At 41.1% G+C, this 144,179-nt stretch overlaps 2 protein-coding genes across 5 annotated transcripts; one reads left to right on the top strand and one right to left on the bottom strand.

Annotated features, from left to right (window-relative positions):
- Nucleotides 1-29,756: 29,756 nt before the first annotated feature.
- Nucleotides 29,757-43,968, top strand: NUP50 (nucleoporin 50). 2 transcript variants are annotated; one of them, XM_061472033.1, is made up of 8 exons: nucleotides 29,757-29,940; nucleotides 32,632-32,710; nucleotides 33,865-33,948; nucleotides 36,732-36,933; nucleotides 38,245-38,905; nucleotides 40,194-40,271; nucleotides 41,337-41,455; nucleotides 42,828-43,580. In XM_061472033.1, exons 2-8 carry the CDS (start codon nucleotides 32,642-32,644, stop codon nucleotides 42,833-42,835), a joined length of 1,221 nt encoding a protein of 406 aa, XP_061328017.1. In that variant the 5' UTR covers nucleotides 29,757-29,940; nucleotides 32,632-32,641; the 3' UTR covers nucleotides 42,836-43,580. The 2 variants fall into 2 exon arrangements, with proteins under 2 accessions (XP_061328017.1, XP_061328016.1); XM_061472032.1 differs by lacking the exon at nucleotides 42,828-43,580 and adding an exon at nucleotides 43,587-43,968 and having other exon boundaries at nucleotides 29,763-29,940.
- Nucleotides 43,969-48,621: 4,653 nt separating this feature from the next.
- Nucleotides 48,622-126,059, bottom strand: KIAA0930 (KIAA0930 ortholog). Of its 3 annotated transcripts, none has more exons than XM_061472036.1 (10): nucleotides 125,616-126,059; nucleotides 89,026-89,174; nucleotides 66,913-67,017; nucleotides 65,547-65,624; nucleotides 63,004-63,105; nucleotides 62,432-62,572; nucleotides 60,131-60,325; nucleotides 57,844-58,006; nucleotides 56,555-56,710; nucleotides 48,622-53,559 (listed from the first exon to the last, which is right to left on the bottom strand). In XM_061472036.1, the coding sequence occupies exons 1-10, from the start codon at nucleotides 125,758-125,760 to the stop codon at nucleotides 53,519-53,521; spliced, it is 1,275 nt and encodes a 424-aa protein (XP_061328020.1). In that variant the 5' UTR covers nucleotides 125,761-126,059; the 3' UTR covers nucleotides 48,622-53,518. The 3 variants fall into 3 exon arrangements, with proteins under 3 accessions (XP_061328020.1, XP_061328018.1, XP_061328021.1); XM_061472034.1 differs by having other exon boundaries at nucleotides 66,913-67,020; nucleotides 125,616-126,058; XM_061472037.1 differs by lacking the exon at nucleotides 125,616-126,059 and adding an exon at nucleotides 122,563-122,774 and having other exon boundaries at nucleotides 66,913-67,020.
- Nucleotides 126,060-144,179: the final 18,120 nt, after the last annotated feature.

Raw genomic sequence — 144,179 nt, 5'->3', positions numbered from 1 at the left:
TGGTCTATTCTACTATGCTAAAGGCACACACGCTATTGTTAGTTTAAAATGTAAGCCTACACTTACTAAGAGAAAACAACACCTTGTTGTAACATAATACTTCTAGGTGATTCAAGGAAAGAAATAGGTCTTAGGTACAGTGTATCATTAAAATCCAAAGACTGAAGGCCCACTGGGCATATCAGCCTGGACAAGGCTATCAAGCAATAAGTGACATTGGTTAGGATTTAATGTATATTTCCATGTGTTTGGATGAAAACTTCGAATTTGCTTTTCTATCTTTCATCTTCTAGGAGTGATCGCGCTAGTAGTTTTTATTATCAGCAAGTTGTGAAAAAAATATGAGAAGTGTTTTAGGAACATGTACTGAAATCAGGATTCATTTTGTACCCTTGAAATCTCATTTTCTTTTACTTTTCAATAGTCCACTAAGAGAGCAAAAATAATGCAACACACACCCGAGCTTCTTAATATACACCACAGAAGGCAATCAAGGATGTCACTGAAATAAACAGCTTTCAAGTGACCCTTGATTTATCATGAACTTGAAAAAAGGAGTCAAGCAGTTTTGGTTAACAAACAGGCAAGAGTACCACAACATATTTTTGAACAAAATTCCAACAGGCTGAAGGTAAATGACCTGCCAGGAGTATTTTTCAAAGCTCTAGTTAACATGGGTTTAGATGCAGGCAAAATTGCTTTGATAAAACTGCAAACTCATTTCCCAGCTTAAGTTCAGTATCATTATTTACTGAAAGAAACAGAGATCCAGAAATTAAATTCCGGATCTCAGTTTGGACTCAAATTAAAAGCAAACAAACAGGAACTGAGGAAAGCCTATAGAAATAGGTGTAATGTGTTTATAAATAGATTCAATTATTTAACACCCTTGATATTCCATGCCAATTTTCCAGGATGCTTTAGAGGACAGATAGGAATAAAAGAATACATAGTCTGACAAATGCAATGCCAGACCCAATTTGCTGTTTCCTGAAAGACATCCTAAATAACTGAAAAGGCAAATTTAACTATGATTACGCCAGGGATTAACTCAGCCCATTGTTTTCTTTCCTGAAGGATATGACACTGAGTAATTATTAGAATGTTCCCTACTGTCAACGTTTGAAGGGAACAAATGACTTGGTACAAGTGTTTATCTGAGCACCATTTATTGATCAGTTGGCTTCCAAATCATCTTTGGCACTAGTTATTTGGCAAATATATATATACACAAGGCTCTTCTGGCTACACCTATGGAGCCTCTGGGTTTCACAGAACCTCAAACGTCTTTTGAATAGGGTTTGCAACCTTGTATTGGTACGGCCAGAATTGTATCAAAGGTTTCACAGAATTTAGAGCTTTAACATTGCAACTAACAGTGGCTATGAGCCACATAAAACCTGCAGTTTTAGTCTCATGAAAATTTGATGTTCCATCAGTGCACAGGTTGGGAGACTGTATAGGCTTTATGTGATATATAAGAATTTCTGGCTGAACAGAATAACTTGGACAGCCTCTGGAAGGTGCCTCACAGCTGAGGATTCAGGTTGCCTGGCAGACTCTGGTACACAATTCTTCCTTAGTGGTTCTCCTTCTTCTAGAACAGTGAATGTTAGAAGAAATGAGGCAATTTAAAAGCTTTTTCAGCTTCAGGGTATTAATAACATCAAAGTTTAGAAGAAGTCTCTCCAGTGTGAAAACCTGATATGCCATAACCACAGATATGCCAGCATATGCAAGCATCCCTGATTATCTGCACTAAAAAAACCCACCATGTAGCACACACTTTGCTGTGTCACAGGGACCTACCTTTAGTAAGTGACTTTCTGGCTGGGAGCCAGAAAAACCTTGATGTCTGGGGCAGCACATTACAATTGAATTTCATCCTGAGCTTATAACATTCCCTTCCGCCATCCCACTCCAGGGATGAAAAGTGTCTCCTTCACACATTGCTGTATGACTTCTTGATGGAAGTGTTTTGTATTTTAGAGATTAGCCCACCTACTTTATGCTACGGTACAGGAGTTGCCATGGGAGGTACTCATTATAGCAAATCTTTCCACCCAAGTGCTAACAGCACAAAACTGATTTGCTCTAAATATCTTACCAACTCTCTTGAAAGAAATGAGTTGAACCTGTCTTTAATGGAGTAACATGATTATCAGTCCACAGTATTACAGAAAAGTAATAGAAAAAAAATCGAATTCTAGTAATGACATACTTAAATCATTCTTTGCATTTGTTCCCAGAACAGTTGTGCAGAAAACGGCTGTGCTTTGACAAGTGGATTTGCCTTTGTTTGGTTAATTAATGAAATTTAAAATTTACTTGGGAAATATCTGTCCTGTTTGAGGGAACATCCTCTTTTATAAGGGCAGTCACAGAACAGTTATACTGAGGATATGAAGTGAGAGACTATGGGCTTTCGAAATAAATGTGCCTGGTTTTCAGACAGAGGAAATAATTTTCCTCTGTTAAGCGACCACGTAATGTAACCCACAGATATATACACTTTACAGGCAAAGAACTCAGCTCTAAGCTAGGCTGCAGACACTTACTATGAAAGGATTACCCAGAAAACTGCTAATGCTACATTGAAAATCTTGTCTTTAAACCTTTCATGACAGGACAAATTAAAGAAAACAGCATTTCATGCATTTTATGTCATGATTATATTATCACCTAATCTCTGTATGTATACATAGAGAGCCATCTGATTACTTATTTACAGGCAGAAAACTGACCACCACAATTTCAGATGATGAAATGGCCAGGAATCCATACAACACTGTGCATCAGAAGCATGGTCCTTAAGCTAGCCAAAAGATAGCAGGAATAACAATATAGTTAGCAACTGACAAAGACACAAGCCCTAACCTGTCCCCTTTCAGTTTTGGCCTCTAAGATGATGACTGAAAAGCTGTGATCATGTTGTTTGTTCTCAATGTCAGATTCAAGACCTGGGTCCATTTTCCTTAATACAATACATCTGTTACTCCACAAGAAAAAAAAATAAGGTATTTTTTTCCCTTCCAGTCATGTAGCTCAGGCATGGTACAGTACAACACATTAAAAAAATAGCAACTATGGAAATTTTTCTTGCATTTAGACTAGTGAAATTTGCATTGGCAGGAAGCATATTCTCTACACAAAACTCCCTGTGGCTTTCAAACTTGCTTGTGGACTGATGAGGCACACTAACAATGACTTTGAATATTTCACATTTGCTGAAAAAATATCACATTTTTCAGCTGTTTATTATGAGATATGTCCTTAAGGGAAAAAAATGTCATAAATAGCATTCTGGAAGAAACACCTTGCCTTGAGACAGGGTGTTTATCAAAACATAATGGAACCTCTGAGTAGTCCTTTCTCACTGGCACTCAGCTACAGGAAACAGTAAAAACCAGGTTACCCAACAACCCAGGCTACCCAAACCCAGTACCTTTGCCTGGGCTGCAAAGGACATAAAGCTATTTTTTAAATATTGGTTATTGTGCTACTGTATTGTATAAGGTAATCAGAATATTTAATATATATATGTTAATTTAATTAATGACAGGCTGGCTAGAAAGATAACTTAAACTACACAATGGCAGCGTCCTGCTAAACAGAGCGGAGAATCATTGAAAGATCTTTGCCTGTCCCTTAGAAGATGCTGCTTTCAAGGCACAGAATATCACAAGTTGGAAGGGACCCACATGACTAAATGCATTTCTTTTCTGGAAACAGTAGATTTGATGACTAAGAGATTAGCATTCACTGCTGTTCTAACTCTTGTTTGTTCCTCCCAACATTGTCTTCATCAGTTTTAGAAATTATTGAGACTTCAGTCATTTTGAGACTGCACTCTAGGCCAGGTCTGGAGAAAGACCTAGTGAAAATAATTCCCAGGGAGAAAGTAGTAACTACTGAAATAAAATCACGCCCTGAGAGGGGAGTAATATACATAATAATCTCCAGTCTGTGACAGACTACAAGCACTGTTAACACAGCTGGTTTTGCCATCCTGGAAGCAAAGTGATCCAAAAGAACAGGAACAGTTAAAAAATGAAGATACACTAAATCTCCCTAAGGAAATTCTACAGATAATAAAAAGCTGTAGGATCTGTAGAAGCAAATCTTCTGACTCCATACCACAGGGCAAAGCCCTTAGGGTAAGAAAGACAGGTATGCAGCTCTTTTATTGCATTAAAATGCCTTTCCCTCATGTTCTATTTTCTTTCGGTTATAAAGATTAAATATGTTTGCTTAAAGAAGTTATTGGGCACTTGAGCATAAACTCTGGCAGTTTTCTCATCTGCAGCATGCTGAACTCAGAGAGGAAGAGAACCAGTGGACGCTATGCTTTAACACCTGAAATCCTCCTTGTTACAGGGATGCGTTGAGGCAGCAACATTAAACAACACAAAAGGTTTTGCCTCCAATATACTCAGTATATATTTCAGCTGTGATTCAATACAGACAACTCCCCAGCAGTAACGATCCCTCTGGTTAGTATTAAAATTTCCATACATCTTCACAAATGCACAGAAAATCCAAAGCGTTTGCAAACCCAAGTGTATTGTACACAATATTTTTAGCAAGCTTATTAAAATTGCCATGCACTTTACACAGGGATGACTGACCAAACTTTTGTGACTAAAGTGCATCAGCTGTTGGAGACTTCTTCCTTCTTGTGTCACAAAGTGCAGGCAGATGTAGAAAATGCAGCTTTCTGCAGACAGGTACAGCTGGTGGGTCAGTTGTGCATCAGCTACTTATGTATAGATTACCACTCTCCCTTGAGTAAAAAGCAGTCTCAAGAGTCCTTTAGAAGTAAGAATATTATAGGACTGATGTAGCCATGTTAAGAATGGACAATACAGGTAAGAGGAGGCTTTTTATTAAAGGCTATTATTTAGTTTAGTGAAAATAATAGCTTCACTGCTGTTCAGTCTGTTTCCCCCCTGAAGTGCATATTATTTCAAGTATTTCTGGATGTGAAATGAGGGCTTTATTATCTTGGATTTTTGAAAAATAAAAGATGAGAACAAATCATAATGTTTCCTGACATTTCTTCTATACTTGAATCACAAGGACTTAGAAAATATCTTGTACAATAGCTCTGAGTACCATTTTCTTGGAATTTTTGATTCTGACAAAAAGCAAATTGCAGTTTTGAGTAATTCAGACATTATATGTAGCCTCCTTAAATGTGGATCCCCTTACAGTCCTCATTTTAACATTTATTTCAAACGTTATCTTCCAAAAATGTTTTTTTTTTCTTTTCTTCTAAAGAACTCTGAAGTTTATCATTTGTTTCATTGCTGACACTTGTTAATTATACACACTGTGATGAATTTTCAGCTAGCTCAGCTACCAGAAAAGCATCTTTTCTCTCTTGGGGAGAGGTGATGGAATCACATTGTATCTACTGTGCAGCAAAAGTGGCCTCATTGCTATTGATGATGGATGGAGAAAAAGGTGACAGATTTTGTAGCCAGCCTTACCTTAATAATCTCTAATTCAGATGAAGTCTATTCATAGCATAGCTCACATTTATTTAGAAAAGAACACAAATGCAATGACTGCAAACTGAGCAAAGCAAAACTTAGTATTGGGCTTTCTTCCTGGCTGATGTTAAATGAGCTCCCTGCAGTGGAAAAATCCAGTTAGTCAATGATGCTTTTAATAAAGATGATAGAGCATGTTTTGTGAGAGTACATGATATAAACTCCCTCATATTTTGCATCTGGTTTAAACATCACTGATGGTAAGAAGAAGGTTACTCTTAGAAGTAGAGTAACTGCCAGTAGCAAGGCATGAGTTGGTATTCTTTTACATAATGATAGCATGTCAAACTTTCTGTCATCTCTTCTTCTATAATGGGAATTTGCAATCGTATCTCCTTGCTAAGAGAGACAAACAAGCAGAGAAGCTAGCAAAGTAGTACTCACATGACTTTTACTTGCCAAGATAACAATCAAAACGTGTATCTTAGTAAATTTAGCATCAATGTTTTCCCATCCCATAAATATTTTAGAGATGTCAAATCTCTCCCCATTCTTGAGGAGGGCAAATAGGAGGACTTTGGAATAAGAGAGCAAGAGATTGACTTTCAAAGTCAGTGCAACGAAACAAAACAAAATAAACAAACCCCAAAAGAGACATAAAATATGCACCTCAGCCATCACCCAGCCACGCTAGTACAAAACACACCAACCACACTGATGTGTCTGACAAAGCAATAAACTGAATTACTTTTTCATTACTACTTGTTGTTTCCTTGGGCTATCAAGTAATATGCCAAATTAAGAAACTATGTTTATGAATTTCATAAAAAACAATGCTCAGTAAAGGGGAAAAAAACGCCCACAGTGACAAGAAGTTGTATGCAACACTCACAGAGCACAGCAGTGATGACACATGTGGTGGATTGACCCTGGCTGGACACCAGGTGCCCGCCAAAGCTGCTCCAATCGCTGCGCTCCTCAGCTGACCAGGGAAGAGAAAATGTACAAAAACCTCATGGGTGGAGATAAGGAAAGGGAGAGATCACTACAATTACTGTCTCAGGTAAAACAGACCCAACTTAGGGAAAATAACTGAGTTTATTGACAATCACATCGCAGTAGGGTAATGAGAAATAAGCCCAAATCTTAAAAACACCCCCCCCTTCTTCCCAGGCTCAACTTCACTCCCGATTTCTCTACCTCTTCCTCCCACATGGTGCAAAGAGACATGGAATGGGGGATGTGGTCAGTTCATCACACGTTATCTCTGCCGCTCCTTTCCCCTCACAGTCTTCCCCAGCTCCGGCGTTTGGTCCCTCCCATGGGAGACAGCTCTCCATAAACTTCTCCAACGTAAGTCCTTCCAACAGGCTGCAGTCCTTCATGAACTGCCCCAGCGTGGGTCCCCCCACCGGGGTCACCAGTCCTGCCAGCAAAACTGATCCAGCCTGGGCTCCTCTACACATGGGTCCACAGGTCCTGCCAGGAGCCTGCTCCAGTGTGGGCTTTCTATGGGGTCACAGCCTCCTTTGGGCATCCCCCTGCTCTGATGTGGGATCCTCCCCCGGGCTGCAGGTGTGTATCTGCTTCACCATGGACCTCCGCGGCTGCAGGGGCACAGCCTGCCTCACGGTGGTCTGCACCATGAACTGCAGGGTAACCTCTGCTCCAGCGCCTGGAGTACCTCCTCCCCTCCGTCGGCACTGGCCTTGCTGTCTGCAGACGTGTTCCTCTCACACACTCTCACCCCTCTCTTCCGGCTGCTCTTGCACAGCAGGTTTCTTCCCCTTCTTAAATACTTTATCCCAGAGGCACTAGAACCATCACTGATGAGCTTGGCCTTGGCCATAGGCAAGTCTGTCCCAGAGCTGCTGGCATTGGCTCTATCAGACATAGGGGAAGCTCCTAGCAGCTTCTCACAGAAGCCATCCCTGGAGCTCCCCTGCTACCAAAACCTCGCCACATAAACCCAACACAATGTGAGAGGTACCATGGATCCTTCTAGGTAGGTGCATTCCAATAAATGCCTATTTAGGGCAGCCATGACTTGCTGCCTACATGGAAAGTGTAAACTCACTGAAGCAGGTGAGAAGATGGGGAAGGCAGCCTGCCTTCAGCTGCTCCTCTCATCCCTGGCACAGGAGAGGGTGGTAGGAGATGCCATAAATACTAATTTATTTTTGCCCTCACTCCCCATTCTTTGACCAGATTAGAGTTTTTAGCACAAGCAAAATGGAACTAGGGGCAGACAGAGCAGAACCAAATGCCCATGCACATTCAGATCCTGCATTAGGATGTGAAGAGATAACAGGATCTCTGAATCATGAAGACAGTTGAGGCGAATGGACTGCGAGAGAAGAACTTATATCTGAAAACTGCTTTTCAGAATATGGCCATAGAATTGTTAGGGTTGGAAAGGACCTTAAGATCGTCTAGTTCCAAACCCCCTGCCCTGGACAGGGACACCTTACGCTAAATCATATCACCCAAGGCTTCATCCAACCTGGTCTTGAACACTGCCAGGGATGGAGCATTCACAACCTCCCTGGGCAACCTATTCCAGTGCCTCACCACCCTAACAGGAAAGAATTTCCTCCTTATATCCAACCTAAACTTCCCCTATTTAAGCTTTAACCCATTACCCCTTGTCCTGTCACTACAGTCCCTAATGAAGAGTCACTCCCCAGCATCCCTATAGGCCCCCTTCAGATACTGGAAGGCTGCTATGAGGTCTCCACGCAGCCTTCTCTTCTCCAGGATGAACAGCCCCAACTTTCTCAGCCTGTCTTCATACTGGAGGTGCTCCAGTCCCTGATCATCCTTGTGGCCCTCCTCTGGACTTGTTCCAACAGTTCCATGTGCTTTTTATGTTGAGGACACCAGAACTGCACACAATACTCCAGGTGAGGTCTCACAAGAGCAGAGTAGAGGGGCAGGATCGCCTCCTTCGACCTGCTGGTCATGCTCCTTTTGATGCAGCCCAGGATGCGGTTGCTTTCTGGGCTGCAAGCGCACACTGAAGCCAGCTCACGTTCATTTTCTCATTGACCAGCACCCCCAAGTCCTTCTCCACAGGGCTGTTCTGAATCTCTTCTCTGCCCAACCTGTAGCTCTGCCTGGGATTGTTCTGACCCAGGTGTAGGACCTTGCACTTGTCATGGTTAAACCTCATAAGGCTGGCATCAGCCCACCTCACAAGTGTGTCGAGGTCCCTCTGGATGGCATTCCTTCTCTCCAGGGTATCAACCGAACCACACAGCTTGGTGTCATTGGCAAACTTGCTGAGGGCTCACTCGATCCCACTGTCCGTGTCAGCAATGAAGATGTTAAACAAGACCGGTCCCAACACCGACCCCTGAGGGACACCACTCATTTCTGGTCTTCAGCCAGACATTGAGCCATTGACCACAACTCTTTGCGTGCGGACATCCATCAAATTGATGTCTCTCCAATTTAGAGACAAGGATGTCATGTGGGACAGTGTTGAACGCTTTGCACAAGTCCAGGTAGATGACATCAACTGCTCTACCCCTGTCCATCAGTTCTGTATCCCCATCATAGAAGGCCACCAAATTGGTCAGGCAGGATTTCCCCTTAGTGAAGCCATGCTGGCTGTCACCAAGCACCTTGTTGATTTTCATGTGCCTTAGCGTGCCTTCCAGGAGAATCTGCTCCAAGATTTTGCCAGGCACAGAGGTGAGACTGACTGGTCTGTAATACCCCGGGTCATCCATTTTCCCCTTCTTGAAAATGGGGGTTATATTTCCCTTGTTCCAGTCATCGGGAACTTCACCTGACTGCCATGATTTTTCAAATATGATGGCCAGTGGCTTCGCAACTTCATTTGCCAGCTTCTTCAGGACCCGCAGATGGATTTCATCAGGACCCATGGACTTGTGCATGTTCAGATTTTTAAGATGGTCTCGAACCATTTCCTCTCCTACAGTGGGCGCAAGGTCTTCATTCTCACAGTCCCTGCATCTGCCTTCCAAGACTTGGGTGGTTTGGTCAGAGCCTTTGCCAGTGAAGGGCATGGACCAAAGAAGTATAATGACAGACACCATGAAGGCCCCCTAGAAGCAGATTGCAGCCCTCAAATTACAGTGGAAGAAATTTCTCTTTCTGCAGACTTTCACAGCCCTACTATGGTCACTTTTCCCACCCTCTCTTCTCCACAGCACAAGCAACCTACTTCAGGCACCCTCATTATTTCCACCAAGCCATGACCAAGGAAACAACTTTTGCTGCTGCCAGCAATGGGATCACACAAGCTACCCCTTAACTTGAGGGTGGTAGAACTTCATTTATCTATACTGCTCAGAAACAGTGAAATTGCTGCTCACCTGTATAGCAAAGTTTTTCCTCAAATGCTTGTCATTGAGAAGAAAGACATTTCAAACAGGCACTCTAAGAGAGACAGTCATCAAGAACACTGTTTTCAATGATATGAGAAGTGTCACTCTTTACATACCAGACTACAAAAGGTAACACTGAAAATCAAAACCAGCCAGCAGTTCAGTATACTTAATAAACATAAAATTATTATTTGAATAAGAGATTTCTCAGAACAGAGTGAAGACCTACAAATCATACCCACACAACCAATACATCTGTACTCGGTATGACACTTCCTGTAAGGAGGAACTACTCACGCAAGCAAGATATGCCAAATCACTGTTCATCTACTAGATCAATAAACATATAGCTTACTGCAGAAAATACTATCAACTACTAACAGCAAGGGAAAATGGAGCAGTGGAAGGTTGTGTTTGTTCACAACTATATTGTTGGTGACAAAAAAATGCATTATATAGAGTTGTTACAGCTACAGCCAGTGTATGAAAAAAGGTAGATGCTCAGATGCATTTAAAACTAAAACACATTCAGAACTCCACCAGGGCTGCGTATTGTTATCATTCATGTTTTCTACTTACAATACAATGTATGCATATTTCTTGTAGACAAGGCCTGGGGGAAGAGAGAATTCAAATGAGATATGCCATAGTTTGGCTGTCTGAGTCAGCCTGATTAGACTTTCATATATTCAGGAAGATTTACAAATGGATTGTGTGCCTTTATTTTGAAAACAACCTTGTCTACATGACAATCAGCAAATCCAAAACTGCTGCCCTTTCAAGGACACTTGTCCTGAGCATAGGAAGGTACAAAAAAATATTGATAATAGAGTTCAAAATCCTTCTAGCTTCCCTAAAGGAAGAAACAAAAGACAGTCTGGAGGCTTTGAAGAACCGCAGCTAAATATAAAACATCTATTCTGTTAGCCTTGAAAATGAATTCAGTTATAAATACGTAACCAGAACCAAACATTCACCTTTGCAACTTTTTCTGTATCTCCTTTGCAACACTATCTGTATTCTCTTTACAATATAATTCAAAGTCTTCCTGTAGCCTTCACATTTCACATAACTTTACATCTCCTTCACTTCAGCAGCCACTGAGAAGCTCTAGGATCTCTGTGTCCGTCCTCAAGAGCACAATGGGGCTGGTGTGGACCATGGTGCAAGGAAGGTAGGAAAGACCCTTGACCATAATGTTCACTGCTGCCCTTTCACATCTTGGAAGCCTGGCACCAGCGTGCGACATAAGCCCATGAGCTGCTGTCAAGCTTCTTTTCAAGGCAATATTCACAGCTGTGTCCTCTTACTGACAGCTGAGTTGCAGCCACAAAGCTTTGCCCTGTGTTGAGCTTTCTCACTGAACCATTTATTCTCTGCCTCATTATAATCTTTCAAATTTGCCAGAAAATGTGCTGCCTCACTCTCACATTATGACTTTTTTTACCAACTTCTCAACTCGCTCACCTGTCTCAGCACTCGAGATGTGTGCTTCATACTCCAAACTTGGGCCCTGAAAGGTGTTGAGCTGCAGAGCACCGCACTGGCCAGCAGCAACCTGAGGGCTGGTGGCAGCGAGGGCTCCCTGTGGGGGAGCAGGGCAGGCTGGGGGGGGACTCAGGACAGCTCCAGCCCTGGACATGAGGCACATCCCTGGGGACAGGACAGGATGTCAGCAGAGCTGCAGAGCAGCACTGCTGCAGAGTGCCTGGGGCAGGGACTGAAAGCCCTGGACTGGGCTGAATGGGGTTTGGGACCATGGTCAGGGGGTCAGGGTGGGAGAGAGTTCTAGGCAGGGCTGGACAAGCACAGTAAAGTCTTTTAGTGCCACCAGGGCCCCAGTTCAGCTCGGGCAGCTCATTTGTATTGGGGCACAGAAAATCCTATGCTGTGTTGTCATGGGCTAAGACTTGCTAATATTTCAGCTGCTTTTATATGCTAATACACCTTACATCTTTGCTGTTAAGTAAGATACAACCACAGAACCCAGTGTACTCCAGTAATATCCTCAATAAATATTTCTTTCAAAACTATCAATTTACAACTTTGTTTCATATTAAACTTTTTTTTTTTTTTTGGGGGGGGAGGGGGGAGGAAGGGAAACCATCTTGTTGAAAAAGCTGGTTAAGCTGTTCTATCTCTGCTGGTCTGACCACTGACCATGTAATCTGAGACAGCTCTTAGAAATGCCTTCAAGGATTTGTTCTACTGCTACCTTAGTGAAGATTTCAGTTATGTCTAGCTCTTTAATATAGAGACTTGATACTGAAGCAAGATTCATAACAAGGTTGTGCTGCATGTGTTTTACCTTGATTAGAACGAACTACTGTATCTCTGAGAAAAAAATCATACAGCAATTGACTTGTGTCCTGTGTTGCTTATTTTCTGGAGTTGCTGTAATTGTTTTCAGTGACACTTATTTTTTAGAGAAAAGTTTTGTAGACCAAAACTTAAACATAGTAGCATAAGCTAGGTCTGCTTGCAGTCATGTCACACTGAAATCTATAAAACTTCCTGTCTTTGTTTACCCTTGTCCATAAAAGTACTTTTTGTATACTGTGTAGATTATTCTATGTCATGCACTCATTTAGGTCCTTCCTCCTGTAAAACAAACACAATTGGAATAAAAGGATTTCAGTGAGGCTGAAGGAATTCCAAAATCCTCCATCCTCTGTCTTTCCTTAATTCATTGTTCTCCACATATTCAGAAGAAAAAAAAATATCTCAAATAATATACACAAACATTGCATGTATTGTGGACAATTTCCAGCTTCTTAATTCATTTTCCCGCAGCTTTACTCAGTTTCTGATCTGAATGCCACTTTATGCTGTGGTTCACCTTTGTTTATCCTGTCTTGAGAGCCTAAAGACCGCTGTCCTTGTCAAATTTCACTGGCAGGAGCACCAACACAGAGCACTGGGATCAGCATGCAGACCAGGCATGACCTACGCAACCCAAACCAGGGTGTGCTGCTCACCCAAAGAGCCATGGGATGGTCTTCACTGCACCTATCAAAGCAATTTACACATAGCCTCTGTTACTCATTCAGCTGTAATTTGTGGATTCATAACATCCTGTAGGAACTAACCAAGGCTCCCACTAAACAAAAATAGCTTCATTCTAGAGCTTTATTCTGATCTTTGTGCTGCTATTCCCTTGATCTGGAAGAATTGCTTCTGCAGCCAGGTGGTGAACCTGATCAGGAAAGTCATCTAAGTGGAAACCATCCTACCAAAGAAATTAAGTTCCAAACCAGTTCCCTAACCTCAGCTGCAGAAAACATCTGCCAGCACAGAGGAAGCAACAGTTTGAACTGGGAATGGATAGTAGTACTACTTTTTCTGGCAGTAGCATATAAATCTATAGCCTCCCTTATTCAACAAGTCTTGAAAGGTTAGCTGCAGATAGAAGAGTTGTTAAATGTTCTGCAATAAGCTCCCAGAGGAGAATTATATCTAAGAAAGATCAGGATGAAGGCTCTTTCCTCATTATTTTATGATTAACATTTTGTACTTTGTTGTGCTTGTTTTTTTTCAATAGAAAGACAACATTTCAATCTGCTACCTAATGATCTAAATGTAGCAACACTGGGCTAAACCATTTCTTGGTTGGAGAGACTCCTTAGCTTGAAAAAAGCACAAACAGAAGATTACCATAGATGCTGGGAAGATAAAAGACAGTGATTTTGCAAACTATGAAACCTCACTATCGAGTCATTAAACAATCATCACAAAGATATACAAAAATATTTTTCCCCATCAATTTAGAAACACCTTCTAATGCTCATTGCAACTTTGCTCCCAACTCAATCTCCTTAAAATCTCACTTGTCAGCTACAAAACTGTTAAGCTTTTCTTTTTCTTGCAGACATCTGGAGACCCGATTCAGCTCACAGGGATATCAGGAAGATTTTTTTTCACCACTGTTTTACCAGTGACTTAAAGGAGTGTCGTGCACTACTGGCAAGATCCTCAAGTGTAAGTGAGAAGTTTTTGAACAATGTATACTGGATGGCTGCGGGAACATAGGCTCTCATCAATTTAAGGTAGGATTTACCCCTAAATGTGTGTAAAGTTGCTCTCTGTTAAGTGCAACAATTTAAAGACAAATTTATTTATGTTATGACTAAAGAAAGGGACAGATTTTCCCTTGCTCTCTTATCAAACAAACCAAAGACTAAACAGGATTTTTCAAAAAATGGAATTCCAGTCCCACAGATTATAGTTTTTCCATTATTTAACTCATAGAGGAACTATTGCAGAGATCACATGGGTATCCCAAGCACACACAGAGATTTATCAAAACCCCTAAACCAGCATCTATGTTCAGGACCATGGCAACTGGAGAGTGCTCTAAAAGTTTAACATCTTTCTAAAGTTAATTACAATTCCTCTTCCTTTATTAATCTATTGTGTCTGATCTATCTATCCAATGATACCACAGTCTATCATACTAAAAAACAGGACTGTATCTTGTTAATGATGCCTAGAGGAGCTAGTTTCCCAAGCACAGATAGAAATATTTTTAAAACATTTTCTATACTTCAAAAAAATATTCAAATATATTCCCACTACAAACTTATAAATAAAATGTGTTTACTTTAAAAAAATAAAATAAAGGACATACCAAGACCTGACAAAGGACACTTTATTCCCTCCGTTTTGGTAACTGAGAGGCTTCCTGGAAAAAGATAAAGCCAAAAAGTCATTATCCATTAAAAACAATTTTAGGCAGGTTATATATAGTGTGATGCACTTGTATTTGCTGAAATTTCTGCATTTATGCAGACATATCACAAAACATATTAATAACACAAATGTACATTTTTTCAAGTGCACGGAGATGTCTGCAGTTGGGTGAAATGCAGGCAAAAAAACTACACCAAAGTGCAAAGCACTCCTCCAGACCCCTCCCCTTATATCTGTGAACAACAGTTATCACCTCATTTAGAAAAGCCAAGTACTTAAAAGCAAGAAAATGAGTGTTTAAGGACCCTATAAATCTTAGGCTGCCTACATCATAGATTCAGTATTATTTCTAGGTATAAAGAAATGTCTATTTCATCATAACAAAACAGCCCTAGCTACAGAATTTAGAATAAACATTATTCTCTACATAAACATAGCATAAAAAGGCTTGCATGAAAGTATGCAATATGAAACATTGCTTGGCCTCAAAAATAAGATGAATGTAAATAATTTTACTATAGAACAGAATTGAAGGCTGTTCCTCATGGACAGCAGGTGCAGTATCATTGTCAAGAAACAGCACATTATCACATATTTCTTGGCAGTTAGAGGTTTTTTATCAGCTGAAAGGACATGTCCATACTAGCCTGTGTACATAGTGTTCTGTATATCTAAAAACCAGCAGACACTATTCACAAAATCATGTGCCTCCCAGTGTCCTCCATACCACCTTTAAGTTCACTGCCCCACAGAAAACAGCTGTCATGCATCATAGGACAGTTATTGTGTACTACGGATACCCTACATTTATGTTAAGAAATGTTTTGTAATTCCCCTTATATTTGACAGCATTTTTAGACTGATTTCCAACAGGAACCCATTTTATTCAGTGTACACGGTGGATGACAGTCTCATAACACTTTGCTTTTTCCTCATTCAATGAGAGACTCAAGCCTTTCTTACTGCATGCTATTCAAATCCTGCTCTAAAACTTAAAATAATGAGTTCCCCCCAACCCTTTTTCTTTTCCCTCTTAACATTTCTCAGCAGAAGTGTGCCTGGCTGTCTCCTGAGTAGCGAGTTTACTCTTACAAGTACCTAGCAGGTACAAAGAGTGCTGCTGGTGGCAGCTGAAGACCTGAGATCAAAAGAATCCCCTGATGTTAAATGCGAAGTTGAGGTATTGCTTCCAACAGAGAGGTCAACCCCAGCACAGAGCACCACTTGTGGAACATTTTAACCAGTGGCTAGTGTTAAACTGTGCCTTCTGCAACTGTCTACCAGTTTTGAATTTTTAGGGATCAATTGCAGTTTCTGTAAATCTGAAGCCTCACTGAAGCCCTTATCAGTGATTTTTAGGTATGATGAATATTGTGGCTTTAAATCCATTTGAAAATTGGAAAATCTTACTCAAAGTACAGATTTTTTAACAAGCCATCACTAATAGTGTGTTCCTCATTTTTGCATCTCCAGATAATGGGCTAAAATTTGCAGATGTTGCAAGCACTCATGTCGCTGTGTCTAAATATATAAAGTACTGATAATACTAATTGCTGTAAAAAACAAACAAAATGTCCCATTCTAAGAGATGTTTCTCTTAGCAAAGCCCTTCTCTTCCTTTCCCTTCCAGCTCCACGTTTCTTAACTCATTATCAAAACTGGCTATTAGATAGCACAGCCTTACACAGGATAGAGCAAAACACAGATGACTTGACTCCTACGTACATTAGGTGATAGGCTCAGGTAGTGCAATGAAAATATGAAAATATATTGCTTTAAGATGGAATGGGACTCATAAGCATGAGTGTTGCACATCTGTAGCACAAATTATCCAGAAACTTGGATATTCCATGCATGGATAAATCATAGAATCAGAATCATAGAGTGGTTTGGGTTGGAAAGGACTTTAAGATCATCTAGTTCCAATCCCCCTACCACAGAGAATAGACCAGAATCTCTTCTCAAAGAAGAGATTGTATAGCAAGCAGCAGAAAGACCATAAATTGCTTTCTGTCCACATCAGGTAAAGAATGATGGTTTCCACTGTGTCAAATTCCAGGCACTTAGCCTGAAACTTGTTATGAAAGGCTGTAACAGAAAGAATAGAGGCAGGATTCACTTTTGAGATGAAGACATAAATCTAGGTGTCTACATGCAGGTGATTATACATGCACTTGGTCAATATAACCTAGTGGTATCTATAAAGCTTTCAGCCCAGCCATAACATGTCTACTTTAGAGTAACTGAAATCAGTCTTTGGCCTCCACTGACCTAATTACAGAGTCAATGGTAATTTGCAGTCAACAGGAGCTCACGCACACCCAGCACAGGCAGAGGCCCAGACTGTTAGTTCTTGAGAGCATTAATCTTATTTACAACAATAAAAAAGAGAGTTCAACCATGAGGGAAATGGCTTCCTCTGGCTCAGGCAGCCTCAGCTAGTGGCACCAGTAATTTTCACAGACCTGTCCATCACCACATGAATTAAGTTTATAACCAGGTGGAGCCCCTGTGGAACGAGAAGCGGAAAAAGGACCCTCATCTTGCTGAGCAAAGCAGAAGACAGAATAACTTTTGTACTATCAGAGGTACCTCCATTTATACCACGTGGAATAGGTATGAAGAAAAGCAAAATTTAATATATCATGCCTGGAGGTCTCCAGTTTATCTATATTTGTATGTGTCCCACAGTCTAAGTTGCTCATGAGGAAGCCTACTGGAGTGAAATATGCTTGTTGAGGAAGTTCAAGATTGTACATCTTCCTCTGACCTTTCATTAACACCAGCCTATACCAGGAACACAGAAGTAATACAGCTGGCCCTGTGTGAGCTTGGATTCAGCAAGAATCTTGCTGGGGAAAGATGAGTTGGTAGCAAGGAACAATGGTGCTACCACCATTGATGAAACAGTGGAAGAAGAAAAGAGGCTATTACATTGTTAACTAAGTTAAAGGTTTAGAGTTCTCAGAAATACAGGAGGAGGAGGGTACAAGGTCTCCCAAACACGCACTTACTAGGAGTGTGAGACTGAAAACTGAGTCCCTTCAGGTGCCCAAGTGCTAAAACATCCCTAAGCCCTCTATAGAGAACTCCAGAGATTTAGTATAGTACCTAAAATATAAAATAACTATTTAACAGCAGCATCAACAGGCAGCTGAAGATAGGAAAATTTATAAAATGCATGTAATGTGCAAAAAGCCATGTACCAGAAACAGTTTTGACATAGGGTTTCAGAAGGTCAGCCTTATAGACTGTTGTAGCCAAAGGAAATCAGGAAAGGACCATCTAAGGAAAAGCAGGGAACTAGCTCTATACATAAAATAACATGCCATTATGCTAGATATTCATCAGGCAACGGACTGACAAAAGGAATCATTGCAATTCCCTCTCCCCAGAGTTTAGTGAGTCTACCCAAATACCCACCTAGCGTCACGAAAGCAAGGCCAGATCTAATGAAAAACAAACAGTTCAACAACTTCTACTGAACTAATTGCAAAGTATTTGAGGCTTCTGGAAGTCTGGCTCATGACAGCTAAGATAATTTTAAGTATTGACAAATCTGCTCTTAATTAGCATGTCTTTACCTAAATGAATACACAAAGTCTTTTTAACAATAAGCTTGCTGACACTTTATAAAAGACTTTAGAAGTTTTGTAGCTGGGAACTAGGACAGGATAAAAATCATACAAACAAATGAAGATTCATAACAAAATGTGCCTTTGCCTTGCTGTCCACCAGGTTAAATCACCAGCTATCCAGAGTTCTTCATGCACACTGCTTGAGTTCTTTTGGCTCAGAACCGGCAACAAATGCTGCCAAGCAAATGGGGCTTTCTGTTGATTTCCCCCCCCCAGCTTCCTTCAGTCAATAGCAGATTGAATTTCATTTTTCTAACAATGACTATAGGCTTAGAATAACAACTCTTACATTTCCCACAGAGATGATGGAAAGAAACAACAACAATAAAAAAAAATCCCACACGAACATTCTGGCCATCTGGACACTGAAAGGCAGAAATAATGCTTCTTTACAGCTAGGCTTTTGTTACATGCCCACAATCTCACTGTGGGTAGAATTAGGTGCTGTATTTCTACCAGCTATCATATGTAGATAACAATGTGACTTGATATTCATAAAGAAATAGTTTTCTATAAATGTAGAAAATGTTAATAAACCTGGTGGCTTCTTAAAAGTTTATGGAGATACAGCCAAAACTATGACATCTCTTTGTAAAATGAGAAAAAGCTTACATGTGAAAAATACCTCGAGTAATTAGTATTTTTTAAATTAAGACAGTTCCTGCTGCACAAATCTGCAAACTTGGTACAAACTAATCTTTTGTTTGAAGTCTGGTAGAGCAGAATTTACATTACAGTCAGAGAAGGAGAAAAATTGACAGTCTTGACCTATTTTGCAGCTAAGACTGAGCAGAAGAGTGCTGTAAGCACTTTTGGATTGCTGAGATATGTTACTATGACAAAATACTTCACTCTTTCAGAACATGATTCACCTTAATACTGGTGTGTTTGTAAATATTAATTAGGGCTAATGACCCCACTTTGAAGTAAGTAATTACTATTACAATGACGGTAGAGTTCTAATAATGTACAGAAAAAAACTGAAAGTGGCATCAAAGAAATCTCTTTTCACAGCCGTTTTTCTAACTGAGGTAGCAGAAACCAAACTGAACAGACATACCCCTGACTTGGAATTTTGACTTTGAAGTAGTCAAATCTTCTTTGGACAAATTCACTATACAGAATTAAGTGATTACACATTAGTTAAGGAGTATTTTACTGAAATATGCTCCACTACCCAACATAGGGAATAGTGCAGAAAAAATCCTACCCTTTCCCTGATTTTTAAACAGAATTATTAAAACACACACACACAAATAAGGGAAACATTTTATTTCATTTTGGACAGATCGTATCAACTGCTTATCAATTTGTAAATTTTGCCTTTGACAACACACATTTTTCAAGTTAATATGAAATTCTAATTTTTAGAATATTTATGGAAGGAATTATTAATAATTCACATAGCTCCTCTACTGTACTGACCCTCTATCACCTTGGGGAAATGGGTGTCGTCTTCCAGAGTTCTTTGATGCACAGTGATGAACATGCCTCATGCACCACCACTTAGAAGCCTATATAAATGTGCTAACTAGCCTAGACAGCCACCTTTGGTACTTGGCGGCACTGGAGATGAGCACAGCACATTAGGAACAGTTTATAGCAGGGACAATCCTATTAAGAGACAACAGGAATGGCAGTTGTGCTCATTCCCTGTAACAGTATTCTAAAAAAGGTGAGTTCTCATACATTCTCAAAAGTCTCCCTTGCTGGAGGAACAGTTGTATTTAATACATCTTGGCTTTAGTGGAATTGAGAAAAAAAGTAACTAAAAAACTTGGAAACACTGCAAAGATGTTTCAGGCCTAACTTTACATAAATTAAAAGGGAATTGAGAAATAACAACTGGAATCCACACATTACACACCACTAGAAGAAATGTTCACATTTCTTAGCCATATTAATGGAAAAGGTTTGGATATTATTAAGTATAGTTTATTTTTAATGTAAACACTAATCCTTTTCAAAGTAATTTCTTTCATTCTCATTTTTTTCATTAACTTTCAAATTTCTAAGCCAGTCCATATTCTGCAATGCAGCTTTTGTAAAAGATCTCTCACATGATGCCTGACTTTGCAATTGTGATTTTTGCTGTTGAAGAGTTATTCGGTTTTGTTACTTAAGAATAAACTCTATTTCATTTCCACTCATATTCTTTCTCACTGAGGACCATGAGACAGCACGATATCCTGAATGGCTAATTAAGAGATTGGTGGTGACATTTTAGCAAATTCAATTCCCTGCTGGGAGATATTCCTTTAATTCCCTCTTTTACAGTTTTTGGCTTGAAAGAAACAGCCAAGAAAATAAAGCCTTTTTATAGATAGTTATTTTGAGGTACTTAGGGTTTTAACAGTTGATCAGGTAAACACTGCAAAACAGAGAAAATAACAAGAGGAAAATCTGTAACAACACTCTAACACTGTATTTTGTTACCTGCCAACAGAAAAGTAGGTGCCAATGCCTGTATTATCACACAGTGCTGAATATTTCTAATCAAGTCTTTTCCACAGTGTAGGTCAGGAGTCCTTCGCATTAAAATACTTGTTAGGAACTCTTCTGAAACCTTCCAGGCAACAATGTCCAATCATATAAGCATAAAAAATAGAATGAGGAAATGCCTAGAATCCTACTAAGTGACCCCAGAAAATTCCTTATCAAAAGAGCATTTTATAAATGGACCTTTTCTCTATCACAAGGAGCTGAAAGGTAAAGCAATTAAAAAAGCTATACTTCTGGAATAGTGAAATGTGCAAACAGTAGAGAACATGTTTATCTACTTTAATAAAAAATGTATTTAATAAAAAAGAAGATATTTTTTCTTTTCCTGTTTATTACATTTCGGCGTGATATCTCCATTCGACTTCTTGGCTTTTTTTCAGCAAACTACACCTGAAATGCCTCACCCTTGGTAAAAACAGAAGCCTCATGCCTTTAATGGACCTGGCATGGTGGGTGATGCAATCATGTGGGCAATGACCTTTTCAATTTAAATCGAATGTGTCTTGTGAGGGCAACACTGGATTCGTCTTTCAGTTCCTCTTTACATGTTCTCTGCCCCCTACTGAGACAAAATTACAATCTCTATTTTCAGCATTCAGGCTGAAGATGGAGTCGGATGCAAACCCCTGTCTCTCTTGTCTTATATAGTTATTTCTGATGATTATTTTTGCTGCTGGAACAAGACACTATTTAGCATTTTCTAGAACAGGACTTCATACAGCTCTAGTGTAGCTGCAAACCAGAGCTTGATTTAACCCGGCTGAACAAACAGCTTAACTGCAGGCCTTAGAGTGAATCTCTATTCCTCCAGCGCACATTTGGAGTTGGTATTTTAACTGGAACCAGCCTAAATGTTTCCCAAAAAAACTCTGTGGGAGTTTTCATGCATCACTAAGACTCCACCTAACCATGCTTTTTGGTTACTTAGTCCAAACATGGATCAGAAATCTGTGCCAAAATCTGCTCAAGGCAGGTTATGGTTCCCTGAGTCTGCAGCGCACATGCAATTCATGGGATTGGTCTCGCTTGCGCCAGCTGGCAAAGGATGAATGGGCCAGCTGGCAGCCAAGGCTGGCTGGAGTGCAGGCACCCTCCAAACACCCCTTCTCTCGCTTTCTGCTCACCAGGAGATGGGCGCCAGCTCCTGCCTGCCAGAGAGCGATCAGACGCAATCTCTATCTGGCAGTGCTGGTTTGCCCTGGAGGAGTTACGCTGGAGGCAGAGTCTCATCTTAAGACTGTTGCAATGATGAAAGGGAAGAATTTTGAAGCTGTTGTAATGGGACATTCTGATTACAATAGAAGTGATTGACTTACAGATTGCTAACATCAGTGTTGTCTGAAGCTGATGTGAAAATTCAGCTCCCTAGGCAGCGGAAAGTATTTTCATGTACTGTACATTCGTTTCTCACTCTGGAAAACAACTAGTCATTGCAAAAGCATAGGAGTCACCTGGCTTACATCCACCTAGGATGACACATAGTGCCATAATCACAGTTTTGGTTGCTTAGACCGGGGGACTTGCATTGGGAAGCTGGGTCTACTGGAGGTTGATGCAGCCTGTCTGAAACAGAAGGGAACAAGCTGCTTTGGACAGAGACTTGCCAGGCTGGTCAAGGCAGCTTTAAACTAGATTTGTTGCAGTAGGAGAGCACCGATCCATCCCAACATTGCCAGTCAGATGCCAGTACCTGTAATGAATGCCTGGAGCAATGCAGAGCTACTTCAGCTACTCCAGCTAATAAGTCGGCTTTATTTGGAGTTTGGCTCAGATGCCTCTATACAAATACACATAGTATGGAGAATAAACAAGAGGAATTAAGAGATGTGTACACATCTACGGAGACATGGTATCACTGGATCATGGGAACATGGTGGGATGGCTCCTATGACTGTAGTGTTGGCATGGTAGGTTATAGGCTCCTTAGGAAAGACAGGCTGGGCTGCAGAGTATGGAACTCTGGCGGGGGACAGGTGATCGGCCAACTAAGAGTTTGTGGGTTAGAGTCAAAGGGAGAACTGCTATGGGGACATTACTGTGGGGGTCTGACACAGGCCACCAGATCAGGAGGACTGCACAGATGAAGCACTCTATAGACAGACAGGAGCAACCTCATACTCGCAGGCCCTTGTCCTCATGAGGGACTTCAATCACCTCAATATCTGTTGGAGGAATGGTACGGGCCAACACAAGAAATGCAGAAGGTTCCTTGATTGTGTAGGAGACAACTTCCTCTTGCAAGTAACAGAGGAGCCTACAAGGAGAGGTGGCATGACCTCATGCTCACCTACAGGAAGGGTCATGCCACCTCCAGGCAGCTGGAAATGTGACGCTCCAGGGCAGCCCTGGCTGTAGCGATCATGGGGTGGTCGAGTTTGAGATCCTCAGGACAGTGAGAAGAGCATGCAGCAAGCTCACTGCCCTGGACTTCAAGAGAGCAGACTTTGGCCTCTTCAGGGGCCTGCTTAGTAAGGTTCCATGGGATAAAGCCCTGGAGGGCAGGGGAGCCCAAGGATATGGCTGATATTCAAGGATCACCTGCTCCAAGCTCAGAAGTGTTGCATCCTGACAAGAAGGAAAATGGGGCAGGAAGGCCTTCATGAATGCATAAGGAGCTGCTGAGAAAACTCAGAAGGAAAAAGGAAGCTTATAGAAGGTGAAAGAGAGGACAGGCGACCTGGGAAGAATACAGGGAAATTGTCCGGGAAGCTAGGACCACGTCAGGAAAGCTAAGGCCCAGTTAGAATTGAGTTTGGCCAGGGATGTCAAAGATAACAGGAAGGGCTTCTCTAGGTATGTCGCAAACAAAAGACAGACTAGGGACAACATGGGCCCTCTCCGGAAGCTAACAGGAGAACCGGCTACTCGGGTTTTGGGAAGGCTGAGGTTCTCAATGACTTCTTTCCCTCAGCCTTCATCTGCTTTGGCCACGCCACTCAAGTCTTAGAAAGCAAACGCAGGGACTGTGAGAACTGAAAACCTTAGGCCCACTGTAGGAGAGGATCAGGTTCAAGATCATCTAAGGAACCTGAGTTCAGGTTAGGTATAAGAAGAAGTTCTTCCCTTATGAGGGTGGAGAGGCACTGAAACAGGTTGCCCAAAGAAGTGGTAAATGCTCCATCCTTGGCAGTGTTCAAGGCCAGGCCGGACAGAGCCTTGGGCGACACGGTCTAATGTGAGGTGTCCCTGCCCATGGCAGGGGGTTGGAACTAGGTGATCTTAAGGTCCTTTCCAGCCCAAACCATTCTGTAATTCCACGATACCCCTCACCATACCAAAGCTGACCTTGGAGGTAGGCATTCCCTTGAAAATCAAGTGGCTTAATTTACTACATAAAGGATTGAAAGGTCTCTGACACAGTTATCTCTTTCCTCAAAAGTATATTATTTCTTATACTAACAAGATTATAGTAGAGATTTGTAAGAGTAAACAAGCTGTGATAAAACTCAATAAGCTTATTTAGCTTTATTCTTTATTTTCCAGAAAAAACATATAAAGAAATGTGGTGCTAGAGCCTGAAAAGCATACTGCCAATATCAGGTTGGTTTTTTGCTTAGTTGCATTTGTGGTTGTTTTTTGTTTGTTTGTTTGTTTGAATAAGAGGATTAAGTATTTTAACTTTTCATTTTTACTTTTACTTAGAAGCTTAAGTAAACTCTATACACATGTTCAGGTAGTTTACAGTGAAGTGTAACTACAGCAATCATTTTAGCAGACATTCATCTGGACATAGTGGACTATGTGGATGACAAATACAAAGCTTAGTTCAGTTCAGAGTCTTTCAAAGTAAGACCCTGAGCCTCTTAACACCCACACCTTTCAACAGGACTACTGACTTTAAGCCTGCTCGATCATGTTAGCACTGAGGATTCCATACCTAAATTCAGTGCTGTTGCATCCAGTGAAAAATGCATTACACTTCAGATGGTAATATTTCAAGATGTGCTACATGAAAGCACTCTGGAAAGAAAATGGTACATAACTTCCATGAACTGTAACAACTGCAAAGTTACATAAAGCAGAGATGACTCAATTTAAGCTAAAAGTTATTCAGAAATAGATAGTTTTGTACTTTTATGCAACTGTCTATCATACTGTACTATAAGGTGAGAATATAAACTAGGCAAAAAGTATTCATAAATGAATGTTTAGAAGCTGAACAGAGATATCAAATATCTTGTTTTGGGCCAGGCCACTATCCTTGTTCTAAATGCTCAAGGTATCAGAAGTTGGGACTCAGCAAAGGATTTTGACAAAATCCTGAAAATGTAGTAAAAATGTTTAATTTATAGGAACAGAAAAATACACATTTATACAACTATTCCAAATTATCAGCTCTTCTTTTCCTAATTTTCTTCAGCTCCAATTTATGCTCCAATGTTTAAGGCACACAAGTTCAGTAAAGACTAACTTCAACCTCTAGCACAACTTGGGAAAAAAAAGCATACTACCACTGTTTTAAAAAGCTGCCCTAAAGAGTATGAATAGCATGCTCTGGAGAATACTCTTACATGGTTTATTATGCAGACATGAATACTTCTTCTGTCAGGATTCCAATGTGCTGGGTGCTGTACAAATCTAAGAAACACAATGTCCATCTTAAAAAACTCCATAAACTGAACCGATTACGTATGTATCTCTTTGAGAAGCACCGTGAATGTCACTGGGAGACTGCACATGTCAATAACCCATACAGCTCCTGACTCAGAGAACAGAGAGTACTGGAAGAAAACTAACAGGAAAACAGAAGCAAGTAGGAAGACAATACAGCAACAAAGCTACTGTTTGCATAAATCACATAGGGGTTGTCCTTAGAAATTTGTTATTTTGTATGAAAACGCTGTACATTCCCATGCATTTCTTGATCAGTATGTTCTTTCTGAAACACAAGCAGACAGATGTTGGTGTAAGTTTATTTTAAGATTTGCATAAGCATATTGCTTCTGACAATTATCATGTTGTCAGACACATCGTTCCACCTTGCAACCAGCCTGGAGATGTACCTGTGTACCCTCACAGTACCTTGAAATTGCCCAACGTACATCTCAACTAGATGTAATAGAAGGATAATGCTGGGCAAGACCTCCAGAAATGATACAAAGTGTAATTGAAATATATTTTTCATTAACCTGTAATTAAAAGTTGTAATGATGAATATCTAGTGATTTTTTTCTTGGTGGCCTCTAACAATATTTAATTCTTACAGAATTTCTTATGTTAGCTTTCACTCTCCCTGGCTATAAATAAAGACTATTAAGACTTACTCATTCCTTCAATTGACATAACCGAGGTTTTATTATTTTTCCAACAACCTGCTACCTATTGGAGAACAAATCATCCTTTAGTCCCCCCATCTTCACTTTCTTTCATCAGACAAATTATTCTGATTTTGCTTCATTGATCATCTCTTCTTCCCTGTTATAATCTTTTATGATTGCGTGTGGATATTTTGCATCCACCTGAAAGCTTAGCGCCTAAATCTGGACAAAGTGTTTTACCTGAGGGCTTCTAATTATTTCATTGTATTCATTAGTGATCTTCCAAGCCTTAATTCCTCTTAGAACATTGCCAAACAGTGCTTGTGGTCTGCTATAAAGCTCCAGGCATCCCCAGTCTGCCTCTGTTGTATCAGTTACTCCACACTTTGCATTTGTGGAGGGTCTGCTCCTTTTATTTCTGAGGTGATCTATCTTTCATTTTCTTTCTGCAATTTAGGAAGTTATGTGCTCATTCTTAAAATACTTTTTCAGGTCCATCCGCTAAGTCACTGCCCTCCACCAGGAGGAATTTCCAGCGACCAATTGCACTTCTGAGCAACTTTAAAGTGTTCAACACCGACCGTAGTATTGCACTAAGCTGAATCTCTGTTTTTATACTATGACATAAAAGGTCATCCTATTCTACCATGACCATCATAAAGACCTCAAGAAAATAGTTTCTAAAATTTCTTTTTAACTAAATTCTTTTAAACTGTTTTGCAGTACCCTCTTTTTAGTCACTTTCATGTTTGTCTTTGAAACCCAGCTGAGAATGGGGCTCCTCTGTGTGGCAGGCACTGCTCAAAGAAAGAAAATTAATCCTACAGAGCTGCACAAGCAGTGTGCTTCAGAAGTACACAGGATAGAGAAATGGTGTATAAAACAAAGGAACAGCAAAAAAAAAAAGCATAATGGTTTTATGTGTCGTTCTCTCCCTCAACAATCAGGGAAAAATGAAGTCAACAGTGGCTACATGAGGGGAGCATGGCACAGGAAAAGTTAAAGGGACAGGAGTTGAAGGAAAGTGAGCTGAAGAGAGTATGAAAGAAGGAAGGGAGAAAAAGCAGGTGACCTGCAAAGACGGGACAGATGAAGTCTATTTAAAACTGCAGAATTCTCAGAACGCCTGAGGCTTTTTGCCTTCATATTCCTGCAGCCACCCCTGCCTGCTGGCGTCTGCAAACTGCTTCACTGACCACTTTAGTGTCTCTCTACACGTTCTCATCTCAGCATTTCTGAACACAGATAACACAAAATACCTGCTAAATAGTACTGACCTCACCTATAGGCGTCCTTCTAGTTTTGTATTACACAGACCTTCAAACATAACTACTAGGAAAGCCAATTAAAAAGTCTATATTCTTTGGGAGGGACAAGAATCATCCATCTGATCCAGAACTCATCAGGAGAACATGGAATGCTTCTGTATGTTTATGCAAATCACGCTTGATTAGGGTTATCTACTCCTTATTGTACTGCTATCTGCCTGCTCTTAAAAGAACTAACTTCTGTGCAGAGCATAATGATCCTGGGAGGGGTACAGATAGAGCCGGCCTGGAACAGCTCCCAGCAACCGCAGAGGTCAGACAATAGCTGAATACAACCGTAGTTACAGGCAGAATGAAAGGCGTTCTTACCACAAGTCAAAGAGCTCGAGTGAAAAGTGAGCAGGAAATACAAGTGCTAAGTCAGTCATTCTTTAAAAATTACAGGGGGGAAAAAGCTCCTCCCTAAGCAGTAACTCGAGGGAGCTTGCCTGCAGAAGGCAGCAACTTTGAGGTTTTGGGGCTAAACAAGCAGACCACCACAAAATTCAGGGAGAAACCTCCCCGGTTTAGACAGGAAAGTTCAGGAGCACAGATCTGAAAATCTATAAATCTTGTGGTGTGATCAGACAATAGGGTCACAGTGTTTGCTAGTAACAGAGCCTTGCACACTGTTTGTGATAAGAGAACCAAAGAGCAGTTATTTTTAATCCTTGAAGACTGTGCCTCTGTTACTGCAACTATGAAGGGGCAAGCTAGAATACATCCAAACTGTAGGAAAGGATAACCTTAACCTATTCAGAACCTCCAGGAGAGCACGATAATAAGGGTATTTCAAGGATTTTGGTTTTTAAGCAAAGAGAACTTTTAAGAAGGGTTGACAGATTGACAATGCAAAAAAGGCCAAAGGAGAATGGATTTTTTTTGTGTGTGTTCCTGGATTAGAGGAGATATTAAAAACACAAGGGGTCATTGATGGAATCTTAAAACATAAATGGGTTCTAAACCAGCAGAGTGCCAGTTAAAGATCTAATGGCTCTGTGACAGTGATACATTTAATTTTATATTCAAGGCATTAACACTGGTTTACATCATTATCGTGCAGTGAGACACATTTTAAAAGTGCATCTGAAATCCCAGGAGGGCAGGTAAAATGAGTTTTCCAAATTATTACCTGAAGATGGTTCAGAATATTTGTACATTTTATAAAGAAGAAAAATCTGTGGAAAATACATTGTTTGAAAGTTAGCCCAGGTAAGAAAACTGGGGAGTAAATCTATGCCTTAGGTGTCACAGTGTCACAAATATGGTATCAGTGACTCTTATTTCATAGAATCACATTTGGGTTTGAAGGGATTTTAGAGATTATCTAGCTCTAGGACCCTGCCTGTGGCACCTTCCACTAGACCAGGTTGCTCAAAGCTCCGTCTAACCTGGCCTTGAACACTGTAGGGATGGGGCAGCCACAGCTTCTCTGGGCAACCTGTGCAAGTGCCTCACCATCCTCATAGTGTAGAATTTTTTCCTAGTATCTAATCCAAATCTCCCCTCTGTCAATTTAAATCCATTCCCCTTGTCCTATCACTATATGTCCTTGTAAAAGTTCCCTCCCCGGATTTCTTGTAGGCCCCCTTTAGGTATTGGATGACTGTTACAAGGTTTCCCCTCAGCCTATTTCCTGCTAAAAGCTTTGTTTTTCCACAATTTAATCAATTTATATGCTTTAGAATAGCAAGTTCTCTCCAGAAAGTTATTTCTTAAAAAATAAAATACACTTAAGTCAAAGTGTTTCAGCCTGCCTGCATAGCAGCCTCAGCCTTAGCTGTAAGCTAGCCTCTAAGGCAGGGCATGAGAATTGCAGCTTTTAGGTTTACTCTAACTGACTTCATTTTTGGAGTTACTGTTGCAGTGTAGTACATGATTACTGTATATGATGCAAAACGGCTTGGGAGCCACCATTTACAACCTGTAACTCCAGCAGAGCTCGGCACCTTCCCTAGTCACTTCACACTAGCGCTAATCCCACGTACAAATACACCTCAGGGAGACCAGGCCACAGAGGGAGCGGCAAGTCCAGGCTTTATCTGCGCAGAGCCTGGCACACAGCTCCATCTCCCGCCGCAGGCCAGCCTGGAGCCGGCCCTGCTCCGTGAGTCAGCAGCAGCCGCTCCCGCCCGGGCAAAAGCGGCGGACGGTTGTGGCGGGACAGGCGCTTCCGTGCCGGGCACGCCTCGTTTGGACTCCCATGGGCCGCCATGCGCAGCCTCATGCAGGCGGCGCAGCACCACAGCCGCCCCACCTCACACCAGCCCGCCTTGACGGGAATTCGAACGCCTGGCGCGACACCCACGCGTTCCACAACGAGCATGCGCGACCCCGCGGCTGTTGGCGAGACGCACCCGCCCATTGGGCAGTTGCAGTCACATGACCCACGGCCTAGCACCTCCCTCCGGCCGCTGGAGGGGGTGCGCATGTGCGGTGAGCACCGCGGCGGCCGGCGGCGCTCTGCAGTTTAAACGCGTTTCTTCCCGCATCCAGGAGGGACAAAATGGCGGTGGTTTGACACCAGGTGGAGCGATATCGGTTAGTCGCGGAGGTTGAGACCCCGCCCGGGGGATGGTGAGAGGGCTCCGAGCCCGGGTATTCTGCGACCACACTCCGTCTCCTATCCGACGCAACCTCGGCCCTTGGAAAGCCGTCTGCTCGGCCCCGCGCCCGTAACGGGGTGCCCCGTGAGGGTAAGTGTCAGCTCTCTCTTCCTTTCTTTGCTTCCCGGCTCGCCCGCCTTGCCTGGGCGCGGAGGCGGCATGCGGCTCGCCACTCTAGGGCTGAGGCCGGCTGTCGGCCTGGGTGGCGTGGTTAGGGCCGGCGTACCGGCGTCCCTGGAGGGAGGTCGCGACCGTTCCCGGTGGGTTGGTGCCTCCCCCAAGGCGCCTGAACGGTTGTACTTCCCCCCTGTCCTCTCGAGCCGGCCACGGGCATCGCGTCTGTCAGGAGAGGAGAGAAGAACGCGTGTTTGGGGTGAGAAGAAGAGAGGTTCTAGCCTCAAATGTCACCCGCGGGCCGCAAACGGAAAGGCTGGGGCGGCGGGGAGGAAGGGAGTTCTCCCTTGGAGCGGCTCCCCGGGGCCTGGTTGGCGGTGCTGAGGGGCCGTGGCGTTATGGGCAGTTGGACCACGGTTGAAGGCAGCAGTACATCAAAGCGCTTAAAAATCACCGAGGTGCTCTGTAGTGCGTGTGCGGGGTGTGTGTGTGAGGGGTGGGGTGTGTGGAAATTGGAGTGTTACAGGGGGCCGCAGCTAGGCCTGTGGTGAGGAAGTGAGCAGGACTTGGTACGTTAAAAGTCGAAAGCCGAAACCCGAAGATTCTCACAGGACAGGGGAAACGTGGCGCAGCTGCCAGGCGGCAGCCCGGCTTCCGCCGCTCTTGCGCACCCGAAAAGCCACAGGCGTTTCCTGCTCTTCTACGCACCCGGGACCGAAAAGCGTCTGCGGCGTTCTGCATCGCCGCATCGCACGCCTCAGGTCTTGCAAGCATGAGGAGATAGCAGAGACTTCGGCGGGAGTCCGGCTTAGGTTGGGTGCTCCAGTAGCGCATGTTTTCTAGCCTTACAGGTGATACTGTGGAATGCAAATGGTAAATTAAGTCTTCTTCTCAAACGCTTGCGTTAAATAGGGCAGCTGTAGTTACTAGGTGGATTTGGGTAGTTCAGCAAAAATCTGTATTGTGGATTTTATTTGGCTTTTTTTATAGAGCTGTTTCTCAGTATCTCAACCTGTACAGAACATTTGCTGCTAAAACTCCTTTAAGGTTGTGAATGTCAGGCAGAGGTGATTTTGTGTTGCTTCTTGTTTCACAGGTTAGAAAAGATATCTGTGATTCTCTTGCTCCTGTCCTCAGAGATATTAGATCCTGTTGTCAGTATTAATGTAGAGCAATTGCGTAAACACATGTAGGTGCAAAGTACTTGGAGGCAAGGCCAACAGGCTTACCCCTTTTCTGTGAGTGGAAAACAGGCTTTGTAGTTAATGTTCATGTCATGCTCAAGTGGCCGGATTGAGAGTGGTAATTTTATCTTCCACGGAATCCGGTGGTGTAATTCCAGGTTTTACTAGCCTTTGAGCTCTGTCTCCTACCAGAGAGATGCAGTCTTGTCTTTCTCTGGACTGGGGAGCCAGTATGACTTTAAAATAAATATGTTTATAAGTGGGCTCTCCAGTCTGCAGAGAGTCAGGCAGGGCATGGTTAGACCTCTACTTTCAGGATGGTGTGGACTGGGGTGATTTAAAGTGTTTACACAAAACAGTGTTTTGTCACTGTACGTGGAAAGATCCTAATAACTTGACCTTATTTGTGAAGTGTGTCAGACCAAAATTCATGACTTTGATGCCTAATCCAGCTGCACAGCAGTCATGCAAAGATTTACTGTTCTATTTAAAATATTTCACCAGCTAAACAAGATATTCTGTAACTATGTATTTTGATCGTTTTAGGCTCTGAAATTCAACTATGTGTAGATATTTTGTTAATCATAAACCCGAAAGGGTTTTTATGAAGAGTTCTAACTTGTGTGCTTGCTTGAGACTTAAATTACTACAGAACTGCATCCCTTCTTTGTAAGGTTTTCAAATTTAGATGAATAGTAATAGTCAAACTACCAGATATAAGCATGGTTATTAAAAATAAACTTTTTTGCATATAAAATCTGAGTGATGTGTTTGTTTGCCTTCCAGGTACAAAATAGGATAGCTAGAGCCTGTCTTTGTTTTGTATACAGCTGACAAGTTGCACTTTGGTAAAATGGAACTCAGAACTGTTATGGACATTGTTTCCTCAAAGTTGTTTTCCTTTACATTGCAGAGATAACTAGCAAAATGATGATTGGCTGCTTACAGTAATTGCTCCAAAATCTATGATATGCTTTATATGTCCTTTAGAGGAAATATAATCTATTTGTAATAATTTTACAAAAAAAAAATTTACATGGGTATTGAGACAAGAAGGAGTTGAATATGGAATATTTAAACCAGATTTTTTTCCCCCCATATTTTGGGGTCTTTTTTTTGCAGCCCAACAGAGTAAGTGGTGACCAGATATATGAATTATGGGACTGAAAGTAATTTCTCTAGTCAGCATTGCTGCTGGAGAAACCTTATTCCGTCATTGAACTGCATGTTTGTATTATTGGTTAAACTTAAGATCACAAAGAATTTATCACTGTAACTTGAATCTTAAGTGCTGTTTCTTGTTGACACAACAGTTGTTAGAAACATGTGGTTTTTAACTGCCATTCCATCTTTGACCTACTTCTGTATTAACTCCAATTCCCATTATTTGTTCCAATTAAAACTCCACTGTTCTAATGTTGCTTTCAATTTAATTTCTGTGCAATTGATTCTGTGCATTTTTTTGTTTTTTTTTTGCACACAGGTGTGGAAAAATGGCAAAGCGAATTGCAGAGAAGGAACTGACTGACAGAAACTGGGATCAGGAGGATGAAGCTGAGGAGGTAAGAGATACATTACACTCCCCTCATACCAACCCTGCGGGTAGGAGGGTAGTTATTTTACATGTGCTACTTAATCTTGTGTGTGAAATCCAGTGAAATTGATTAAAAGTATAGCAGTTAAAGATAATTTTATAGAAGTGGGGTTGTTGGTTTAGTTTTTGGGTTTTTTTTTCCTCCAATGAAGTTTCCAATACATGCAGACCATATGGCAAAACGGCTTTTAACAGTTAAAATGACATCAGCAGCCAGGTGAAAGGAACTTTACATTTCTAAAGGGAAACCCAGGCTTGTTAAAATGGATAATGCTTTTGAACTCTTCAGATGCACGATGGGTATTTGTTAAGATAATAAAAGTGGTTTTGAGATTTCTTGGAATAAATATTTTTCATGTCTCATGTCTTTTTTTTTTTTTTTTTAAGGTCAGTAATAGTTAATTTCAGAACTATGTTAACATTGAGTGCTTGGCTACATAGCCAGGGGGATTTAAGCAAACAGTCAAATGATCTGTTTCATCTGATTGTAAAAAGGAGATTTTCACATTTAATGTCACTTACTTATGTCTGATGTATTATCTCTACACAGACTGTGCTACTAAAAGTGTTAAATATTTAAGCTTGTAAAATGTGAGAAAGAAAACTGACAGTACTCTTCCAGAAATTTGAGTGTAAGCAAACTTAATTTCCTCATTTATTACAGGGTAATAAGTAATTGGTCATTAGCTGCCTTTTCTAGTACTTGAACTACAGTGGACTGCAGGACATTGACTTATAGCATACATCTCAATGTACCTTCTCCAAACTGAAGATTGTAACAACGCAGTACTGATAGATTACCTTCAGCAAAGATATCTTACAGCTTTTCGGGGGGGGGGGGGAAGTCTTGAGCTACTTACTGTAATAAGATTGAGATTGCATGAAGGGAAGTGTAATTTAGAACAATAAAGGCAGAGTTTTGAAAGAATCAGCTAATGCCGAAGTAGCTGGCATTAGTTGCGTTTTCTGGGTGTGTTGGTTTGTTTTTTTTTAACTTCCCTTACTTGTTTGGGAGCAGTGTTACAGTTGTGTTACAAAACTGATCTCTGCCATCTCTTCAGACTATGATGAGTTTATGCATTCAGAGAATTTCAGTAACGATTTCATAACTTTCTCTTAAAGGTGGGAACATTCTCAGTAGCTAGCGAAGAAGTCCTGAAGAACAGAGCTATTAAAAAAGCAAAGCGACGAAATGTTGGATCAGAGGTAATGTAATCACTGAGCATTACTGTTGTAGCTTGACTCAGTTGCTAAATGTGATATCTGTGCTCAGGTTTTTACTTATTTGGGCTTGTAGTAATACTGTATAAAGCTGTCATTTGGAAAGTATATGCAACTAGTCAGCTTACTGTTGCATAGAAAGAGTAAAGCTAGAAGGAAAAAATGAGTAATACTAGTATTAGACTGGGTGAAGAGAAGTGTGTATTTTTTAAGTATAAATGCAGAGTGTTTTAGACAGTGCCATCTACCTACGGGTAAAATAGCATTTGAACTGCTCCAGTTCATTCTTTGCAGAGATGGAAGCTTAGCAATTGAAAGTTAATCCATACTGGAGGGCTGGGGGATGCCTCAGAGGCTATAAATAAAAGCCAAAATACAAAGCTGTTCTAAGAATAAAAACCATGTCTTTTGTTAAGAATGCTGGAACTTCCCCCTCCCCATATTAAGAGTTTTGGTGCCACCTACTCTTTGCAGTAACAAATTGAGAATTGAAAGGAAGTTGGTCTTTGTTACAGGTTTAGTCCTTGTGAAAGTATTAACCCAGTCCAACCAAATTGTAGTTCTTCCAAAATCCCTGAGAGATGCTTTGTGGTATATAAAATCATAGAATAGTCAGGGTTGGAAAGGACCTTAAGATCACCAAGTTCCAACCCCTGCCATAGGCAGGGACGCTAAACCATGTCACCCAAGCTCTGTCTAACCTGGCTTGACCACCACCAGGGATGGAGCATTCCCAGCTTCCTTGGGCATCCCATTCCAGTGCCTCACCACCCTAACAGGAAAGAATTTCCTCCTTATGTCTAACCTAAACTTCCCCTCTTTAAGTTTTAACCCGTTACCCCTTGTTCTGTCACTACAGTCCCTAATGAAGGGTGCCTCCCCAGGATCCTTATAGGCACCCTTCAGATACTGGAAGGCTGCTATGAGGTCTGCACACAGCCTTCCCTTCTCCAGGTTGAACAGCCCCAATTTTCTCAGCCTATCTCTGTACAGGAGGTGCTCCAGCCCCCTGATCATGTAACTTTCTGTGAAACATTCTTTGGACAAGGTATGCACCATGATACAGATAGGACAGAAACTTTACCTGTAACTTAAATTGCTTTTGGATTGAATGGGATGACGTACAATTAGGGGGCTAGATGGTTTTCTCCAGTGCGTTTGATTTCCCTTCTGTTGTCCAGGCAGTGTAAATGAGGAAGCGTCTTGCCCCACTTCTGCCTATAACGATTTTAGCCACTAGTGTGATAGAGGATGCAGTTAAAGGACTGCACTGGGAAGAGGTTATGCAAGAAATAAACTACAACTTAAGCAGGAGGGATGTGGGGCAAATGGAATAGGAAAAACAGAACTGGCTGAGAAAGTCAACCAGATGATTGTAGAAGAAATAGACAGGAGGCTGGGAGTCAGCAGTTAAGAGATCAAAGCTGGAAGAAGAGCCAGGATGCGTTGTGGTTTTAAGCCCAGACGGCAGCTAAGTACTGTACAGCCTGGCTTTCCCCCCCATGGTGGGATGGGGAGGAGAACTGGAGCAGGGGAGAAGGTAAAACCCATAGGTTGAGATGTGAATAGTTTAATAATTAAAATGTAATAATAGTAATAAAAGGGGAGATAACAAAAAGAGGGAAGAAAATTACCTCAGCCAACACCAGGACAATAGGCTGGGCAAAGTCTAAAAAGCAGAAGAGACGGCAGGACAGCTGAGGTTGCATTAGTAACCAGTGAAACTCTTACAGAAAGGTAAGCTTGAACTTTATTTACATTCCTGATGAGGCAAGCAGAATGCTGCAAAGAAAAAGACGACTGCAGTTTAACTTGAACGTCTGGAGATGTAGGTAGGACTCGGAGACACAAAGATCAGAGAGACATAAAGGAAAAATAGCTACCTAGAAGTGAGAAACAGGACTGCACTGGAAAAAGTAAAGCACAGAGTAAAGCAAAAAGCCCATGCCCAGAACGCAGGATACTGGAGCAGAACCTAAAATGAGTAAGGTTTGCTATTTCTTCAGTGGCAAAAGCAGATGAAACTCGGAAGCGATTCTCCTTTTCCTCTGATGGCTTTTCAGAGATATCAGAAGTTCACTTCCAGTAATAATGTGCTCATTACCTCAAAAGACATTATATGTACTATGTAAAAGTGGCAATGCCTATTTATGTCTAAATCACACTGCATCTTTTAAAAGCATGCAAGAAACTGTGCCCTAAAAGCATCTGGTTATGAAGAGTTATCAGAACTAGGTAATGAAAAGGCTGCAGAAAGCATGCATATGTTATCAACTGCACTCTTGTCTTTGCTTCTCCCATCAGCCACATTGGAGTGTTCTGGGCAAATCACAAACGTTACATAGGTGACTACAAAGTATGCTGGTTTTGATGAGTAGCTTAAAGAGTTGGACTCAAATTGTGATTGTAAATGCTATCTATTGCTGAAAATAAGCCTGCAATTATATTGCTGTGTAATTATTTAAAGAAAACAAGATGCTATGAATGCCTAAATAGGTAGTCAAACACATCCTCTGCTCTGAATAACTCTTATATAGCCACTTCCTAGATCTGGTTTATTTTCATACCAAACATCTGAGTACTTTAAAAATAGTAGCAATATGTGTCACAAGGAAGCATATAACTTTGCTTACATGGCTGACTTGGAATAATGCACCGAAATGACACACTGAACCAGGGTAATAATAAAAGGAATATCAAATGGGCATAGGATTTCCATGGAGAAGATGTATGTAACAGTCTGTCTTCTGTATTTTTTCTCTCCCCAGTCTGAAAGTGGAGGAGCTTTTAAAGGTTTTAAAGGCTTTGTATCGCCTTCTGGAAAAGGAGGAAGTGGCTTCAGCGGATTTGGTAATGGTGCAGGAATAAAGCCTTTAGAAGGGTTGTCTAATGGAAGCAGTAGTGTCACTAGCACTCCTTCTTTCAGCAGTTTAAAGACCAGTTCTGAAACACAAACGCAATCAGCATTTGGTAAGTTTTGAAAAAGCATATATCTTTATCAAAAACTTTCAGCCATAAAATCTGCAGGGTTCTTTTAATAGTGAAAAAAAAACCAAATAGAGACAACCCTGTAGTTCTGTTTTAAGGTTTTGAGACTTTATTCCTCCTTTTAAGTTTCTTAAAATGATTTAGACTGCTGGAGAGACAAGTTATCAAATGCATGCAATTTTAAGAGGTGGAAACTAAAATTGTGTTTGCTCTGATAACCAGAGGCAAAAGCTATATAGGTACAAATGGGACTGGAAGACACCGGCATAAGACATTCTCCAAATAGTATAAAAGAGCTGATAACATGTTCCACTTAAATAATTGCTCTAATTTTCTGAATTCAATTGGAAATAAAAAAGGCAGCAATCTGGAAATGCCCATTTAGTAGGACAGATTCTTTGTGTGATTGGTGTTTCTTTTTTTTGTTTGTTTGTTTGTTTTTGTTTTTAAGGTTTTGTTTCTGTGTTTTTTGCAGTTCTTGGTAAATATATGCTGCATAGCTAAAATCTTAACCTTCTAAGATAACAACCTTGCAATATAACCTGTACAGCTTATATTGCAAATAGTCTAACTAGAATTTTATCTGTTACATTTCAAGATACTTGAACTATTCTGGCAAGTCTGGCTCTGGTGTCATGTTTTGATAGTCGTAAAAGAGTATGAGTTCTATCCCTCTGTGTTGGAGATGCAGAAATGTTAAACATGTCACAGAATGGAAATGGTGGAGTTTGAAGTTTAGAGTAAATTAAATTTCAGTGAGTTCAACTAAATTAGGAGAAACTTTAATGAGGATTTTCTTAATTTGCTTATTATGGTTTTTATATGCAAACCACTTGAAAATGTGCAAAATCATGGGCTAGCGTGTTCAGAGTTTTACAAAGTATGAGTAGCAAGAGATAAGGGAATATTTTGTTTTAATGACTGTTAGGGCTTGGTAAGCTTGAATTAATATTTTGGAGGTTTTGGTGAAATATTAAACTTGTCTTTTTTTTTTAAATGTTATTCTATACAAGATTTTTTGTGTTTTTTTTTTTTAATACATAGTGGATGTGCTCCATCTATTTTGTCTAGCCCTGGACTAACTTTTCTAAACTTGGTGAGCTTAGGTCTGCTTCACAGCCCTGTTTATTTGTACAGCAATACCTGGTACATAGTCTTGTGATCCAGGAGAGGTATATAACAGCAAGAATGAGTGATTTGATAAAGAAATACAGAGAACATTAGTTAGACTTTTATGAGAACCTTGCTTTCTGTGGAAAAAAGTGTTCTAATCCTTGTTTTTCCTTCTGACAGGATCCACAATGTCAAATGGTCCCACTACTACTGCATTTACTGAGAAAAAGGCTGCAAGCCCAAAAACTAATGGTGGCAATCAACCATCATCATCTGGCTATGCTCAGAGTAAAGTTTGTAGCTCTAGTGTTTACCACAAACAGTTAGCAGGTTTAAACTGTTCCGTGCGTGACTGGATAGTTAAGCATGTAAACACAAACCCACTGTGTGACCTGACACCCATCTTTAGAGACTATGAGAAGTACTTAGCAAATATTGAACAGCAACATGGAAGCAGTAGCGATAGTGGCTCTGAAAATGAAAGCAACAAGACACCTGGTGCTCAGTCTGTTTCTGCGTTTGGGAATGCAAAGCTACAGCAAGGATCAACGTTTTTGTTTAACAACAAAACTGAGGATACCTTGGACAAAAAACCTGAAGCTGCATCAGAAAGAAAAGACCCATCGTCAGGAGCTACATCAACAGTCTCGTTTAATTTTGGCAAGAGTGTCGACAGTTCTGTTTTAGGTTCCCTTGGTTCAGGAACACTCAGTAGTTTTTCATTTTCTCCTGGGAATTCAGGTTTATTTGGAAAAGATGCAAACCAGGCTAAGTCTGTCACTGCGGTATCCACCAATGTATTGGAAGCTCAGACAGAAAGTGGCAATAGTGATGATAAAGGTAAATTCTATTTAAACTTACGACTTTCATGGTAACCTGTGAATATATATGACTTAAGAATACTACATAGATGAAATAGCTCTAAGTTGAGCTAGATCATAATTGTCTTGAATTTTGAAGGTGCAAAACTGTACTGCCAGTCTGGAAATAGCTTGGCCTTGCCTCCTGTTTAAGTAATACTAGAAGTATATGTGATATGATACGTTTTGTATCACAAAATTGGTGATAAAAACCTTTATCACAGAATCGTAGCATGGTTTAGGTCAGGAGGGACCTTAAATATCATCTAGTTCCAACCCCCTGCCACGGGGAGGGACACCTTCTGTTATACCAGGTTGCTCAAAGCCCATACAACCTGGCCTTGAACACTTTAGGGTGGGGCAGCCACAGCTTCTCTGAGAAACCTGTTCCAGTACCTCACCATCCTCATAGTGAAGAATGTCTTCCTAATGTCTAATCTGTATCTCCTTTCTTCCAGTTTAAAACCATTCCTCTTTGTCCTATTCCTACATGCCCTTGTAAAAAGTCAGATTTGTACTTTCTGTAATATAATATAATTCTTTAGCTGAATACAAGACTTGAAATTATGAGATTTTAAAGCAACTGGTATGTTCCTCTTTGAGCCTGCAGGATATTTCAATCCTGCTGCTTTTCCTAATAGGTTTATCAAGATATCCCCTCCGTAAAATGGATAAGGTATAGAACAACTTCATACATCTTACTTCATAGACTGTAAGGCAAATAAATTTACATACTACTTGACAGTTTTAACTCATTATCTCATCTGTGAACAGTAAGCTGATAGAAATCCTAGCAGTCAGGGGACTTGAAGGGCATAATCCTGCCACAATCTCTTTGCTGTCATTACTGCAATTAATTCCTTTCCCCGAAATTAAACCTGGCTGTTTGGAAGTATTTATTAATGCTTTACTTGGACCCATTTGTAGAGACTATTCTTTGAAATTTTATAACCTTCTCCCTGACAGAAGGTTTTGACTTCAGCTGGACTTGTTAAGCTTTGTATTTATGGGTTTGACTCTTTGGTGGGGGTTGGGTTTTTTCATGCCATTTAAACTGAAGATGAGCATAAAGTTGCTTGAGGTGCGTGGCTGAACGAAAATAAGACTGTAGCTGTTTCAGAGCCCTCGTTGACCTAAATATACTTTGGCAATCACTTACAGGCCACACATGCGTATGTCAAATACAACATGAATAAGCTAATTCTAATACAGTGCCAAAAATACTTTCATATTATATACTCACAATATAACATATCTTTTTTTATTTAAAGGAGAAGAGGAGGAAGAAGAGCCACCAAAAGTCATTGTTAATGAAATAAAGGAGGATGATGCTTTCTACTCAAAGAAGTAAGTAACTTTGACTTAGACCGGTGAATAGAATTCTAACTTGGAAAATAAAACTTACATACTTGCGTATTGTTGTTGTTCACCACTGCAATGTGTGTAATTAATGGTATATATGTTCTTGACTTCTTAGTTAATAAAGTTTGTTAGGAAGCCATATAGAATATGAAGTTCTACTTGTAGAAAAGTTAATTACAGATAAAAATGTGTAAGATCTTACTAAAACGGTTGTATAGCTCGGACATAGCACTATAGTAGCTTGTGTTCTGCTTACAGTCGGTGTTTAACAAATGAAGATGTTTCTGCCTTCAGGTTTTGTAAGTTTAAATTGTAGGGCTTGTACCACAGAAATGAATTGTACTTCTGAAAAACCAGTCAGGTGCTCAGCTATTTGCATAGCCTGAGATAAGACTCTTTCATCAGAAAATGCTGATTGTTGTATGAAGGAGTGAATGAGTTGTACTTTTAAGCTCAAAATGAGACTAGCTCTACTGGAAGCAGGTTTTCAAAGCATGTTCAGTAGACCAAGTAACTGCTTATCTGCTTCACACTTAGCACAGAATTTGGCCTTCTACAAATTCCTGCTTTATCTGAGAGAAAGTACATGCTCATTTGTGAAGTATGGCATTAGATTTGCTAGTTTCACTTCCAAAACGTTTTTAAATTTTCCATAAAAGTCTTATTATAGCTCCAGAGTAATACAGCAAGTCCTTATGGCTTTGTAATTTGTGTTTTTAAACAGTAGCTTACAGTTATTACTCCTTGTAGACCCTGAGTACAGATTGCTGTACATTCTGCTTTTCCCTGAAAGTAACATGTTTGTCATTTTGCTACTGAAAGAAACAATCAACTTCCTCTTTCTGATCTGGAAGTATTATCTGTTAGCACTTGCAATAAGGTCAAGGGGAACAGAGATCTATGCTACTCACAGCTTGTTCACTCCTGATTATTGTTACACTATTGACTTCTGGGAATCGGATTCATACATACAGTCTGCGTGTATTTGGGAGACGTCTTTGTATTCTACATATTACCACAAAAAAGGTGTTTTTTTTTCTTTTTGCACAGATGCAAACTGTTTTACAAAAAGGATAATGAATTTAAAGAAAAAGGTGTAGGAACATTACATTTAAAACCAGCAGGAAATGAAAAAACTCAACTCCTGGTCCGAGCAGACACCAATTTAGGTAAGTCAGTTTCTTCTAGTAGCAAGTCTTGGAATGTGAAATTCTCTGCCTATCATTAGGGTTACACAGCATAATAGACTTGATAGGTGAAAACCTTTCAACTTTTTTTTAGTAATTTCAAGTACTGAACAAGCAATTGGATGTCCCTAGAAAACACAGCACATGAAGTAACATGAGGAAGCAAAAGGTTATGTTGTATGTTTGAGTATTCCTTCCCCCCCCACACCTTTTTTAATAGCTTTTCTCCATCCCTGACTTGAGTGCCTTGAAGTGTAGTTTAAGGTCTCCAAGTAACATATAATGGGGGGTGAGAATGAAGAGGAAAAAGGTTTGTGCTGAGGTGCAGGCCAGCTGTCATTTGTCTGCCATTCATCCTGAATATGTAAATTGTTGGCCATATGGGTAGACATGACACTGTAGCTAATGGTAAAGGGGGGCATTATATAGGTCAGACATGCGGGATTTTGCTATATGCATTCTCTTACTGCATGCTGAAGTCCAACTGTTGAACTGTGTTTCAGCTAACTTCAGCTGGATCACAAATGGTGGAGTAACCCATAGTGTGATAGTTCTTCAGAGAACTTTTGAGATGAACATTAATACATACAGCTAATTAAAGAGGAAAAAACCCAACCTTTTCTTTGCTTTTAGCAGGACTTGATAGGTTACAGGTTTTTTTCCAAGAGTAATGTTGAGCGTTCACACACTCAAACTGTGCAAAATCAATGATTTGATAATCATTGTTGAGAAATGTTGCTGTATTTCAGTACCTGATTGGAACACACTGGTATGTGGGGTTCACATGCACTTGACAAATTCTATTTCTATAAAACAGAATAAACATGGTGCTTACAGTAGACCTCAGTATTAAAGCCATGCTGCACTGCAGGCCGTGGGTACGTCTTACCTCACTTTCAGTTTATAATGTACTCTAGCGAAGTCTCTGCAGGGGTCTGGTGAGATTTCTGTGTTAGTCACTTCTGAATCATTAACGCTTTCAGTGGAGAGAAGGTTTGCCAGAAAAGAGCAATTCACAGCAATAACATTAAAGGCAGATGTATGACAGTTGTCAGCACTTTCAGCTTCTCCCTGGGCGTTTGAATGTGTTGAATACAGCAGGTGAAAATTTTATTCCTCCAAGCTACCTAGTCTGTAATGCAAGTCTGGATTTTTCACTCAGCTGATGCTGCTTTCCATGGTGTTGATTTACATTCCATTTGCCTTCATCTCAGGTGCTGTATTAGGAAATCTTTCCTGTTTTCTTCAGCTCACACACTTAAAGACGTTTCAGCTTGGTGCTTCCAAGCATTGGTTTCTAGAAGCTGCTGCAGTCATAGTGATGCACACTTTCCTTTTTGCTATCTTCACACAGTGCTGTAATCCTTTCCTAAAATCTCACTGTGTTGAAAAACTGAACTGCAAAGGAAGGCGAAGACTGACTTTCCCCTAAACACTACTACCGTGTTCTGAACTATTTACCAGGTTTACAAACTGTGTGCATCTTCCGTGGAAGCAGATTTGAGTTTGTTTGCAACTATTTTAATAGACCACTAATACTGAAGCTCTCAAACTATGTAATTTAACAAGTTTATGTAGAGCTGCTGTTAGTAACCTGGTGGTAGACCACATCAGATGTGTTGTACAATTTGATGATATAAAGTACTTACTCTACCACAGTTTGTCCAATATTACATTAATGTGTCTGTGTGTGTTAAAGCTAACTTCTTGCTTCTGCTTATGAGCGCTGCGTGATGGTCAGAATGAGTAACTTGCATAAGCATCAGCTAAGCACTGTGATTGGATTCCTCCTTTGCTGCTTCTCCCTTGTCCCCTTCCCTTTTTCCTGTGTGTCCCTGCTATCACTTGATTTTCTTCAGAGTTCTCCCTTTAAAAAAAGGAGGACACAGTATTTTCAGAGATTTCCTCTTTCCTCATGAGGAAAGAAATCTATGAGAACAGTGGCCATGAGCAGATACTTAGGGAAGAGTAAGACAAGTACACCTGATCTTTGTGAATTGCCTTCTTTCCAAGTATAAATGTAAGTCCCTATTTAGTAATTATACTAACATCTGTCCTGCAATAAAAGCTGAAGAATTGCTAATTATATTTTTTTTCCCCTCCTCATACACAGGAAACATACTGTTGAATGTTCTAATTCCACCTAAGATGCCGTGTACAAGAACCGGGAAGAATAATGTTCTTATAGTTTGTGTTCCTAACCCACCAATTGATGAGAAGAACCCAGCTGTTCCTGTCACTATGTTAATAAGGGTGAAAACAAGTGAGGATGCAGATGAGTTGCACAAAATCTTACTGGAGAAAAAGGAGGCTTAAATAAGTTTTAGTCAGTAATGTGAGGAATTATTGCCAAACCGCTGCTGCTCTTTTTTCTTTCCATAAGTTCACTTGAACACTTAATTCTTTACTCTGATATTAAGAACTGTTATAGGGATTCTGGCAAAATTTTGTGAGGAAAAGCTAACCTAGGTAATAAAAGCTTTAATAGAACACAAGTGTTGGACTGTGCTCCCTCATTTTTCAGTATCTAAATGTAGGACCTCTTGGGGATAAAGCACGTTGATTTAAACTGAAGCCTGTTTTTAACACTGGTCAATTTGACTGAATGGACTGAAATCAGACTGCAAAAATATGGTACCCAAGCTTCCTCACAGACTGCAGTGCAATGCAACACCTGCCTCTCCAGAAGGGAGGATGCTGAAGTATAACTGTTGAAACTGTTTCTAGACTCCAGATTTTTAATTTTAACTGGTCTGTAGTATTCTGGTAAGACTAAGTTTTCAAACTCTGTGACAACAGTGCACCCCAACAGCAACGATACTATATATTGTACTGTGTTTTACAGACTTGTGTGCTTTTGAGACTCTTGAGACTGCGTCTCTAGCTATTTAAAAGAAAACTTGCTTGCGTAGTCTTGTTGACAGTAGTGTTTCTTAGAGAACTGTCAGTTCTGTTCTTACTGTAGCAACAAGCTAAAGATGTGCAATAGTACAAGCAGACAACTGGAAGATTGTTTATCTTGGACCACAACCACAGCTGGCATTCCCTGACTCATGACAAGTTGAGGCAAAGGGTTGCACTTCCATTTTGGTCTCTGGAGGAGTTCTTCCCTAGTCCCTTGGGCTACAGCTGAAACCCAGCAGAGGCAGAGTTGTCAACGGTGTACTTGTCTTGCTACTGGTACTTTTCTGAAGGTAGCTCTTCACAAATGAATTTCAGGATTTTTACAGGTCTTTCTATTGCCTCTGGCCATTACCAGGAAATACATGCATAGATGTGTGTGTCAGTCATTTTTCCCTGTGTCCTAAAACTTTAGTGCTTTACTGGGTTACATTAAATAAAGCAGTAGTTCACAGGTTTAGGACAAATTTTCTATAAGTAGGGAGCACTGGCTTAATCTACAACTTAGTTTTCAGCTGTGTTAAAATTAACCATGTGGTAGTAATTTGTTGGTTAGAACATCATTCTGGTCTTTGCTTCCATCTCAACTTTATCAGACCATATGTGGTTACTAAATCCTTTTCCTTTTCACATCTTGTTTGCTGGAAGCTCCTTCCCTAAGACAGGATTTTTTTTTTCACTTCCTGCTCTGGGAACTATATAAGAGCTAGATGTTTAATGTTAAACTTGAACTGTTCTCAGGTCTGGGGAAATAGAAGAAACATGACAACCTGCCTCAGGTTACTGTGGGCATGGAGGGAAAAATCCCATTCCTTAAAAAAAGATAAAAGCATGATTCTGTGATGCAATTCTTGCAGGGAACCTGGGAATCTACAGGAGTGGCATCCTGTGGTGGGGAAAAAGTAGTAGCACCATTTGACTAAACACAGCGCATGGTACCTGCTTCCCACTGCTCCCTGGGGGAAGAAAGGGCTGCCTTTACTCTTAATTCACTGCACAATTCAGGTTATGGCCTTTCCCCTTCTCTCTCCCCCCTTAACTGTAAGGAGGAAAAAAACTCTAGGATCTTGACCAAAGTTCAGAAACAAAAGCCTTTGCTCGCATTTCAGCTACACTTAAGTTACAGGAATTGCATTTTAACACTCAAGTGTAAAGGGAGCTCAAATACCGTTTCAAATATTTGAAGTACAAACTGGTGCCTTTTTCTTTCATGTGGCTCAGTACTTACCCCTTAAAAGTGACATTACTGTCTTCAAAATAATGTCCTTTCTTAAAAAAAACTAAATAAAAAAGTATGAAAAAATCTTGCTGATACTTATAGTGGAGGCCAGAAGCTGAAGACATACCTGGTAGTTGTGTGAACAAAAAGCAGAACGCTTGCCTGAAAGTTTATTACAGGCTCAGGTTTAATGGCCAAGGGCTCAGTTAGTTTTGCATTTGTCTTCTGGCTGTAGTGTCTTAAACATGCCTCCATGCAGAAGGGTTTATGGACTATAAGGCGCTGGATGTTGTAGGAGAATTTCTTATGCATCCCCCATAGAGCAACTGTAGAGGTTGGGTAAGTAGTCTTGGGTTTTTGTTTACTGCTGACAGCTCATAGATGTGTAATTTTCTTCATCCACTGAAGCATGGACCAACTATCTAAAGCAACTGAGAGACAACCAACTTCCTCAGTATCCTTAGTTTGCCTCCACAGTGAGGCAATTTTGGTGTTTTGCATGCACCACCTCAGGCCCAGTTCTAAAGCTGGCAAACTGAATAATGGCTCGTGCATCTCTCCTGTTTCCAAGGATGGACATTCTGAGGGTGAGCACAGTGTAATGAAGAGTAATAAATTGTGTTGGAAAAGTTAAACCTTACAATACCTACGGTAGCAAATAACAGCTTCTGTTAGAGGTGGGAAAGAAATGATGAGACACCTTCATTCTTTAGCACCGTACATATTTATGGGTAGAGATAGGAGCAGGTATATAACTGGAATCTCATGTAAATGAGAATGTCAAATATATGCATGAACATGTGATACTAAACATTTTACACAGGGAAAGTTGCCACTAAAAGAACAGGGAAGAATTTTACTGCAAATCAACATAATTGATAGTAACCCTGCCACTATATCACACAGGAAGAGTCAGTCACATGCTTCTCACTTGGTGTTTAGTTATAAAACACAACCCTGCGCCAGTACTTTGACTAAAACAAATTTTTGATGATGCTTCACATTCGACTGAAGAAATATTCAACTGTATCAATACTGTAAAAGACCAGAGATTATTAAATAGAAATAAAGGCTTAATTAAAAGCTAAAGTAAGAGGAAAGCATAAAAATTAATACGCTGATGCCTTCATAACAGTGTCACATGCTATAAAAGGTAGGAACTGTGATCAGAATTCCAACTCAGACATTCCTGTATCTTGGTAGATACTTAATGTATGTAACAGCTGGATATAGGATACCTGATGTTAAAGATGCCAGTTTCCTCCCTCATCTGCATCGATGCCTTCACTGTTTGAGCTGTACATAGGTGGAGGAGTGTCTCGTGGATCATGCGTTCTTCCTTCTGATGTAATTTTGAAGTTTCAGCTGCTCAGAAATCTCTCACCTCACCAAACCAGAAAAATCATGATTTCTGCTTCCTGTAATTCTCAGAATCATCTGTAAGGGAGATTATTACAGTTGGTTGACATTTTATTTTAGGGTACTAAATTGCTGTATGCAGGGATTCTTTTGTAACGTACTTAAAATTATCTGTGTGGGAGCACAACTGTGTGTTCCTATAATCCCTTTTGGATGATGAATGTGAAAGTTAAATTTACAGCTCAAATGAACATCTTTTAGAACATAAACCCATTAGGAGGTACACTTTACTATTAAGAACTTAGCTCCCTGTGCAGCACTGTAACATTTAAAATGTCCTTAAAGACTTTCTTTCTGATGCCTTAACTTGTTTGCATTTGCTGAAAGTTTGTAGCTGGTGCCTGTGTGCGGAGATTACCTGACATTAAACAACTTAAAGTGGCATGAGCTCGTACAAATCCAATGAAAATGCTGAATGTGACTATCTGTTAATAGATTTCAAACTGCTCTCAAGTTTTCAGAGGATACTTAAGTTTGACTTGTCATGTAACAATGTTTTCACTACTTCTGATACATTGAGGAAGTGTACAAAAATCCATGGAAAATGTGAATAAAAGAATAAGAGATAAGTGTCTCGTGTGGATCGCTTTCACTCTGAGTGTGTAACACTGCATTAATAAAATGAATTTTACAGTCAGTTGCTTGCAGGTGAGCTCTTTGCCTAGAAAACTCTGTGCGTGGCCTTAGCACTGGTAAAAGCAGCAATGTCCTACTCTGCCCCTTCCCCAGGCTGCTTTAAGACCTCTTAAACTGCAAAAAGCCAGTTCAGCAGCAAGGCTTCTTGCCAGGCCACTGAGCAGAGTCATCTCAGAGGCAGGGCTGCCTCTGACTAGACAGAAGAAAACTAGTTCTTACGGGCTAAGAGAATGACTCTTGAGAACAGCCACCAAGAATCCCTCTGCTTGAATACTGAAAGATTTAAGAGCAATATTAATCGGTGTTTGCCTGATTAACGACACAGAACTCACTTTAGATCTAGCCTAAAAGCCAGGCCACAACATGATTCTTCTCGTCATTGGTTTGTGATAGTTTGACAAAAAAATCCACCAAAAGTATCCCAAATCAACCAAACAATAAGAATAAAATAGAAACAGACTTGTCATGACAAGTGTGGATCTTGCACAAATGCACCATGAACTGCTGAGACCATGGGAGCGCCTGTCACCCAACTGTACTTCCTGCCGTTAGCCACTATCATGCTGGTTAGTCCTACACCTTAATTCTGTTCATAGTTCTGGACCTACCCACTTTATGCCTGCAAATGGGAGCTACTTCTCACATGAAGATACAATTAATGGTTAGCAAAAATAAGTCAACATCTCCCCATCATCACACCCCCAATTACAATGATTGAGAAATTCAAGAGTCTGCTCCATTTTTTAAGCATGCAGTTGCTATTAATAGAGAGCCACACTTCTACCAGAATTGCCCAGTATTTTTTTGGCTCCCCCCTGCAACGAAGGATAAAGAGGCTCTGCCTCCTGGGTGCCTGTTTGGCAATCTCACCATGAGTGCCACAGCACATTATTCCACCCTTTATGCTCACTACCAGTAAGGAATACATTCAAACACCACTAGGCACAGTAGAGAAAAAACACTATTAACAGAATTCATGGTCATTTAAGAGGTCTGTTTATTGGCTGCAGGGTCCAACACTTTCTTCACTGCTGCCGTATGCAAAGTCAACTCCATTTTTGGTGCACAAAGGTTCTCCTTGCTCTTTGTTCAAAGGGCTCAGTATAGTGCCAGCATGATTTTCAGCCCATCATCTTCTAATCAACACTGATGGATCAATGAGGCAAAAAAACCCAAACCATGCAACATGTGTTAGTCTGATAAAAGTAGGCTGAGAATATTTATATATTTACACAATGTTCAACATCGTAACCTGCTTGCAGCCTTGTATTATCTTGACCAAGCATCAAAACAGCTACATTCTGGTGTAAAATACTTTTTCATTTATGGTTTGGTGTAAAAGCTTTCACTTCACAATGCCTTTAACTGGATTCTGCCATACCTATTTTTGATACAGAATTTCTACACACCAGTGTCACACACTTTTAGTCGTACCTCACAAAACAGTATAAGGCATTCGCAGATATCTGACTGCTGTGACCACAATGAATCCATTTTCCAGAGCTTTCAGCTGTGACCTTTGGAGACCATGAGTCTTTCAAACACAAAGGGCGAGTCCATAGGAGACAAATGGTTCGTCCAAGAACTATAAACTTTGCCGTTTCTTGATGCTGCTACACACAACATGGATAGAATTTAAGACTACTTCATTAATTTCCTAAATAAAAATTTGTTCTTAAACCCCACTGGATAACAACAGGGCTTAGGCACTTCTGAAAATTTTGTCTTATATCTGTCTGTAATAAGGGGAAGCTTCAGACTACAAAAGACAGGACAAGCAATCGTCTGGGAAGGGAAAAATCAGTGACTGTCAAGAAACAGGTCAGTAGTCTTGGAGTGTAGACTACGTATGTGGACTCCACATCCATACAAAACTTCAGCGACAAGGTGGGATTCTCTACATCAGGGTCTGCCAGAAGAAATCTCTCTACAGAGCCAGAGCCTTCAGTGTTTTAATTAAAACTTGGTTTAAGAATATACTTTGGGAAAACTTTTACTGCAATAACTCACCTGTGCAAACAATCCTGTTTTCTGGAAAGCAAAGCATGCCCGGAAATGTAAAACTGAGTAACAGTGATCCAGAGCCCAACACGCTTAAGTCTTGTAAACAATGAAGACCAGGAGAATAAAAAGAGAAGGAATGTGAACCTACACAAATCAGATTAGCCAAAAGAGCTGAAAGATTTGTGTGGCATTTCTAAAAATGGCTTCTTTTCAAAGGAGACTTGGAGCCCACCCTGCACTTGCTGGCTGTAAGAGAACACAATCTCACATATGTCACTGTCTCTAAGGCAGAGCAATAATCTGCTAATACAAATTAATTAATTTAAGAGCTGTCTTTAGAAAACAACAGCTTTTACTTCTTAAATTGATAGCAGTGAAAAAACTGTTAAGGGTGAGAAGATTTACATCCTTGCATTTGGCATCTATCAATATGCATCATCTACGGAGAGTTCAAGTAGTAAACCTCTATCTCCAGAGGGAGTGAATGGACAGAAGGAAGAAGTTAACTGCTTCATGAGGTATGGTGTATGGTGGGATTGTGTAAATAAACAAAGCTGATCTGCAGAGCCTCCTAAATCTCTTAATCATGCTGCATTCTCACTCATCCACATAACTAATGAAAACCCCTGTGCTCCAACAGTTAAGACATCGACAGCCACACAGCCTTTATGGCACTCCGAACACACTAGTTTATTCCTCAGCCATTGTTTAAATGGTCAAGAGGCTCAAATGGTTTACTGGTTAGGAGCTACAGAATTAAGAACCCCTCCAAATTAAAAGGGTGAGAGGCTCCTATTAACATTCCCTTTTCTTTTTTTGGTTTAGTGCAATAGCATGCTAAGGGCCCAGCTGTGCCATCTTGACCCAAGCAAAACTTCCCCGTTAATCTGTCTGTACAAGGACAACAAATTCCAGTTTCCAGAGTTCATTTAAAAGCAGAACAAAACACGGAATCTGTTTCCCCCTACTTGATAACAGAAAGTGGGAGCCAGGGATGATACATAAGAAGTATAACTTTAGAGAAGGAATAAATGAGAATCTGGCACATATACTTGTTTCTGAAAAGCACTATTGACATTCAGTAGACTTTCTGACCTCTGTTTTCTATGGATGTACATCTGGGCATACCTGTACACCCTTTCCTATTAGAAAAGGTAAGACTTTGTACCTGCTACATACCTACAGCATATCCACTAGCAAGATACAAGTAATAAACTGGCTCTTTTTAGGACATTTACATTGCAGTCCTTCAAAAACTAGACATCAAAATCCACCCACATACATGTAACAAGCAGATGATACCTCCTGCATAACAGGTATGGGATCTGAACTGTACCTTCTGTAACGCTGCCCTTCTACTAATGTACTAGTTTATAATCATTTATTTGCTCTAAACTATTGTGCAGCAAGATTTTGCTCAGTCTTCTAGGTCATGTGAAATTAACCTACCTGAACGTTAATACACGATAACAAGCATTTCAAATTACTGTCAACTGAGAAGTATTCAGGCACCTAGCACTCGGGTTCTAATCTGGATTCATTTCCTTTTCACGTGTGTTATTCCTCTAACTGACTGAAATGTATCAGTTGTCTCTAGTAGTACACATATTAACCTTCTCTGCCTTCCCTCCATACTGAATATTTAAAGGAAAACCAAACACTGATTGGCCTGGCCCATCAGTATGAAAGTGCAGACTAAGGAGCATCTTGAGAGGCTTCAGAGTAGGACTGGTCTTCTAGCTGAAGAGTGGTTTAACTCTCAGCATGGCCACAGGGAGAATAATTCTACTGACTGACATTAGGCATGCTGCCTCAGGACCTCAGGTAAGCACCTAAGCTGCCTTGTGAGCTCCTCGAGAGGGCACTTCAGCTGCTGACTTAGGACTCCACCTCTCTAACCTGGCTCAGGAAGAAAGCCTAGGCATTAAAGTCACATGCCTCAGGTTAGACCATGTGCACACCTTCAGATACACACACACACAGAGTACCACACAGTCCCACAGAGCAAAGTCAAAAGGCTGCAATGTGAAAAGTGGCTGTGCTGGTAATGACAGAGTGAACGTTTCTCTGACGTTGCTGCAACACATTTGAAGCAAACTGAAAACTGGTCAGCTGTCCCTGCCATGCACTCATGCTGCCAGGGTTAGAAATGCCATCACTCTGTACTATGGTGACTGCTGCTGGGCCTAGCCTCAGATAGAAAAAGACCTCCTTACCATGCTGGATTCACCATGTTGGGCTGAATGATAAAGTAAATCTCTACCTTTATGCTGAAGTGGAGCTATTCCCATGGAATCTGAGGAAAAAAGGCAGAAAGTCCTATTTCAGAGGTTAAGTCATCATATGCTATTGGCAGAATAACAACAAAGCACTTTGGGAGGGAGACAAAGGTCCAGGCTCCAAGCATGTGCCACTTGGTTACTGTGGCCACAGCATTAGACTGAGGTGCTCAGAGTCTAAAAAGTGACAAAAATGGCATCTTCGCTCTCCCTTTGTGCATGTATGGAGTCTCCCATGCCCTAAGCAACACACTACCCCACCCACTGCTGTGCCAGTTATGCAGTTGTAAGTAAACTAAGTATTGACTGGCTCCCATATCAAAACAGTGAACCAGACTGCAGTAGTCTCAGTATTGAATCATTTAGCTTTTCAAATGTCAAGGACAGCAGAGTTCTGCTATGTAGAGAAAGCTGCATTTTACCTGTAAACATAAGGCTTTTTTCCTGAGAGCTCCTGACACAACTTTCAGACTTCCCATTATGCAATTTTTAGTCACTTCTCAGAGCAGAATTACATTTCAATCTTGTCTTTCAAGAAAACACGCCATGCTTTGGCATGTAACAGTACAGTGAAACACCAACCAGGAGATGAAGAATCCAGGCAAGCTGCCCAACCATTAATCAGCTCTCATGCTCTCCTTGGCTACAAATACTACCACAGGGATGACCCTATGTATTCCGAAGTCCAGTGCGTGCAGGAGGATGTTGGTTATTGGTAAGGTTTTTAGATTTTGGAGTCCCATTATGGCCTCCTGTTTTTCCACTTGGGACTCAAACTTGTATCGACGCGGCTAACAGAGAGATAAGCAGCATTAGTACTGGATATGAACCTCAGCTTTACTATAGCAGCACATTTTAGCCTTCTTTTCACTGGCTTATTTTCTTAGCCAGTTCTGGAGGATGAAAATGTTGCTGTTCTTTGGTAGATACAGAAATCTGTCAGCAGAGTTCACCTGTCCTAACACTGACATGTGAATAAATGGGAACATTTTCAGCCTCTTAAGCTCTGACCTGCTGCACGTACCAAAATGGTGATGTATCTTTGTACCATCTTTTTCCTTTTCCTCTCCCAGCAGGAAATTATTCTCTCACCCCTTCAATCCCCACACGCACACACACACACACGTTCAGACAAACATTTAAGCCAAACCACGGACAAGGAGAGTGTATGGGTGAGAGTCCATGGAACAACGTTCATTAGCACATCATTATGAAATTCTCAGGTTGTTTCTTTCAAAGAATATAAAGTTTAACACATTCTGTACATGTTGTTGGTTTCTTAGTTATAAAGTAAACACAGTAACAAACTGTCCATAAAGCATTGACTCGTTTTAAACACAGCCCCTTCTCGTTTTATCTTGCTTAAAGTCCTCTTCCAGTCAGAAACAGGCGATGTACTGCAAGTGGGCATTCGGTGTATGACAGCAGAGGAAGGAAGAAAGAGGCACTTTTGATCGGCTGGTATTCTTGGACTTCCCTTTTTCCTGCGGAGGTTTATGTTCCTGACACTAGATGGTAGTGTTAGCACAGAAAACCGCTGTGGTTAGGCACTTGGCAACAAGGCTCCAAGGCAGTGCCCGCTCTCTGCTATGTCATCAGAATTGGTTTCTGCCGCACTTCCAGGATATCTGGGCAAGGGAGAGAAAGAAAGAGATACAGCGAACTTAGAAAGCTCCTGAAAGTTGCCACAGCACCAGAAAGCACGAAGAACCAGATGCAATTGTGGACTGCAGCACAGACCCCCTTATCCTGCTAAAGGAATTCAAAACACAGTGAGTATGTGACTTTGCCTATTAAAGTCCACCTTAATTCCTCCCCAGCTGCATCCTAGTTGAAAGGTGGTAAGCCACAAATATATCCCATCATGTAGAGATGACAGCTGATCTATTAATTATCATTTATAGTAGGATGAAACAACATGCATCAGACACTGTGGTGTAATCTTCCAGAGAAACAAGTGGAAGTGCCATTAGAGGGGATGCCAAGGGTTTTTCCTTTCTTGGAGAAATGCACCATTCCCAAGACCCTTAGAGAGACTTCTGGTTCTGAAGATATGGGTGCAAATAATTCAGCTGTTTAATGCATTCTTATAGCTTGAAGCCTGTATTTCTGCACTCAAACCTGCCATAAAGCCAACTCCTTTTGCTGGTTTCTCAGCTCTGTGTTGTCCAAATGTGACAGACTGTGAACCTGTAAATATCTGTCATAATCATGGGCATCTTTCCAAATGTGGACAGTAAATCCAGCGTGCTGGCACAGCAGTATGTAGGAGTATCTGGAAACTGGGTTGCTATGTCCTTTTCAAAGCTACACAGAGAACAAAGAGCATGGGAAAAGGGAGCACATGCTTAATTATAACTTAATTAAGAGGCTGTTCATACACAGCTGCACAAAAATTGATCCACAACTCCAGAGGACTCCAGCCACACTTGTTAAGACAGACACATAGTGAAGTGAACACAGTAAAGGACCACAAAGAGCATTAAGGGACTGGATCATCTGACACAAGGAGAGGCTGAGAGAAGTGTGATAATCTAGCATGGAGAGAAGGCTCAGAGCAGAAGAAGTCTTATCAATATGTATAAACTCCAGACATTTTAAAATGTGCTTTGATCACTGCCGCTGGGACTTAGTTTCTTAGTACTGGCCTCATAAATTACCCAAGGGAGACAAGCATCTTTCCCACTTTACCCTGCCCCACATGTAATGCTCCCACTTGCTGGAAAGCTGCCACTAGCACAAGTGCATTAATTCCAAAAAGGCACTGGAAATGGGCTCTACCCAATGTGCCAAGCTAAAGCAAACATAGGTAGTGAAAAACTGCAGATTAAAATTCTGCCTTACGGCCCAGGCATTTTGTGTCCTATTTCTGTGCATCTCAATATATACACCAACTCCTGCAACCGTATGTTAAACAAATTAAGTCTCAGAAAGGATGTTCAAAGCAAATATTTGAGCATGGAGGCATTTATGCCACCCACTTAAGCAAGTATTAAATGTCAGCAGGAACAATACATCTTCTGTGAACTCCAGAATGCCTGTGGTGAGAGAATGAGTGAGCTTGATAACTCCAGCTAACTAGCTGCAAGATCATCAACACAATTATCATAAGGCATAATTGCATGTTTTGCTGAACCATTGTTCAAAATCCACCCTTAATTACAGAGGAGCAATTTTTTACTGGAATTTGTAATTTCTTCTAAATGGAAATCAATCTCTACTTACAGTGAAAGGGCAAATGTAAAAACATCTCCTTGCTAATTATAATTTCCACCTTTACCTTACCAGCTATGATTTCCTTCCTTCTCTGCAGAGTAAAAGCCAGTCTACTTTTGCAACAGGCTCTGAGAGCTGAACCTGCAAATGAGGACAAGACTACTACAACTACTGTGTAAGAGGTGTCCTCTTTTTAGACCCAGACAAGAAAAAGCAGGCACTGATCAAAAGCCCACAGCTCAGAAAAACCTATTCAGCAGTCACCCCATTTGCCAGACATGAAGAGAAGAAAGAAGATTAAGTTCTTAGAGGAAGCCACAATTCTAAGGATCTTCCAAGGTTAGAGACAGAACTTTACATTCAGCTGGAACTACAGCTTTATTCCAGGGGATTCCAACTTTATTCTAGTCTAGATTAAGGAGTTCAGCAATGGTTTTGCCTGATATCAAACTTTCTGCCTGAGAAGATTGTGTGTTTCCAGTAGTAGACACTAGCAATGTCTGTGTCAAAGAAATTGCTACTACGTTTAGACACAGGAGACAGTGCTTAACCACTGCTACACTTTCTCAGTTTTCAGAATTATCTCAAGAGTTCCATAGGCATCTTCATTCTGCAAGCTGGATCCTTTAAAGGCTAGCAGGCTTGCTGATAAAGAGTTCAAGCAGACCAATTGTTTTCTGTAGTCTGCCTGTATTTGTAGGCAGTCAAGAGTTACTTGGATGAAAATCAAAACTTCATTAACTGCCTGCAGATCGTAAAACCCAACTTACTGTGCTATCCTGCCTCAGCTGAACAAATGCAGAGTTGGCTTTCATCAGTGTAGTAACTGACACAGCTGGACCAACAACACAGGGGACTCTAATGATTCATGGTATGACATACAAACATTATTATGTCTAATTAAAGACACTGGACACCTGACAGATTTACAGATATCTTGCCTAACTCTGACCAGTCCAAGCAACTTGGATGGAAACTAAATCTAAGAGTCAAAACTGGCAAAGGAGGTCACTCCAAATTCCAGAGCTGCCTTTCTGTAACCCTCCCGCTCACAAGTCTTGCTACAACTATTGATGTCAGTGGATGGGCTTACAACAAGTTGCATACACTCATGAGATGGATGAACTTTCCATATTAAAGCAACTAGTGGTCTTCTGGGTGTTTGTTAGTACAAATTACCAACTTGCCTGAACCATCATGGAGCAAAACTGGCCCACAGCCAGAGTACAAGTTGACACCCTTCTACTTGTTCATACTGATTTGCTGATAGTCAGCAAATGAGGTTTGTTATGTTTCCTTACAGAGAAATACTTGTTTCTCTGTCTTAAAAGAGGAATCCCCTGATACAGAAGACTGTCTAGGAACTAAAGGACTCTCTGCTTATGTGTAATACATGCTAAAATTCACCTGTTAAAATCCGATGCAATGGCAAAGTGATGTAAGTTAAGTGTGCATAGAGTAGAAAGTTTTCATCTGTTCTGTTCAGCTTCAGCCATGAGCCCACCAGAGAGCGTCCTGTTCCGGATAAGGACCGCGACCTCAGATTCGTAGCATTGTGCAGATCTGTAAAGGCGAAAGACAGCAAGTTCAAGGTGACTGTTGTACTTCCTGTGTTTCATTGGAACACTCCTGAAAGTGAAGTAAAAAAAAGGAAGACAAAAGGAAAGCCTGCTATTCATTGTCTAGAGGTAAGTCACATGCAGGACACTACTACTACTATTTATTTTTTTTTTTAATCGGTCAGGTCTTGCCTGACACAGAATTCACTATTTACAACTGAAGCTAATGAATGGTAGCAGCAGCTGGCAGCATTTATAAGCAGCCAGGAGAGGGAATGAAGCCTTTGCTACCACATTGCACAAGCAGAATCCTAACCCATACACAAAATAATATTCTTAAAATTAAGAAGTTACTCATGTAGAAATTCACAAATGTTAACAGAAGAAAAATTGTTTCATATGAAGAAAATTGACGTCTACCAGATAGGGGAGAGTCAGCATTAATATGCTCTCAGCCAAACCTGGTACACTTCAGCAGTCTCATTCTTCTCATGATTAGAAGTCCACAAATAACTTTTAAACAAAAGGATACCAAGTCCACTGTCACCTAGAGACATGTTTTAAAGCTGCAGGTCTCTCCCACAGCCAGGAATGCATATGCTGCATTTTTTGAGTGTTTCTGAACTTTCCCTCCATTCCCATGAAAAAATAAGCCCTGTCCCACAGTGCTCAAGGCAGATGTTGAAGTGAACTGAACAATTCTGGACAAGACTGATCCAAGCTCTGGGATTCATTTGTTTAAAAGTAGGTCCTGATCCAAACAAATTGGTCCTAGCAAAGGAAGAATACGTAACAGCAGCTAGTCTAGCAAGATGCATAACAGCGTGGGAGGAAGGAGGCTATTCCCTCTCCCCACATGTTACCACTATGCCAAGATCATTGGGGTCATCAGGTCAGAAGAACCTGACTCTGGTAGCTAGGATAAGTATAATTCTCTTGCTGTTTCACACTTGCACACAGCGGAAGTAAGCAAAGTGAGTCCTCATGGACTGTTCCTGTCCACAACAGGTCTGTCTGCACTGGAGGCAGCACAGGCCAGACCAAGGATGCTGCTTATTTTTTACCTTTCATGAAATTCATGACTGGGATCTGTGCCCTCTCCAAACAAGTCTGTTTAGCTGATACTACTTCTCTCACCTCCACCATCATCATCTCTGAAGAACTCCTCACTGTCATTTGCCGAGTGCGATTTTTTCATCTCGGCAATTCGATTTCGGGGCACTTTTCTCTTGAGGGATGGGGAGAAAAAGGATGGGCGATTGTTGCGTTCTGGGGTTGGCGGCGTGCTGAAAGAAGTGACCTGAAAGGGAAATAAAAAAATGCTAGAGGAAGTTCTGTTTGAAAAGTTCTAATGCTTCTAGTAAGAAATAATCAGTCTCAAATATGTGCCACGAGGCAATGATATGTGTGAAAATAAGAATCGTGACTGGCATCTAGCTGTAAGGTTTATCAGCATGGCCAGAAAATGTCAACTGAAGAGTCATCTCAGCTTTGAGATGCTCATCAAGGTGAAAATGTTTTGATGTATCATCAACCTCCACTGTTATAAAGTCTCTCCTGAGCTGATGACTTTTAAGAAGGATTTATAGTCATGAAAGAAGAAAATTAATAATATAGGCACCAAGAATGTCAATTTTATTTTTGCATGTTGAAATTCAGGGAACTTAATGTATTTCACACACTAAAATTGCGCATCTTCATTTCTTTGGCAAACACAAGGTTAGAAGGATGTCACATGAGATCACTGTGAAAGGTCACAGTGTCTCTGTGAAGCAGGGTTGCAAGGCAATTACTTAGCCCAAGATCCTGACGCAAAAGTGAAGTCAATGTACAATTACATGTATATCGTATTTCAATAGAAGATGGGAAAAACAAGTGGAGATTCCCCTGATGATTTGGTCAGTTCAAGTGATGACCAACACAAGTATATAATTGTCTATGGTAAAACACAGATTAGGGATGAAACTATAAAGACACCCTTCCTTCAAAGCAGTAGTTGCTCTTGAGTAAACCACACTTATAGTCAACCATACTTGTTTCAGAAAGAACTGAAATGTAGTGCTTATATACTGGTTTTGCTAGTAATATTCTAGTTTCATCTCAAATGAAAAAATTAAATAGGGATATCTACTTTGCCAATTGAGGTAATTTCTGTTTCATCTTTCTTCACAGTCAGTTTCACAATCCCATAGCTGTCCCTGAGGTGACACCTGATACTGCTCATCTCTATCCATACAAATAAAGAGGGAGATGACATGTGAGTGAGGATGACAGGCAAACAGGTTGGTGTTGCACTGCAGAAAAACACTGTGTTGTCCCTCTATCATTACTGTTAAAAACAGGTAGAAGCATTCTACCACCCAAGTAATCCTCTCTTTCATGCAGGTTTTTAATTCTGTAGCCATTTCCTATCACACCTGGAGGGAAAACCAGAAACACACAAATCACCATTAAAACCATTAGCCAAAAGCAGCAATCACCCATTATCAAATCTATTGTGACATTTTCCAGTTGACACTTGAATTCTTGGAGCCAAAAGTTCAGGAAGTCCCTCCAGGCCTGATCTCTCCTGGCTGTATCTCTACAGTAGAAAGCAAGCACACCTAGTTAACGAGCTCTGTGCTGGCAGCTCATTTGCCTCGTAGGAAGCCAGAAACAAAAATCATACAGCTGTATAGAGACATTCAGAAGGAGTCCTGCAGACCTTTAAATTACTCAACTTAGCTATTGTATACACAGGAAACTATACTAGAATCCATCAAGAACTACCCATCCCAGGTCAGGATATATCTGTGTAGGTATTTTGAAGAGGCTGCCTAATCCCCATTAACGAAGTAAAATGCCTCTACGGAAAACAACACACAGGACTGAATAAAGGTGAAATCAGCACCTATGGACCGATTCTATTGCCATTTTACTCCAGTTGCATTAAAATTAAGCAAAAATATGGTACTGCCTCTAAATCTGTATTCTTTGCTTTAATTTTATACAGGTTTCACGTTGGCAGCATTCATCAGTGACAAAATCTAACCGTACCATTTCCTGTGAAGGTTAGAAAGCAACCTATATAATATACAAATTCTACATTTCTAGGTAAATCCCATCTTGTACAGAAATGGAATATATTAATTTTCATAGAAAACAGGCAGAATCATCATTTTCCCTGGCATCAACATCACTGTTGTTTCCTAAAAACACTCCTCCAGAAGCATGAATCATCCAGTCATCTCTCTATTTAGCATGTGCTCAAGGAAAAATGAGCTAAAAATTCATCTGCATATACTGAGCGTGTTCAAAATACACACAGGGAAACCCAAGTTTAGAACCCTGATGTAAGTTAATCCCAGCTTCAGTCTGTCTAATGGCTTTGGAACAAAATATGTTCATGTTTAACCTTAAGTCAGTATTTCCATCCACTACTTACTCTCTCATGCACTGGGGATTCTGGATTTGAATCTTCTTCTGTCCCATACGGCGAAGTGTCACCAGTAGAAACTCTACTCACTGCCATCTCTGCATGTCCTTTCCCTTGTGGCCCTTTCATTCGGACAAACTCCATGTTATTGTATTTATAAAAGCCAAAAGACATTCTTTGAGCCATCTTAGCTGCAACACTCACCTACAATGCATCAAGACAGGAGAGGAAGAACACGTAACATCACCTCCATGTTTCAAAAAAAAGAATATTATCAAAGTTATCTATCAGTAAGTAAAAAAAATAGTGAAAGTCAAAAACATAGTGGATAATGATCATTATCTGGATTCTTGAAAAGCATGTTAAGCACAACCTGAAGTGATGTCCAGAGGGGAAGCAATCTTACGGATACAAAAACAAAGGCTCAGAGAAAAATCAACTCCTTCAGCTACCCAAAAGACAGAGTTACCCAGTGGCACCCTGAGATAAAATAAAAAGGTTTTTATCCAGACTCACACAACGTGCCACACCAGATCACAAGAAGCCACATGCACAATTCAACACAGCCTGTGCAGGGACACTCATTTGAGTCCAAAATGCAATAGACATACACACACAATACTTCAAGCTAGCAAAGTGCACTGCACAATTCTGGCACTATGTGGTGGCAAGTCAATTCAGACATTTGTGCATCCACATTGTCAAGGCCAAAGCTTGAAGAACCAGCCTCCATGTACAACTAACCTCTATTGCACTGTTAGCCTCAAAACCCTGACAGCTTTTGAACCCTCTCAACAGACAGAAGGGCTCAATTTCCAGTTAACACAGCTGAACTGAAAACTGAACTGAGAATGGAAAAAAGGAACAAACCAATATGAAAATAGTCAAGATTTTGCCAAGTGAAGCAAGTAGGACTTATCCATAAGTTTAAGTGGCTTATCACAACTTTCAGCAGTTTATAGCCTGAAAGGGCCAAGATGCTCATCATGCAACACAAATCATATTGCACTAAGAATTACAGAATCATTTAGGTTGGAGAAGCCGTCTAAGATCATGTAGTCCAACTGCTATCCCATTACTGCTAAGTCCACCACCAAAACATAGAATCATAGAATAGTTAGGGTTGGACATGTCCCTAAGGGACACATCTACACATCTTTTAAATACCTGCAGGGATGGCAATTCCATCACTTCCCCAAGCAGCCTGATCCAGTGCTTGACACCCCCTGCAGTGAAGAAATTCTTCCTAAAACCCAATCTAAACCTCCCCTGATACAAAGAAAATCAAGTAACCTTCAACAGCACAGAAAGATTGCTTCCGTTCTGTCAAAAGAATGGTCAAATTTCAATTTTTACCTTTGGCCTTAATTGAGTATTTGAAGTGATAACAATGTAAAATAGCTGTGTGGTCAAACAGGACATTCCTAGGTTAACAGGTGACTTTGACACATCAAATCCTGTCTTTCCACTACAGGGCTTTCTTCTTACATTGTCTTTAGTGATTCTGCATTCTCACGTATTTTCATAAGACAGTGGTGGGACAGAGAAACAATTGCAGTTTCATGTTCCCTCAAAAAACTTCTAGAAGAGAGTGATTACTCACATTTAAAGATAAAGGAAATTATTCAGGAATTGTCCTGACAAGGGTAGGAACAAAGGGAAATGAAGTTTACAATCACAGTAGATATTGTGGGGATTTTTTTTGTTTGTTTATTTTAAACCTCTCAGGGCTGTCTTCAGAACAGAGAAGTTTATTGGCTTTTGCACTCTCTTGACCTCAGCTGTAAGTACTGAATTTGGAGCTAGAAGTGCTGGAATTTCATGTTTCTGTAGGAAAGCAAAGAAAGCTTCTTTGTGTGTCAGTGAAACTACAGTGGTCTTCTGAAAATAGCTGTTAAGTACAAAACACACTAAAGAAAAACACATTTTACATAAACTCTACCTTGCTGTAAGTTCTCCATGCAAAACACACCTCTGAAGTAACTAGAAATATCTGTGACCTTTCACAAAAATGAAGGGGCACCCAGAACAATGTTATTCAGACCCATTCCTGTGTCACATTCTTGACTGCTTATTAACTCCACTACTTCATTCCTTTTTGCAAACGCCAGAGTAATATATCCTGATCTGAATACTCTCAGCTGTCTGAGCCAAAAGCCTTACTTTTCAGTTAACTTTCAAAGCCAAGAAAGACAGACTACAATGCAGATGATGAACAGGACAAAAAGCTAACATACTCATCAGCAAAGAAAAACTGGTCAGAGAGAGTATCATTAGTGCCAAGGACGCTGTCTTTCAGAAGCATCTTACCCTGTTGTCATAGACCTTCTTGAGTGCTTCATAGCGGATAGACCCCTGAAAAATCACCCCTTGGAAGGTGTTGGTTTTGTCACTGGCCACCAGCTCCACACAGACCATTTCTCCTTCTCCCACAGTCATGTCACTGAAAACCTGCCAAAGATGCAAGATAAAACACTTTAAGGCAAACTGCAGCTGTTAAAGTTCAAATATATTCAGATTCCCCCTAGGCCCAAAGCAGTTTCAATAGAAATGGCAGAAAGCAAGGGAGCAGTATGCTCCACCCCAGCCTTTCAAAAAAAAACCCCAAAAAAACACAGAATTCAGGCAGTGCACACTGCAAATCATAAGCAACTCTCAAATTAGCCTGTCTTGCTTCAGTTTCATCATAAAGACAGATGCCAAAATCCAGCTTTAAGCTCAGATGTCAAACATTAAAGAAACAGAAAGGTCAAATAAAATAAAAACTACTAGAAGATAAGCTCAATTAGCCAAAAGCATTTGTTCAAAAGGTACAAGAAAACAGCTGACTGGGGCAGAAGACTGAATAGGACAAAACTCCGCTGCTGCAACGAGGAACTCACCTCTTCAAAGCTGTCAATCATGAAGAATATGTTGGGGTAGCTGATTTTTGACTCCTCTCCTTTACTGTCCATTGGGTGTTTGCTAGGAGATGCAAACACTTGCTGAGAAAGATATGGGGGAAAAAGTACACCTCAATTAAATGTACTTGGGAAGGAACACACTGGACAGAAGGCAAGTAATACCAAAACACCACAGTACCACACTGTTCAGTCAGCAAGTGTTTTCACTTACACTAGAGATGCTGGACATCCTGCAGGCAAAGGTGAGCTGGTTTCTGACTACAGCCTGTTTTGCAATAGTGACTAAACTTGTGAAATCCTTGAATTTTCACATGCAAGTTATCAAATACCAGTTGCTCCACAGTAAATGTCCCTGTGGGTACCTGACCTGTCACCATCCCATGGAACAGCTAAGCCTTTTCATTAACAGAGAAAACCACCTTGAGCTGTCTTTAAGTTACTGCTATGTGCTGCAAAATAAGAGCACACACAGCAAGAAAGTTACTGTGGAGTAGCTGACCTAGCACTATTTGCTTATACAGTTAATTTCACTGTTACTGTTTGCTTAGTACCACAATGAGATCAACATCACTCAGTAATGAGAAGCATAGCCCTCAGCAAGACAAGCATTTTTCTCAGCCTCATCTTCTGTTTCTTTCTCTATCCACTGTGCTTCCTCTTCCGTGTTTCTCCCTTTGAAGCAGTTCCTGAACTCCTTTGGTCACTTCACTTCTCAAAACAACCTGTGTTTAAATAGCTAAAGGCTTTAGATTTTATCATTCCAAAAAGATTGCCGGTAAAGAGGAAGAAGAATTCATACCAGGTAGCTTTCTTTCCTTCCACCTCTGTTTGCAAACAAAATTTTGAATTAAGGAACTGCCCAGACTGTCAGAGGCTTGTCGTCCTCTTGCTACAAACCACTCCATGCAAACTCATGAGAAATTGCTTTTCCTTATTTGTACTTACGAAGCCTACATGCACATTTAAACATAGGTTATTAAGAAGAAAGGTTGCTTCATGACAAGAAACAACATTAGATGGCAACAAGTTTCTGGCTGCATACCTTAGGTACTCATAGGTCTGGAGTAGCACAGCAAGTCCTACGCCTGAATAGGGCTTGCTGTCCTAGGGCTTCTACCTGTTCAACACCTGGCTGCACACTGACAGGGTAATAAATGCTTTCTAAAGCAAGAACCATCAGAACAGTAATACAGGACCAAAAGAGTTGGGTTTTGTTCATTTAAAGCTGAGCCTCAATGGTGCATGTTACAATGAGATGCTCTACTGCAAACATGCTTTCCACAGTATACAGAATTGCCTTTTCTCTCTCCATAGATCAGCTTCATGATCCTGAAATATTACTAATGTGTACTGGTAAGTTCCAATGTGTGCTGAGTTTCTCCCAGAAAAGGGAAGACAAAAATTCAGAAGCAGTCCCACATTCCTCTAGGAATGAGGAACAGAAAACTTCCTCCTTACTCTGAACAATGCTCACAGGCAGTGAGGGCAGGTCCCTCATCTTCCTAGTTTTCAAATCTTCACTTTAAAGATTATTCTCAAAAAAATTTTGCAGAAGTTAACTGGGGATGTTTCCAGTAGCAAACAGTGCAAGAAGCAATGAGAAATAAAAGGCTTACATCAGTGTTGTAACGTGGCGGCTCAACAGCACAAGGAGAATTACGCACCTAACTAATGCGGATTGCAGATACAATAATCAGTGCTGCTAGTTTTGTTTGTAGGCAAAGCAATGCTTGTTTCAAAATGGTAAAACAAAATTAAAGGATTAAAGAGCATTGGTTTATTTTAGGTAAAGCCATGCAAGCAGCTGAATGAGCTAAAGGAATGGAAATGTCTGGGAGGAACAGCCTTTTAAAGGCAGCAGGAGCCTTCAAAAGAAGGATTTCTACCAACTAAGAGAAGTTATTGCAAGATCTGCTGGAAACTGATTGAAGAAGTCCAATGTTTCTTGTTCCTATCCCCTCTGTGCTTATAATTCAGTCTCCTCCCACTATATTAAACCCTGGATTAACTGTATGCTGCACAGAAGCAAATGATATAAACCTTTGGCATGGAAACAGAAGGAATGAGCAGTTTTAGAGAGGAAACAAGATTCTCAAAGTAATAAAAAGATAAATTGATAATCAGCAAATTGTCTACCATTCAAAAGCCCTATATTACAGATACACCCCAAAGGATTCTCATAACTCTGATCTCATAAAATTTCAGGTCTACCCTCTGACTGGTTAATAGTTGGGTATACTCCTCCCTCAGCACACACACTCCCCATCCTCCACCCAAAATCCTGTAGGCAGAGATTATAAATCTTGAAAACATGCAGGGGTCTTTATAATGTTTCAAGTGGGGCTCTAGAGATTTTGATGCCTGTCAGGAAATATCACTAAACAAAGACTTGAGATGCTTCACAAGAATGCAGCTGTTAGATCCCAGACTGAGAACCGCAGCTCTGGTTTTAATACGATTCTTAGGATTAGGTAATACTGCATGCCAACCTCTTATCCACAGTAATAATACAGTAATCTCACCTGAGATTTCTTCTTGTGAATATGAATATCTCCTCCATCGGAACGCGTGCACACAGCACATGTCACTACATAATCCAACTATAACAGAGCACCAGATAGAGAAGTAAAGGTTTAGTTAGAAAAACAAAGCATTCATTTCTGTGAAGCAGAAGACACTCCCTCTTCGTTTTTTGGGGTTTTTTTTTCAGCTGTTTGGCTAAAAACCAAGATGTTTTGATTTTTTCATTTTCTTTATTCTCATCACTATACTGAAACTCCGACAATTTTCAAGCCTATTTATTAACTCAGTGATACTGAAATTTTTTGCAGAGATGCTGCTGAAGTGCACAACCTGCAGCTAAAGAAACTTCTGTGAATACGGTTTAACAGTGGCTTACTGGTCAGCTAGAGGAATAAGCATCTCACACACACACAAGCACATTTTAAAGTAGAAATGGAAAAGATAACCTCCCGTCAAAAAGGGAAAATCAGAAACATTAGAGAGGTCAGAAACCATTAATGTAACCTGCCAAGCCACCTGAAAACACATGTAAGGAGGAAGTGCAATAGCTCTGGACAGCAATACGCAGCTGTAGCAGCATCTCTGAATTCTGACTGTAGCAAACGGATTCTGGTTTTATTGAGCAAATAATGGTGGAAGCTGCCCTGTGCAGAGAAGCTCTGCAATGAGACTTTTGGGAGGAAGCAGAGAGAATGAAAACAATTTATTTTCCGGGATGTGTGCAATGAGCCAGCAGTCTCTTCTGAGATCATCATCAACGGAACTTTTAAGGGATCTCAAATGACTGTAGGAACATTCAGCTTCCCTAAGCACCAATGTAACATATGTAATAACTAAACAACCTATGAGTTAATTAAGGAAATAATTTGTGCTAGCTTCATATTTCCATCAACAACAACAAAAGTTTTATTAAAGTTCTAATACAGAGCGCAAAATCCCAGTGTAATGCATAGGACCTTTACTGCACTTCCACCTAGCAGTTCCCCCTCTTAAGCTGCACCAGTACTGTGAACTCTAACAGAAATGTTGCTTGTCTAACAGTCTCATTAACTCTCAAAAGCTATCAAACTTGACAAAGCCTTCCATTTTGCAAAACTTCGTTCCAGAGCATAAAATTCAGCCCAACTTTATTGGATATATTTAAAGTTTTTGAGGAAAGCTATTAAGGCTCTACTGAAAAACAGCAAACAACTCAGGTCCTGTTCATTTAGACTCTGAAAGGCAAAATTAAAGCCATATTTTCTTTACATGCTCCAGAAGTACTCAAATCCCTCAAGCTAGGGAGGAAAGGGGACTGACCAAAACCTACCCTGAAACCTCTCCAGCATAAATAGCCAGTAAAAATTAGATAAGCATCACTGTTACCTTCTGCAGGATGAGATTCAAGTAGACACTCTCTTCCCAGTCAATGTCGGGGTCGCCCAGGCCAGGAAGCTTCTTAGAATCTCTCCGGTAAACTTCAACTTCAACCTGCTAAGAAAATATCACAAATCCTTGAAAGATATTACTTAAAGATACCTATATGCAAACATACACTGACACCAGAATCTGCATGTTGTGGAGATTCCAGCTATGTTTTTCTGTCAGAATTAGATCTTTCCTGACCATGCAAGGTCAGCCCCTGTGGAAGGCTTTGTGTGGAAGCAAAGCTGGGGATGTGAAGGGGATGTGAAGAAGAACAGGTGAGAAAGGCAGGTCTGTGCAGGGAAATCTCAGTTATGGACAGCAGCTTCATTTCTTTCTCATTGCACGTATGTTTTAGCAAATATTAAATTAATAAAATCAGGGATACACACACGTATTTTTCTTACCACAATCCCTTGGAAATGAACATGTCACTAGATTAATGTTCAACATCATCTAGCAGGTAGCTGTTACATGTTCCCCACTGGGATGGGAATCTCTGGGAAGACAAAGTCCACTAATTAATGCCTCGCAGAGAACATATTGGTAACCCTTCTGTATTGGGTTTATGTGGCAAGGTTTTGGTAGCAGGGGGCTCCAGGGCTGGCTACTGTGAGAAGCTGCTAGAAGCTTCCCCTATATCTGATACAGCCACTGCCAGCAGCTCCAAGATGGAGCCACTGCTGGCCAAGGCTGAGCCCATCAGCAACGATAGTAGCACCTCTGGGATAACGTGTTTAAGAAGGGGGAAAACTGCACCACTGCAGCCAGAGGTAGGGGTGAGAATGTGAGAAACAACTCTGCAGACACCAAGGCCAGTGAAGAAGGAGGAGGAAGTGCTCCAGGCAGCAGAACAGATTCCCCTGCAGCTCATGGTGCAGACCATGGTAAGGTAGCACACTTAACAGACGTCAAAGCTATAAACTATCTTGACACAATACCTCAAAAAGCATTTTTTCTCTGTGTTTGTGAATACTGTGACAAGTTGACAAAGCTGTAAACAGGCAATTCATGAAACTTTTTTGGGCTTTGGTCAGGGCAGAGAATGAAGGGTAGTGCTCATCTGCTAGAAAACAGATTGTCACAGAAGTCAGAATATGTGAAAGAAACCAAACAGAGTAAGATTCAGCCATATAGCAAGTGTGCATTTATTTCAGCTCCTCTGGAAAGACCAAAATATAGGGAAGAACAGTTGAACAGTATTTCAGGACTGACACTATCATCAGATACCAGGATAGCCAAACACAGTGTTTTCTATAATGCATTTTTTTAATTCACGAATATCTGTTTAAAATGCCTATAGGCTCATACATCATTATTCCCTTATTTATTTTTAAAGCTCCTAACCATTATTTTTTTCTATAGGCAACAAAATCGCACAAAGTGACGAGAGTTACCACAAAAAGCTAATACGTCTTTCCCAGATGAAGGAAAGAATCCAATCTAAATTCATCACCAAATAAACAAAGGTGATATTTGCACTTTCATGCCTAAAAGCACAGAAACATCACATTTGCAACATTCCAGAAATATCCTGTGAAACAAAAGCCTTCCCTGTCTCTGAAGACACAGCGGGAGGATCAGGTAAAGGCAAGACTGAGTAATTGCAAGGTGCAACTCCAGCTCTAAGGTCAGGGTAAGCAAGACCAAGTGCTCAGCAGTCACCACCTCCCTCTCTTCTGCCTCCATATCCATGGAACCTTTATTTTAATGCAGGCAGTTTAATTGCTTCTTAACAATAAAGTTAAGATTTTTGCAGGAATCAGCCACTAATCTTTTCTGCGTGAAATTAATTCATGCACTGAACTACTTCTCCCCAGGAATTACAAAGCCATTGCACAACAACTCTTCCACAGAATGCCTCACAACCCTGTCACAAGTAACAACAGAAAAAGGGCCCTTCTTCAATCAATTTTTCCCTATGCACTAATTTACAGTAGGATTCCTGGGTGATACAACCTGTGAGTTAGGGCATGGTGGACTGTGAATCACCACCATGGCTGTTCTCTAAACCAAGTGCTTAAGCCACACTCTATTACAAAGGAAAATAATTTAGGCAATTTAAGGAATTAAATTTTTTTGCTGGGCAGTTAAACAGCACAAGGTATAAATCTCTATGCAACAGGTCAAATCAGGCACAACAGGAGTGACCTCTTCCCAGAAAGGAGCCGCAAGCAGCCAAATGAAACAGAGGCAGCACTAATCAGACCTAAGACTGTAGATGGGACTTCCAAATGCTATGGCGCTGGCATCTGCTGGACGTATTTTGCAGCTCCTGCTCGTGCCTAGGTAAGCATCCTTGGTAGGCATCAGAGGAATGAATCAGCCTTACCCACAATTATGGCAGTAGTTACACCAAGAAACCAGCGCTTGCTACAGCACCCAGTAGTTTTGAATGCCTTACTTTCAACACCATGGAAGGATCTGCTTTATAAAACACAATGAGCCCCCACCAGGATGCCCTAATAAGCAACACAACTGCTCTGTACCTGACTATGCTTCACAGTGCAAGCACCTAAATTACAAATCACCTCTGAAAAAAACCTCACCCCTTATCTCTCATAGACATCTTTATCTGCAACATCTGTCATTCATTTCTAAACAATTCTTCCAAATATAGAAAAGGTATCCATAACGCATCTTGGCACTTTCCAGGGGCTCAACTCCCCATGCAAGTGCTCTAGGTCACAAATTAATCTCAGCTACCCTCTGCTGCCATGGTGCTGGACATGTGAAGGTGGCCATGCAATATAATGTGAAATAAATCAATAGGCTCAGTTCAACCCTTAGCAAATGATCCCGCTGCCACTGGCACACTGTGGAGTCTCAGGCAGGGCCCGGAACATAGGAAAGGCTGGGGCTGACTCAATTCAGACCCTGCAGCATTAGTCAGTAAAGGAGGCATCCAAATCAGTCATTAAAAATAAATATAAAAAAATCTCATGCAAACAACTTTAACCACAAATTTTCACCATTCTATACACCTTACTCACTAGTGTTTAAATCAGCAATCTAAATTTCTTGGTAGGCTGACCTAATTCACAGAATTATAGAATAGTTAGGGTTGGAAAGGACCTTAAGATGATCTAGTTCCAAGCCCCCTGCCATGGGCAGGGACACCTCACACTAAACCATCTCACCCAAGGCTTCGTCCAACTTGGCCTTGAACACTGCAGGGATGGAGCATTCACAGCTTCCTTGGACAACCTATTCCAGTGCCCCACCACCCTAAGAGTAAAGAAATTCCTCCTTAAATCCAATCTAAACTTCCCCTGTTTAAGTTTTAACCCATTACCCCTTGTCCTATCACTATAGTCCCTAAGGAAGAGTCCCTCCCAGCATCCCTATAGGCCCCCTTCAGATACTGGAAGGCTGCTATGAGGTCTCCACGCAGCCTTCTCTTCTCCAGGATGAACAGCCCCAACTTTCTCTGCCTATCTTCACATGGGAGGTGCTCCAGTCCCCTGAGCATCCTTGTGGCCCTTCTCTGGACTTGTTCCAACAGTTCCATGTCCTTTTTATGTTGAGGACACCAGAACTGCACACAATACTCCAGGTGAGGTCTCATGAGAGCAGAGTAGAGGGGCAGGATCACCGGATCACCCCCTTCGACCTGCTGGGTCACACTCCTTTTGATGCAGCCCAGGATACGGTTGTTTTTCTGGGCTGCAAGCGCACACTGCCAGCTCATGTTCATTTTCTCATTGACCAGCACCCCCAAGTCCTCTGCAGGGCTGCTCTGAATCTCTTCTCTGCCCAACCTGTAGCTGTGCCTGGGATTGCTCCCACCCAGGTGTAGGACCTTGCACTTGGCATGGTTAAACTTCATGAAGTTGGCATCAGCCCACCTCACAAGCGTGTCGAGGTCCCTCTGGATGGCATTCCTTCCCTCCAGCATACCAGCCGAACCATGCAGCTTGGTGTCATCGGCAAACTTGCTGAGGGCGCACTCAATCACACTGTCCACGTCAGCAACAAAGATGTTAAACAAGACCAGTCCCAACACCGATCCCTGAGGGACACCACTCATTTCTGGTCTTCAGCTGAACATTGAGCCATTGACCACAACTCTTTGTGTGTGGCCATCCAGCCAGTTCTTTATCCACCGACTGGTCCATCCACCAAATTGATGTCTCTCCAATTTAGAGACAAGGATGTCATGTGGGACAGTGTCGAACGCTTTGCACAAGTCCAGGTAGACGACATCAACTGCTCTACCCCGGTCCATCAGTTCTGTAGCCCCATCATAGAAGGCCACCAAATTGGTCAGGCAGGATTTCCCCTTAGTGAAGCCATGCTGGCTGTCACCAAGCACCTTGTTGTTTTTCATGTGCCTTAGCATGTCTTCCAGGAGAATCTACTCCAAGATTTTGCCAGGCACAGAGGTGAGACTGACTGGTCTGTAATTCCCCAGGTCATCCATTTTCCCCTTCTTGAAAATGGGGGTTATATTTCCCTTTTTCCAGTCATCAGGAACTTCACCTGACTGCCATGATTTCTCAAATATGATGGACAGTGGCTTAGCAACTTCATTTGCCAGCTCCTTCAGGACCCGCAGATGGATTTCATCAGGTCCCATGGACTTCTGCACATTCAGGTTTTTAAGATGGTCTTGAACCAGATCCTCTCCTACAGTGGGCCCAAGGTCTTCCTATCTGTCTATGGAGTGCTTCATCCACAGGTTCTCCTTGATCAGGCGGTCTGTAGCAGATCCCCACAGTAATGTCTCCCATAGCTGTTTTCCCTTTAACCCTGACCCACAAACTCTCTGTTAACTGCTCACCTGTCCCCAGACAGAGTTCCATACTCTCCAGCCTATCCCTAACATAAAGGGCAACTCCCCCTCCCCGCCTGCCAGGCCTGTCTTGTCTGAAAAGCCTGTCTTTTCTAAAGTAACCTTCCATTCCAACACTCCCGTCACAGGAGCCATCCCATCATGTTTCTTTGATGCCTATTATATCATACCCCCGTAGACGTGCACACATCTCTAACTCCTCTTGTTTGTTCCCCATGCTACAGGCATTTGTATAGATCCATCTGAGCTGAGTTCCAGATGAAGCTGGCTCATTGGCTGGAGTGGCTGGAATAGCTCTACATTGCTCTGAGCATTTATTATAGGTGCTGGCAACTGACTTGAGTGTGTTCGGATAGAATGATGCCCCCCTTCCCCAACACATCTAGTTTAAAGCCTCCTTGACCAGTCTGGCAAGCCTCCTACCAAAACTCCGCTTCCATTATCAGACCAGCTCCAGCAGACCTGTGTAAGCGGCGAGGAGAAGCAGACAGGCCAACCCAATATGGGTGATAAGCAACTTCTACCTTATTTGTGACGCAGTTCACACATACATAGGAGTGGTATTCAGCCACTCCTTCTTGGCACAACAGTATTGGTTAGCCCCCACAGCTTCCTCCACATTCTCCTCCCAGGTCCGGTCTCCGGCCACCTGTGGGGGCCACCCCCTGCCTTGCTTGCACAGTCCTCCAGAACTCTATGGTCCTGCTCTTAGAGTCATTCTGCAACAGACCTGGCCTACAAACTTGGGTCCCGTGTTCAAGACACCCAAACCCCTGACTATGACACCACCCTTTTAACCATTTATTAACCTGGCTGATCATCCTAGCTTTTTTTAGGTCCTCCCCTGTATCCTGGAGAATTGACGAAAAGACTATCTGAGCTCCAGGGCCCCTAACCATGTCTCCCAGGGCTCTGTAGTCCTTAATTCATCTATGTCCCAAGGAAGCTTGCTCAGCATCACTACACTTATCTTCCTGGTACTATGTACGAATGGCATATATGCCAAGAACAGAAAAAACAAAACCTGAAACCTCAGAAAGTCCCATTACTCAGGGTCATTATGTAAAAAAAGATGTAAGATCACATAAATACTGTAGAAAGAGTTGACTTAGCTGTCATCAAGGGATTTTCTTTATTTAAATCCCAATCAAAAAAACAAGTGGTAAGTACTAGCCTTTTATATTCACTTTTATATTCAAGTGAATAATTTCAAGTGAATATAGGCATTTGGGATTGACAGCATGGGAAACAGAAGACCAGAGTGTTCGCTGTTCTGACCTTTAAGTACTCAGACATCAGCAAATAGGAGCACTGTCAAAATCACAACGATGTCCCAGTAACAGAAACTGTTATGTGAGTTTATGTTAAGCCAGTGTTGCCAGTGCTAAGCACAACGCTTCCTAAATGAAGAGAAACACCTGCTTTACAGAAGTGTTGCCTGATATTTACATAGAAATCACAATGTTAAATGTAGGCCTATTTTTTTAAATGTATATAAAAATATATTAAGAATATCAACCAGTAAATAAATAAGAATTTCTTAGTATACCTCATGCTTTTCATCAGAAATTGTTTTTTGATGTTCTAGAATTAATTTATGTTGTCATGTTTGGCCTTCTGGAGTTAAGAAATGATATGGCCTGGAAAGCATACTGGATTCTGGACACCTGAGTCCTCCCAAGAAAACAAGCCTGTCTCAGCCAGAGACCAGGAGACACTGGGTTTTTTCCAGGTCTCCTGCTGATTCACTTGGCCATTCCTCTATGCTTGTTTATCTGGCTTTAGATTACATGTGCCTTCCTGCAAGAGTGAAAGTTTATTAATAGAAAGAACTATGTAAATACTAATTATTTATTCCCAGTGAAATCCAAAAGCCAGACTGGATATTTCCACATTCAAGTGAAGGTGATGACTCTTCTACAGTTTTAGCAAGCTGAAATCCATAATGTCACCTTCATAAAATATTCACAGGGTTATTGAGCTGAGGCTCTAAAGGAATTACATCAGCTAGGCTGACCTCCTACATGCCACAGGCTTTTTAACCTGCTACCTCTTCACAAAACCCAGTTAATCACATTTGATTAGACAGTGCCTGGGAAAATACCTTACTTTGAGAACTCATTCCAATGATTAATCATCCTCTTGGCTGAAAGTGTGCAACTTTATTTAATTCAGCTGCTTTCTTTTTGCAGGCCCTGGTTCTCATCATGCCTATTTTCACTGTATTAAGAAGCTCTTTAATAATCAGGTAGGATTTGGTGTTTTTTTTTTGTGTTTTTTTTTTTTTTTGTGGTTTTGTTTTTTTTTTGCTTGTTTGTTTTTTTTTCTTGTTGTTTGTTTGGTTTGTTGTTTTTTTTTTTTTTTTTGGGGGGGGGGTGGTGGTTTGTTTTTGTTTTTTTTTTAATCATTTATGATCTGCCAGATAAACCAGACAAAATTTCTTTAGGAGGGCACCTCTGCAGAACTTGTGCTCCTTTATCACCAGTACTGGGGTTTTCTGGTATGGGCAAAGCACTGGTGTGCACTCTTACTGGTCCCTGAGGACTGCACTTTTTCTGATCAGCAACACTACTGCATGCTAAGCAACTTGCACTCTGTGCCTTGCCTGTCATGTCCAGAGCTTGCGTGCACTCCCGATACTGAAGTACTGAACTATACTAATAAATGGATCCACATTTCCTAAGGACCAGGCTGCACAGTCTGATGGTCATGCCCTCATCATTCATACAGCACCCGTGTGTCATCACTCACAGATTTGAACCCACTGCAACCCCTGCAGAGTCCCCTTACAAACACTTCAACCTACTTTCGCCCACTCCATTTTACCACTCCTGCTAGCCAGGACCCCCTCCGTCACCCTGTCTTTCCTCACTCCATTTCTTTTCCCTGCTTGGCAAATGTTCTGGCTACCTTCTTGCACAGCTCTTGCTTACTAGTATGGCTCACCTCTAGGACTTCATGGGCTTCTGTGACACAATGCTTGTGCCTACTCCAGAGTGACAATCAGAGGTCCTGGGGAGCCTTACAGGTACTTCCAGTTGCAGATACTACTACCTGCACCACACATTATTACCAAAACTGCTGTCAGGAGTTACCTTCTGCACAAAAAAATCCCCATCATAAGTACATAGGAGAAAAGTGTCTATTAACAATGATGTATTTTATTCACAGAAATATGTCTTTTGAAGATGTATATATTATGTATTGGTTATCTTTACAAAACAACTCAAGCCATACAACACCTTGTACTGGAAGCCAATAGAATGCATGTGTCAAGTTACACACAGACAGCCGGAACACTTTTATCATAAAACCCAGAAAAACCCATCTAATACTCCAGTCTAGATTCAAAACCTTTGTGATAAACTGGATACTTTTTCCACCACATCTATTTGTTCCCCAAAATTTCCAGAACACAATCAGTCTTTTTAATTGATATTAATAATACGAATACTGGCATATTTAGTACCTCCCCTGCACCCTGAACACCTCTCACTGAGAATAGCAATAATTCTATATAGTTCCCAAGGCATTAGAGCTGTTTGATGAAAGCATGTGAATAGGAAATCCCCTTGTTTGCACAGCTTTGCACATAAGCCTTTGAAAAACTCCTGAAAGGAAATCTACAGTCAAAAATCGATAGAGGCTATCAGCTGGGCAGCACAGAAAACATGGGGTAATATGAACAGGGTTTGCAAGCAGCACTAGTTTGTTGGTATTCAGAAGCCATCCAAAAAAAGCAGATTCTGGTTTTCTGTTAAATAGAAATCTAATGGGACTACAGGTTGACCTAGTATTAGCACCACTCTTCAGGGTTTTTTCAGACTGTAGTCACTAAAAAAAAGGGTAAAGGGGAGGAGGCTGAACATGAGAAAGGAGAGGAAGAATATATAGTGAACAAAATTCAGACTTTTTCCACAATAGAAGTTCAGTGAGGAAATACTCCTACTGTCTCCAGAGCCAGCTCAATACAGAGTCTGAATTTTTATCTTTAGGATTTTACACTGACAGGTTTGGTTCAAAAGATCAGGAAAAATCAGGGAAAAAAAAGTTTTTTTTACAAACTGGTCCATCTTCTACAAAAGCACTGACCAAAGGAGCTAATGTCCTCCTTTCCCATGCTTCAGCTCCACTCCCAAACACACTCCTAGCTTGTTCGGCTCTTTTCTTGTGCATTATCTGCCAACTACTCATTTTACTTCCTCCCTCTTTAACAATCTCTTTTCAGCACTGAGGAACCTTTAAGTAAACGGTGTAACCCAGACAGATGTTAACAAAGCAAATTGGTACTAGCAGCAGCATAGCATGTCTCCATTTTCTAGACACTTTAGTCTTGAACACCTGATGTTTTGCACCTCCACAGGCACTTTTTTAAGCACCTAATCACATAGCTGGGATTTCTGTGTGGCATCCTGTCCCCTCACCCCAGCAACTAAACCTACAGCAATAGGAAACCAGACAGGTTTGGTATTGGCATCTGTGGAGCTGCAACAGCACAAGACTGGCACAAGTCAGGAAACTCAAGCTGTTAGGCTTTCCTGTTCCATTCAAGCAGCTTCATATGGAGCAGTACCACTCACTCCCACAGCATGAAGTTGGAAGTAAGGATTTGTTTCACAGTCTGCAGGCAGTCATAGACACACACATACCCCATCCAGACCCTCTCCAAGCAGAAGTGTTGATGATTCAGGACATCAGAAGAGCCACCCCATTGCAGGTGTGATACTCAGCTGTTTTCATATCAGATTAATATATAATTGATAACATGCCATGCTTCACACAGCACAAGGCATTTAGTCACACATTTGGACAGTGAAAAATTACGTTTTTATCGGCATAAACAATCATGATAATTTTTTTCTCTTAGGGGAATGAAAGAGGTCTTAAAAGAAAAATCACAAAAAACAGTCAAAGTACAACACTGAAGTGGTGCTGAGTGCTAGACACTGGCCATCAAGCAATGTCAGGACAAAAAGATAATTAATTTAACTGCAATGTTAATGTAAGTTCTACTTATCTCATCTCCCAAGATGGGCAGAACATTGAAACCCCTTTTCTATATGGATCCTTTGAACACAGATTAAAAGTAATGCTAGTATAGAAAGACAGCTTAAGGATGTGAGGGGAGAGAACTTGTGACCACAGCAGATTTTTCTCAGAACTCAGTGGTTAGACAGCAAGAACAAATCTTGGAGCATAAACAGTCATCTTTGGCTCCCTTTCACCACAGAAATGAACCTTGTTTTCCCCAACCAAAGACATCGATTCTCACTCCCAAAACTCAGGTGTCCAGTAACTTGACAATACAGTACCTTCAATGGATTCTCAAATGCCAATATACTTGTGGACTTCTGCATCATTTCCATGACTAATGTCACCAAGGCTGCCATTGACACAAATGCACTCTGGAGGCAGCAATCAAGCTGTAATAAGCTACTGGAATGCTTAGAAGAGCTTCTGAGAAACACATTAAGAGAAAAATCCAGGTCCTCTGACAGAAGCGGACCTCTATTAGAATGCCAATGATAAAGGGCATTTAGTTTCTATGCTTTACTTTCAGTGTAGCTCTGAAACACTTCAAATCCCAGCAGGCTTGCCCCTAACCATGTCAACTGAAAGAAAAAATTACATGCACACCCCCTTAGAACTTTCAGAGTATTATTTAAAGATGTAGCAACCCTGAGTTTTGAATCAGTCTCACAAATATTTCAAGCTAATTTAATACACTGGTGCTGGGAAAGGAAGAGTTATATTGATTTCTGCATCTAAAAAAATATAAATAAATCAATTAAGCCTCATGACCCTGATTTAATGCAGAGCACTCAACCCTTGTCTGAACTTTTATGGGTTTTTTTACCAGCATGTGTCAGGTCTGAGATTAGCAGATACTAGAAAGTAGATTCAGTCCAAGCCAAGCTACCCAGTACCAGAAGAGGGCTTGTGTGCAATGATTCCTGTTCATTTTGCTCTTGGGGGTAGCTCATTTAAAAGAAAAGGAAAGTTGGAAAATAAGACTGCTGCCTGAAACCCAGCGGCAATACTGTGTGACAAATGCCAAAATCTTTGTCATGTCTCCAGCTTTAGCACCTCCTCTAGCTCACTGGAGCAACCACAGAGACTGACCTCCAGAAATCTGCCAGAACACACCCAAACTTTCCCTACAGTGTGGAGCTGCCATCACAGCACCATTCACTTCTTTCGGCAAAAACTTCCCACCTCTAGACCACTGAGTCACTCCTTGCTTCTTTGCCTACATACGAAAATGTATGAACAAAAGGATGAAAGGAGGTTGTAGTGAGGTGGGTATTGGTCACTTCTCCCAGTAACAAATGATAGGACAGGAGGAAACAGACGCAAGCTGTGCCAGGGGAGGTTTAGACTAGATATTAGGAAAAATTTCTTCACCACAAGGGTTATTAAGCATTGGAACAGGCTGCCCAGCAAAGTGGTGGAGGTAATTAAAAGCTGTATAGATGTGGTGCTTAGGGACATGGTTTAGTGGTGTACTTGGCAGTGCTGGGTTAATGGTCAGATTTATGACCTTAATGGTCTTTTCCAACCTAAACAATTCTTTAATTTCTGCAGCCTGAATTCAGAAGGAGGTATCCCAGGAGCTGCCAGGAATCCTTGGCACTGAGATAGGGCATTTTCTCAGAACAAGAAATCACCAGTCACTTATCTCCAAAGAGTTGTGCCTCACATGTATTTAACAGGCTGCGAGAAGCTGCAGTAACACAGACCTGCATATAAAGCAGTGTTTTTGTGTTCTGTAACAGCCTGCCGAACATCATTGTAGAATGTACGCCTGACGAGACAACATGAACGGATTCAACCAAGTCACCCATGAAAATCCATCTGCTCACTCATCCGCTCAGCATCGACAGACCTGTCTCTATTAAATGGGAAGAAAATCAAAGTCGCCTGGTATTTTCTGGAGCGTGCAGAGAAGCCCTATGGGAAGGGTGCAGCCCCAGCTCTGTCAACATAAGCAAGCTGCAGAAGGGACAACGGCACTGACAACAGATTACACTATAAACCTTCCCTAGAATGTTTATATCTGAGAGAATATTTAAAAGGGGACAACTATATTTAACAATGCCCGAATACACTACAATTAAGAAGACAGATTATTTCAGATGCCATACGGGACATTCCTTGGATTATGGCTGCTGCAATTTTCACTGGCAGTAACTGTAGAGAACGACGAATAGAAAAACCTGTAAAACAAAAATCCAATTCCCTTTGCCCGGACACTATTAATTATTCAGAAGTTGCACCTGATCCTCCTGGAACATACTCTGGAGCCCACATAAAAGCATCGTAATGCCCAGTAGCTATGGCAACTTCACACCCACCTTAGCTATAAAGCTGAAACAAAGCCCACTGCAATAAAGCAACTGTAAACTGCTTTGTGCAAAAGGCAAAGGTCAGCTGCAGACAGTACCAACCATTTTATAAAAATTTGCTTCAGTATCAATTACTTTGATTTCTCTCCCCACAATCGCTTTGTATAATCAAAAGCTTTTCATTTACTGAAAGCACAGTAAATGATGTTAAAAGTTGACTGTAATTTCTAGTGTCTCTGGATAAATCCAAACAGCAAGAAGGTTCCTCAGTCAGACTCCAGAGCCTTGCAGAGGTTCCTTCAAAGGTCCAAATGGGACAAACTGTGTGCCCAACAGCAGTTGCTCATCTTTTCCAGGTGCAATTACCCAGGAAAGTCTATTCATAGCTTTGGACACCCTCTTCCATTTGTTGGCATGAGAAATGCTGGGTTACTGAAACTTCTGCTGCTGATTCATGACTTTCAAGCAAGAAACTTTGCAGCCCAGAGGCAGTATTCATGACCTACCTCTGCCAATACCATGCTGACATTTTGCTTCAACATTCAACTTGGAAGATTTACTGCAAATGCTACGTGTATTTGTTCGTCAGCAAGGGCAGCACAGGAGGGTGTTTGCAGGTAGAATAAGAGCCTTGGAGAATGGTAGTGGATTATCCTGTTTCATCACTCAAGTTTCCAGATGGCTGATGACACATGAAAGGTGTTACTGCAACAGACGCTGCTCCTACTCCAGACCATACTACTCAGGAGCAGGAGGTTCACAGGTGGCTATCATCAAACATACTTTTACATTGAAATGTAAACAAACTATTCACCCTGTTTTGTCAGACTTATCTGTAAAAGAGAGTGAAACCCATTCAAGCCAAAATTATGCAGTCTAGATTGCAATACCTGCAATATTTCCTATCTTAGAGAAGCCATGTCAGTTTAAATAAGCAGCTGAACTTGTTGCAAAATGTCTTCTCCCTTCATCTCCTCTTTCTCCCATCTCTTGTATATATTTAGGACTCCACAACAGCAGCAATAACCTCATGTAAATGAGGGATGCACTTTGGAAGAGCTCAGTCACAACAGACAAGAAGAGAAGCAAGATTAGTCAAAGGGATTTTTACAAGACATCAGACATACCCATATGCCTCGTTGTATTATTCTGCAATTTATTTTACCCATATATTTTTAATGGGAAAGACATTCTTGCCCTCAGAAGTGAATGGCAATCTTCTCAGCAACTTCAGAAGAGCTAGGATTTCATCTCAAGATTTGCAAAGTATTTGCAACTTACGCAAACAATTTGATATTGGTGTATCTACAGTAGTCTAGACTGAACTGTTTAAAAACCAGGCAAACCACTGTAACTATGATCAGATTCCAAAGCAGAATAATTACATATTCATTAATATGAACATTCACCACACAGGACCTTTTATTTGGGACCAAAGTAATTTGCTGGATTTATAGATCTATTTGCAGTCCTGTCACTGAAAGCCACAGACCTTGTAAGGTTTGTTAGTCTTTATGTGATAAATATATAAACCAACAGTAATGATTATAAATCAGGTAATGAGTGCTGAGGATGCTAAAAATAAAACATGAGACTGAATAAACCATTTCTATTTAGTACAAAAATATAAAGGGCAGTAAAATACTGCATTATAAGAATTTAATTTGTATTCTGTTGTCACTAAAAGACTCCACTTGCAATTATGAAATTGGACATACACGTTTGGAAAAGAGCCATTACAAGGAGGATCACTAGCATGATTTGCACTATTTTTTTATTCCCGAGGATTGATATTGAGGAGGTTAAAACAGGCAGTGATTTCACCATATGTAAATTTCAGCATGGTTCCAAATCACTTAAGTGTAGCTTTTATCAGGCAAAGAGCTAGAACTATGCTTTCTTTTCATAGTAAATTTGGCATTTTAAAGAGTAAGCTGACTAGGCTGACTGCTCTCCCTTCTATGAATCAAACAGGACTAAATCCCTAAGGAAATAAGATGATCACAAACTAGATGGCTTGGAAACTTTTCCAAGAGCTTTTAGGGAGCAAGTCTTGTACACCTGTGAAGGAGAGCAAAGCAGAGCTGTGATCTTTAAACAAAGCTCTGAGCACTAAAATTCCAGTCTTGTACCACTTCATTATACAACCCTCTTCTACCTTCCACCAATGCACAGTAACACTGAGAGGCTCAGGCTGGGGAAACAGAGGTAACTGTACCCACAGACCAGTTGACTCACAGCCTGTTCACTGAACTAGCACAGTTGCAGTCTGAGCTTGAAAACCACAAAGTCAATTCACACATAGCCTTTATTCCCACCCATTTCTTTTCCTTTTGATATTCAGTTCTACAAAGCCATTCCCTCTACTCACATGGGTTTCAGCGCTGCTGTAATTCCTTACAACCTAACCTCCTGTCATTTATTGAGCTGGTTGCAGATGACAGCTTAATGACATAAGACCGCCCTAAAGTCAGTATTTAAGTTCACCTCAGGGTGAAAAGTGCTCCGATTTGCGACGGCCAGCCACTGAAATTCAAGGTTAATTACGCTGCTCATCATCCCAACCCCTTTCAGAAAAGATGAGGTATCCCTGAAAACATCCCCCAATTTCAATCCATTGGCAGCCTCTCCTTCCACTCAACTGCTGTTCTGGTGGAAGAACAGACTCTGGTCTATGACTACATGTTAACTAAACAGTAACCTTTAAAAAGTCAGACCCCATTTACCTCTAATAAGACAGGAGTAAAAGGCAAGCAGGGAAACCTATAGCATCAGTCAGCAGCTAGAAACAGCAACTTCCTCCTCCTTAAAAGACAGAAAACACCCTCCTTATAACCTCTGCATTCTGTAGCCCCACTCATTTGAGGGCACACACCAAACTACTTATATCCTGCACTGCCTTCAGTATTTTTTCACTGAATTCTCACTTCATTATTATATATTTATATCTCAATATTAATCACATTAAAATCAATCACAGCTCTTACAAAAATAATCAACAGGAATTCCTACCAAATGTATTCCGTTTTCAATGAGCACAATTCATTCCTTCTGGATCAGAAAGTGACAAAATCTTTGAAAACAAGGATTTAACAAGCTTACACATCTAACTGTTTCCAGTATCTGCATACTGTACATGAAGAAGCAATATGAAGAACGAGTAAATTATAAGACTGAGAAAAGCTAATGGGACCCACAGAATTACAGGCTAACTTCAACCAGCCATAATTGAAATTACTAAGGTGAAAACAACCCAGAAAGCCTAGTTCCATCTTTGCAACTCTAGCAATTGCAGAAGAGGTATAAAAAATTAAAAATCAGAAAAGTGTGAGCTGTTCAAATTACAGGAGCAGTCTGAATGCTTGATGGTGCTCATCAGACAAACAAGGGGAAAGCAATAACATGCAAACCGTAAGACAGAGGGTGTGTAAACAGATTTCCCCCAGCACAGCTCTGGCACCAAGAAAGCCATTTTAACTGTGGCTAAGCAAGACAAGGATGAGAGTTAAAACATGCTGATCAGTATCAGCAAAGCAAGAAATCACTGTATTTGAGTTATTGACAATGTAATCCTAACTGCCACCTGACAGTTTGTACTCTATGAATCACATCAGCTTTGATTCCCCAATTCAAATACTCCATGAATCTGCTAAACTGGAGCAAGCTCAAGGGAGACCTTATATCCAGGTCTTCCAGTACCTAAAACGGCTACAACAGGAAACCTGGAGAGGGACTTTTTACAAGGGCATGTAGTGACAGGACAAAGGGGAATGACTTTAAGATGACGGGGGAGATTCAGATTAGCTATTAGGAAAAAATTCTTTACTGTAAGGGTGCGGAGGCACTGGAATGGGCTGCCCTGTGAATGCTCCATCCCTGGCAGTGTTCAAGGCCAGGCTGGACAGAGCCTTGGGCAACACAGTCTAGGGGAAGGTGTCCCTGCCCATGGTGAGGGGTTGGAACTGAATCAGCTTTAATGTCCCTTCAAGCCCTGTGATTCTAAATCAGCTTTCAAAAACTGAAAATGCAGATACATATCTGAACACTTAAGCACTACCAAACATGGCACCAGACCACAGAGCAGCCAGTATGTTCAGGTGTTACAGGTTGCTCACTGTTACCTTATTCCTGTAATATTATTTCCCAACTTTTCTGAAGTCCTCCTTAGAAATACACAAGTGCCTGAAGCAACATGTAGCATGCCTCCCGCAGAATGCAGTCAGCAAAATAAGGAAAGGCATGCTGCATCAGTAACAAGGGCAGCAGACAAGGACATAGGAGAAATAAGATTACAAAATATTAATAAATCATTGTATTTCAAACCATCTCTTTTGAATGTGGAAATGCATAAATTGGGTTACTGACCAGAAAATGCAGGGGGGAACAACTGGTGGATAGACTAGACATTTAAATTCTAATTACTGGTGTTATTAGAGATTTGACTGCAATATTCCAGAGCTTCAATGCAATTGCATATTAACTTCTACACTGAAACCAGACATTTTCATACCCCTAATAAACAAGCTGACACTGACTGTAACCCAAAGATCAAACACACATAGTGCTGTGCTGACTGATTAGGTTTTAGGGAGCTCCAGGCTGACACTTTTACCTTTTCCAGGGTGCAAAGCCCAGCCTAGCAGTGCTCTTCTGTCCCTCAAGCCTCAGTGACTCAAATATGCTGCATTTGCGATACTGAATTATTCATTACAATTCTATCAGATGGGGAAACTGGGTCTGGGCTTCTTCCCAACAAAGTTTTTCTCTCTGCTGCAGATGACAGAGCACCTCAGCCACATGACTCTGAGCTGACATGTTTCACTGCAATTCATATCAAATTCAACTTCTGATCCTGGCGTTCTTGTCACTTCTATCTGACTGGTTAAAAAGCATTCTTCAGAAACTGGAAGCAATAAAAGGCACTTCATTAAAAATACCCCTGCAGCCCACACCCCATTCCTGAGTCAGGAGTCTACCAACTGTGACACCGCGAGGATATTTCAGCTGCTTGCTCACTTCGCCTTAGACACAGATTTACTTTGGAAATAGGACAGAATACAAAATCATCTCCACCCTGAATGCTCATTAGCCTGCCAGGTATGTCACAAGCATATTCCAAATCACAGAGAGACCCATTTCTGTTTGGGCAGAGGTGTTATTGTCACACCTGCAGCAGTATTTTTCTCTTCACTTTTGCCAGGCAGTCTGACACAGCACACACAGGAAATGGAGACAGTCTTGGAAAAACTGCACTGTAAGCAGAGGCTGTCAAGCATCAGCTCCTTTATGTTCATGTACTTAAACAAGCAAACATCAGCTAAATAGCATAAGAAAGCACAAGAATTTCTAAGGATAATTGTAAAAGAAAAGCCAAATCTGCATTTAAGATGTTGAGCTCCTTACAGAAAAATCATAATACCAATCTGATAATGCCAGTGTTCCTTTTTCATTCTCCAAATGAGAGCAACGTTGATGGGTAAGAGAATGCTCAAGGGGAGACACCTTACTGCTCTCTACAACTGCCTGAAAGGAGGATGAAGAGGTCACTCTCTTCTCCCAATTAGCCAGTGATAGAACAAGAGGTAACAGCCTCAAGTTGTGCCAGGGGAGGTTTAGATTGGACATTAGGAAACATTTATTCACCGAGAGGGTGCTCAGGCATTGGAACAGGCTGCCCAGGGGAGTGGTGGAGTCACCGTCCCTGGAAGCACTCACAAACTGTGTACGAGGCCCTTAGTAATATGGGTTAGTGGCAGACTTTGCAGCGCTGGGGTAATCATTGTACTTGATGGTCTTAAAGGTCTTTTCCAGCCCAGCTGATTCTATGTTGTGCTTCTGAAGAAGAAGCCACTGTTCCTACTCACTGCAACACCTCCACAAACTTAGCACAACAGAAGAGTTGAGGCAGAACAGCTGTCTTTCTGTACTGACTTGCACATGTTGCAATCACTGTTCCCACATACTCTCTGTGTAAAAGGAGAGAATTCATTTGGCAAAACGATTCATTTTTTGGCTGTTTATTTCTCTGCTGCATTCAGATAGCGACATGGAACCCCCATTGAAGTGCACCAAAGAGTTCTGGAGACATCCTGTTTGCTTACAATGGATAAGCAAACAAACAAAAACTAGCACTGCTCTGAAAGGTACAACAGGAACAGCAATGTAAGATTTTATAAACTTCCATTTCTGCTGGATGCTAAGTTCAAGTTTTCAAATCTTCCAGCCAGACAGATGATGACAGTGAATTGGAGATTCAGCTATGAAAATCCTGCGATTTTCTGTAGGAGTCCCGTGCCTGAAGTCATTTAGCTTTGGAAACTAACTGATCTCCCACCACAGCCAATATTTGTTGTGTCACAGGTTCAGATACACATAAACATGTAAACTATGGCTCTGTTCAGTTCTGTTTCTGAAGCTGCAGCCACAACATCAGTAGCCTAAGCTTTTTGAAGACTTAGAAGCCTGAATGACTATCCCATGCGTTTGGCAGAGCTACTCTTCCATGCTGAAGAAAACAGGACCTACTCCAAAATCCAGGCGAGTTCAGAATACATACCAATGGTGTCTTAAATTTCTCTTTTTTCACTGCTTTGCCCTATAAACACAGCACCCTTTTCAGGTGACAATGCAAGGCCGAATGGCTTAATACAACCTCACTCTGCTGGCCTGTCACTAACATTTTACTTGAGTTTTCCTACTTGGCAGTTCTCTCTGTTAACACCATACTAGCACCTTCCACAGTCCCATAAGAAAGTAAAGCTTCTCTACAGAAAGATCCAAAGCTTGCAGTTCTAACAAAGCATATGCCTGTTGCACCGGAAAGAGCCAGAGATACTAGATATTGATCTAACACCATTTTAAAATCAGAATCCCAAGTCCAACCGCTTTAACCTTATAAAGCTGTAGGTTTTAGCAATGTACAGGACCCTTTGTAATGGGGATCAAGGCTTACATTTTCCAGTAGGTCCCATCAGCTGGTGTGTGAGGCAGCAGCAAAGAGGTTTTTTGAGTCTTGACTTAACAGTGCATACAGAGCAACAAGTCAAAGCAATTCCACCTTAAAAGCCTACTAAATCCCTTAAGAAGAGCTATGCTCCACAGTGCCCTGCCTGCACAGGTCCTGACAGACAGGGACTGTGATTTTGCTTAAAGACACTGAGAGAAGTATTGTCAAAACTTGGCAAATAAAAAAAACCCTGCAAAAGCATTAACTGTGACATGCCAAAGAAACACAGAGCTGAATGCACTCCTTTGGGATCCAAAGTCTGTGTAATGGGTACAGCCCAGAATACAAGATGGCAGTTTTGCCCTGGCACAGACCATATTAAAAGATTAATTGCTGTTTTACCCATACATGCGTCTTTTAGAAACTGGTAAGGTGGAAAGAAGAAGCAAATGGAAAGACCAACAAGTACATGAAGTAGATCACTTAAAAGGCTCTTTAAATTAAAATTCATTATGATAGAGAAGTTTACCATCATCACCTACTGCTACACCAAATTGTGAGATTTATTACTTTAGGCAGTTGTGACTAAGCTGCATCCAAAGCACTGTCATTCAGACAAAATTGAACAAAACCTCTAATCTTGAGCCTATCAGGTTTTTGCTGCTTATCCTCTATTACACTTCAACTTAAATGTTATTGCTGACACTCTTCAGCTCAGTAAGCACAGAAAAAACACTACAAGCAGGCACGACTTTCAATCCCACAGGACAGCCATCAAAACCTGAAAAGTGTTTGATAAATCGGCACTTGTGTCTCACTGACATGAATCATTACACCATAGCATGTAAATGATGCAAACATGCCGCATGAGCTCTTGATCTCAGAAAACAAACAGCACCATTGTCAGCATCCAGATAAACAGCCCCTCCCCACTCAATCCAGTTTTGTTGCTGTTGTCACCAGTCCTACAGATTACTGTGCTCAAAGCGGTGTGGATCTTATTTTCATGCATATAAACTAATGCTCTGAGACGTCATAGCACAATGATTCAACTTATGCATCTCTGCCAGACTTCAGTCAACTGACAATTGCCAGGGAAATGCAAAGCACATATATAATACCTATGGAAGAACTACAGTGAACTTGCTTTGCATATATCCAAGTTACAGAGAGACCTACTTCCATGATTACCTAATACTCAACCTCTGCATGGCCCACGGAGAAATAATCACTAGACTGTTTGGCACAGCCTGGACACAAGGCAGGAGCCAACATTCAAGAAAGAATGTTCAAAACTACAAAGTAAAAATAAAACCTGTCAAGTACTTCAAAGCCACAGGAAAGGTCCATTTCTCAGAAGCTGAGCAAAACGCACAGTCACAGGGGAGTTATAAAATACTGTGTGTGCTATAAGGCACACCCCCCATCTTAGCTGTTATAGCAAGTGATTCACTAATGCTGATTTTGTAAGAACTGCCGCTTACAAAACCACCTTACAAATTAAGATTATTTATGATGCTTTTAGGAGGTTTAAATAGAGGTCTGAGAACAAATACAAGGGTTTATTTCACTGTCTCCTCTCCATGAGGGGTTCAAACACTTAAACTGATTAAGAAGGTAAACAGAGATTGATCAGAGTCTGTGAATCAATTTAAGCGACAAGGCTTCCTCTGAGGTTCACCTTCTTTTTTGGGAAGGACAAGAGGTTAAATAACCCATACTTTTATTAGGCTGAACAAAGCCACAGTATTGTTTGATGTGAAACAGGAATGCTTTTATAGTCATTTAAACAACAGTTAGGATGAAAAGTCCCTCCAAAAGTCTTAAAATTCCAAGTATGCTGGCTGAAGTCTACTAAATAATTAATCTGTCAGAGAAAGAACAGTATTGTGTCATCTTCTCCTTAGTGGCCATCATGATGGAACTTGGATGAGTGGGGGAACAGCGAAGATAATTCTGCCCATTTCTGTATCGCCAACAAAAAACATTGGAAAAATATTCTGGGACCACTTTCTCAAGGGAGCTGACAACTATGTCACCACATTTAAACCCAGAGAACACCGGTATACCTGGTTAAAAATACTATCACATGCACCAGGGGCAAACATCTGTGATTCTACAACACTGTAAATTATTTACATGTGTCAAGAAGTTAATCACAGTCTTTTTTAACTCCATTTATCTTCCTGCTTTTGAGCCTCTGAAGCCATCTCCTTAATTCCCAATAATACCATTATTTCTCACCTTATTTTCCCCACCTAAGAAACCTGCAATGAAATGCTGAAAAGTTTCTCAAATTTCTAATGGGAAAATACCTGTGCAGCAGTACTAGGCTACCTTATCACGTTTTCACGAAAGCGTACTTCTATAGGAGTGGGTATTGCCTTAAATATAGATTCTATGATTATGAGAATACATTTGTTTCTTTACTGTTTGTTACTACTGTACCCCACCTACAGGAGGCTGCACGCATTCTGCTGCTGAATACACAATGAACACAATAGGTGCTCATTCCTGATATTCTCATCCCTCAGACAGGGACTTTCAATTTGTAAAATATCGTAACTGAACAGCAAACCAAAAATCAGCATGGATGCCGTCCCTTTCCCCATAAATGTGGGCTGACCAATATAAAAGCTTCCCCCAAAAAGCATGTAAACTCTCTATCTCCTCAAGTCTGTGATAGTGAAGCTTATTTATACTGCTGATACTTCACAGTGCAGTGTATGTTTTCACACATACTTCACAGTGCAATATATGCACTGTGAAGTATATGCATATACCACTATAAAGTATATGCACACATGCATATACTTCACAGCATTAACCACAGTACTTCTCTATGAGCCACTTCCGCATAACTTGTGTTGGGCAGAGCTGGAGATTCCTTATCCTTGGTTTATAGTTCTTCAGACGTGTCAGGTCCACAACCTCACCAAATCCCATGTTAACTTAAATTTCCCAGGTTAAAATATGTCATTACTCACCTTTTTCCCCTCTGTACTATCCCCAGTGACATAGGACAGTTTTCGACGGACATAGAAGAGCATATCATCTTGCCGGGGGGCCCATTTCTCCATAAAATATGTTGAAAACATCCAAGTCCAGAACACAATACGGTCATCTTTGAAACACCCTAAAAAGCATGAAAAGAAAGGAGAAATGAGTTGTGGAATTAACATGTTACATTTGATTGTGCTCAACATGACACACAAAGTCTTTGCTACACATGGTGCAGCCGAGCCCAAATGTAGCAGAAATACCCTTGCACAGCTCAAAGCTTCTCTACAGTGTACAGCATAGCTGTCATTCTGCATGAACCCACAGCCTGTCTTTGGCTTTTCTCAACCAAAACCACCTTCTGGCAACCAATCTGCCCCTGTGCACAACAGATACAATCAAGGATCACGACTGTGTGGCTATGCCTGTGCCTCAGAGAAAGACAAGACCATCACACTGAGCAAGAATACCCTAAAAAAGCACTCGAGTAATTTCAAAGACATGTAGCGCCAACACATACTCCAGATAATGACGTGAAGCCATCAGCTGCCAAGAGGTCTATTATATGCTATATAGCTAATACATAGTATATATTGGCTATATAGCCAATCCTTCAGAAACTACCTTACTTACACCAATCCACAGAAACAAGAAGATACCCATGCAGGCGAGACTGTAATTTGCCCTCTCTCTGACAAAGAGCAAACCCCAGCTCCTCCTCAAGGAGCCGAGGAGCTCTGAATCCCAATTAAACAAGAAAAAGCAGTGAGAGAAGGGGAAAAATAGGAGAGGAAGATGCAACAAAGTCTTGTTCAAGGAGACAAATTACATCAGCAATAGCTTGGCAGTTGGCTTCTTGCCAGGAAAAGGAGGTGACATCACACTTTGTGAAGCTCTTCAAAACACTTTACTGTAATAACAGAGCAGAAAGTTCTGCACCTCTTCTGTGCCATAATGCTTGTACACTGTTAAAGAACAAAATTTATACAGGCAAGAAGATACGCCACTACTGTGCCTGGTGACAAGGGAGTTTAGTTTCGCCACTGCTCCTCTGTCCTACTGGAGGCTCCTTGATGGAGTAACTGCATCCTCTCCTCAAAGCCCTACTGAGAGATAACTGCAGCTGTTAGCAGAGTTTAGCTGTCCTAAAACCTGCGAAGAAGCAGACTAGAAGTACCACCTGTATTTCTGAGACACAGCAAAACCCTGAAATGGATGATGGGTGGTAGCATTATGTACAAGACAGCAAAACTGGGGGGGTGTTGTACACACGTGCAGCTGACAACCTGTCCTTCAGAACATCTATCCTTTACAGCGGCTTATCTCCCTAAAAGCTATACATCAGCTGCCAGATTGGTACACACGTCACTCACCAGCTCTCAGCTACCATTCAGGTTGGTGTGTTTCCCTCCCACACTGCATATAAGAGATATGTTCTGCAGAGAAAAGAATCTTGCATGAGACAGAAGTGACATTTATTTACAGCGGTATCTGGATTAAGCTTTAGAAGATTTTTTCCAGTCAACTGCCAAGAAAGCTGACACATACTGTAACAGTGAACACAATTTTTCTTAGACACTGGTGGCTAACTTCAGGGCTTCATAAAGCAATCAATCAATCTTATAATCCACAAGTGTAACTCAGCACATTTTCCACTTCACTGCATGTGCAATATTTGCCAGACAAATCTTTCTTCCAATCTTTAATTACTGTGGTGGGCAGGAAATTAGACTTTCAAATTTTTCAGCAGACAAATGGGTGATTGAAATCAAAATCTTGGGTCTCTGCAACTAAAGCCAAGAGAAATATTGAAAACAATATGAAATTTCACTGATGGTCCATGAACAGAATACATTAGTCAACATCAAGTAGGACAGTATTTGAAAACATGTATATAGCTGATTAGATTTAAAAACAAAATAAAATGAAAAGGCTGAGAAAGAACAGAAAAAGGCCAAGGCAGTTAGCTCCTATGCAGGTTAATTCCAGGCCATGCTGAAATTGCTTTATTTGCATGGCTGCAGTGAAGTCATCTCAATTACTTAAGGCACAATAAAACACAATGTGCAATCGTGAATAAAATCTGCAATACATTTAAGTACTACCCAGTTTTTCCAGCCGAGAAAGGGAATGAAGCACTGGAGAGATGAGATATGGGATGGAAGGCACTTGCACCACCTGAGCCGCTCCCTTGGGCATGGGTGAACAGGTCTGTATGGCAAACAGCTATGTCTGAGAGCTTACCACGTAACAGTGGATACAAATGTGTTCAGACTCCCCAAACCAGGCTGAGAAAAGACAGTTTTATCATCTGTCAGTATATTCACAGATACCCCGAGAAGAGAAAAACAACTATGAAAGTTTATACTGCTCACACAAGGATGAAAGGCTCTAGCACATCTGCAGGTTGGAAAATTGAATTCCATTCCTAAGCACTCAAAGTCACGAAGTTGAAGCACAGTCCCCTCAGTTGGAATAGTGAAGGCAAAAATCCCTGTAAAGATAGCGCTCAGCTTGGTTAAGAAGTTTCATGTGGTACCAGTGACAGCCAAGGACATGAAAACCCAGTCCCACTGCTATATTTAGCCAAGAGTAGAAAACAGGGCATGCATTCATCATGATTTATTAATGGTTTCAAAGAAACTTATTAAATCTCATGAGGTTTGAGTACCTGAGTCCCCAGCCTTAATTAAATGAGGGAGGAGGAGGAAAGGGACAGACAGGATTGCCCTGAGTTCATCTGGAGTTCTAGTGTTCAGAAGTACACCCCTTTGGTTTTGCTTCATAAATGAGTAAACAAAACCCTATCTGAGCCACTCCTAAACTTATATAAGAATGTACGTTTGTTTGTTTTGGGGGGGGGGAATAGTTTTTCCCTTATAAAGCAAAAATCATTAAGTTACCTAAACCCACCATAATAAAAAATTCTTAAGCCCCTTCCAGATTCTGGCATTACCCGCAAAGATCTGAGAAGCTGTCGCACGAGCTGCTTACACTATCAGAGAAGTTTTATGCGATAAAGCAGAGAAGTTCATGTGCTCTTCTGAACTATTTATGGGTGGTTACAACAGAGCATTACTACATTCAGGAGAACAGCAGAATGGGGTAAAGTACCAGGACTCTGGGTGCTTTTACCCTTGCTAGGGAATGCAGGACAAACTAATCCAATGTATTCAACATTAACCTAAACAGAAAACCAGGGGACGGAAGTGCTGCAGCAGTGAAGCTACTTCAGCTCTGCAGCTCAATGCAGAAGAAAAAAAACCCTGAAAATACTTGTAGCAAAGTTGGATGGCCATCAATTCAAAACTCCACCTGCAACAGAGGAGAGGTAAAATCACCCTCCAAGCTTCAGGGATGATTGCAGACACTGCTGTAATTAAAACCAGCCTGAGGATGTTCTAACTGTTCCAACTGCAGTGGCTAAAGGACTTTTCTTGAAGCCAAAAAGAGCGAAGTCACTGCAACACAGTCGCTTTTATTCAATTTTAGTAGCAGCAGGAAGGATGAGGAACAGCCTTTAAAATCTACTATTAAAGAGCATTAACTTGGAAAGGAGACAAGAAAATCTGTAATTGTAATGCAGACTTCCTAAAACTTGAGAGGGGGGGAAATCTATTCCAATTTCAAGCCAGAAACTGTCAGATCCAGTACGTCCAACCCAAGCTTGCCTTCAACTATTAGATCCCCAAAAGCACAGCATACCCTTATAGTTATTTTGGTGGTTTACAGCATCTCACTGGAAGTTTTCCGGCTTTGCTGGGAAGAAACCTGGAAACTGCTTTTAAAGTTGTTTTGGGTAATGGTTTTCAAACTTTCAGGATAACAGTCCAACAGACAAACTTACTCTTTTCAATAGATAGAAGAAAGCACAAAGCCTTAATTTCTCAGCCTTTACCACAGCACCCTGTTGAGGGCACTCAGCTGCACTCAAGATAGTAGGGGGAACAGTTCTGTCCCTATTACATGCCTCCCACCAAAGAAGTGGACAAATTCAGCTCACAGTTGGATTGCTGATGACCTTAACCCACTGCTATTATTCTCCATACTACTTTTATCTCAGCCCTTGCCAGGTGGATAGAAAACCAAAGCAAATTTCTCATAGCCTGGACAATCATGAGTTGGCAGCAGCTTTCTATGGCACTGGTCCATCGCTGTTTGAATAACACTCAGAAGAGGCACATGCACACTCATACTCTACTGTTAAGATGGAAGGCTCTTAATGAAACCTGGCACTTAAAAGCTCTTCAGTATTTGGGGAGACTTTTTAAAATGCTAACTTTTTTTTTTTTTTTTTTTTGCCAGAGGAGAATTTAAGCCTTCTGCAACAGGAGGATTAGATGATATTTGCAAAGGAATCAAATTCCATCTATAGTTGAGGGCTTGTCGCAAGTCAGCTTCCTGAAAACACTCCTCCCCTAGCAAATTCTGCTGCTTAATAATAAAATGGAATTAAGACTTCAGACTATAAATCTTGGTACACTAAAAGTTGACTATATAATTATGAGACCTTTGTCATGAATAAATCCTAATTACAACAACTTACTGTAATGATTCATTTACATGGATTTTATCCTCATTAGAAGCAAGATTTATGCCAGCTGCTGTGTAATAAACGTCTTTCTTTTTACCTATTAGTTTTCTATTCAGCTTTCATTTCAGGGAACTGACACCAGATCCACATAAGAAGTTGTGATTATTATTATTTTTTTTATTAGTGCTTTTCAAAGTATCAGTGGACAAAGAGAAATATCAGCATATTATTTTGCTTCAGAGGAATAGGAGAAAAGATTTTCCATTTGGTGGATAATCATTTTTTCAGCATGTACCACTTGGAGATTAGAGGAACAATAATTTCAGCTAGACATGGGTATAAGGCTTCCATGACTTGTTTTTACTCCTGTAGCCTGCCGTGAGCTACTCTTAACCATGAAACATCGTAAAACTCATTTTATCCAACTCTGCCACAGTGCATTCATCTGTAAAATGAGAATCCTTAGATGTTTAGGGTTTAATTAAATGCTTATGAAGTTTTTCAGCCCCAGCATGGAAAGCAAAGTACAGTTCTAAGTGATTTGCACTACGTTTAATTTTTGAGTTTAGCCAAGTATTCTGCAAGTACAAGATGAGAAGTGCTTCACATAGATTAAAGCTGCCTTTGATATTATAAAGTTGTAATTATGACTGTATAAAACCAGAATGGACATCCTCTGTCCAATGATAGTTGCCAGCTATCCAGATCATTAGAAATCTAAAGTTCTGTCTTCTTGCCATGCCCACATAAAAGAACAGTATTTAATCCTGTCAGTTTGACCTCATACAAACACAGGACTTTGCCACTCTCTGAAGCTCACGGGCAACCAACAATTGGAGAGCAGCCAACATAGAGGGAATGCATTCCCAAACGAGTAACCTCCAGAGCACATCCTCACAGCATGTTCCTCTCAAAAATATTGAGGCTGGGAAAGGAACACCACTGCTGAAGCTAGCTGTAATGACACAGCACAGTGAGAAATGTGCTTTTGAAAGCAAGTCCTAAATCTGTCAGAAAAGACAACATATACTTCCAATGTAAGTTTTTCTGGCAGAACTCTAGCTAGAAAAGGAAGCTATCATGGTAACAACAGCAACAGTGGCAAGATAGATGCCACAGATTAAAGATCCTGCTTTGCCTCAGACAAAACCCTCTTTTCCTTACCCTAGAATGGAGGTAACTATCCTCCTACCCCATCAACTGGGGCATCCACACATCCATTAACATAATATGAACAGGATAAGAATACAATTAAAGATGAGAGAATAATTTAATAACAAATACAGCACATGCTTCTTTAATAACAGACAGTAATTTACAAAGAAGATAAATAGAAACTCATTTGAATTGGAACAAAGAACAGTTGAAATCAAATAGAAATGCTGTTGCTCTTCCCTTTCTTTCCGTGGGCATTTTAAGAATATGTCCTCTAGCATGCTTTCAAACTTGCACACATATATTAGACTTTTTTAAAGCAATACAACTGATTTAAACCTTGGCTTCATAGCATATCTAAAAAGGAACAGACAAAATTTGCTCTTCAAGCATTAAGCCATCAATGCTAAAAGGCTGAGGAAAACATCATCCAATTACTCTTTTAGCTGCTTTGCCATATTTACTCATTAGCCAATAAATGATATTGCCTCTCTTGTATTTCTCACCTTCTCTAAGCAGGACTAAAAGGTAGGCATCACTAAGATCCCCAGAATCATGATGCAGTTTCAGTACACACCCTAAATTTCAAGCCTGTTCTCACCAGATAGTTGGCTCAAAGGCCCAAAATAACATGAGCCAGAGGCTGGCACTTGCATCAAAGACAAATGCCATCCTCTGTGTGGAGAGGGAAAGATAAACACATTTCTATGTTCAGGAATAGACTGTAGTAATACAGTCTTCCATGAAGGCCTGTGAACAATTGCTGCGAATGATTCCATGAAATAATAGGTCCAAAATACTTGAGATTCAGAGAAACTGACCTCATTTTCAACTGATAACTTCCATTTCCTAAACCACAGAAATGACTCATTGCTGTCTGAACAGAAGTTGTGCTTAAGACTTACGGTGAACAGGTAATGAGTGCAGGAAATAGGTAACAAGTGGTGTCCCTCAGGGGTTGGTGTTGGGACCAATCTGTGCTGGCGACACGGACAGTGGGATTGAGGCACCCTCAGCAAGTTTGCCAATAACATTACGCTGTGTAGTGTGGCTGATATGCTGGAGGGAAGGAATGCCATACAGAAGGACTTTGACACTCTTGAGAGGTGGCCAATGCCAACCTCAGGAAGTTCAACAAAGCCAAGGGCAAGATCCCCCACCTGGTTTGGGGCTATCCCAGGCACAACTACAGGTTGGGCAGAAAAGAGATTCAGAGCAGCCCTGCGGAGAAGGACTTCGGGGTGCTGGTCAATGAGAAAATGAACATGAACTGGCTTCAGTGTGCGCTCACAGCCCAGAAAGCCAACCGCATCCTGGGCTGCATCAAAAGGAGCGTGACCAGCAGGTCGAAGGTGATCGTGCCCTTCTCCTCTGCTCTTGTGAGACCTCACTTGGAGTACTGCGTGCAGTTCTGGTGCCCTCAACGTAAGGAGGACATGGGGCTGTTGGAACAAGTCCAGAGGAGGCCACAAGGATGATCAGGGGACTGGAGCACCTCTTGTATGAAGACAGGCTGAGGAAATTGGGGCTGTTCAGCCTGGAGAAGAGAAGGCTGCGTGGAGACCTCCTAGCAGCCTTCCAGTATCTGAAGGGAGCCTACAAGAATGCCAGAGAAGGACTCTTCATCAGAAACTGTAGCAATAGGACAAGGGGTAATGGGTTTAAACTTAAACAGGGGAAGTTCAGGTTAGATGTAAGAAAGAAGTTCTTTACTGTGAGTGTGATTTGGCACTGGCACAGGTTGCCCAGGGAGGCTGTGAATGCTCCATCCCTGGCAGTGTTCAAGACCAGGCTGGACAGAGCCTTGGAAGACATGGTCTATGGTGAGGCATCTCTGCCCATGGCAGGGGTTTGGAACTAGATGATCTTAAGTTCCTTTCCATCCATAACTATTCTATGATTCTATGAAATAAACAATAGTGGATAAAATGCAGCTCTGTTCTGAAGATCACACTTTACCCTAGCCTGTAACAGGTTCCCTCCTATACCTCAGAGCTTTAACTTTGAAACTCTTGCAAACGTCAAGCCACAGCTATAGCAATACAGCTTCACGGTCCATACTTGTAAAGCACCTGTCAATCACATCACATCACATCCCTATCCCCTGCTTGCAAAGTGATGGAATTATATCACTCTGGGAAAGAGAAGGAAAATGCCACATCAAACTTGTTGATTAAAGGACTAAAATATAACCTTCAGGTATATTTGATGTTTGCTACTGATGGCTCTCCCCTATCCCATGCTCCTCCTGATCCTTCAGGTTGTCCCCAGCCCAAATACAGAGAAATTTCAGTTATATAATTAGATACAGAGTTTGCCTAGATCATGAAGTTTTCTCTTTTATCCACATAGGCTATTCAATCACAGTCAAGGCTGGTGCGTCAAGGAACATCCATCACAGAGATGGCTTTTAGGAGATACAGATTCCCTGCACCATAACCATACCCCTACCTAACTACCTGGTTTTTCACTGGATGGGGCAGATTAGTGCCATAACTGTTAAGACAGAAGGCTTTGCTTTCAACGTAACACAACTTCCAAACATCTAAACGACAGACACTTCAAAGTTTATCTTTGTCACCACAATTTACTACCTTCTTCAACACAGCATGCATGTCAACTACAACCAGTTTCCTGTCTCCCTGGAAAATACAAAATAGCTCATTTATATTGTAGCATCACTTCAGGTATCATAAACAAGCTCCTCCTTTCTGCCTAGGAGAGAAAATTCATGCAAATTAAACTTGCCTGCGGTTGTTAGGAGTGCATATTCTTCCCAACTACAAATCATCCATGAATAACTTTGATGCCACAAAATGTGCCTTAACAAAACACCCAGTAGAATGGAGACAAATCAGAATCAGACAACAAAATTTACATCTATCCATCACTTACTTCAAAGTTCCTTCTTCTGTGATGGGTCTGCAGAAATTAGTATAAGGTGTATTATACACAGAAGACATTTCTAATATTGGCCATATTTGCTCAAATTCCAACAGTAAGAAAAAACAAGGCTAACACCTGATGATGGAAGTGACCAACTCCTTCTAGGTTACAAAAATTTCTAAAGAAATTCAAATGTTTCAAGATGAATATCATGTAATAATGCACTCCTTTCAGTGAAACCAAAGATACTACTTTTTCATGTTAGCATTAGAGAGTGTTTGCCCTCTTGCTAGCAGTATAAAAATACTAGCTGTTAATACGAACAACAACATAAACCACCAGCTCTCCATGTGGAGCATTTGCTTACTTAAGACCAGAAATACTTGCCAATGAAGCTTAATACTACTAATAATAAATAATAATAAAGATATCTTGACCCTGAAGAGCTCATAAGGAACTACTATTATGGAAATACGTGAAGGATGAAATCTGAGAACTGCCATTCCAACTGATGCCCAGCAGAACACGGAATACCACATCTTGTTTCTAATAGGGACCATGAGCCTCAAAAGTGAGAGTCAGATCATAACAGGTAGGTATGCGATACCCTTCCACATAACCATGTCTCATCATAATGCCTACCAGTTGGAGTTTGTGCTGCACCCTAAAACATGAAGATTTTTGTCCTCTCTAGAACACTGGAGTTTCCCTAATTCACCTCAATAACTTGGGGGTGGGGGGGAATCTTAAGAATATAGGAATTCCTCTCTGCAAGTTGCCAAGTCCTCAGCCTCAATTAATAATTTTTGATACCAAAGAGTGGTACAGTTTTGGTTGGATTTTTTTGGGGGGTGGAGGTTGTTTTGTTGGGGGGGGTGGATTTTTTTTTAAATATTTCATAGCATGCAGAACTGATTTTGATGAGGATAATAATAGAAAAAGTGATACTGCTCATGTCAAAACTTTAACTTTGCCACTTTGGGGAAGAAAACACATTGCAACTCAGCCAGCTAGAGTGTTCCTAGAGCAAGATAAAATCCCTCTTGCAGCTTAGCACAGGAAACAAGCATATTGTCATAGAAATGAATGAGCAATACCAGCACCTGGTTTACTAAGAGCAGGTGATAAATTTCCAGGACAATATCATGGACAAACACAACAAATTTTAGTGTACAGCCAAAATATCCTCCAGGTGGTTTTGCTACAGATATCCATTTCCATATTGACAAAAGGGAGTATAAGGCTCTGAAAGACAATAAAATGCACTTATGGGAAATGGTAGTATTTTAAAAATACATCTGAGAAATCCAGCTCCCATTTCCAAACAGCCGTGAGCACTTGAAGTGTAAGTTTCATGGAACGTCAAAAGACTTTGGTTTCTAAATGACACTTTATCATGTGACATTATTGTTATTATTTCCCTCTGCTCTATTCCCTTGAGTTTATTTCAAAATTCCCATTTTATGTCTCCTTTTCCCTGAGAAGACACGCAACAAGTAGAAAAAAATCAGGATATCCAAACAGCTAACTAAAAGACAGCAGATAAATGCATAGAATCTTTTAAAACCTGGATATATTCACGCACAGAATCTGGAAATTAATACTTTCTCCCCTTCCAAAGCCTTGAATTTCTCCATTAAGTATGAGTTATTTTAAGCTTTTTTCCATAAAAAGAACATAATTTCTTCCTTTTTTAAATGAAAACAAAAGCATCTGGGATGAAAATGAAGAACTAAACTGAGAAAAGGAAAAGGTTTGGAAACGCTAACAAATCTACTGAGCCAAGACAAAGCCACCACAAATGACACCAGATTTTTCAAGCTTCCATCATTACCGGAATTGGTATAAGCTCTAGCCCTATTCTAGTAACTACATACTTAAAATATATGTCTCTTATGAACACAAGCAAAAAATAACTGTTTGAATGTATTACATTAAAAATATCTGCCTTGGCTATAAAACAGGAATTGTAAATGGACTGTGATTTGTTGCAAGTGCACACTGAGACTGGAAGTGATGACTGAATGGTAAATACCTATATCAAGAGACCAAACTAGAGTTAAGAAGTCTTGAATGTATTATAAAACTTAATGCAAAAGACACGCATGAAATAGCTCTTCCAGTCAACACAGGAGTATTTCTTTAAAAAAAAAGGCATTCACAAGTAGCAAGCAGTAAAAAGAGAGAGATATAAACATCCTGGTAGAACAGGATTATGTCTTACAAATCTTTACATCCATGCATTTCAGGAGAAAAGAAGGAGACCAGCTTTAAAGCTAACAGCTGACTGAAGTCAGCGGTTATAATTTTGCTCTCCAATGTTAATGAAAGACCACACCAATCTCCTTTCAGATGCTAACCTTCAAGAACTTACTTTCTCATTGCAAAAACTTACTTTCTCATTAAAACCAACCCATAGAAGGAAAGAAGCAAGAGCACTTCACAGCAATAGGTGGCACAAAGAAAGGCTGCCATCACAGCCAAGACTGCATTGCTCACAGATGCAGTGCTCTGGATTCTGTTGCTGGCTATTTTGCCTGCCCTGGGAAGCTGCCCAGTTTCTTCTAGGGAGTAAGGGATGCTTTCTCTTGAGGTCAGCTTTACGTCTTCCAAGTTGCAAAAAAAATACAAAAAAAAAAAAACACCACACAAAACAGATACAGCTCTTTTTTTAAAGGAAAGAATAATTTTATTTAAGTCTTTTTACTTCTCAAGCCATCCCTGAATTCTCCGCTAGTATAATAATGCATGCAGTGAAAGCTGTGCTGGATGAAAAAAGCAAGATGAAATGGAAACATGCCCCATTCCTACTGGAGTCCTACTTGTAAAATTTAAGATGTTATTTCAAGGCCTTATCCAGCTCTTTCTATTCCATACTTGCACAGATGCCAGTAACTGCACAACATGCCAACAAGGTCAGGCGTGTGTATATGGCGATGACTGCATGCTCTGCCACTGGCTATGCTGATGTGCTAATACTGTATCCCATTTGAGGCATAACAGTGATACATGCCAGCTCTTCATAGTCTGAATATCTTAAAATTCCTTCTAGTCAGGCTGCAAAGATACAAAAGGATGTAATTCCAGACTTTTTTCTTTCTCCTTTTTTTATTTCTACCTGTGAGTCTGGAACCAAATTTCCTTTCCAAACATACTATGCATAAATACTCTGGTATCCAAACCCTACTGAGATTTCAACAAACACTGCTTGAATGTTACCTGGGCCAACTTCAAAAAAAGATGAAGCAGAGCACGAATACTGTGGTGACATCAATGAGCACGGAACTGACAAGGAAGAGTCCTCAACACTAGCCTATTTGCCAAGTAGCCAAAGCAGATTACACAGTGCACAGTATGATAGAGCTGTTGATAACCTGCCCTAGAAGCAGCATAACATACCCTCAGCGAAAGAGGCAAGATAGGGTACAACAGAAACAGTAAAAAGGAAGGGGAACATGACTCATCTAATGGCTTCTAAGCCCACTTTGTTGTTTCTCTCCCCATAAAGCCCAGATTTAAGGGCACCATCACAAAGTGAAAACTACATTCGTTTACCATCCATGCATACTGACATCCAGCTTCCTCTGGTATTTGTATCATCTGAGACCATGGACCAAACCACAGAAGTTCCTGCATGTTTTGGGGGAAATATGGACTCTACTATCAGGCTTTGAATGCCATTTCGACACAAATACTTCTGACTATGTGGAAGGAATGCATTTCTCAAGTTAATTGTTAATTTTCTTAGCCAAACACCACTGAGATTCAGAACGTCTGAAAGACTAAAGCAATTAAAAAAAAGGGGGGGGGGGAGATTTAGTACTAAAAACCCATAAATGCATAATTATTTCACAGCCTTTCAAAATAGCTCAGAAATGCTAGGCACTTCCCCGAAAGACATGTGCTGAGCAGACAAGAGAAACGAAATATTTCTGGTTTTACTAACAAGGACTCAAATCTTTCTTGCTTCTGGTGAAACAAGAACTTCATTCCATTACAGAAAACACCTAAGCTAATATAGTTGAGTGAGAAGCTGGTGTTTTGGGCACATACTCCTTTTCTTTGTTCCGATTGCCTTATGACAGAGTTGGGATAAACAGCTTCTGATTTGCTATGGGGGGGGGGGGGGAAGAGTCACCACTGAGATCCAGCACTCACGCTTCACACTCCCATACAGCTTTCTTTTGTGTAGGAAATTTGACATCTTGATACCTTTGACATATGCATTTCTTTCTGCAGGAACAAAAATCACAGCGTATCAGCTGTCAAGCCGTCAAGATGACTAACGCTCACATCAATGCCACATCACTATTGTTGTCCTGTTTAAGCACTAAAAGCGTTTGTCAGAAATTTTCTGTCAAATTAAAATACAGAAAATAGGAGAAATCATTGTGAAAGAGAATTCCCAGCTGGAGAAAGAAAAATAAATATAAATCATGAGTTAATTACAAAATTATCTCTCCTCTAAATATTAACATGGGTGACTGTAATACCTGGAATAAATAAGTAGTTATTCCTGAACCTGATGTGTCAGGATGATAAACTGCCAGGAAGAAGACACTTCCATGTGTTAGAATTTTGTACAGTTAGATGAAGCTCTTGACTAAAAGGTATAATCAAAACAAGTGAGAGAAAACACACAGACTTTCTCTAGCACAGTGCTTGCTGAAAACAGCCTAATGCCCTATTTGGTTCACAAATTTTCTCTTGGGGTGAACTAAAGCTCAAACCCTGGACACTACCACAAGTGGCCTGAGGATACGAGGGAATATGTGAAAGTATCACTTTTCCCTCATGGATGCACACAAGGCAACTCCAAATACACTTATATATTTTCTGTTGGGAAAAATTCAAAAGATGTCATCTGCGGCTGATGGTTCCTTCTTCCACCACAAATTAGTGTTCTTGGAGTGGGCACAGCAGAACAGGTGTTGAATTTACACCTCTGCAGTGGCAGGTCAGATTATTAACATGAGCTAACATTGAATTCTCTTTTTTTCAGTCTGCCCAGCTGGGAGCACCCCAGGAACAGACCCAGTGACTGTTCTGCAACCTCTGCTGTGGTGGCAATCATCTCCAGCAGACAGCAGGATGGGCACAGCTGGGGCTTGCAGCCTCTCAAACCCTCTCAGCATGAGTCTGCTGATCATCTATAACATGTCTTTTCACATTAATTCCAGGTATTTGTTCTCTAAAAGCCCAAGCCAGTAATCTCACAGATATGTACTGCTTACAGGGTAGAACTGCCTTCTAGAGCTCACGGAAAAGACAGCATATTAAAGGTACTAAACTAATAAAATAATTAGACTCAATACTCCAACAGAAAGAAAAACTGAGATCCCAGTTTAATGCTTACCTGGAAAACAGCTATGGATGAGCCAAGAAATCCGTAAAAGGGTTTGTAACCTGGCTGCAGCCAAGCAAGCATTGATTTCAAAGAAATCCATACCTACACTGTGCTATAAAGCAGTGTAGTTACAAATTCAGAAAGCTATCCCACAGCATCAGTGAACTCTTACATGTTTGGGGCTTATTATCAATCAAATTATCTGGAGGGAATCAGAACAGGAAGAAGTTGTCCCCTCTCTCTTAACAAAAGTGAGAAAGCAAACAGCCCCCCTTCCTCCACTTGAGTCCGGAAAGGTGAGCTTCCTTCTTCCTTGTCATTAGCTTCAGAAACTGGAGAACCTCTTGGAGGTAAAAATAAAGAAAATTAGCAGAAAATACCACCAGAGAACCAGATACTGAAGAAGTCAAAGGGTTTTCTTACATTGCTCCACCCGGCAGCATAAAGACCAAGTGTCTGAAAAAGCAGAAATCCTGAACAAAAAAAGCACATCAATTGTGTTTTCTTCAGCCTTCAGGTGATTTTCAATGCCACCTCCTCCTATCTTCTCCTCTTTGAGATGAAATTCTTTTACTCATCCCCTAGACATTGCACCAGAAGACCTGCCAGGTCTCTCCAGCCTCGCAAAACTCCACAAAGGCCATGCACTTCCATGTTTGAGTACACAGGTTCCTCTCAGATGTATACATCCACCTGTCACCAAAGATTTTCCAGTGTTTTGCCTGAGCAGTCAGGAATGATACAGTGCCATATGTTGTCATCTACATCATTCCCTGCTTAGGATGCCAATCCTCCCTATCGTTGTGTTCAAAGTATCAGGCATGCTTGTGCTCTTCACAATAATGGCACAACCGTTTCAAAACCTGAGATAAACTCGCATAAAAAGCCTTGTAAACAACTGAATTAAATCCCTGTACAAAGACATATGACACAACAATAAGGAGAGTTCTGTAAAACTGATTAAAGTCAATTTACTATCATCATATACACTGAACAAAACACTTATTATAAAGGCATCCTGTCCCTTTTGCCACCCAATTCTTACAAAATACTTTATGCTAAGGTAAGAGAGGGGATAGGGAAACAAAGCACTTAAAAGTCTGATTAAAACCTGCCCAAGGCCCCAGGATCCCTGCGAGCGGCCGCTGCGCTGCAGCACCAGGGACAGCGCCCGGCCGCCCGGCGTCTGCCGCGACGCTCCCGCCTCCCCAGCACGGGGATAACGGCCGGGCACAGAAACAGCTCCAGCTCCCCCGGCACCGCGGTAAGGGCCGGGCACTGAAGAGGCTCCAGCTCCCCCCAGAACCGGGAACAATGGCCCCGCTCCTTCCAGCGTTCAGGACAGCCCCCCTGCCAGGGAAACTGAGCTCAACACAAAAAGACCCCAGGAAGCACACGAGCGCGATGCAACGTCCAAGGACACTGGTTATGTAGACTCTCTGAATACATCACAGAGCTTGAAAAAGCCCTATGATTTCTGAAGTGAAAATAACAATTTCAACCTGCACATGTTGACTTTAACCCATATATATTAATTTCAATGAACAGCTGTACAAGCAAACTGGGTTATCAGGGATAATGTTCTGTATGTCATACCATCTCACAGATGTTGCAGCATTTTACAGACCTTGTGAAGAAGAACCACGCCCCTGGCATGGGGTTGGAAACAGAAGATGTTTAAGATGATCCCTTCCAACCCAAACCATTCCATGATTCTGTGACACTGGAAAATCTGGTTTTGTCCCAAATCTGAACCACAGCACCACGCAGGCTGTGATGATAAGGGACAACTGAGCCAAACCCAATACAAAGGCCTATCTGCTCAAATGACCCATGTGACATCTAGGCCCCAGATCTCCAATACAAGCACAAGTCGCACCAGCAAAGGTCCTCCAAACACTCAGGCAAGAGGCTCCTGCCTTCATCAACTGCCTGAAGCAGATGACCTGCATAGAATCATAGAATAGTTAGGGTTGGAAAGGACCTTAAGATCATCAAGTTCCAACCCCCTTGCCATGGGCAGGGACACACTAAACCATACCACCCAAGGCTTCATCCAACTTGGCCTGGAACACTGCAGGGATGGAGCATTCACAACCTCCCTGGGCAACCCATTCCAGTGCCTCACCGCCCTTACAGTAAAGAAATTCCTCCTTATATCCAATCTAAACTTCCCCTGTTTAAGTTTTAACCCGTTACCCCTTGTCCTATCACTACAGTCCCTAATGAAGAGTCCCTCCCCAGCATCCCTATAGGACCCCTTCAGATACTGGAAGGCTGCTATGGGGTCTCCACACAGCCTTCCCTTCTCCAGGCTGAACAGCCCCAACTTTCTCAGCCTGTCTTCATTCGCGAGGTGCTTCAGTCCCCTGATCATCCTTGTGGCCCTCCTCTGGACTTGTTCCAACAGCTCCATGTCCTTTTTATGTTGAGGACACCAGAACTGCACACAATACTTCAGGTGAGGTCTCACAAGAGCAGAGGAGAGGGGCAGGTCACACTCCTTTTGATGCAGCCCAGGATACGTTTGGCTTTCTGGGCGGCAAGTGCACACTGAAGCCGGCTAGTGTTCATTTTCTCATCAACCAAGTCTTTCTCCGCAGGGCTGCTCTGACTCTCATCTTTGCCCAACCTGTAGCTGTGGCAGGGGGCACTGGTTCAGAGCCACAGGACAGTCCCACCCAGCCGATCCCAAAAGTGTCAGAACCTCCCCTGGTCACCAGTGGAACCTGTCACAGGAGCACTCCCCTACTCCTTCCTCCTACCGGAAGCACAGGCCATAACCAAGAACAAGAAGCATGGCTACCACGCTGCTGGTCCCTACTTGGGCTGTCATCCTTCTGCCCACCACTACCAACTCATCACTCATTCACAGAATCACCTAGGCTGGAAAAGACCTTTAAGATCATCAAATCCAACGGTTACCTCAGCACTGCTAAGTCCACCACTAAACCATGTCCTTAAGCGCCTCGTCTACACAGTTTTTGAATACTGCCAGGGATTGTGATTCCACCACTGCCCAGGGCAGCCTGTTGCAATGCCCGAGACCATCTCTGTGAAGAAATGTTTCCTAATATCTAATCTAAACCTCCCATGGTGCAGCTTGAGGCAGTCACCATGTCCTGTTACTGGGGAAAAAAAGGCCAGCCACCTCCTGGTCCATCCTCCTTTCAGGCAGTTGTAGAGAGCAATATGGTCCCCCTGAGCCTTCTCTTCTCCAGACTAAACAACCCCAGTTTCCTCAGACATTCCTCATCACACTTGTGCTCCAAACCCTTCACCAGCTCTGCTGGCCTTCTCTGGACCTGCTCCAGCACATCAATGTCTCTCTTGTAGTGAGGGGTCCAGAACTGAACACAGGATTTGAGGCGAGGCCTCACCAGTGCCAAGTACAGGGGGACTATTACTTCATTAAATAGCCATTTCTCCACTACTTTGGCAGTAACACATCAACTCGGAACCATTATTTAAAATTATCAGTTGCCCAAACGTAGACCTACAAATTACTTAAAACAACAGAGTGCCATTCTAAAATTGTTGATTAGAATATGACAGTGACTGTACTGCCACAAATAAGATCAGACTCTCCTGAAGACTGATTTTCACAAAACAACTCCCTTTAAAATCATCCCAACACTTTGTTCTTCCAGCACCTCCTTATCAGTGCATTTGTAAAAGCTCTGCTCTCAGTAAATGGGCTGCCACTATCTCCCCATCACACTCATTTTAAAATTCATTTAACCAGGCTTTAGGCTCAGGAATTTTTTAATTGATTTAACAAACAGATATATACAACAGGTACTACAAGAAGTTTTTCACAATAGGCAAAGGGTTTGTCTATTTACATCATGTAACAAATAAAATGCACTCTTTTTAAAACAGGCTAAATTAGATACACTGCAAAAATAGGCAAGAACAGAAAGGAAAGCTAGGATAAACAGGCTCACAGGCTCTGTAAAAGTATTCCTCTTGAGCAGGGGGATGTCTTTGCCTGAGTGGTTGTATGTGCCACTAGGGGCATCTTCTTTTTGCAGATCTTGTTTCATCTGCACAATCAAGAAGTCTCTTCCACCAGTTCTGCCGGAGAGGTGGCTGGCTGTCCTTGACAATCTCCATGTCCATGCTCCACCAAGTCACGCAGGGAACCAGCCAACAGAGCAGCTGGGGATGAGAGCTGGGTGGCAGCAGGTTCCTCCTCTCCCACTCACACTCCTTCCGCCAGTCCCTGGTGGGGAGCTGGAATCAAACCTGCGGGGAGGGGGCTGTTTCTTCACCCTTCCCTTCACATCATGACCACCAAGGTCACTTGGAGATGCAGACACCGCACTGGCAATGCCAAATGCCACAGGACACATAGAAGGCGTGGAAGTGCTCGTCCAGCTCCTGGGATGGGGAGACTGGAAAGCACATTCGCAGTTGCTCCTGGAGTGTGGTCAACTGCCAGCCCAGGCTGTTGATGCACAGGGGAACAAACATTCCTGGGAAACTATGGAAGCAGCAAAGGGGCTTCCATATGCAAATGTGCTCGGTGACACCAGCCACCAGCATGACCTCAGGCCTTGGCCACCAAACCCCAAGATGTCCAGCTGCCCCCTTCCCCACAGCCTCTCCTTGCAGAGCCTTCTACTTTCATGGCCCCTGGACAGGCTCCCAATAACAAATACCTCCCACCATCACGCCCCCGTTCTTTCTGAACTCCAGGGCCAGTTCCAACCACATCTGGTCAGACAAGGGAAGACCAACAGACAATGTCTACCTAGAAGCACCAAGGAAACAAGAGATGCAACAAAGAAACTCCCTGTTAAAGGCCTCTGGTGCAGGGCAAGGATGAAGCTTGAACTCACCTTTACAAACCACAGAGTCCATCTGGAAAAAACAAACCCGAAGTACCCACAAGCCCAAACTGCCCAAATGCTAGTCCTTCTTCACCAGCCAAGAGACAAGGGAAAGACCTGGCAGATAGCATCCCTTCTCCGTGTCACACAAGTGATCCAAGCCTCAACCTAGGTGCCACTGAGTATGAGAGGCTAACACATGGAATAAACCTGATGAGAGGTTCGGTAAAGCAGCATTACCTTACCCTTCCATAAGGAGTCACACAGGGTTTCAGCACAGAAATTTCTCTACACTGCCATTGTCCATCAGATCCCTTAGTCTGTTCTAGAGATATTCCTGGCTCTTGCTATAAGCCTTTGGAAAAGCCCTTGCAAGGAACTTGGAGGATTAGAACCACCAGAGCCTGGCTACCCAAGCACTCCACAGGGGAGCTGCCAAACCACTGCTCCCTGACAGCTCAACATCCGCACAACCAGCATCTCCCCATTTCCTTCCTGAACAGCTACAGGCAAAGGAAAGAGAAAGACCAAAACCCTTACCCCTGGTTGCCTTCCCATACGTAAGTATTACACTAAGGCTTTGTGTAAATCTGCCTTGATTAACAAGCATCTTGGCTACAGAACTTAATTACCAAAATCAAGTAATTAAAGAGGATAGCTGGTGCTAATCTAACACATGTACACAGACCTCCTAATAAATGTAATCATAGTATTTCTGTAACACATTTTGTGTCTTTCTACCTCCTCCTTAGCTACTGGCAAGCAGGAAGAGAAATACAGACACAGTGCCAACAGATCTGAGCATGGCTCCTTTGTGAAGCTGCTTTCACCTGACTTGATACTGCATTAGAAAAAGGAGACATTTAGGTTGTTGATCTGTCAATTATTCCTGGTTTATTAACAGTAAAATTAGTTGGTCTTGCTATCCTACAACCATCTTTAAAACCTACATGCCCTTTATCTATACTTTCCTGCAGCTCCTATTTTAACCTCTTCTCTCCCTAACAGAACTGCCTCCTTTCTTTGCATCCAGAAAGGATAACAGACCACACCTTCTAGATTCACTAGTGAAACACCTGGTCTTCATAGGTACTGTACATTAACACTGCATAATAATACAGCAATAGCACTTCTAGTCAAAGGCACGGTCAATGCATGTCTAATCCTGTGCCAGAGACCTGTGTATGTGGCATCACCCAATGGAGCTCTGCTCTACACACCTGTCCATGCTCTCCTTGGATTTATGCAAGCTTTTACAACCTACACCTATTTGTGACCATGAATCACACAACAGCTTTTACCAAACAATCTGTGTGTAATTTTCCGGGGGGGGGGGGGGGGGGGGGGGAAGGGTTCTTTGTTTTGGTTGTTGGTTTTGGGGGGGGGGGGGGGTGTTGTTCTTTGGTGATGGGGTCTTTTGGTTTTTAGCTTTTTTTTTTTAACCTACAAATTTCCAGCTTAGTGTAATGGCTTTCTTCACAAGACACAGTGAGCAATTACTGCATATAAACTGTATTTATGCCATCCACTTTACAATTCTCCATCACACACAAGACCTGAAGCAGTCTTCTTACAGGTTTAGAAGTCCTAGCCTACCAGTTAAACATGCCCTGTACGGAAACTATCCCCATGGCACCTCTGCTGCCCTTCAATGAACCTTATTAAGATGAGCATGTACTATGAAACCATTCTGTAGCAAAACACTGACTTCTACCCCTTCCCTCATAACTTCTAACACCTGACTTCCTCTCCTGACTGCACTGAAAAGCTATTATGGAATTACTACAGCTCCAAAACCAGGTAATACCAACTTGTTCCGGGAACACAATGTTTGAAACTAAGCTGAACCCAATAACAGAGTTTCTAATGCAACCAGTTTTGAGGCATATACGTTCCTTTCCACAGAACTATCTCCTCTTCTTCCCTGCTCTTCAAATATTCCCATTGCAGAGCTCTAGCACAACTAGATGAAACACCCAGGAACAGCAGTCAAGATTCAAACGTGCCCTTGTACAAGAGAACACACTAACGGGCCTAGAAGAGAGTATAATAGAGCTCTCATAGGCAACACTTAAAATACAACCACTGTATGAAATTGCACAGCCTTGTATTGAGGAAACTGAGCCCAGAGCAATTCAATTTGAATGGTTACAACAATATGTAACACAGAAAAAGAGCCCTAACAAAGAGAGAAACTCAGTATTTAATGTGTTTTAATTTTTCAAGATTAAATTCATAAAAGCCCACTGCAGCAGCAATGGAAGCAATTCCACCCACCTGAGGAACTCCCTTGGAACTGAAGAGCAATCAGCCAACACATTTCTCAGTTGCCTCCTTACTGATAAGGTCTTATACAGCTGTTTCTGAATTCAAATCATACTTTTCTGCTATTTTCTATTTTATTGAATTCCAGCCAAAAGAGAAGGGATTCGTAAAAAAAATATTCTGAGTGCAGCTTTAGGCACATCTGCAATGTACAATGAAAGGAAAACACTACACAAAGAGAAGTTCTTCCACAGACTGAATTACTTTTTCTAGGTCAAATTTAGCACCTCCTTATACAGAAAACAGCTAAAAAAGCAGTAGAACGACTCCCATGAAGAGATGCTGTGAAAGAAAAACACCTTGGCTCAAATACTAGATTTGTTAAGCATTCTCTTGCGGGGGTTGCTGGTGTTGGGGGAGTGCTATTTTTCTATTTTCTTACTGAAAAAAGATTTTCTGCCCAGTACTCACCCTATCATTCTAGATAGCAATAACACATCTTATCTATGTACTCAACTGCTGTCTGAAGTACTTCTGGTCACCCCAGAAAACTTTAGTTTCTAGAGCACTTTGATTTCTGCTTTCTACACTTCGCATACCATCTGCCAGTTCAATCAACTTCTTCATGTTTGTTTTCACTTTGTTTTCTCCCACTGAGAGGAGAGGGCCACTCAGGAACACAGAATGATCTTTGTAAAGGTCTAGCACGAGTTCATGTATTAAAGTCCAACCCCTCAAAACATGTGGAAGTCACGTGAAGAGAATAACTCAGCTGAATCTGCAACTCATGCTAAAGTATATTCTAAGCAAATGAATACTTGTACTTAGTAACACAAACATTAAGGTGAATGCTTGTTTCCACATGACAGCCATATGATAGCATACATGACAGTGCTGTAATACATTTGATGCTGGCTGTCAAAATACAAGGGACATACAAATCTTCATAAAGTAGTTTGAAAGACCACTAAAAGTGACAGAAAAAGATACAGCTGAACATGCCCAAGTTTGAACACTCACGAAGTGTTCACAGGGACTGGCTGGGGGCTTAGAGCTTCTTTAAACATAGACCCTCTTTTGATTCCTCCCATCTCAAAGACAAAAAAAAACTTGCTTATTTGTTACTTCATTTCATGCAAGTAATGAGAATATTGAAGTAAAACAACTGTTCACTCATACAAAACATGAGTATCAGTGCTTGGACCCTGGGCACTGTGGTTTTCCCTTTATTTTCTTTGGGATGGTTTCTGTATTACTCAGAAGAGGAAGGTGGGGAAGACCCTTCTTACATCCAGATTTGTTTCAATTCTCTGTTTCCATGTGCTCTTCTCCTGCTTCTTAAGACTGCTGTGTATCACTATGCCTGAGAACACAAATACAACCTCCTCTAGAAAAAAAAGCAAGGACAATGTATTCTTAAAGCTCACGCCTCTCTGTCAGTCTTCTCTCTTCTATTACTACATATGCTGTGGAAACCATCGTTTTAGTTAATGCTTAACAATGAATCAAAGCCCACAAGATTTAAAAGCATGAACTACTGTGCACCATCTGCGGATACCCACTTTGAAAAAGTGGAATTCAGACTGAACTGTAAATAATTTGAGAAGCATTTTCCAAGATGGAGCAATCTCAGAGGTTAAATTTAGAGAGAAATAATTAAATACCATATGTCAGTATGAAATACCAAATCGTGACAGCATCTTGCAAGCATCTGCCAGTTTAGTTTAAATATCTAATTATAGCAAGGGTCAATATAACTGATAGGATACAGTTATCTGCTACTGAACTTTGATGCACAGAAACTGTAAACTCATTTTCATCCAACAGTTATCAGCACTTTACTGTAATTCAGCCTCTCATCACATGTGGTAGTTCTGTTCCCCAGAAACTGCATCCAAACCTCACTCAAACCCATACACAATTCCAGAAGGCATCGAAGCATCATTTCCAGATTTCATTTATTCACTTGGATAACACCAGAGTTGTACCTTTCACATTAGAAAATAATGCACAAAGCTTTTGTGTTTCCTTAAGTGACCAACTGTGGAGAATTCATAACAGGTACAATCATCCTCCCTTAACAGAGGCAACCTTGATTCCTCTGGATACAACCTCTTTAAACCCAGTGGAAGAGGGATGAATTGTTACACATTCCCTGCTGCTGCTTCCAGAATCACCCAGTGACAGTCCCAAACTTTCCAAGACCTAAATCAAATCTGGGAAGATCACTTGGTAGCTTATGAAGCACGCTGACACTGCTGGAGTGCAAGAACTTGTCTGTATCTGGACAAATGTGCATTTTCAACTCTAGATATACATGCTACTTTTGTTCTCTGCCAAAGCAGTCACTGATCAAAGACTGCTAGTCCTGTAAATTCATGACTTCCAATGTCTTCATTTTCACACTTAATAAATACCACTGTCAAAGCACTACCTGAGAGACTATTGTGGTAGATCAGGTAAAACCAGTAAATCGTATTTTAGAAGAGCTCCAGCCTTATAAACCTAGAGGGTGGCTGTTACAGATGTTCTCACATATGTACCTCCTCCAGCATTTTATCTTTGCTGCAGCCTGCTAGTTAGCATCATGTTGGCAAGGCAGAAAGGAGTAATTATTACACCAGCACTTTGCAGGGAAGCAGAGCTATTTCCTACACATCCCTACTACCACACACTAGTATTTTCCAAATTCAGTTTCTTTGTTCTAAGTAGTACATCAGTAGCAGCTGAGTGAGCAGTTGGCAACTCTGCACTGGAAACTGTAATTCTCACTTACCTTCTAGACCACAAACCCACTCTCTTTTAGAAGCTGACAACCAACACTTTCACCCATCTTGCAGCCAAGATTTAAAAAACCCCAAATGTTTGACACTGCATCTCTCAACTGGGGTCCAACTGCATCTCTTAACTGGGGTCCAACCTGACATGCATATGTAAGAACACTAGTCTACAGAAGGAGGTGGTACTAAAAAAACCCAAACCTTTAAAAATCCCATTTTAGATTATTTTCTAGAGTCTTCAGGCTAAAGCAAAGTGGTACTTAACGTTATGTCCAACAAATGTAACATCTTTGCCAGTGCCTAGGTATTTCAGTTAATTAGTCAGCACTCCCTTTAGCAATTCCATTATTAACACCACAGGCTTCTACAATAACAAATATAGCTGTTTGGCTAAAAATGAAGAGTGCCTGCCCACTCACATACATCCCAGTGAAACCTCCACCTCCCTGCAAAAGCAGGCCCTTCTCTTTAAACAAACCACATTCCTACGAGCAAGAAAAACGTTTCCTCTAACAGCTTATCACTTCACTCTGAAATCATCAAAGGAACAAGGAACCAGTCTGAGCCCAGCCTGTTGGCACTGCATGTAGCTTGCAAAACTGCAGATCTGGAGACCATCAATCCTCTCAACAGCACACCAGGCTTTTGTGCTGCAGTCATCTTGTGCTTTACTTGGGGCTGTCAAGGAACAATACCTTTCTCCACACATATAAGATTGTAATTTAGTCCACAACAGAACTATTGAAAATAAGAAAAATTGGCTGTCTGGGAAAACAGACATTATTGATTAAAAGAGAGAAAGAAGAAACAAAGGAGGAATTTTAGTAACATGCATGACATACTAACTTCAGTCAGAAAGAAGACAAAACAACTGTCCTAACACCAGGAGCACCCTACTCCCTTAGACAGAGAGCAACTACTGCAAAGCAACTATTCAGTTTAATAAAACACAGCTGTAATCTGCCATTAACATGTCAGCTGCTGGAAACATCCCATCTCTTTCCATTTGTAACCAGCACCACTACTAAAGTTTTCCTCCAAAGCAGAGAAGAGCTTGCACAGCTATGAATCCCTACAGGCGCAGAAGGCTTGCATATGGGTGCACTACAGTGAAGTGTCCCAGGGAATATAATACTGGACTAAATATTTAAGAACTTCCTAGCTTTTTCACCCCACCCTGCAATGGGACTATGGTTTGACACTTGACCTCTGTTTCTTCTGCCCTCCTTGGGTCTCTCTCCCACCCACCACATCACCCTCAACAAGCCACTCCCTCCAGACTAAAAGATTGTTATGAAATACAGTTTACAAAACCAGAAATAATCACAACCTTTATCTGTTGGGAAATCACCGCCTCTGTCCCATGACAGTTACATGGCCCTAAGTAAGAACATGTGAGTTGAGAAAGAAAGGTCTTAGAAAATTCCTCAGCAAAAACACAAGAAGGCAATATCTACTGCTGCTTTTCACCACCATGGGGCTTCAGAACACCCTGCCTTGTGATGCTGCCAGAACAGTTTTGAAATAAAGAACATGACTCTTAATTTTCTTCCATTCAATCATCAAAGCACTAAAACATAGATCTTACATTTGAAGAGACAGATAAAGGCTCCAGATACAGCCAGAGAAACTCCAGTTTCTATTTGTGCTTTTGTTTTCCCATATATTTGAGAAAACGCCTTCACCCTCAGGGTTAAAAGACAGTTATGAACAATGCAAGGTAAGTGCTACATTCTTAATTGCTGCATTTTTCACAGCATTTGTCTTAAGAAGAAACACTTGTGATTCCTTTTAAAGTTTCTTGCCAGGAAAGTAGAAAGAAGGAGATCATGCCTATGCTTGATTTCCCTTTTTTGCCCCATTCAAAACAATGAAAAATGTAAAGTACTGGCAGAATGTACTGGGATACTGAAAAATGTAAAGTACTGGGATAAAAAATGTAAAGTACTGGCAGATACATAGAATAATTCACCTTGGAAAGGACCTTAGAATTCAAATTTTGACCCCAAAAATCCCACAGACTGTTCTGTGTTCATGGCTTTTGTTAATAAAGCAAAAATAATGTTATTTACAGGTGTTGGTTTTATTCAGATGGGGAACAAAATCACTAAGTCTCTTAACACTGCAATATATGAACTGTTGGTTCATATTTTTCATATATTTTTTCACTGTTATTATCATTTGCTCAATCTTTCTGCCAAACCAACAAACTCAGGAGTGAAGAGGACAGTCCACACTGGATGGACCCATACTTTCCCTGGTGCACTCCACTGTGGCTATGCTACTGCACTCCTCCAGGATGCTGCTTACAGAGGGAGCTCTCAGCCCTCGCTCACCCTTTGTCCCCAAGATATTAGTAGAGTTGTCAGCCATAGTTTTCCCTCAGAGGTAATGGCTTATTATTTTGAAATACCAGATTGGGAATGCAGGTGCAGAGTGGCAGCAACTTCCCAAAATCACAGAAGAAATCCACAGAACAGCGGACACCAAACTCAGATCTCTGACATTCAGAACTAATGGTTGCTATATCCCTACTCAGTGTGTGCATGCAGGGTTAGGGACTTCAACTGTGTTCCAGATTAGAGCGTGACTCACTCCTCCCCCTTTCTCTGTAGTGCCAGACCATACAGTAAAAAGAATGATGAACAATCAAACCTCAGGTTGACTAAGGACTCAAAGTCTCAAGCAAGCACTGGATGGATGACTGTCCTCTATCCCCTGTTAACACTTGAAAAAAGTGCCATGACAGTAAAATATCACTAGCTGAAGGTGATGATCCTGGCCATGTTACAGTAAGGAGCAACCTGCCTCTGGTGTAGAGGACAGCACAACTTCCAGAAATGGTACACCAGCCTGCTTAGAGTGGTACTTACTTCATTAATGGATACTTGCAGCACCAGGACCATCTACAAATGTCAAATCGTAAAGCCACAGAGCAAAACTTTAGAGCAAGTTCAAGACAGAATTCCAAGCAAGTCCAAACATTTTAATCTCTTTATGCTGGAGATACCTAGAGATGGTATTTTAGAAATAAATGCAAAACATCAAAACTTGGAAGTAGCAAACAGCTTACCTAGGATCTCACACTTTGCCTGCTTTTTTATTTTAGGTTCACAACCAGTTTTTCCCACTAGCTTCTGGGAGCAACTAGACATGCTAAAACATGGGACAAGTACCAAAGGCAACATTCTTCCATTAAAAAACAGTTTTATCTTGTTATAGGATCCATGCACTGAATTAAATACATACATATATATGTGTGTGTGTGTGTATATGTATGTATCACGAGTTAGCCTGACAGTTGCTGAACAGAAGTTAAAAATTTTAACAGAAGTTAAAAACTTCACAATAATTATTCTGATCCTGGAACAATTTTAAAGCTCCCCAGAGCACCCAACAAAAAGCTTTAAATCTTTGTTCCTTTTTTAACTGAAAGGGAAAAAAAGCCAATTATGACACACAATCCAGTCTGAATCTGAAGAGTCACAGCAAAGAACACAGCATAACGTAATCTTGTAATATCAAAGATCAAAGAGGATGAAATTAGTTTGTCTTTATTCACATAAATCACAGGCTACTAACAATTCACATGATGCTTTGACTAGAGTTTAGTCACCCTTGCTATGAAAAACACAGGTCACCCATTCAAGTCTTTGTTATTAGGCAGAATTACACTCCTCATTAAAACCAAGGAAAATAAAGTACTTAAACACTCCTACGAAGTGTATAGAAAGCTGGATCATGATTATTTAGGAAGCCACCAGGGTTCACAGAGATGCTATTTCCAAGACATACTGCAGTGAGTTTGCTACTTTGTTTCTGAAAGGATCAGGCAGGCAACAACCAAGCAGTAGTAACCTGCACAAGGCAATAACCTCATCTCCTCAAGACTGATTACTAAAATCACACTAAACATCTTCTGTACTATTATGGAGCCCTGAGTTTTATGGAAATTTAAAATCCACCTCTTAGGGTCCTTTAAGGCAGGTAAGTAAATATATTCCTTATTGAAGATCTAACATTGCTAGACATTCAAGAGCTCATCTACCTGTTCTCTGAAAAAGCAGAGGAATAAATGTCTGATGGAGTCTTTCTCAGCTCTTAGCAGAATACTATAAATCCATTTGAAAATACTTCCCTCATCTTGATGATGTTTAAGCATCTCCAGGCGATTAAACCAAACTCTTCTTAGTGCAAAGACAGTTCAAGCTTCACTGGCATTTTAACCCATCTCTCAAGTTCCTGCTGATCACGTGAAGCCCTGCAAGACAGGACCAAGACTTACGTGGTAGTTAAGACATGTAGAGATTGAAGCTGAACCTATCTGTATTACTTCCAGATACAGATAATCAGAAGTAATGTATTTTTCACATAAAACTGATCAAGGGAAACACTACAAAGTGTTCAAAAGGCAAATTGCCAATATTCCTTCAGAAGACCCTACAGGCTGCAACTCTGACAGACTGATAAAGTTGTAGCAACACCTAATGCAAATTTCCTGAAACAGAGAATGCAGGCATGGAGGCAGCCCCTGCAATTACTAATATAGTGCCTCTCTCCTCTGCGTGGTAGCTTACAAAAACCTACGCTGCTACTGAGCCAGGATTTTCATCACCCCAACACTAACATTAAATCCAGGTTGCTGACTCACTGAACACATCCTGCTCAAAGGAAAGACACGAAGCCCAGCAATGTCATTTCCCATGAGGGAAACCAGACACAGTACAACAGAGCAGGTGGCCTCAAAGGCACTTCTATTGAACCATGCCCAGGTTACCCCAACTCCTCTACAGGTGCAGTATGATGCTCCATCTGGTATTTCTGTATTTTATTTCCTGCATAGAAGTAATCAATACATTTGTTGGGACCACACACACAAAAAGAGCAGTCTTGATTCTCTGATATCCACGCTGCTTAGCCCAAGGGGCTGTGTTGTGGTTTAAACCCAGTCAGGTAATTCGTTCGCTCACTTCCCCCCCCCCTTTCTTGCCCTCCCCCTGCTCTCGGAGGGACAGAGAGGAGAATCGAAAAGAATGCAACTCCCATGGGTTGAGATAAGAGCAGTTTAGTAACCAAGGTATAACACAAATCACTACTGCTACCACCAATGATAATAATGATAAAGGAAATAACAAGGGAAGGGAATACAACACCTCAGCACCAGCGAACCGATAACTCGCCCCCCAAGCCCGACCAAGCTCCGATCGATACCTCCTCCAACCCTGCAGTCTCCCAGCCCTTCCGGCTAACTCCCAGTTACATCCTGGGCATGACGTGCTGTGGTATGGAATACCTCTTTGGTCAGTTTGGGTCAGGTGTCCTGTCTCTGCTTCCTCCTGGCTTCCCCTCCCCCCTGGCAGAGCATGAGGCTCACAAAGTCCTTGGCCAAACCAAAACATCGCTATCAGCTCTGTTCCCGAGCTGAAAGTCAAAACACTGCCCTGCACCAGCTACCAAGAAGGAGAAACATGACTGCTGCTGCTGAACCCAGGACAGGCTGCAAACAGACCAAAGCAGTTTAACATTCTTTTGAATACCAACTGGAAGAAAGTAGCTTCACTATTCAGAGGGTTCCTGGGATCATGAAGTGATTTTGTATACTTTCTCCTTACACCTTATCATTCACTTCATGGTAATACTTTCCATGTCAGCGAGCTGCCACCCTGATCCTACTTAGCATATTTAAGAGCATAAGTAGATAGAACAACCATTACTAACTGTTTAACCACAGGGTTTTGGTTTTCCTGAACTGTAGCTGGAACATAAGACACAACCATATTTCAACTGTTTACATCTTCTTTTTCTATTGACCAGCACCCTGAACACAGATGATGAGAGGGAGACCAACATATTTCATTCTTCAGGAAATCTAATTTTTCTTTTCTTTAGAAAGAATCCAACCACATATACTATTAAATCCTTAAAAGATCAATCCTGAACTGTAAAGGTAAGCTACATTTTAATCCCTAATACAAACCTCCAAACCATCTTAAAAGTTCAAAACAGAATCCAGACTTCAAAATGGATTTGTAACTAGTTCCCTGAAGATTTAGAGAATATTCTGCTAGTACAAAACCAAACAGTTAAGCTATCTAGAACTACAGTATTACATATATGAGAGATGGATGTTTTAAAATACCCTGACTATTCCCACTGTCAGGCTTACAGATTCATAATTCATGCTGACTGACTCATTCCCAAAAATTAGGTATCCAGCAATTCCTGCTACCATCCAAAAATGAAGAGCGACATGCCTTGTTTTAAAACCAAAATTGCTTATTTAGAGGAGGCAACAAAATATCTGAAAGATATTTTGGAGGTTTTTTGTTAGGTTTGTTTGGTTTTGGTTTTTGGTGGGGTTTTTTTTTGTTGGTTTTGGTTTTTTTTGGGGGGGCGGGTGTTTTCTGTTGTTGCCTTTTAAAGAAATCTTGTCTCCTTCAGCATCTCCAGTCTGACTCTTATAATTTGAAGATGTATACTCTTGAGCAGGACATGAAAATCCCATAAAGCTTCATCTCCATTAAAAAACAAAGAATAAACTAATAACCCAACTGCTCAAAAAATATGCAAGAGTTGTAATAAAAGACCACATTATATTATTGGTCTGGAATGATGCATGTCAAGCTCATGACAGAAGATAACCTTTCAAAGTCAAATTACAAATCCCCTGGCAACACTGGTGTGTAATGGAAAGCCTGACAGGCCATTAGCGACAAGAGCATGAACAAGGTTCTAATAAACAATGAAATGGAATTCTAAATGAACCACCATTAAAAAAAAACAAAAACAAAAACCAAAACAATGCAGCATTTACCCTGGAGGGCTGCAGCTCCAGAGTTTACCCCAGACTGCCGTTCACCATGACTTGATCCTACACAGATATTCCTAAATATCCTATGCTTGATTGCTGAAGTGGCAGCATGGGATCCTAGGGCATCCTAGAATCTCAAAACTTCTTCTGACATGAGTTCTTTTCTCTTCAGCCTTAATAATAAAGACCATTATTTGCCTCTGCCTGTAATGCTACACAATCCTCTCCCAACATGTCAAGGCCTCCCAGACCCAGCATGAGACAGTCATTTGTCCTGCTCTCAGTCCCAGCAACCAGCACAGAAATATACCAAAAAATAAAAATAAAAATTAAAAAATAAAAATAAAACATAGCCTCTCTTCTGCTCGGTGATACCAACAGAAGGAAGTCTCAGCAACAGAATACATGCCACCCAGCACAGCCCTGCCAAAACATCAATTTCCCAGCAGCAGCATTCAACTACTTTGTTCTCATTGATGCATTACCTTAAAAACCTGCACCCTGGTTGCAAAATTACCTGCTCCAGCCCTGCTACAAACTTACCAGACTCACTCTCCACTGGACTTGCCTACCTCTGATGTCCTTGAAGTACAAATAACACTCTTTGTACGAGTACTACTTGCTGAGGCCCATCCCAGAGCAGCACCACAAGCTCTTCTCTCCCATCCAGTGGTTTCTCCTACACCGCCCTGTCCAAGCACTCAAAGGCACATCAAGAAAAAAAAAAAAGTGGCTTTAAAAATCATCTTCCCCTTCTACCTCTAAAAAAAAAAAAAAAATCGTATTATACCCATTTCCATTATACCTGGAATTCCTTTGCTATTTACTCATACTTCTCCAACACAAATCTGAGGTTCAATCCCCAGGGTGAGCTGTTAAATCACTTTGACTTCAAAGTACTTATTTTAACTCTGATTTAAATAAACTGTTCTGATCTCACTTTGCATTTGCAATTTCTGGAATTTTTTCTGGAACGATTCTTCCTGGCTGGAATACTGTGATTTTTTAATTATAATTATTTTTTTTTACTGATTACGAAGCACTTTATAAACATCTTTTTGTTTTACTATTTATAAGTTACATTTTTATCCTCTTTTTGCTTCAGTATTTGACTATTCGTTTTTCATTGAACATTTCACATTCATTAGCTGCAAAACATTTCATAAATAGGACAAAAGAACTTGTACAAATATTAAGGTACAAGCAATAAAAGCTGTATTTTAAACTATAATTAAATCCTTCTAAAAGTCCTGAATGAAATTAAATTTTTCAACGTATTTGTATATTAAAGTATCTCACTATAGGTGACATTACCAAGAGCAAATTTGGTTGCATATGTCCCTCAAGTTTTTGTTAGCACAGATGTGATTTGTCATTATTCTTGCTTTTCACACTTGAGAAAAAAACAAACCTTCTAAGCTCTGGTAGTTTCTCACCTTTGACTGGACAAGTCACTGAACTCCAGCATGATCCACAAATGAAGAAAACGTTTTGCTTCTGCATGAAAGCTACTCCTGTCAAACCAGTTCTGTACTGCTGCAGATTCACACCAGACAATTCCACCTACTCAGTGGCTACACTTTCCACAAAGTTTCAGAAGCACATATATATAATCCTTCTTGAATATTATAATTCAATTAAAGTTACTACATCTAGTACTTTCAAACCCAAATTACTCATTCTTCTTTTCAATTCTTCATTTTAACCTCTTTTGCTCTCCAAACTTTTCTTTCACCATTCTTCTACGCATGTTTTCCCAACATTTATGTAAGACAAAATGTAAGACATTTTATGTCTTTATGTTTCCAGCATATTTTCACAATACTCACGTGCACAAGCACTTATGCCACCTCACCTTTCCTCCTCTCAAGAAGGCTAGACATCTATTTATTTCCAGGATTTATTCATCAAGATAATTTGGCACATGAATCATCCCACTGTCTTTACTCACATGACATGCCCTGGGGTGCCCTGCTGCACAAACAAGTTCAAACAATCCTCTGGCTCTGAGAATGAACATTACTCCTTCTGCTGTCCCCATGCCAAGCACACCCTCCTCTGCCCTCCTCTACCACCAGAAAAAATAAACAGCAGAAAAACTTGATTTCTGGTAAGACTATAAGGCCTTTTGCAGGGTCCAGCCTCTCCACTGGCACCTACGACCATCACCATTACAAACAGTGCTTGGTGGCAGCAGTTTTCAACTGCTTGCTTACTCAGACTTCCTGCAGCCCATGGGGCAGCCACCTGCTTCTCAGGATCCCTGTCTTCACATTTCACGTGGCTACACATCTCCATTGCTGATCAGTCACAATTTAAGACATTATTCACATCTACCTATTCATTTCTTCTTACTCATTATAATTTTCAGTATTCACAAAGTCACACCTCCATCAAAGCACACTGTGCTACATAACAGCAAGGCAATTAGGCAAATAGGGAAATTAAGCATCTGACAACATTACACAGTAGTTTCAAAAAACAAATAAAACCCTCCCAGTTCAAGGCTTTGGCCAAAAAGGTAACTTCAGAGCCTTACGCACAGCCTGGCTGAGGAGACATACAGCAAGTCAGCTGTTTCCCCAGAAGGAGAACTATTTTTCCAGAGAAATGTTCTAACAAACGGCATTTTGAAGCAAGCTCTGCACACAACACCATTGTAATACTCTATACAAGTGGATGACGCTCACAGCCAGCTGAGGCTTCTCAGGAAGGCATCACCTTTCCCCTCAAGCAGCGTGGTAAGGACTCACTCATGAGTCATTATTTTTAAGCACGATGTCAGATTTGCTGTATTTGCTACCTTACATGAACAGGACAAAATGGAAGATCCCATGCAATGCTTACATTTGTGGACAATACCTGTCCAAATGCTCATATGATATTCCTGAAATATAGCAATTCCTCTCACCAAAACTCAGTGTCAGCAAAAATAGCAACTTCCTCCTTAGGCTGGGAAGTAGGGGCTCACTTAAAGGCAATACACAAAAGGAGAGAGGCTGTCCAAATCATGTCTCAGTGACTCCCATTTTATTGTTGAGGGGTTAACAGCACTCGGGGAAAACCCAGAATTCAACATCATTGCCAGCTGATAGCAAAAGACTCACAACAGGTTTAAGCTACTGACACAGCTGGAATGGATTTGGATATTACAAAAAGAAACATCACTAATACAAAAACAGCTGTGGGTAAGCTCATCCTGCAGCCCAACAGGTGGGTCCATTTTGAGTAACAGCACCCAGGCACAAAAAGCAGACAAAATCTCTCTATTAACCACCTGAACCCATATGGGACTGCATTCACTTTCTCAAGTACTGAACTTAAGGAAAAGCCTGCACCTCTGCTGTGCTGCTGGTTCCCAGCATATTCCAGAGCATGCCAAGCTAGTCTGACTGTGTTGCATGCCCTGCAACAGCGTTCACTAGTGCAATCCAGACACACATAAATTTAAGATGCAGGATTATACCTGATAACCTTCTGTTCATCTATGAACTACATACTGTGCACCACTTCAGAAGCTCAGTGTTTTTCTTAAGAGAAGTATTTAAACTATTTACTTCCCCATAAATAAATTACAGAATAGGGAAAAGGAGCACTCATTCACTGGGAGTGACAATGTTATGTATCAGGTGATGTGCAGCACACAATGATCTTGGAAAACCCTTCAATATACAAAAGCAGATATTTATAGCACAGAGAGACTCTGCCTGCTGGGCCTTAAGGAAGCTTTGCAGATTGTTCTCCCAGACTTCAGGTAATAATATATGCAGATTTTAAAAAGCTGGTCAGATACTGTGATAATTTGTATATTCCTATGACAGCCTGAGTCTGCAACCTCGAATCCTACAAACGGTCCCACTTTGTGACTGAAGTGCTTGGGGATTAACAAGGGGACTGCCAGCAGGAACAGATATTCAGCAGCTATGCTCAGAAACAGCCAGCACGGAACAGATTCTCCCTGCATTAAAATCACAACAGCCACCACAGCTAAAGATCTATCACATTCACAGCTGCCCAGGGCAGGGAGATCCATGGCACTTTTCCACCTGCAGGATACCGCACTTCTGAAAAAGACGTAGCGGCTTGGCAAACAACATGGCTCTCAGTTGAAAGTTCATCTCCATTCCCTGATAGAAAAACTGAGTAGCCAAGGCACTCTTGTGGCGACACATAACCCATTTCCACACAGGTACAGACATACACAGGCAACTCTCCACAGCCAGCATCAGGCCATCAGTGCAATTTGCTAAGCAGTTCTCCTGAGGTTTTCCCTTCAAGTCTTCATCTGGTAGAAGTGCAATACTGTCCCACTACTTGTGTGATTATTCCCAGGTTACACAGCAAGACTTCTCTTGATGAGCTAGTGTGGATGCGTGTTCAAAGGCAAGCCAAGAGGAAGCATTTCTATGTTCTTACCAGCCACCGCAGTTTTTCCCTTGCCCAATTTCACTAAAAGAAAACAAGGGTGGTATTTCTTTTCCTGTGAGCCTTTATCTTCATTCAAACATGATATGGCCAAACATTAGCCGACAACAGCTTTTCAATGAATGCAATCTCACAGGCATTTAGATTTTGTGGCTTTTTTTTTTTCCTGGTCTGTTTACAGTTTCTTTGCCATGACACTTGATTTGGCCATGTAACATTATTACACTACATAAAGCCCAGAGATCCAAATCCATTGGAAAAGAGAAGCATAAACAGGAAAGACTCATCGCTTCTCTTTGCATAAGCTTCTTTATGTGCAAGGCGAAAATAAAGAAGGGAGAGTCTATTCCTCCCCTGGGAGACCACAGTAAGCACTGGCAGACAAACTGATACATAAAGGTCACGTAGACAACCAGTGAGATTTCCCATGCCAATCTACATCATACAGACAGTAAATCTGGGACAAAAAGTCATTCTGAATTTTAAGGAAGACTCAGAAATGGAAACTTTTGGGACCTTAAAATGAGCTGAAGAAGGAAGAGACAAGAAATACTTCATGGAAGAAACAAAGGAAGTACTGCACATCAGTACTCATAATTTAAAACCCTGACCCTGCCAGGAATTCTGGCCATTCATCCCCTTAAAGCACAGGTTCAGTCCAGGATATACAAAGGTTCTGAATAAGGTATAAATAATTTCTCACATCAAAACCTTCTGCCTATGATCTCTTATTGCACATAAACCCAAATGATTTCTATTCATTAGCCCAGTCAGAAAAGTTCCCTGATGCAAATGGTTAAGACAGCTGTTGTTCCCACTCTGTTTCCTAAAGTCAACTGAATTTCAACTTCAGACTTTCATTTTGCAACACATAAGCTTTGCCAAAAGCTAAATAAAGCCATGCCCTGTAAAATCTGCATCAGTCAAGATGTAAATAAACAGGATAGCCAAAAAGCTGAAGAAACCCTTCATGATTAAGGAAATTAACAGACCACCAAGAGCCACCACATTCATCATGTGCTTACTAGACCACGGCAAGCGGAGTGAAGTCATACACTCAGAGAAGGGAGGTGTCTGACTTAGAAGAGCAAAAAAAACTACAGGGATCATTTGAGAGCCATACGAGCTCATGCACTGGAGAGAGTAGCACAAAATTCGTTCAGCTTGTCTTCCAAAACACGTGATACACAGTTTATACTTAAAGAAAACAGATGATCAGCTCATGTGCGTAGCGTCTTCTGACCATTTCTCTCCAAGGGCATTTCAGACAATGGAGCAGAAACCGCTGCTCTCTCCTGTTCCCGGGGACTTCGAGGAAAAGGGGCCCATCCCCGCGGCAGCAGCACAGCCCGGCAGCACACAACAGGTTCCCAGGCCCCTGCCGCCGGCTGCACACGGAGAGCCAGGCGCCGGCCGGCCCCAGCCCGAGCCGTGAAGGAGCAAGGGGGTCCCCGCTGCTGGCGGGTGCCGCCCGGCCCCGGGGCGCCGCGCCCGCCACCCGCACCCAGCCCGGCAGGGAGGCCCGGGCCGCCGACTCACCGAGGCCGCTGATCTCCTGACGGAGGCCGGCGCGGCTCCGCTCCTCCGCTATAGCCCGCAGCATCTGCTGCAGGGAGCGGTCCAGGTCGCCGTTGGCCTCCTGGTCCCTCGGCCCGGTGCGGCCGCCGCTCCTGGCAGAGGCCATGCTGCCGATGATCTCATGTCAGGCCGCCCCGCGGAGGCAGCCGCGGCACCGGGCGCTGCCGCCCCCACCGCCCGAACGGCTCTCCCGGCAGCGGCGGGCGGAGCCGGGGGCCGCCCCGTGGCAACAGCGAGAAGCCCTCCCGGCCTCTCTACCTGCGGGAGGGTGAGGGGCGCGGCGCCCCAGGGCTCGCCCCTCAGAAAGTTACCGGGCACCGCCTGGAGCCCACAGGGACACCGCAGTCCTCCCCACAGGCGCTGCCCCGCCGCACTCCACCGCTTCCTGCCACAGCAGGCACGGGGGCGGTGCTGCCGGCTCCTCGCACCGCCTCCAGGCGGTTCCGGGGCGGGGACAGCAGCCGCCGGCCTCGCCCCTGTGGCTGGCGGTTCCGTGTCGCCGGGAAGCATTTTCCTGGCAACGACTGGATACCGTAGGGTCACAGACTGGTTTGGGTTGGAAAGGACCTTAAACATCATCCAGTTCCAACCCCTGCCAGAAGGTGTCCCCAACACCTTCTTACCCATCCTTGCCTCTCGCCACGTCCTACGAATTTGCCCCCAGACTCCTGTCACCGCAGGCAGAGCTCTCTGCCTGCCCCACTGACATCAAATCTTCTGAGCTGCTGCTTCCTTCTTGCTAGCCTACTCCCTGCCAGCTGTAACCGCACATGTATAGCACTACTGGGACAAAGCCCAGCCTAAGGCACCCTCTGAAGTACCTACCCAGAGCTGGGTCACCTCTCCTTTAGCATCACCACGTTTGCCAGTGAGCTGCAATGTAAATCAGGAATGTGTGATCACAGGGAATAATCCAGTTTGTGCTGCAGAGACTGGACCCCAAGCCCTGCTGCTGCTAGTTGTTGTCCCCACCAGATACCAAAAACAGCCAAAGCTTCCTCCGCTCATAAATTCAGGATTTGCTAAACCGCAGATGGAGAGCAATACAACTGCCTGCCAGTCCTTCTGTGTGAACAATTTGCTCAACATTTTTTTGTTTGCAGTATCACTTTATGCTCCCCTCAGTTCCTAAAAATATTGTTAAGGCTTATGCAGCCTTTTATTCTCTCTGAAGTCCTATTTGAAACTTAGCAGGCTTTGAGTGGGAAGGGGAGAAGGGGACAAAGGGCCCAAGATTTGAGTTGACATGATTTTACAGATGAGCTTTTCGCTACAGCTAAATAAGAAAGAAAAGGTTTCAAATGCTGTATGATTATTCTCCAAAATAGCAAACATTTACCCAGTGTTTCCAGTTTCGGTTTCATGTCAGCTTCTGACACCAATAAACTAACAAACAGACACCTGCTGGATGCTATTTACAACCATACACTGATTTCCCGTTAAAGGGGTATAGACAAGTGCATTTTCTGTGCAAGGCTGAATGGGACACATCAGAGAAATTTGAAGTTAACCTAGCATTTTTCTAGTAAAATATCTACTTTATTACAGAGCAATGGAAAGTATGGGTACACAATCACATGAGCTGAGCACCTCTTCCATTGTTTACTCTGATAGTTTTCTTTCTTGGAGAGAATGACGTTTTGCAGTCACACACTGGCCCTGTAAAAGTGTGCTTTAGAGTTACTTATCCTATCGGCTTACAAAGGGGAGGAGCATTAAAATACTGTCCTATACTGTTAGTCTCCTAGTTGTCCATGACATTGGCAAGATACAACACTTAAGACAGGAGGAATGAATCTGTCTGATGCAAGAGGAGATCATTGTCTCATTTACCTCACATTATGCTGTACTACCCAAGGATTGGGCATTTTTCCCCAGTGGATTATCTCTTGATCCAAACACCACTATCATGTAAGGGGTACAAGGAAATACTTAACACCTGCAGTGTCACCGGCCTGTGGACAACCCTGCAGCAGGTTCTCCAATGCCTCCAACAGTTCAGCCTCTCTGCGGAGCCTTGAACTCTCACTCTAAAGTTCCAGCAACCCTGCTTAAAAAAAACAATTAAGCAAACCTGCTGCTGCCCCATTCAGGCCTTTTGAGTAATGAAATGCTATTCCTGTCACTGTTCAGTTCCTAGCCCGACCTTGCACTCTCTCCAGCTTCTACCAAAACAGGCCAATAAATAGAATCCTCAGTTGTTTTCTCCTCATAGTCCTCCCTAGCCAAGCACACCTCCTAGTAGATCACAGCTCGTGATCAGGAGAGGGGTAAAGTCTGTTTTTTAAAGGGGATATTGTTTAAGTACCCTTAGGATCAGTTAGAAACCTGAAATGCTAATTGATTTTGTTTTTTAAAGATCCCATGGTACTTTTTAACAGAACAAACCCCTCTGTCTAGCCAAACTCTGGTGGAGTTCTGTTAGAGAGGAAGGATTGTGTTTTATCTTTACATCTTGCTCCTAAAGGTCTTCACTGACACTTAGCACCATGTTATCACTATAATGGATACCAGGAGTCCCATCCTACCATGCATGCTCTCACTCAACTCAATTACACACAAAATAATAAATTCTCTATCTTGCAACAGAGTAATGGGTGTTAGGGCCATGGGGGTACTAATTGGCCTTAATGGCCCTGACCAGCCTCATCTGAGGTCTGCACAAACATGCCCAGGCTGGGGACTCTAATTTCAGCCCTGAGACTCTTTCTGACCTATGGTGAAAGCATGTTGTTGGTCTTTGTTTCTGCCCCAGTTGTGTCTATGTTTGATTATGGATGCTGTTGATCTGGAGCATAACCTGCAGGATGACTTCTCAGCCATGAATTTGCCTCATGACTGTGGAGGTACTTTTTGACGTAGGCTCTGATTTACCCTGTTCCCTTGCTTAGGTTCTGTAGTGCTGAGCTGTGGCCCCAAAGGCCCTGTCAGCCTGGGAGTCTCCCCCAAGTCCCTGGCCCCTGGGGAGCTTTCAGCCTGCACAGTGCCCTGGCAGCAGATCCCTGGGCTTTCTTACACATTAATGCACTTTTTGTCCTGATATAAGAAATGTATATTAATCAACAAGATGATTAGGCCAGATGGGTCAGAGAATAGCCTGAAATCATATTTTTAACTTAGGATGTGTGACCTGTACAGCATAAACCTAAAACAATACAAAACCTGAAGTTCATTGTTAGCAAGTGACTTAATGTTAAGAAGAATGTCTTTTGAATTAGTCAAGCTTTACTACCCGTACACAAGTTGAGCAAGTTATTTATATAAGGCTATATTTTCCTTACTATGTTTATTTTGAGAGCAGCTAATAGTGACAGTTTGCAGTGCTTGTTAGTAAGACCACGTGGTATGTAATTATCTAATGAGTTTGCAAGTTAGCAAATATGGGCTTATTTAATGCGTTTGAATGTATATCTAACAGATGAACCCCCACGACAATGCCTTACAGTACTAACCCTGTCAAAACCTGTGTAGCTACTTATAGCCTGTCGGAGATCATCACTACTTGCGTGCTTCAAGAGCTGTATGTGCATAAACTTTTGCAGAAATAGACTTTAGAATTCTGAAGCTTTGAAAGTTGTATTCAACCTACAAAAAGCATGCAAAGTAGCCTCATTTTATAATGTCTTTCTTTGTTGATAATAATGAATTCAGATTTATAACAGCGACATGTTGCAAATGAACATTATATCCACTTTAAAGGGCATGAAATGCAGCTTTGTGCTGAAGAGATTAAGCAATTTGCTTAAAAATCCTAATTATATTTTAGTCATAAATTGGGGTATCTCCATCTTCAGCAGCCTGCTGCTTTCTCTCAGGGCATGCTCATGGGTCAGTGGGCCATCCAGGGAGTTTATATGCAAAAAATTACTTCTACAATCTCTATTTAATTGCCTCCATAACTGCATCAAGGCATTTGGACTCAGAACACAGCAGGTTTGGGCTTCACATTATAAATTGTGTTAAACTGGTCAGCTTGAAAGATAATTCAGAGCTACTTCTGGAACTGTCCAGTGTTCAGTACAGGACTAATCCTGCTGCAAGGATTAAACCTACAATTAAATATTCTGAAAGTTATATCCATAAAATGTTGTGAGATTTTTTTCAGCTGAAACTGTCCCTTGTAATTGCTCCTCTGAATGCACAGCAGAGTACTTAAGATCTTGTATTTCTGAAGTTAGAGCTATTCTACCTGTTTAGCTTTCTTTTGTCCTTCCCCCTTTGTGCTTCACTATCACTACTTTCATCAGTTAATTGCCACAAGATATGCCGAATGGAAGCTGGAGATGCTCGGCCTTGCATTGTAGGAGTAGAAACTTACGTCAGAACTTACATGAATCATTTTCAGTCTAGCCTGATCCCTCTATCCTACAGCCCAAACCACTGAGTGTTCTGCACCTGAGCCTTTTATCCTAGGCTGCTGCTGTGCTGTTCCTGAGAGTGTAATTATCTTAATAAGATTGAGACATGAACTGTAGCCTTTGTGATAATAAGCTCCTGGGTTTTCTAAGCCACTTGTACAGAATCCATGTTTCATTGTTTTCCTTGAGATGTTTCTGGGTACAGTACAAGTACAGCTCACTACTTATGAACCCACCCCAAGCCCTCCATCAGCTCAGTACATCTGAAGTCCAAGTACGAAATAACTATTTTTTTCTATTACACATACTTCCCTATGAGGAAATGGGGCAGCCCCTAGGTAAAGGCAAGCCCCTTGTGGGAAGGAAGCTCCTGCCAGTCTAGGTATAGGTTTGTATTCAGCGTACAAGATTTTGATGAAAAAAATGAACTGTCTGGGAAGTTTTCTCAGACAGCAGAGGCAATGTGGAGCTTGCACAGACCAAGTATCTGCTGGGAAGTTTGTCCAAAGCAGTGACAAGCTTAGCATTGCTTTCCACTGCAGTATTACTTGATGCTAATATATTGGTAAGTTCCTTAAGTTCAAGGAACTTAAAGTGTTCACCTTATTTATATCCTTATGCACCTGTGCTCTTCAGCCTATATGTATGTTGCAGGCTTTGAATGCCAAGGCAGTAATAATAAAGAAAAGTTCACCACCTCTTAGGGACATGGAATTTCTGAATTGTGACTGTGTAAAAGAGTGCTTGAGTATGACCTATGTCCTCTGAGATGATGAGAGATGTCTGGCTAAAGACAGCTGGGTGGTGAGTGTTCATCAAGATGAGTCAGTATCGTGAGCTGACCTTGTGTGACACCGAGCTGTACCACTCTTTCTGCAACGGGAATCTTGCATGTTTGCTGTCCACTTCAGATGATGCTGATGGCTTGTGCAAGACCTGTTTGTAGCTACTAAGAACAAGTTTCAGCCTGCCTTAAAGAAAAAATTAAATCCTAACAGATAGTAATACAGAGTATAAAGGAAGTTACTTCAGAGAAATTATCAAATAATTCACAATTTATAAAGAAAGCAGCTATTAACTTGATTCTTTTGGGAAAAGACGTGTGATAACTTTCTAAAAAGCCCCTGAATTTTCAGCAGTAATTTATAAATAATTACATTGGAATTTGGAAATGAGTATTTAAACTCCTGAATTTTATGTAGACTTCTAGAAAAGTAAACAGAAAATCAAATTTGAAAATGAGTAACCATTGTATGAATACAACTAGTAATGACTGAATCTTTTACTTTCAGAAATATCTAACAAAATGGATATCTGAAAAGCTTACAATTTCTGTAATATAACCATATTTTTATGTTACTATTTTTAATGTTATGTTGATTATACTGAATTGTGTAATTATATTAGTATGTCAGTATTTATTGTATTTATGGATTTATGTATTTTAGATAAGAGGCAAAAATAACAAAGAACTTGTGAGCAGAGAGCAAAAGGAATCACACTTGCCAGCAGACTCAGGGCTGCTCTAACAAACTGCATAAGCAGCACCTGTAGATAAAAAACAAAGAACTTGGTATGGTAGATTTTCTTTAGATTCTTAGTTTAAGCAAATATTCCAAGCAGGTCAACTACATTCAAGGCAGTTCAGGTAACACTTTACCTCTGGGACAATGGAATTCTTTGAAGATGGGTCTCCAACTGCTATGGTATGTTGGTGATTTTGAGTATCTTACTCATGACAACATGATTTTTCTGCACACTAGCTCAAGATTAGATGCTAAGGTATTAAGCCCACTCGGTTGTCTCCATAGGATTTTCCTTTTCCACCAGTGGTGAACTGAGAAAATGCAGTTAGCTAGGTAGCTATAGCCTTAAGCTGTGAAAATGGTCTGTATTTTTTAGTGGCTTGCAAAGCTTTTATTAGTGACCTGAGTGATGATTACTTCCGAGAACTCTTAGCCACGCTCCTTCCAATAAGTGCTTTTATAAATCATGGGATCTGCTGTTACAGAAAATCATAGAAATTATACCTATATGTATTTCTTAAACTGGTACCCATCTAGGGAGTTCGCAACAATCAATGATCACTTTGAATCATCCTAAATTTTGTTCATCCGGTATAATTACAAACAATTACCTCCTAAATTTCAGACTGTATCTTGAAGGTCACATGTTGTACTTTTATTGTACAGTAATTTTTTAGTGTACAGTAATTTTAGTGTACAGTAACTTTCATGCACAGCAATGCCTGGAAAGTTATGCCTTGTATTTGAATCAACTGTACCTCTGAAAAATGAATATTTATTTAATAAAATTAAGCAAGTTCATACTCACGAGGTAAAACATAAGAAAATAGATATCTAAGACTTTTAAATCCTAGTAAGGCCTTGATATTTCAGGAAGCCTTGGACATTACTAATCTAAACAGAGTACACACTTTCAAATAGCTGAGAAGGGAAACTGCAGCAGAGGGACTGAGAGAGACTTTTTGAGGTCAGGAAAAGTCCAGAACCAAGAGCTAGCTTTGCCAGAAGGCTAGCACCTAGCCTCCTAGACCAGTACCTTTGACAAATGTGACACTAAATACCTAATTAAACTGTTGCCTAGCCAAGCCTTTAGCTGGCATAATTGTTGTGGTGGTTTTGTTTTGTTTTTTTTTTTTCACAGGAATTGGTATGTCACACTGTCATATCAGTCTGGATTACTTTAGACTGATTTTGCCTCAGTGATTGGTACTAAATCCACAAGGTATGAAAGCGTAATAAACTGTATGCTGGCTTCAGTGGCACAAATTGCCTATCAGTTTGAGTGGCTTATTCTGAGGCAGAAAGATCACTTATTTTGATGGAAAAAGAAATCTGAAATTCTACTAATGACTATAAAAGAAACCTTGACTAGAAGTTGAGTCAGCCTTTATGGAGACCACCTGCATCTAGTGAAAGGAATCTGAAGAGTAGTAGGTGTGTTTTGGCATAGACTTTAGTTACATGGGTATAATTAGTGAGAATGAAGGAAAGAAGCTTTATGAAAGAGCTAAAATAGTGGGCTGGGAGGCAAAAAGTGTATTGGTTCTTGCATTTTGTAACTAACATACGTCACATCTGCACAAATCATAATGGAAAGAGTGTTTAATGCTTCACACTCTTTTTGGAGCTATGGGCTCCCTATCCATGAAGAGCGTATGGCTAACTGAGTAATTCATTAATAGTTGCTGACACTTTGAAATTCTCGGCAGAAGCAAGCTATTGAGAGAAAGGAAGTGTTAAAAAAGATAATTCTAAACTTAGTAGAAGCAAACATGCAAATCCAGCTCAATTGACACTGACTGACCTATTCTTTTGTACAAGCTTATTGATACAGATAGATCTAAGTTCTTAGTATTTCCCATCAGCCTGGTATTTCCAGCTGGAGGCAACACTAAGCTCAGATTTTCTGAAACAGCTTATCTTTAAGTGTATGCAGCCAAATTCCTCAATGGAGTTGGAGTGGAATTAATGCTTTCAGGATCTATTAAAAGGTCTGGTTTTCAACAGTTTCACATTCAACAAATGTCCAAGGTGCTGAAAAATGCTATCCTAAATCATGAGGGTCAGAGTAATGAAATTAATGGCTGGTTTATATCTTTGTCACCTTACTATATCTATTAATGTTCCAGAGGAGCCTATAGGAAAGTGTCTTTAAACATCAAGATAACATCTCTGATTTAATTTCTTCCTTTTCTTCTTGCTCCCTGTACTTCTCTCAAGCCATTGCTGAAATCCATCTTCCTTACAGGTTAATCCCTGTTCTTGAACATAATTGTCTTGGACACTTTTGCCCTAGGGTCCCTGTTCTGCATACACTTGCCCAGGTGTTTCATTTTAATCAAATAATAAACAATGACCAGACTAAAGTGACAAATTTTGAGTGACATTGGTGTATTTCACCTACTTGTGGTGCACATGAGCATGGTCATTTGATTGGTAAATGCATTCTCCACAATGATGCTTTGATGGGAAGGATAAAGGCTAAAGCTGGAGATGTAAATAACTGGTATCTGCTGACTTGCTACTCTTGTTTGTTCAATTTGCTGTTCTATTGTCATAGATTTAGCAACATACAGGGGTTTAAGAACAAAATAGGCCAATAGTTCATCTCATTTAATTGTCTATACAACACAGGTCATTATGCTTCATGCAATAAACCCTGCACTAAGCTCAATAAAAACAAAGGATGATGTTAATTTCAATAGACTTTTAAAAAGCATGTTGATAAAAGCATAAATCTTGAATACATAATGTCTTACGCAAGGCTCTACCAATCTGAAGTGTAGTGAAATTAGGTTAGTTTTCCATTTTTCTAAAGGCCTGTTGGTACCTTACGTAAACCAGAAGTTCTTTGAAATACAGTAGAGCTTTCTGTGGCTGGACATTATGGTTTTATTTCTGGAGAGTGTATGTGTTCTCCTACATTGTTTACATATTGTCTTCTGTTAAAAGTAATGTATATAAACATAAATCTTATCTGGGCTTGTAGTCTCCTTTCACAATGCATAAAGAATTCCCAAAAAATGGTGTTTCAGAGGGATTGTATTTCCTAAAAGTAAGAGTTTCTTTACTGTTTTGTGTACAAGCTTACTCTGCTGGGTACCACCAGCAGTAGAGAGTTGAACTGTTTGAAGACTTGAGGTCTCAAATGCTCTTTCTGTTAGTGGCAGGTTGTTCAGTGGCCGGCTGTAAACTGCACTTTCCTAGGGAATGGTGGACTTGAAGGAGCTTATCTTACTCTAGGAATTGTGTTAAGATTATTTTTCCAGGGTTAATAGCAAAAGTAAATGATTGCAAGTTAATTACCAGACATGAGATACCCTGCTTTCCCAGTAGCTGTGACTGTTGTGTCCGTCTCTGCTTGCTACTAGGGCTGAGGAGTGAGGCTCGTGTCAGACTAGAGCAGTCAGAACAGGAAGAGACGGTTTGTCATCTGCATAATCTAAGGCCATTCATGGTTTCTGGGTTTCCCCCAACATAGTACTTCTTCATGTAGTGGTGCTCCTCCTTAGCCGAACTTTTTTGGATTAAAAAATATGTTCCCCAGGTCAGCTTAAAAGGTAGAGACATCTGTTAGATTTAGGGAGCTTATTATGTGCTTATCTCAGGCAGAAGGCTATGGGATTTCTTTTCCTGATGCAGTGTAATAGAAAAACAGGCAGTTAAGGAGCTTCAGGAGGCAGGATGCCTTTTTGCTCTGTAAAAAGGCTTTTCTTAGCATATTTAACATAAATAAGCTGAAGAACATCAATTTAAATTTCACAGTTCTAATTACTTGTAGAGCATTGAGTGATTACTTGATGTCTTGAATACAGGCAGAAACATTTCATTCCTGAACTTGAATTTGATTCCTAACGCCAAAAGTAACAGTGTATTGCAAACAGCTCTTCTTCTTTCACAGATGTCCTTTTCCATCTACCCAAAATGTGGCTGTCAGCTTCTCTTCTGGAAAATCTTTTATCTAGTAAGTGTTGCATGTCAGGAGTGCCAAGGGGTGCTGCTACGGCTGCATTGAGTTGAAGGCTTTACTGTGCATGCCAATGCTTATATCTAGTCCTAGCTGCTTACAGGGACTGCTGAAGTTTTATGAATGTCAGATGCCAAATGCACAGAATGGTTTCCTGTGTCTTACCACCTCTTTGTGGAAACATTAAGGGAGAAAAGCAATTTCCTGTCAGGAAGAGCTAATGTCTCTAAGTGCAAGCATGAAGTCCCTGCAGAATGGTTTCACATGCTCTATCTACTTGCCAAACTCAATCAAGTAAATGGAAAGACTTAGTAGATAATTAGCTAGTTTCATTGTTCATGGATGCCTGTCTGTATATTGGCTCTGACAAATGCTTTCATTCAACAGTGTAATTGATAACTGCCAGAGTTTCACTTAATGAGCTACTTTGATGTCAGCTTTACTATGGTGGCTTGATTATACCTTTGCAGATAAGCTTGGGTAAGGATCCCCGTTGTGAGGCTTACATGTTCAGAGGTGTAAACACATCTACAAGTCTTTGTAATAAGTAGAAAGGGACCATGCCACTTGGGAAGATCATATGAATTTGGGCGATATGAGAAGAATAAGTGCAATATTTTCAGATTAACCCAAAAGAAAAATGTCATACATATAGCTTTGAATGCTCCAGTATCCCTTGCAACATTTAAGGGCTCTAAATTATGCTGGGTCTAATTACTATGCATGTACAAGCAATAGTCTCTGTCCCAAAGAGATTAAACAGATTAGTTCTATTTCTTATGCACAAAGCTTTAGAAATCAATGTTAGAAGTCTTTCAAAAATCAGACATGGCAGCAATCAAGATAAAGGAATTGTCATAGCAAAAGCATCCCAAAATGTCAGGTCTTGGATGTCACCTGACATTTGACTCACAAAAATCTGCTTTCCATAAATCTGGCTGCAAGCCTCACTCGCATTTCTTTTAATTTTTCTCCATTCTCCAACCTTTTTGTTAAACCTAGATGACTCCTGCAACCCATGAGAGAAAGGAAACCTGTTTACAGCTCAGTCTGCTCATTCTTGACATGCTTTAGTGCATCCTTACTAGCAAACCAAGCAGACATGAAGCTGGCTCTGAACCATGGCACATAACTCTTCCATACTGGTAAGAGTCACTACTGCAGCCTTGCTCTGGGGAAATGGTTCCCAATTGTGGTTTGGGGGCTTGCACATGATGGTGAATTGTGGTGGTGACACTTTGTCCTGCAGGATAAGCGAGTTTAGTTGTCTGGGTGTCAGCTGTGCCCATTTATCGAGGGGACAGAAGAGGGTCCCTGTCATGTTTTATGTGCTAGTCTTGTTTTTATTATAGCCTTTGAATCTGATGAATAATTCAGGGTAAAAATAAGTTCAGTAGGGGAAGTACAAACTAATGAGCAATAACACCTACTGAGCATGTCTCCCAAGGCTCTTTGGTGAAATGTACTCAATCAGGAAAAAAATCAGATCACATTTTCGGTCTGGTGATCTTGCTGTAGTTGAATTCAAGCATTATGCACCGCATCTTCAAATGTTAAAGAGGGATAATAAAAATATAAACAGACCTAACAGCACACAAAGGAACAAAATATGACTGGGCAGAGCTGACATGGGGCTCAAGGCTAGCCCAGAGTTGATGTAGCTGGTAGCCTTAAAAGAAAAATAAGCCTCAGCAGAGGCTTCCCCTGAATATCTCTGCGAGAAACCTTAGTGTGGGCTCGTTGCACTACTTTTGGGAGCTGCTTTCAAGCTGAGGGTCACACCTTTAATAGCTTGAGATTTGCTGCAGCTATGCCTATACCTGGCAATCTGTCCTGCTGATCTGGACACTTGGTGAGACCTGTGATCTTGATTTTACAGCCTATTTGCTGTGAGCTTACCTAATGCTCAGGGTTAGGAGCTACCCTTGGTCACCCCTCAGATCTGCTCTGCTTCCTGGCTGGGGGTGATAGGACAGGCTGTAGCTGGTGAGGACCCTGCACTGCCACAATCCTGTGTGGATTCCCTGCAGCTCATGTTTCTCCTCATGCAGAGCAGCCAACTGTCACAGCACCCTGACAGAAGCTACTTTTGGTAGTCTTTCACCAGTGTGTGACCCTTGAGAGAGGTTTTCAAGCATAAGAACATGTGCCAATGTAAAGAAGTTTTGATGCAATATTCTTAGCCCTCAGGAGCAGAAAGGTCTGATGTCATTGCAACAACTGTCGTCTTGCACTGTAACAGCTATTATTGCATGTGGTAGGTGTATGTAACAACTTAATATTGCTGGATGGATAATGTCAGCAGGCTGCCACAGTAAAAGTGTTTGTTCTTTTTTTTTGGTTTGGGTTTGGTGGGGGGGTTTGTTTGTTTATTTGGTTGTTTTTTTGTTTATTTTGGGAGTTTTTGTTTGTTTGTTTTTTTTAACTAAAATTTATTAACCTGAAAGTAGAACACTTTGCTTTGGAACTAACACTGGTGTAGAGGAGTGAGGGTCTGCCACGGAAATGGTCCAGCACTGAGGGGATGCCATGACAGTTTGGGCTAATAAATAGGTTTCTTATGAATTCCATAGTAGGATTTGTTTTCAAATTAAATATATTATTTCTTACTTAAAAGAGACTTTGGTTAATATATATATATCCTCACTGTTTGGAACAGCAGACACTTCACAAACTCCCGTATTTTTTTCCTCCCCTTTTTGATCAGGAGGAGGGAGAATCAACAAAACTTTCTATTCAAGAGACATTCAAAATATTTCTGCTATAGTGATAACTCCATCAAATGTCTTTTGACACATCCTGAATATGCACCAGGGACTAAGAAATACTCTGAAAATGTATGTCTTCACCTCACAAATTGTCCTTCTCTCAGACTGATATAAAACCTCACAAAATTAGGTGAGAGAAAACCTGATCTTCTTATAAGCAGCTAAAATGGGTGACTATGTAAGGAAAATGAGATGAAGAAAAAAAGAACAACAAAAAGATGCATTTGTGAGTGACACCAGGCAATTTTTTGGCTATAAGAGAAAAATGCTGTTATTTTTATCATAATAATTATTATTCCCAGGTCCTTTTTGTGCTAAGTATTGTACAAACAGAACAGAAAACAAGCTCTTTCTCAAAGAATGGATGATTTGGCCATAAAACAAGAGAATATGGGAAGATACAGATTAAAAGAGCACAGCAAAATACAAAGCAGTAGCATAGACACTACAGAACCATTTCCAATTCAATTCATTCAAAATTGTCTATACTAGAATTTGCAGTTGCTATCAGGCAGCCCCTGGTCATTAGCATAAGCTGAAAACAAACATTCAGGGCAGATGAACTGGCAAATTGGTCCTTGTTAAATCTACAGAAACTCCACCTTCCTCACAGCCATATCTGATGCTGGTGCTTGTTGTAGCAGCAGAGAATTTTCTCTTCCTCAAAGATTTTACTGGCTATTCAGCAGCATGTTCTGTTCTGCTGGGTGTTTTATGATTGTTGCTTTTCATTAAAAGCAAGGTAATGAAGCTCTGCAATCCATATGTAGCAAAGATTAGAAATACCTGGACAAGCTTAGAAATGCGGGAAATTGGATTCTGCTCCTGGCTGTGCCACTGACATGTTGGCCAGTCCTGGATGAGCCAGTTCAAACCAGTGTGCCTTTGTTCCTTGTCCAACCTCTCCTGTGCCAGACTTGTATAGACAGTAAGCAGTGATTTATTTCTGCCCCCTTCAGGAGACTCATATGTGTATGAAGCATAGCAAAGCAGATCATTTAGCATGATGGACCCTTTAGGTAGTGCCATAATGGTAATACTCAAAAGGAGGAAGCTTCTTATCTAAGCAGTGAATGGTATGTATGGAGGAGCTGCAATACAAGCTTTCCCATACTTCTAATTTATCTTCATCTGGAAGGACAAAGCTAGTGACAGAAAATAATCTAGCTTCTCAGCCAAGCAGTAGATTATGACTTGGTTCCTTTCATTGCCAATAAAAATGTGGTTTGGAGCTGCACTTTCAAAAGTGCATAAAAAAATAGCTTTGCCTTATATTAGGACTTTATGATCTGATCAAAATGCCAAGTGATGCTAATGATATTAGGAAACTGTATCCAGATGTCTCATCCTGTTTTAATGTCAAGAATGGATCACATTAATGGTATTTCCACTTGTTTCCAAAACAGTTGACAGAAGTTCTGTTTTGAGGTAGAAAAGCTTAGAGATATTCATCATTCATTAGTATCCACTCCTCTGAGGAAGACTTCAGAAGCAGAAGAAATGACCACAGCACTTGTGATGTTATATGAAACACCTTGGGTATTCAGGTGCAATCCATGATACATGACTATTCAATTTTCCCAAGTTGGCCTAACTCCCTATTGCATAATATTTCAGAGCAAATAAAGTACAGATTCTAGTGTGGCTGTGTTCAGGAAGCAGTGTGGTAACAGAGTAAATTTGTCCTAACCCACCTATCTACTATATCTAAGAAATTAAACCATTCTCACAACTACTTTAAGCAGCAGAGAATTTCATGTGGCTCCTCAGCATATGAAGTTCTGTAGACAGTAGAAGTGATTCTCAGCCCTTGCCTTGTCTACTTGGCTATAATCAGCTGGGCCTAAGTAGAATGATGTTAGACATAAACCTTTTAAAAGACTTTCAGATTGCAATGTTTTCAATTACATGCTTCAGTGTTTTAAATGAGTGATTGAATCTTATTATAATATTAAAGTTCAAAGGATATGGGTTAGGAGCAGGGGAATTTGTTGACTCTGTGAATGTGAAATCAGAAAAGCTGAGTGACTTGAATCTGCCAATATGTTGACAGGAATTAGAAAAAAAAAGTGGCAAAAATCCCCACTGGAAAGCAGTAATTTATTTTTCACTCTTACAGGAAAAGGCAGAAAGGACTAGAGTTCACCTGGTCCTGACCAAAGAAAAGTGAAACGATTCCTTGTGTCCTTCAAAAATCCAACCCAAAGTCCCTTGTTAGTGTTGGTAATAACCTGAATAGAGCCTCTAATGTGCAACCACACAAAATTACCATTCAAACGCCTGTGAATTTGGTGGTGTTTAATAGCATTTGTGTTTAATGGTTTCATGGTTTCCTAATGAAAAGGGCCAGAGAATATATCCAATACCACAACATGACTCCAGAAAGTGTGTGAAATAACCTCCTGTGCTTCTAACTTCAAATGCTTGGGTTATATCGAGAAAAAGAAACATATCATGAAATATGTGTCTATATTCAACTGATTACTCTGTGAAGTTCTGAAATGTTTTTGCCTTTTTGCCTTTGCCTCAAACCCCTCCCCTCCAAAAAAAACACGGTGGAGGGAGTGAGTGAGAGGCTTCATGTACTTGGTTGCCAGCTGGGGTTAAACCACAACAATCTCCTTCGTTTATATTCTGATTTTAAGTAGAGATTGCCCAAAACTACATAAGGAAAAAAGAAAGCTTGATGGGTCAGGATGGTTCAACAGCCAAGAGGAGCACCCAAAATTTTGGATCTAGGCTATGACAATTTAGTTTATTCTCCCCTTCAATTTTTTGTACGTAAAGATTTATGGGTTCTGGGGCTTACTGGCTATGTATATACTAGTAAATACCACAGGCCAGGGTCTAATTCTGGAGGTAAATGTTATGACACAGCCTGCACTCATATTGAAACTCTAGGCACTTTCAAATTTCCCTACTAGGCATTTTTGAAGGTGCTTAGTAAGCACTTACTACTAGGCACTTCTAAAGAAGTGGAATGATCTCTGTGCTGCATTAACTTCTGTGTGATACCTGAGAGATTGATGTTGGTCTGCGCTGAAAGCATACAAATGACTACAGTAACACTTTGTGAGACAATTATGTCCCAGTGCTCAGGGCTGTATACTTATTGTATACTTATCCCATATACTTATTGTCCATTCAAGTGTTAATTTTGTTCCTAGCCAGTCCAAGCTATGGATTTCTGTGCCTGTTCAGTATGTTTCTGTAGAAATGAGGTTGTAGAAGTACTACGAACCAACACCCTACACTTGGGAGGAAATCAAGTTTCTGACTGGTTGTGATTTGTACCTGAAGTTTATACCAGTACAGACAGCCATGGCACAGCACACTGTTTAAACCATCATTTGATGAGGACTTTCAAAGTAACTCAATGCCCACAGCTAAGTGGGCCTTTCAAAAGTATTCCATACATCTGGCAGTGATTTACTTCAAATAAATGATGACAAATAATGTGTCACTTGTGGTTGCTGAACTCTGAAAAATGTAAAGAGTTGCTGGTGTTGTTCAGGTAAAACTACAATTTTCAGCATTTTTGAAAATCTGGTTAAATTTTGAAGGGCTTACTGAGGCTTCTACTGATTCAGACATAAGAATCTTTTTGCAGGATAGTAAATATCCTGTGTTGTGTATGAAGTAACTGGTTTCGGTTTTCAGTGAAATAATACAGTACACATGTTTTTTCTCAGTCTCTGTGCTAAAAACTGTATTTCATTAGATCATGAAGTAAATTAGAAAGAAGCTGATAGCTGCCATCAGGTCAATCTGATGCAAAGATTATAGCAAACCTAATCAAAGTAAATGGATATACTAAGACACAAAAAGAAAGAAAAAAATATTTCCTTCCCCATGGTACAGTTGCACACAGTGGAAAGTCTGTTGAAGACAGTGTTGGGTGGATTGTAGATAACGTTAAGATACTTTATAGAAGACTGTATACGAAATAGACAATGGAAGCCTGCAGAAAGCTTGGAAAAGTAGTGATAAGAGCATGAGAAAACAGAGAAGCACATTTCATGTTCTTCGTGATCAAAGATAGGGTTAACTATTGTTTCTTTTCAGACTTCTAGATGAGTTTTTATAAATATACAGAATTCCTCAAATATGCACTCCTTATGATATCAATATTGTATTGAAATGGAAATAAACCTGCAACTCTGAATTTAGGCTAACTATTCAGGAAACATCAATTTCCTGTATGTTGAGAGACAAATGTGTGATGGTTTGTGGTTTCCAAACAACTGAAAGAAACCACAAGGTAACTTATCATTTCAGTGCATGTTTTTTCACTATGGAAGTTTGACAGAAAATAGCAACAAGCCAAATTAGCTGTGTTATTCGTTTTGCACTGGTTAAGTAACTGTACAAGGACAGTGCCGAATAATTCTAGCTCCAAGAATTCTATATGTCTACAGTGTATAATGTGTAGAAATACCACAAGTGGCTTGAAATAAGCTGGCTCAGATTTGATGGCGTTAGCAGAAAATTCTGCCTAGGCAAGTTCACCCATCCTTTATGTTAGGCTGGAAGCTGCTCTGCCTTGTGTTTCACTGAAAAATGTAGCCAGACCTGTACAACTGTTCAGACTTGGGCAGCATTTATTTTGTTAAAGGGGATAATGGCTGTGCACATTTTCTTATACCAGATGCTTAGAAGACCAGAGCTTACAACATGACAAAATCACCAAGAACTGAGATCAGGACTTGACAAAACTTATTTTCTGGATAAGTACATTTTAAAGGGACCATTTTAATCTTTTCCTATTCTGTCCCAGCCAAAGAAAACTGAAGTTAATGTGCTCTCCTGGCACTGAAGATGAAGTCAGAAGAGTAACTCTTCCACTGTCATCTGTATCCACCTTCAACATGTAGCTGTCTTCCAGTAATGGTTCAGCATTTGCCTTGCATCAACAGGGTATTATAAGCTTAGCCTGTGGGCAGTGCAGGAAGTGCTTCCTTCCTGCTCTGATATTACCAGTATGATAAGCAGCCCAGAGCAGTATATAATTGCCTTAATGACATGTGTACTGCACTCTAAGCATGGCTTTAAAGGAATTGCAGTAAATAGCTCTGCAGCAGTTCAGCTATTACTAGCTTGACACAATTAAGGCAGAAAACTAGTCATGCTGGGCTTTGGGTTTTGTGTTGGGTTTGTTTGTTTTTTTTTTTCTGTCTGTGCAACACAATGAACCTTAACAAAGAAGCCAGAGCTTTTCATTTTAGAGATATTAAAATTGTTCAGTGGATGCCGTATGTATTCTTGTACCTTCTTTTTGGTGACATTGGTTTTAATTTTATAACGGTCACTATCTTAGCTGGACTGCTAAGAAAAGCTAAATTATTTAATTCAATGCCACAATGTCTTTGAAATGACTTCTTTAAAGTTACATTATAACTTGTAGAATGACTGATTTCTAGGAAAAGCCAATGAAAAGATACAAAAATCTCTTTTAAACAAGTCACACATGTACATGCACACATGCATACTCATTGTTTGTTGTCTTTGTTATCCAGCTTAAACTTTCTCTCCTACTTCTGCTTGGTTTCATGGTTAAATATGCATTTTGTTAGTAGTAAATTACTAAAACTCTTCAGCTGTCCAGTTTGGGTAATAGTCCCAAAGGTGGGTTGATGCTTTTATTTAAAGACTACATCAGTTTTCTTAAGCCTTGAAAAGTGGTTCCAAGCTCCCTGGCTGACCAGGGTTCCACCTGAGTACCAACATGGCCTGGAAGGTACAGAAATCACACAGATGTAGTGATTGCCATTATCTTTGTCTGTTAGCAAATTATAAGGAATATCTTTCTGCTGGTGTGGTGTAATTGCAGGAGCAAAATGATTGCTGAATGCCAATGAGCAGAAGGGCTGTGACTGTAAGGGAATATTGTCTTCCATGTGTGTTCC

Source organism: Pezoporus flaviventris, unplaced genomic scaffold, assembly GCF_033815535.1.
Source record: "Pezoporus flaviventris isolate CSIRO_AGI_PZ_B2104156 unplaced genomic scaffold, CSIRO_AGI_Pfla_v1 ptg000070l, whole genome shotgun sequence".
Classification (NCBI taxonomy): Eukaryota; Metazoa; Chordata; class Aves; order Psittaciformes; family Psittacidae; genus Pezoporus; species Pezoporus flaviventris.
Note: the sequence above shows the minus strand (reverse complement) of the source record. Positions and strands in the feature narration are given on the sequence as shown.

Excerpts from the sequence above, each read along its gene's own strand:
- KIAA0930 (XM_061472034.1), bottom strand. The coding sequence starts at position 125,760 with ATGGCCTCTGCCAGGAGCGGCGGCCGCACCGGGCCGAGGGACCAGGAG. Across the intron at positions 56,711-57,843 it reads CAGAGATGATGATGGTGGAG|ATCTGCACAATGCTACGAAT; the intron begins GTGAGAGAAGTA and ends TCGCCTTTACAG. Across the intron at positions 53,560-56,554 it reads ATTGCATCGGATTTTAACAG|ATATCCTGGAAGTGCGGCAG; the intron begins GTGAATTTTAGC and ends TCCCTTGCCCAG.
- NUP50 (XM_061472032.1), top strand. The coding sequence starts at position 32,642 with ATGGCAAAGCGAATTGCAGAGAAGGAACTGACTGACAGAAACTGGGAT. Across the intron at positions 33,949-36,731 it reads GACGAAATGTTGGATCAGAG|TCTGAAAGTGGAGGAGCTTT; the intron begins GTAATGTAATCA and ends TTCTCTCCCCAG. Across the intron at positions 41,456-43,586 it reads CCGAGCAGACACCAATTTAG|GAAACATACTGTTGAATGTT; the intron begins GTAAGTCAGTTT and ends CCTCATACACAG.